The 121,949-nt window shown below is 36.8% G+C and overlaps 2 protein-coding genes across 2 annotated transcripts; both read right to left on the reverse strand.

Moving 5' to 3' along the window:
* Positions 1-41,195: 41,195 nt before the first annotated feature.
* On the reverse strand, positions 41,196-112,891 carry heca (hdc homolog, cell cycle regulator). Its single transcript, XM_028182256.2, has 5 exons — positions 112,125-112,891; positions 86,068-86,164; positions 45,472-45,660; positions 44,643-44,831; positions 41,196-44,534 (listed from the first exon to the last, which is right to left on the reverse strand). Exons 1-5 carry the CDS (start codon positions 112,715-112,717, stop codon positions 44,364-44,366), a joined length of 1,239 nt encoding a protein of 412 aa, XP_028038057.2. The 5' UTR covers positions 112,718-112,891; the 3' UTR covers positions 41,196-44,363.
* LOC149501763 (uncharacterized) lies at positions 42,743-44,240 on the reverse strand. The gene has a single exon (XM_089731865.1). The coding sequence runs from the start codon at positions 44,238-44,240 to the stop codon at positions 43,944-43,946; it is 297 nt and encodes a 98-aa protein (XP_089587991.1). The 3' UTR covers positions 42,743-43,943.
* Positions 112,892-121,949: the final 9,058 nt, after the last annotated feature.

Raw genomic sequence — 121,949 nt, forward strand, 5'->3', positions numbered from 1 at the left:
TGGGTATAGGCTTCACCCAAGCCTCACCTCAAAGATCAGTCTTGCGCTTCTTGCATGCATTTTTTTTTATTTATTTTTATTGCCTAGATGTGTGGACGAGCTCGCAGCCCACCTGGTGTTAAGTGGTTACTGGAACCCATAGACATCTACAACGTAAATGCGCCACACACCTTGAGATATAAGTTCTAAGGTCTCAGTGTAGTTACAACGGCTGCCCCACCCTTCAAACCAAAACGCATTACTGCTTCACGGCAGAAATAGGCGGGGCGGTGGTACCCACCCGTGCGGACTCACAAGAGGTCCTACCACCAGTAATTACGCAAATTATAATTTTGCGGGTTTGATTTTTATTACACGATGTTATTCCTTCACTGTGGAAGTCAATCGTGAACATTTGTTGAGTACGTATTTCATTAGAAAAATTGGTACCCGCCTGCGGGATTCGAACACCGATGCATCGCTTCAACACGAATGCACCGGACGTCTTATCCTTTAGGCCACGACGACTTCATTTATTGATACTTCCACATAAATATTGATCGAATGATAGTTTTAATTCAATTAGAATTCCTTTTGGCTACTTATTATTTATTTTGTTAATGTCTTTCGGTTTCCGTATTGTTTTTTTATTTAGAGAAAGTATACGAATGTGATCAAATTTTAGTTTTCAAGTACTTGGTGTAGAATCGGAGTCTCGTCAGTTATATTATGATATCCTATATTTTCTGTGATTATTATAATGTCATCATGAATGTCATCATGTTCAATATTGGGCTTCCACGCAATGGTAGTATCGTTAATATGTTTACTAAATTAATCTTCCTAAGAAGTCATGTCAGTTGCGTTGATTTGAATTAGGCGACCGGTTATAAAATTCTAAGTCAGTTACAACATCCATAGACTGTTGTGAAGTGAAGACATGTGTCGATCGCGGTAGCACTGAGGTTTCATTGTTTTTTACTTTACGAAATTGTGATCTGTTTCTGAATCCAAATTGATATGTCCTTAATTTAGTTCTGGTAATGCACTATTACAGTCGGATCCCATTGAAAATCAGTCTTCTTATTTGCAGCACACTGCAGTGCTAGTATTTCAGTATTATAGCTTTAGCATTTTTATCCTGTTTGAAATTATATTTTATATATGTATATATTATATTTATTATTATATATTATATTATGCCAGGATGAAAGGCAACGTTTACTCTCGTAGGCCAAGACCCACTTCGAAGTCATAGCGGCAGCGCAGTAGTAGTATTCTGTAGTATATCTAATATGTCCTTCCTTTCTTCTTACGTGTTGCATATTTATATGAAGAATTAAAAAAAAGATGTGGTGTCGTGAGACACCGGCTAGGAACGAAGTTCCTTACAAGCAAGAGCAAGAGAAATACGAGAACGTCTATCAACTGTGTAACATCTCGTCACCGTGATTCAGGAATTGTTGAATTTACTTGCAGCGACATCTGTTGAAAACAATCTAAATAGAAAAAATCTTACGTAACGGACGTTTTTTCCCGGTTAGGGTTACCCCTCCGCATCGTCTCATAAGGAAATTCGTTCCAAAATCAATGAAATATCTTTACTAAAAGTTATAATGGTGTTCTTTTTTGGATCATTCGATTCCAATGATCCAGTTCGCTAGTTCGCTTCACTACAAGAAACGAAGTGAGAGCATTGGTGCTTGAACTTGTCGAACAAGAACAAGTAATTGGATTCATAATATCTGCGATAACAGAACTTGGTCCGGCAATGTTGGCTTCGTGATTTCATTACCGAGCGAAATTACATCTTTAACAAGTTTCCATTTTTCCCGAGCGTGCCGTTCTACCTGACTAGCTTTTATTGTTAAATTGTAGAAGTGTTCATTGTAATATTCTTTATCTGTCTGGTTTAAATAAAAAAAATAAAAATAAAAAGTGTGTGTGAGTCACACACGGTAGAAGTGAAACTTATAAATAAGATATGCTGACTATCCTACTACACAGGAGCATTCATATGGATAATGTTTAGTAGACAACAATGTTTTGAAGTCGTCGTGGCCTAAGGGATAAGACGTCCGATGCATTCGTGTTGAGCGATGCACCGGTGTTCGAACCTCAGGCGGGTACCAATTTTTGTAATGAAATACGTACTCAACAAAATGTTCACGATTGACTTCCACGGTGAAGGAATATCATCGTGTAATAAAAATGAAACCCGCCAAATTATAATTGCGTAATTACTGGTAGTAGGACCTCTTGTGAGTCCGCGCGGGTGGGTACCACCACCCTGCCTATTTCTGCCGTGAAGCAGTAATGCGTTTCGGTTTGAAGGGTGGGGCAGCCGTTGTAACTATACCTGAGACCTTAGAACTTATATCTCAAGGTGGGTGGCGCATTTAGGTTGTGGATGTCTATGGGCTCCAGTAACCACTCAACACCAGGTGGGCTGTAAGCTCGTCCACCCATCTAAGCAATAAAAAAAAAAAGGCGAGACCGAGAACGTCTAATGTGTTCTATCTCATTCTCTCGCCGGCTGAATCCTATACATTTATGTGTTTGTGTCTCTATGGACTTATTTTTTCGTTTCGTCGAGTTTGAAATCACGATTCTAAAGAAGTTTCACTTCAAAAAAAATTATTTCAACAATTTTAGAAAATAAATCAATTGAATGTAATATGGCGTTGTAACCTCGGTAATGTTCTAAACCTTATTTATTATTCCGAAAAAGATTGATTGCTCTTATTACATAATTATTTGTGTAATTGCTATTTTTGTAATTATTAACTAGTACTCACGTTTCATTGTAATTGAGTTTAAAAAAATCTGAGTTTGATTTTATTAAATGATGTCATTTCTTCACGTGAAAGTCCTTAGTGAACACATGCTAACTGATTATTTCCTTAGAAAATTTGGATATCAGTTAGCACGATTTGAAGAGCAGCACAATTATATCGCTCGATACGAGTATCGGGTGTCATTGTGTTTTAGGTTACGACGACATTCAACCTTTGAAGAAATTATTTAGTTTTAATTATCATTTTTTCATTTAATTTTATTATTATTTCTTTAATAATTTTATTTTATTTATTATTTTATTATATTATTTATTTATTTTTATTTTATTAATAGTGGCGTATATTGGTGGTTTTATTAGTTAGAAATCGAAGTAGAAGATCACCGCTAATAATATAATATATATTATGGTTACCACCGTCTATTGGACATCGATAATCCCAATAAAGGTAACAAAAAGTTCCAAGTCTAAACAGGTCTCTCTTTATAATTTTATTTTCCCATTCTAAAAACCACTGCATAAATTTTTTGAAGCTCCTACAAATAAGGCTCTCATAGACCTTTTTTTGATGTGTATGCGATCAACACGGGTCTTTTTGTTTTGACGAACCTTATGATAAACCTATTTCCAGTAGCAAACGACTTCCGGCTGACGTTAATGCAAACCTTTGCGAATAATTTTTGTTTATTTTATATTATTGATTGTATCGCGGGATATACCTAGTTATGTACTTGGTATTAAAATAAAAATAATATACTACATTTATGTACTATTCCGGTACGAGAATGGCTTATCAAATATTAAACAACTCTTAAGAAATACCTTTTCAAATTCTTCCTCAAATGTACCCTCAAGAAACTCAAGATAAAAGTATCAAATTAATATTTAACAAAGCAACGCAAATAAACTCGCTCATTTTTCTTTTGTGGCACATTACAATGAAAATTCGTTTTGAAATTAGACTATAACGTTCTAAGCCACTAAAAGAGGGGGAAAATAATGATTTATTTGTGTCAATGGCCTATATCCGGGACGCTGTTTTCATAAGAAAATTGGTTATTGTTCACTCTGAGTATAAAGTTCTTTTATTACCGGATTGTTAGTAAAATGAGAGCCAGGTAGGTCTTTTTTCAATCACCCCTCTTGTTAAAATAATAAAGGCGGAATTTACAGGCTAATTCGAGTTTTTTTATGGAAGCATTCGGCTCCAAATTGCATCGTCGATTCGTCTGAAATGTTTTGTTTTTGTTTAAGAACGTGGGATGGGTTTCGTTAATACGAAGACATTCGCGGCGTCTAGACACGGCCGCGTGTGAAATAACCCGGCGAATTGTACACCCACTAATAAACCTTAAACGTAGAGTATAAAACTAATAGCAAACGTCACTCCGTCGTAAACTGCGTTATTAACTAAGAAGTGCCGAGATAACTGTTTCCATTACGAGATACGATACGATACTATTTTAATGTATGTGAATAAATAATCTTGTGACTGACTGTGACCTCAAAATTTCCGGGGTCTTTGTTATCAGATGGGAATGGATTTTTTGGGATTTTTATTTTATTTCTTAGATGAGTAGACGAGCTCACAGCCCACCTGGTGTTAAGTGGTTACTGGAGCCCATAGACATATACAACGTAAATGCGCCACCCACCTTGAGATATAAGTTCTAAGGTCTCAGTATAGTTACAACGGCTGCCCCACCCTTCAAACCGAAACGCATTACTGCTTCACGGCAGGAATAGGCAGGGTGGTGGTATCTACCCGTGCGGACTCACAAAGGCCCTACCACCAGTAAAATATTTACATAAGTAGCTTTTATTTTTTTATTAGCGCAGGTTTGCAACCAAACAACAACAACGCCCATAGTGGCCGGAGCCACAATTGATACGTGTAGTAGAAATCTCAATCGCGTTTACCATTAGTTATGTTATTTGCATTGATAGAAAATATGGCTGAACCGAATGCAAGTGATTTTAAAGTAATTACATGGACATCAGAAACACACACCATAAAGAACATTAATGAAAACTGTACTCGCATGATTAGAACAAAATTATAATATAATATCGTAATTAGTTGATACGGAAATCTAAAATAATTAAAAGTCTTTAAATCTTTCTGATAGAATTTATGAATTCCAAAGAAGATCATGTTTTGATTTATCTTCTCATCCCTGCTTAATCGCGGTTTGTTCACGTAGATTTTTATACCGACAGACCAGTCTAAAATTGTCACATTGTGTAGTGGGTAGTAGTAGGCAGATACAGTTTTAAATTCTAAGTGTGTTTTTTAAATCGAAAATACGTAATGAAAAATAAAAAAAAGACTATAAAAGATTAGTCCATTAATAAAATTCATAAAAAATACATTTAACGGCCGCCTGGTGTAGTGGTAAGTGACATGGTCACTACATAAGGGGGTCGCGGGTTCGAATCCCGCCAAGGGAAGATATTTGTATGAAAAATATAAATGTCTTTTCCAGGGTTATGGATGTCTATTAAATATATGTATGTGTATAATAAAAATCTTACATTTATATCCGTTATCTGGTACCTGTAACACAAGTTCTTTACGAACTTATCACGGGACCAGTTAACGTGGCGTGATTGTTAGTAAATATTTATTTATTTATTTATTATTTATTTATTTTTAAATGTGGAAGCTGTACTCTTCTTATTAAGAAAATAATATCGGTTAAAAATCAATACGATAAGCTATTAACATTGTTATTTAAGATCTGCTTTGACCCGTTAACTCAATTATGTAGTTGCGCCAAGCAAATAAATAGAGCTAGGGAACATAATATTTTGATATTATCTTTTGATCGTTTTGTGAGTTTTTCTTTTTAGTTTTTTTTTATGAATGTGGTTTTTGTGAAAGTGTCAAAATGGACTAATTTACCATAAAACTGTATCTAAATTATTATCGGAATATAATTAAGATCGCCTTATTTAGTATTTCATTAAATTCATTTCTCGTAGTTTATTGGAAATAAGGATTACGTCGTTCTTACGACGGAGACCTCGGATGAATTGGCATGTTCTCTAATGCGTCGAATAGTATCTTATTTCGCGTATTTAAAACTTTAATATAGTGACTACAAGAGCTTTGAGCTTCAAGTTCTTAAAGGTGGGATTCCAGATTTTTTTTTTAGAAAATACCTAATTATATGTGCTTTTAAATCGTAAAATCCCTACGCTCTATAGGAATTGTGGTTAGTAAATAAATTTTCAAGAGCTAAACATACATTTCGTAATAAGCCTCGATTGAGTAGAAACTTTTTTTTTTTCCTACCTAAGCTGGTAGCCTTGAGAGGCTATTCCAGCTTAACCTTAACTAGTAGGTGAGCTCACGCGGCTCAAACCTGACAACGTTGCTAACACGAACTCTAGCAAGAGCCGTGCTTTGCAGAATCTACCACCGGATCGGAAACGCCACCCACTAAAAAGATCCGGCGAGAAACTCAGTGGGCTGTGTCTGAGGGTAAGAAACTTGTGCTCATCGTATTTCATAGTGATAAATATTATTCATGATAATCATAGTATTGTAGGGAATAAAATAAAAAATGTCTTCATCTCAATTTCCGGAGCCATCTTATTACTCATTATGAATTCATCAAGAACGGACCACATTATAAAGTAATTTATTTAATAAGTAAAGTAAATTTTGTGCGTTCTGAAGTTTAGTTGCCATTAAGCAACACTATTTTATGAGCTCTGGACAAATAACTAGTTGTAAATTGTATTTGTTGGTTATTTATAGTTAACTGTCATCCCAAAAGGTCTGTAAGTAGTTGTAATAAAATGTAATAACATTTAAAGCTTTTCATTATTACAGATTGTGAGTCGTAAAAAGTGAATTATGTGTTTTGTTCAACACCATTCGGTTTATTAATATTATAATACTCGTTGAAGTTTTTAGACAGGCCTGTACTAATGTTACTACTTTTACTGATACTGCTACTACTATTGCAATATAAGCCGATTTGAGCATAAAAGCTCTTTTTAGGGAAAGTATATTTATACCAAACAGCTGCTTTAATAGATACTAATATTATGAATGTTGATTACTCGTTGAAGTTTTTTGGACAAGCCTGTACTAATATTACTACTGCTCTAATAGATACCAATATTACAAATGTTGAGGTTTGTATATTTGGATGCTTGTTAGTCAATAACGCAAAAGTTGGGACGAAATTACGCATGAAACTACATATGTTTATTTTTATGAAGTAGCGTCAGAACATAAAACGTGTGATAGGAGTATCAAGTTAGGTAAGAATAAAGAAATTAATTTTACTGCTACTAGAACTACTACTGCTACTAGTCGTCATGCAAAATATATTATAATTTGCGTAATCACTGGTGGTAGGACCTCTTGTGAGTCCGAACGGGTAGGTACCACCACCCCGCCTATTTCTGCCGTAAAGCACTAATGCATTTCGGTTTGAAGGGTGGGATAGCCGTTGTAACTATACTGAGACCTTAGAACTTATATCTCAAGGTGGGTGGCGCATTTACATTGTAGTTGTCTATGGGCTCCAGTAACCACTTAACACCAGGTGGGCTGTGAGCTCGTCCACACATCTAAGCATAAAAAAAAAATGGCAAAGAAAGCCGGAATTCCGTAAGTTCTGAATAATCCAACAGACTAACCTCTCCACTGGCCACAAAGGATCTTTTATGATGATATTCACATTTATTAAGATCATTCTGGATCAAACAAACAGCTTAATAAGTTAATAATGTGGATACACAGCGACGCTTTCACGAGGAAAATACGCGATAAAACCTCTCATCTCGACGAACTAGAATCGCAAGCAATGAGATTAACCCTATATGTAAGGTTCATGTCCCACTTGTGATTTCTTGAAAAATGTTTCTTTTTCAGTACTATAATATTATTACACTCAATTTCAAACGTATTCTTAAAGAAAAAAAGCAACTTTGAACTTTCTAGAAGAATAATTTATCCGAACATTTTAGATTGCATTCAGTGATGGTTGGATCGCTAATGAAAATATATATTAAGTTGAAAATTCGTTGAACCAAAACGCAATTTAAGTTTTAGTTTACCAGAAAATAGTACCATTAGAGAATGTGATTATTTACTGAAGCACCTAACATACCTTGATTTTAGACTAGGTACAGTAAATAAATCAAACTTTGAATAAATTCCAAACATTTTACAAATGATTAACAGAAAAAAGATTCTAGTTTTTTGTTTTTAAGAATTTGTACTAAAGTTTTGGTTCGTCAGCAAAAACAACGTATTTTTCATCCCCAGCAATTGTATTAAAAAAAAATCATCAAAAAGTATACCGAATTAGAGAAAGTTAGAGCAAATGTTATGATCTTACTATATGATGACTAAAATGATGGTATTACTATAAGGTTATTTACTAGGCAGACAAGTTCACAGTATCCTCAGTGATAACTGGATCTAGAGTCGATCGAGAATATGGATGCCTATCATCAAACATTAATTTCAAGTAAATATGGCAGCTTCATCATCACCTTTATTTCGTTGGTTCTTACCCAGCGGGGTATTCTGAAAATGGATAGCAGGGAGCACATGCTCGGGTAGTAAGATTCGCCCTGAGAACCGTTCCGTGCCCCCGTAAGGGAGTACGATGATCCTGGTAGCAAGTGATGCATGTGACATCATCTAGGCAGCTTCCCAAGAGTCAACCAGCAGACACCGTTGATTGCCGTGCCAGCGAAGTCTATTCCTACGTCCCATTGGCTTGAACGTTTATTTGCGCTAATCAGCGAAAACGGACGCTCTTTTTATAAGGTTGTTTTTGAGGATTCTTGTAAAAATATTGGATTGTGGGTTTCTCGTATTTCAATGAGTTTCTCGCCGAATCTTCTCAGTGGGTCGCAATTCCGATCCTTTGGTAGATTCTGCGAAGTACTGCTCTTGCTAGGGCCAGTGTTAGCGACACGGCTTGAGCCCCGTGAGCTCACCTACACATCAAGGAGAAGCTGACATAGCCTCTCAAGGCTATCAGCATAGGAAGGAAAAAAAAGTATTTCATTCCAGAACCCGAACATATGTAATTACAACCAAGTCAAGGACAGACCGTCAAAAAGGCTTTTCTAAGTATGCCTATAGTAACATGGTAGTCCCCTAACAGTTTCACGTCAGCTACGTACGATATTAATGACAGCTCCGTGACTTAACAATACTCGTTTAGTGCGACAAACGAAGGAAATGATGTATTATTTATTTTATTCGATCATGTATTATTGAATGGATTGCTTTGAAAACATTTGCAACCTTTCATGGTCAAACGTGAGAGAAAACAAATATTTATAGGTATAAAGAATAAAGATACTTGAGTTTGTTGTCATTACGATAATAGATATCGTAGTGCTCACAGACCAGGCAAAGAGCGAGCACGATAAATTATCACTTAAAAAATAATTGACCTTGTGTAGTGAAGTTTCCACTGAATGCGTTGAATGAATTTGCTTTCACAGTACACGATTTTTTTTTAATTCTTTCTATTTTTCTTTGATTGTTTATAAGATTTGTCTATAGTCAAAGGTTTCTTTCGTTTCTTAGGATGACAATTTAATTTCCTAGTATGCATCAATTTACAATAAAATTGGGGTTCAGTAATTCGGTTAGGAAATTGACCAATATCGAATAACTTTCACACTTTCACAGCTTGATGTAGTAATGTGTTGGAACATATAATTATTCTGATAGAAGGTTTCAAGATAATTACTATGGAGCTGTGCCTTTTTTTGCATAGATGGATGAATGAGCTCACGAGCCACCTAATGTTAAGTGGTAATCAAAGCCCATAAACATTGCAGTGTGAATACGGTCACCCATTTTGAATGATTTGGGGTTTGAGGTCAAATTCTGAATGGTAATTGTATAAGAACTGAGCCATCCTTCAAACCGGAAGCAATACTCCTTTGCCGTAGAAAATAGACGGGATGATCATGCCCAATGCATGCGAATTTTAAACACCTTCTAGCCACAAGTCATTACGCAAATTCATAAATTCTGTACGTTTATTTGTTAGAGTCGCCTTACCTTATTATTACCAAAACAATTCGTTCATAAAAACGAAATATTATGATGTTACATGGTGTCCTACATGGTGTAAGTCGTTCGTGACCCCTTGTTAAGTGCGCATTTTAGGAAAATTGCTACCAGCCTGCGGGATTTGAGCACCGGCATCGTTTCAACCTTTAGACCACAACGACTTCAAAATGATTTAGATTTCGGGTTCGTAGTTTACCATATGCCTCAAGAGGATATTAGAGTTCTTCGGTCACATAACCAGGAAGAGCGGTGAAAATCTTGAAAAATTGATACTAGCTGGCAAGATTGCAGGCAAAAGATCTCGTGGCCGCAATCCAATGAGCTGGTCCGACCAAATTCGCACCACTCTGGATACCACTATCTACGACGCCATACACACCGCCGAAAACAGAGGAAGATGGAAACATCATCCAAAGAAGGATAATGGGAGGAGATGGTCACGACCCTCAGAGATGAGAAATACGACTCAGGGAGGAGTTTAGTTATCACAATGTCTTCTCGAGATCAATTATCACGTGCTTCTGTGCCTCTTTTTAGGATATTTTGCGACTCTATCATCACAAGTCCTGTTATATAAATATATTTGGTAATCTTGTATTAGTCTATACAAACTGCAAGCAAGAAATTTAAATAATCAAATGGTGCCAACTGTGATAATTCATAAATGCATTAAGTTACTTTAACTAAATATTTCTAATATGTTTTATTTTTATTCTTTAATACTTACTGGCATGTCGATTTGTATCTATATCTGTATCAAATCTATATTCGTCTGAGTATCAAAATCATTATCAATATTTACTAAATATATTATAGTTTTTAATATCCATGGGTTTTTTTTTTTTTTTTTTTTTTTTCCTACCTATGCTGATAGCCTTGAGAGGCTATTTCAGCTTACCCTAGCTTGTGTAGGTGAGCTCGCGGGGCTCAAACCGGAGAATTGCTAACACCGCCCTAGCAAGAGCAGTGCTTCGCAGAATCTACCACCGGATCGGAAGCGCGACCCACTGAGAAGATCCGGCGAGAAACTCAGTGGGCTGTGTCTGTGGGTTAATTCGCTCGTCGAGCCCTTCGTCGCAAGCGACGGGTTCGGCGAGGACGGTGACCGGTGCTTGTATTGCCTAAAAGCACCGTTAATGGATCAGGAGGATCCGTGATGACGTGCTTTGGGCGACGTCGACGGTTTACCAAACGGTCTACAGGATCGGGTATGTAGTTTCCGGCGGCCACGACAAGAGGGTTCTCATGTCGTGCCGCCTTCTCAAAGTGGCGCAGCGATGCCGCCTGTAGATACTTACTGACGGGGTCGAGCTCCAGGTCATCGTGGAGGTCCACGTTCCTCTGGAACCATGGTGCTCCGACGGCTATCCTGCAGAATCGGGATTGTATTACCTGAAGGGGTTTCAAGTTGGTGCGGGCCGCGTGAGCGAACACTACGCTTGCATACGTCATGACGGGGCGTATGCAAGTTTTGTAGAGGGTTACCTTGTTACGGAGGGACAGTTTGCTTCGTCTACAAAGCATTGGGTAGAGTCGTCCTAGTATAAACGCGGCGCGATCGCGTACCGTTTTTACGTGGGGACGGAATGTCATCCCTCTGTCGAGGGTGACGCCTAGGTATTTGACCTTCGGGGCCCACGGTATGGGCTGGTCAAAGAGAGTGATGGGGCTAACGGCGGAGGTGTTTACGCGCCTACTGGGGAGTGGGGTGCTCGAAGTGGTATTCGGAGGGCGACCCCTTTTGAATAGCACCGCTGTGCTTTTCGTGGGGTTAATGTCTATTCGCCACTTCCGGAACCACTGTCCCATGGTGGTTACTGCGGTCTGGAGTCGCCGATGAAGCAACGACATCTTCCTACACGAGTAGTAGATAGCCGTGTCATCGGCGAAGAGCGCTAGATGGGTCTCCGGAGACCGGGGTATATCGTTGATATACAAACTAAATAGTAACGGGGAGAGTGCGGAGCCTTGCGGGACTCCGGCAGTCAGATGACGGGGACGAGAACGAGTTCCCTCTACTCGATATCGAAACGAACGGTTCGACAAGAAGTCTCGTATGATGAGCACGAGTCTGTCTGGCACTCCCATGTTGTACAGTTTGTAGATCAAACCGTTGTGCCAGACTTTGTCGAACGCCTTCGCTACATCGAAGAAGAGGGCGCCGGTCGGGATTTGTTTACGCCTATTTAGCCCTATTAAGATGTGCTCCGTGAGGCGGTGCACTTGTTGTACGCACGAGTGTTTGGCGCGGAATCCAAACTGCTCGTCTATTAGAATTTTGTTCGCGGTAAGGAAGTCCCAGAGGCGTTTCCGAAGGAGCCGTTCGTAAATTTTGCCTATCGCTGGGAGGAGACTAATCGGTCGGTAACTAGCGGTTTCATTATTCGGTTTGCCCGGCTTGTGTATACCGATAACGTCTGCTTCTTTCCATACCGCCGGAAAGATGCAGTGCGTCATAGCAGCATTTAAGATCGTAGCCAACATTGTTATCAGTTGGACTGGTAAGAGTTTTAACGCGCGGTTGCGGATGCCGTCGGAGCCGGGTGCCTTCTTAGGTTGAAGGTTGTCTATTACTTCTCTAACTTCGTCAGAGGTAATGGGGGGTAACGCGTCCGAGGGTGGCAGGGAAGCTCTGCGCTCGACCTCCCTGTCGACTGCCTCGGTGTGTTCGGGGTCCGCGTATTGAGTGCTGGTGGTGCACTGCTCTTGCAGTGCATCGGCCAGCAACTCTGCCTTGTCATCGTCATCGAAAGCCGGTGGTTGGCCTGAAGGGCGTACGAGAGGAGGCATAGTAGCGGTAGTTTCGGACTTGAGAGTCCTTGCTAGTCGCCAGTATGCTTGATGAGAGGGCGCGAGTCCTTCTAAGTAACTATCCCAATTCTCATTTCGGGCGTCGCTTAGGCGAGATTTTACATCCCGCTGTAGACGACGCATCCGAATCCGGTTTGAGTGCGTGGGAAGTTGATCGTAGGCCCGGATTGCCGCGTTTCTAACTCTTAGGAGGTTCCTAAGTTCGGGGGACAGTCTGATGCGGTGGAAGCTATCCTCCACATCGACTTCTTTTGAGGATCTTATGATCGCGGAAGAGATGTGATCCGTGATGATGTTTATGGATTCGACTGTGTCCTCGGGGGAGGGAGTTGAATCCGGGCCGCAGGGGAGGATTGGTGGAGCGGCATCGGCTAAGCATTTGCCCAGCTTCTTCCAGTCCACCATGGTCCTCGTAGCTGTGACTGGGTTGTGGGGGCGACCGAGCTGCATAACGACAGGTCGGTGGTCTGAGTCGAGCTCTGACATTGCTTCGATGGAACGCAAGCGCAGAGTTACGTTCCTCAGCAGTGCCAGGTCTATAGTGCTCGGACGGAGCGCGATGTTATACGGATAACATGTTGGAGTTGGGGGACCGACTACTTCAAAGGTAAGGTCGTCTATAAACGCGTCGAGACGCCTACCATTTATGTTTGAACTGTGGCAGTTCCACCTAGTGTGGTGGCAATTTAAATCGCCTGCCAGGATGACGGAGTCTCCCATGCCGAACAGTGACTCGATGTCACTGCTCAGAAGGGGCTTGTCCGGGGGGAGATAAACGGATGTATCCATGGGTGAAGTCTCTCTGTGTACATTAGTCGCGCCCGCAGATGGCGTCGGGCGACGCTAATGATGCCAGCGACGGCGTTAAATTATTTTTACGATATACATACATAGGTACCCCCGAGACACGACCTACCGCAACGGTAGATTTAGAGTAATATTTTGTGTCTAATTACTGATTATTATTATAAACAAGCATACCTGTTTTCGTAATATTCATATGTGTGTGTGCTATGCGACATTTGCCGTAGGAACAACCATAAACAAAGGAAAATAGTATTAGTAAGTAGAAAATAGTACTACTGGACATAAAAACTTACGTAGGGAGCCGATGAAATGGACAGGTAATTTCATCAGTGTAAAGAAGAAAAGGTACAGTTTCATATTGAGAGCAAAAAAATTGGATTAATAAAGAAATTCAATAGTCGTCGTAGCGTATAGGATAAGACGCTTGGTGTATTCGTGCGACGATGTCGATATTCAGATCCCGCGGGTAGGTAGTGAATTTTCTAATGAACTACGTACTTAACGCGAGTTCACGAAAAACTTCCATAAGAAAAAGTATAATATATTGTAGTCAAAGCGAACCGTTTTTTTTTTATATGATTAAAGGATTACTGGTGGTCCGGAGGCCTTTTCAGTTTCACCAGGACAGGTGGGCGAGCAAAGGCTCAGCCAGAAGGGGTGGGATTTGCTAACAGCTGCCCGAGCGCCTCCAAAGGAGACCTAACAACTCAAGAGCAGCTGCTTCGCGAATGAATCTACTACCGGATCGGAATCGCAACCCGCCGAGAAGATCCAGCGAGAAACTCAGTGAACTGATGCATGGGTTAGCTTACATGTCGACCTCTTTGTCGAGTTCGACGAGTACGGTTACCGGGGTTCCTAAGCTTGCACCTAGTGTTAGAGCTGAAGGCGTCTAATGCAAAGGTTATTGGATCTGATGGATCCGTAAGGACGTGAAAGTGAACCGTGAAAATGATGCCTTACATAATTACTATACAATGGTAACGTTATGTTAAGGTGGGTTCATTGGGATCTGTTAACCACTTAACACTAGGTGTCCCTAGGACTTGTTTATCGGCCTAAGCAATAAAACATAACATATAATTTAGTAATAGCTATTGAATGATTTTTACTCCAAATTGAATAGAAATTCTATTCTTCTATTAACTTACGACACTTATCGTTTAACTGTAGTATTAATTCAATAAGCCACTGAGTCTCGCAGATTACGAAGCAAACCAGTTACTTGAAATCTTACTATTGATTGTTTTTTAATATGCAGCACAATGCTGGTCAATATATCTTTAAAAGCTAAACTGCATGTTCCTGGTAATTAAAAAAGAAATAATTTATATGAAATTTTGACCCTGTTGCGATTTAATATGACTATATATTGATAAAAAAATTCTTTTCATTTCCACACTTACATTTAAGATTTGGATGTGTATATATGGATATTACGTAATGCATATCAGGGTTTTGGGAATTTTGTTGCTCCTAAAGAAAGTTATAATGCTTATTCATTTTTACCATTCTAAATTTAATCCGTGTAACTACATAATAATATATGAACCCAAGGTGCTGTGTATCTGGTATATTATTATGATCTAGCCTTATCGCCGGTGTAAATACTGCCATAAAGATAGTGAAACGCGTAAAACTAATAGCCAGACGACAACAGACCCATAAACTGAGTTATTAAGAAGAAAACAGCTGTGTCCGAAGCTTCTAAACTTAATACACGAGCTTTGGATGCTACAAGATGAAGACTTCGGTCGATATCTTGATCAGTAGGTTGCTACAATGCAAATTCAAAAATGTTTGCTGTAAATTGAGTTCCTGAGGCCCGTCACGGTAATTGCAGTGACGTCGGTTATGGTAATAAACATGTTAATTAAAAAGGGATTATATTCATTTGGGAACTACAAAAAAATCATATATGTACAATTGGAACATTTTCTAAAAAAAAAAATCAATTTTTAAGCTATTGCATAGCTTTTCGCGCGCTTTGAGTGCGGCGACCGAATTAAGAAATTCCGTAACGAAAATAAAACCTAACACTCCCACTCCGCCTACCATGTAGCTCGCGTTCAATACATTCACACGTTGCGCTTGTGTAGTGTTTGTGAATAAGCGCGCGGCGTGACGTCGCACTGCATGCGCATCATGAAAAGTCTGCCCATCTCTCTCTCGCGCGGTCTAGCTTATGAGTGTGAAAGGGTGTGTGAACAGTTAATGTTTATAAATATAGCGTGGTCTTATTTTATTATCGTTTTAATATTAAATTATTATTGTCTAATTATACTTGCATAAGTTGGTAAAAAATGCTATGCAATAGCTTTACCGCGGCAGTCCCCGAGTGCCACACGTGTTTTTTTTATACTTGTCTATGTACTTTTGTCTTTTATACATGTTGAACTATTGCGATGTAGGTCCTTGTCGTTTCCTTAAGAACATAGACACCATAATATATGTACATAGTTGGTTTTTAATTAACTAGAGTTTGCTCGTTGATCAAGATTCGGCCATAACTACTGATATATTTTATGTAATATATTTTTATAAAAGAAACTGATTTTATTCAAAAATACTTGAAGTCACTAAACAAAGAAGATCGGTTCACGAACAAAGAATAAAATCGCACTGATTTATTTCGTCTTCATCCATTTACATATAGATTCATTGATGAATTAATTCGTAGTTTTCACGACACTAGAATCGTGTCACTGTTTTCTAGACGCGAATTTACTATGACCAACCTTTTTCTAATATATCCTACATTTACTTTGTCCATTAAGTTTCTCGTGTGCGCTACAGAAGCAGACGACTAGGTTCGTTATAAAGTCCGTTTGTTAATTGTAATTGCTACTGCTGTCCTGCACACGTTTTGCAGAAGCGAATATATTGAGACACGTTTTGCTCGTGAAGTTGGACGTAAAAAGCGTGCGTGAGTAATTCGCTCTCAATTTTATTTGTTAAGTTATCAGCCTTTGATCTGATGCACGAAACATTAAGATGCGGTATTTGAGTTCTAATTCGTTTATCTTTTCATTAGCAATTGAGCTTTGAATCGTTTCAGCGGTCCGTGATCACGAAACTTAAAAAAAATCTGAAATAATATAATGACTATAAATAATGCGAGATCAAACCTTAAAACTAATTTTAATAGTGTCAATGACTCGCGAAATTCGAAGAAAATACTATTGTGAATAATTTTCTTTTTCTCACGCGCATCTCACATGAATAAATTGACTCAAATAAAAGCCAATCTAAATAAATAAATCATGTTAAAAAAACAATAAGCAACGCTTTTATAACTAAAAGAATTATTATTATGTTTGCCTACTTATTGTTAATAACTTCGACGGCTTACACTAGCTTCACCGAACGTATGGGCGAACTCACGGACCTCCGTCGGGGAGACTGCTAATGTAGTGTGAGTTTAAAAAAAGTAAGTACCACCCTTCCTATTTTTTTCCGTAAAGCAGTAATGCGCTTTAGTTTAATGGGTGGGGCGCCCACTATACTATAAAAACTAAAACTTACAACTCATTTCTCAAGGTGGCTGGTGGCATTTATATAATTGATGCTTATCCACTTAACTGAGCCGTCCTCATCAACTCATCTAAGTAATAAAACCTCGTTTCCCTATAAGGAAACAATTAAAATTAAACATTTGAGTACCAAAAAATAAAAACAAGAAGCCAAATGTAATAGTCTACCGTTCACTAACTTTAGATTAGACGCAATGAATGCGCAATTAACGGAATAATGTCGTGTCGGAGTCGCCTCAAGCGGTCATAAGGATCCGTATGTGTATCTTTCAGTGCCAGGGTGGGAATGAGTGTCTTATATAGCTTTAAAGTGAAACTTTTATTACATCGTCTCAAACTTTTTCGTCTGTGTGTTGCATGTCGCGTGACGGTCGGCCGCGGAGTAGGGATAAGGTGGAAGGCGCTCGTCAGAGCAGCCAAGGCCAATATGGCAACACCTATAGCTCGCAGCAGATGACTGTGTAGTGTATAGACTATTACTCATTTGTGCCAGTGCTCCACGCTATTTTTTTTTTATTTTTGAGCGACATTCTTAACGAGAGATTCTTGAAAACACATTCGTCCTAGTAATGTCAATATTTCACAATTGTTTTTTATATGTAGATGAACGACCGCTTATATGTATGAAATGATGGAGAGACATAATAATATTTATGACACCGCACTCGTGGTAGGACCTCTTGTGAGTACGCGCGGGTAGGTACCACCACCCTGCCTATTTCTGCCGCGAAGCAGTAATGCGTTTCGTAACTCCAGTAACCACTTAACACCAGGTGGGCTGTGAGCTCGTCCACCCATCTAAGCAATAAAAAATAAATGTATAAATTCAAATCTGTGTTTTAATAAAATAATGCATGTTAATAAAACAGCAGCAGTGACAATAAGAAGGCACACACAAATCGAATTTAGAATACGCTGCTAGTTTTAACTAAAGTCGCTAAAACTGTCATTATTCTTGTAAATTAGCTATCGTAGAATAAATAGATGTGATAAAAAGTTGAGTCGCGTTAATTATATTTCCAACTTAAGCTTGTATAGTTGCAATATCTGGACAACAATTTACGGATCTTTGGTCTGCCGAGCACACCGGCATTCAAAAATTATAACACTACTTTAAATAAAAGAACAGAAGTTTATTTAATGTTTATTGAATTAATGTTGAATTAATAAATTCAATTTAGCTTTTACCCCCCAAACTTAGTACTTCCCTTGACTTCACATCTGTCGACTGCAATAAGACGACTATTACTGTTGCAGTCGCAAAATAATCGTCATAATAGCGACGATTCAAAAACTAATTACACAGTATCCGAATAGCTTGGTAATATTATATAGATATTTAGTTTTAAAACTGCGGAATATGTACAGCAATGTCGTCTTCAAAATAAAACGTTTCCATTATTTTTTATATTAGTTTTACTATATTGTCTTGTACTAAAATTGTTATTAAACGAACATAGCGCGAAAAATTATGTACATTAAAATGTGAGTTATTTAATGATTTTAAAAGTGTGTCTATATTTTGAAAAGCTTCGCGTTTTCTAAAATCAGTTTTCGCGGCTTAATGGAGACAATTTAATCTCTTCTAATTTCCTCGGTAAAATAGATTTGCAACAAAAAGTACTTTTTTTATGCTAACAATCACGCCACGTTAACTGGTCCCGTGATAAGTTCGTAAAGAACTTGTGTTACAGGTACCAGATAACGGAAATAAATGTAAGATTTTATTATACACATACATATATGTAATATACATCCATAGCCCTGGAAAAGACATTTTATATTTATCATACAAATATCTTCCCTTGGCGGGATTCGAACCCGCGACCCCCTTGTGTAGTGTGTGGGGTGAGTAGTGTGTAGTTTTCACTACAGAAAAGTAGAAGGAAGCTGGCACAATTTCCTAATAGCGGCGATATATTTGAATAGCACCTTAGTCGCCAATGACCACTAAAACTATAAAGTATTTGAAACGTCGGTAATAATAAATAGACACGAACAAAAAGCTAGAATATGCCGTAAAAGTGGTTCTCATGACATCTACGTCTCTCAAAAAACTCGGAGAAAATAAGATAGAAGATAGATATAGATAAGATAGAACATTATATATTTTCCAAATTTAAATAAGACGGAAAAAAATTTATATCATATATTGTACACACATTTGAACCTTCTTTCGACGACAGGGCTTATATTCTGTACTGTTTTATATAACTTTTTTTTTTAAATCAAAACTGGTTGTGAGAAATTAGCATCTAAATTCAAATATTCTAAAAAATATCTGGGAGACGCAGTACATGGGGATATCAACACTAACGTATCGAAGGGAATATAAAAAATAGATCTTACCTATATCATTTCACTACAAAAACAATAAAAAAAGCGTATAACAATATCCTGTCAGTCAAAATAATGGAGTGTACCTATTATATAATTATGAATCTATGATGATTCAGTCACCTTGAACCCGTCACTCAACGAACAATACCGAGCGATCACTTTGTAACCTAATATTAACTTAACTTGTTTATGACACTGTAATTAACACCCGTGACTGAATTGAAGTTTGTTTTAGGGATTCATGTTGTGTTGTAGTAAAACCTTTTGATTTATGTATGCATCAGTTAGACATATTTAAAACATATTTTAATGTAAGTGAATTCAGGTGGTACAGTGGTTGGTATCTCTGAATCCTGAGCCGAGAGTAATGTGTTCGATTTCGACATCAGGCAAAAATTTGTGGAACGTATGATTGGTGTTTGTCTGGGTTTTCATCTATGTATATGAATAATTAAAAGTATTTAAGTACATATTTATCAGTCACTACAGTACAAGTCTACAGTACAAGGAATGTTAGCTTGGGTTTAGGTGACCAAGAATTAAACTTGGTCACCTAAATCCAATAGAATGTCATGCTGTTTTTTTCAGAGATAATATAATTTGCAATGGCATTATTTGCTTAGAACATTACCTTTACACACACAGAGCTTTTTACACAACTAATGGTAAACTGGTAGGGAATGCCTTTAGCACATGATCCAGTAATATGCGCTTCCCACTGAGTTTCTCGCCTGATCTTCTCAGTGGGTCGCGTTTCCGATCCGGTGGTAGATTCTGCGAAGCACTGCTCTGCTAGGGCCAGTGTTAGTAACACTCTCGGTTTCAGCCCCGTGAGATCAGTTACATGTTAGGGCGAAGCTGAAATAGCCTCTCAAGGCTATATCAGCACAGGTATAAAAAAAAATACGCTTTGTCAATTTAGTTTAATAAATAATAAGTACACATCCAATTTCAACAAAATTAAAAACACTAAAAGTATCATTTGACAATAATCTGATTTGTAAATTAAATACGTAATGAACCCTACGTATGAAAAACTTTCCCACCGAGACTGTACATAATACGGACGTGTCCAAACGTACCTACGTGTTGCCATAACTCTAAAGACTTGTTCTTCGTTAATAATTTCCATTTAATGACTACCTCGGAACGTCTACCAAGTTTTTATCGGTAAATATACGTGAGAAACGAACGTTATGAGTATATTTGATGTTCCAAAAATCCCTATTAAAGTAATCAAAGTAATAACGTTAAGTACCAGTATTATTGCGTGATAAAATCTATTTATGATGTGAAATTTAGTATCTTAATGCGATTGTTGAATCAATTTATAGATTAATTTTATTATTTAATTATATCAAAAAGTAACTTACGAAAATGATGTCTCACTTGTATATGTATATTTATACCGAAGCGTTTCCGATCCGGTGGTAGATTCTGCGAAGCACGGCTCTTGCTAGGGTTCGTGTTAGCAACGTCATCAGGTTTGAGCCCCGTGAGCTCACCTACTAATTCGGCGAATCTAGAATAACCCCTAGAGGTTACTAGAACAGGTAGAAAAAAAAACGTTTTTTTTCCTCAATTGAAAACAAAGAAATGTTTTTGAGAAATTATTTAATTAAATTAATTAGTTATAGACGGTCATATAATGATGTTATCGAAGTCTGGTGCTATGGATACTCGTAAGAGGGAAAAAAAAGTATTTATTGCGTGTCTGTGGTTCCGTCTGGACCGGTGGACACCGCTATCCTTTCTATTTCTTACGCGAAACAATCATGCGTTCTAGACTCAAGGGTAAAACAGTCATCAAACAATACAGTTGAAACTTCGCCTCATATTTCCAAATATAAATCACAATGGGCACTGTCTCCAACTAGCGCAATACACATAAAAAGTGCAACATAAATTTATCGTTAATCATAATAAATTAGATTATAGTAAAGTTGTCATCAGAAGCCGTTCTGAAATTCCGCTAATAGCAACATAAGTCATAGCTTAAATATCATCGGTACTACTCACTCGTACGAGACAAAAAGCCAGACTCGTTTTACTCGGCCACTTAAACAGATAACATCGCTACAAGTACCATTAGCTTAATTATAAATCATCCTCTCGACTCTGTATTTCTGTACGAACAAAACTAGAAAAACACAAGATACGGTCAACTTGCTCTTCGTATAAAATTCAATCCGTTAAGAGGACCGCTGCCGAGTTTCAGAGCGCATCAGCGTTACTCTGATGCGATAGTCCGACAATCATTCTAATGGATCAACTTGCTACAGAATTAGTTATTTTGAAACAAACTCTATCATTGGATTGAAAATGTCCAGACGTATATTGCCTTGCCGAAGAATAAAGCTTTTACGAGCTATTGCTTTGATGGACGCATGGCTTTTCGAAATTAAGATGTTTTTGACGTAGTTTTTTCAAATAATTTCAGTTATGCTTTATTCTCTTTTTCTTATTAGTACATATTATCATATTGAATCAAAAACTTTGGTAATTCTAGGATGAGGATTGATTGCTTATACAATTTCGCTCTAGTCCGTCTAGTTTTGCCTAGAGACAGTATCTAATTTAGTTCTTAATTGTAATTTAAATCTGATCGATGGTAGGGCGCCTTGTGAGTCTGAACGGGTAGGCACAACTCTACCTATTTCTGCCGTGAAGCTTGAAGGGTGCGGCAGCCGTTGTACTCAGACTTAGAACTTATGTCTCATGTTGACGTCGCCCTAAAAACGTCATTACGGATCCTCCCGATCCATGAACTGTGTTTTTAGGTACCATAAGCAACGGTCACCGTCCTCGTCGAATCTGTCGCTTGCGACGAAGGGCTCGACGAGTGAATTAACCCATAGACACAGCCCACTGAGTTTCTCGCCCGATCTTCTCAGTGGGTCGCGTTTCCGATCCGGTGGTAAATTCTGCGAAGCACTGCTCTTGCTAGGGCCAGTGTTAGCAACCCACCCGGTTTGAGCCCCGTGAGCTCACCTACACGTCAAGAAGAAGTTGTTATAGCCTCTCAAGGCTATCAGCATAGGTAGGAATAAAAAAAAAATATCTCAAGGTGGGTGGCGGCATTTGCGTTGTTAATGTCAATGAGGACCGTTAAAAAGTAACACGAGATGAACCGTGAGCTCATTCGCTCCTCACAGCAATAAAAAATATTTACCTCATTTAGATATAATCTTGTCTACATCGAAACACAAATACCTCTATAATCACCTATTCAAATTCACAATATTCATAGTCTAACAAAAAGTAATTTGTGCAAATAGTATCATCTCCATTCAAAAACTGAAATTTTTATTTCATTTTTAAGTCTACAGCTTTTAGTATACAATACCTACCTGGGAACGTCTAAATTTGCGAGGCGAGCAGTCGACATTCGCTCCCCGCAACACTCCGCGAAGGAGGTGTTTACATGCATTTTATACCGGCGCGAGCTCTTATCAAGTTGCTATATTTTCGCTTCAGGCGTCGTCAACATTCGAGAAATATTTACTCGTGCTTGGATGCTCCCACTTTACGCGACTGTAAATGCAGGTAGAAAATGAAAAAGTTTACGATACGATCTTTTTAGCTTACCCAAACGGCATGGCGGGGTCTAATTGTATAAGTATTTTTGGTTTAAAAGTGTAGATTGAGTATGTATTTTTATTTACGACTCAATGCCAAATAAATGTAAATAGCTTGGTAATATCAGATTAATTATCTTAGATGTTTTAGTTATTGTAGATGTTTTCTTCTTTTGTCGGTTGCTATGAATAAATTCATATACTCATAATATTTGTCGTGATTTATAATATGGTATTCGACCCGAGATCTCGTGGTGGCATTCATGTTGTGATGTCAATTCGTTCGGTGATCACTCAGTACACGGAGGCCGTGAGCTGGTACCTAATACAATCTGAAAATTACTAAATCCTCAGTTGCTGCTTTTAGAGAAGACATTATTCAAAGGCGATTGCATGCAGCAGAGACGCGAATGTTGCGATGAATGTGTGGAGTAACGAGAATGGATCGAATACGGAAATGGTAGTAAAATGGCTGTAGTGAAAATTGTAGTAGTGGCTATAAAAAAAGAATATGAATAGCATTCATTCAATAAAAAAAAATCAGGGCTTTAGTTCACTCCTGCAAAGATCTGCAATCCACGTTGGTGCTCATATAGACAAAGGGAAGTACTTTCATTGAGCCCCGAAAATCCCAGTTACGTTACTGGCGAAATAATTATCATTCTGTCATGAAACTGTCCGAATTCAGCAGAAATTTCAAACGGTTTCTTTTGAAAAACAAAAAGATGTCAAACGACAATCGAGCAAAGACTACGTGTGAAGTATTTTAGCTTCGGCGAAAGATAATGCGGCCATTACTACGATTTTCTGGGCGGAGTTGCAGACGCAACAGACGCGCTCGGATCGTAAAAGTGAAATATTAAAGGTTCGTATTCTGAATTTAAAAAAACCGTCTATCTTCTCTCTTCTACAATACCTACTGACTTTAAATCATATAGGAAACGGCGTTTGGTTTCTTTGGCTTAGTATTTATTTACATGTATATATTTTTTGCTACTTTACTGAGTGATTTGATGTTCAATTTCAGTTGTTTTTTTTAATAAGAATTATTTTTGAATTGTATTCTATAACTAGCTGACGCGGCAGACTTCGTAGTGCCTTAATCGATTAATAAAATGCCTAAGCGTTTGTATAAAATAAACTTAAAACAAACAAAAGGAATCCGTCCGACGGGGGACTCATCGAAGGAAAAACAAAATTGTTATTTTAATTTAATTCCGAGCATTTTCATATTTATCTACCTTTTAAACCTTCTCTGGACTTCCACAAATAATTCAAGACCAAAATTAGCCAAATCGGTCCAGCCGTTCTCGAATTTTAGCGAGACTAACGAACAGCAATTCATTTTTATGTATATAGAAGATATTAAGTAAATGAAAAAGAAAGTATTTCGATGCCAAAAAATATATATTTTCTCTAATATTTACTCGCTTCAGAAAAACAATAAAAAAAGGCATCTATCAATAAAAAATCGGAAGGGGCCGCGTATTTTTAACCTCCGAAACGGTGCTAAAGTATTTTAGGCACTAAAGTGGAACCTGTTCGACGTGAAAACAAGAGAGAGGTGTAAAGAGCTCAGTTAAGTGCCCTCGACTCGGCCTTTGAGGAACTCGAGGCTCCTTGCACTTTTGCTCACACGATGCTCTTGTTAAATTTGGATCAAAAACTTTATAATATACTTACAAATGATTTAATAATGCTTTAAGAGCTAATTTCATTGCAAAAGTAAATAATGTTAAGTTTGAAATGCAGAAATTGAATGCGTTTTACATTTTATTTATTTATTGCTTAGATGGGTGAACGAGCTCACAGCCCCCCTGGTGTTAAGTAGGATACTGGAGCCCATAGGCATCTACGACGTAAATGCGCCACCCACCTTGAAATATAAGTTCTAATGTCTCAAGTATAGTTACAACGGCTGCCCCACCCTTCAAACCGAAACGCATTACTGCTTCACGGCAGAAACAGGCAGTATGGTGGTACCTACCCGCGCGGACTCACAAGAGGTCCTACCACCACAACATGGTACCTATTGTATTATTTTAAAACAGTAAGCTTAAAATTATATTTATTAGATGTGCAACTATGTAAAAGCTTTTGGATAAATTTACTATATCGTGTGCATTAAATACTCGTAAAACATTCAACAAAAATAGAGGACAAATTAAATTTGACTTATCAAGATCGTAACATTAAAAGTCGTTAACTCGAGAACCCCGGAAACAATTTTTTTTTCGTTACCGGAAAGGAGCATTTGTTATTTTCCTGTAAATTAATTAAGGCCGAGCTCCTGATGACTAAAATAAACGTAATTAAAAAGTTTCAGAATTAACTTGCGCCCGATTTCTTTTTTAATTTGGATCTGACTCGGCTAATTCCGTCAGCGCAATGGGGGTTTGACACACCCCTATCTGACCCTTTGTCATAAGAAGAAAGATTTAAAAAAAAAAGCGCTACAGCGCCAGTTACTAATTTGTTTCACCTTTAAGACATTGATAGGGCCTTATCTTCATTTAGAGTAAATGCTAGCTGTGTTTATTCCCCTGTCTATTTAATTCAGATGCATTAAGTAACATTTAGTAACATTATTTTACAACACAGTAAAATATACCTAATAGATCTATATGTTATATAATATGAGACATATTATCCACGGTATATCTAAATGTAATAAGATAAAATAGTTTAATACCATTTTCTCCAATGTCTGTCAACGGTTTTCCTATTTATTTATTTTTTGGCAACTATTAACAGACTTTAGTAAATAAAACTTTGGGAATTATCAGTTTTGTTTCTTCAGACGGAAATGATGACATCCAATGAAAGAAATGTTCTAGAATGATACGATATTCGTACTACATTATAAATCTGAAAGTGTGTTTGTTTGTGTGTTGGTTTATCTTTATTTTACGTCGAAACCAAGCAACAAGTGACACTTTTTTAAAGCTTAAGTATCAGGTCATATCGGCATACCTACGGGAAACTACATCGACATTTATCCTTGACCACGCCGGCGATGATGCGGATAACAGCTCGTATGTACATACATATATTTATGGGATGGAGAATTTTCAAGGAGTCTACAATTCACCAACGACGCGCGCTATGCACTGCAAATAAGTTTTCATATAACTCCTCAAATAGAATTATGTTTATATGTGAAAAGGTTCCTTTACCTGTCCGTTTATTTTACACCGTAGAAGCTTTACGAGTCATTACTTTTGCTGACCACGACCGATCAAGGGCCGACAGATGTGTGGGCAACATAAAACTTTTATACACAAAATAGCTTTGACCCTTGGTTTTGCACGCGTTTCTTTAGATAAATTTTAGTAAAGTAAGAAAGAAAATTATCATTTTTATTTATTATATTATATGTCAAATATAATACCTGTTCAAAAAATACGAACAAGATAGACAAAGTAGATATTTCAAAAAATTTCAAACATTAAAATTTACATTATTACCTTTGTCCGTAACATATTTCTATATTTCTACATAATATTAAATGTAAAAAAAGAAACACCAAAAGATGATTTCTTTCTGCCAAAGAAAAACAAGTGAATAATTTCAATATTAATACAACATATTTAACTAAAAAGAAAACTAACCGAAACAGAATAATATGACAACATCATCAATGTAGCCAATTAAATATGCATTATTAAGGATAACTCATAAAGTACTGCTCTGATCTTGATATAATTATAATTGGGACCACGTAAGAAGCATACTAAAGCGAGAAGTTGGTATAAAACAAGAATACTGCCTTCGAGGAAACAAATTTAACCTTTATTTACAGGCCGTAGTATATCACTAAAATACCATATGTATGTACCAACAAACATCTCTAACATTTTATAAAAGTCAAGATTAAGGATAACGATATGAAGTCTTAGGGGTTCATCAAACGCTAGGCCGAGTCGGGGTGATTGCAAAACGATGGGATCCCAAATTTTATTGGTTGCTACGGCTCATAAACAGCAGATATGTGGTGGCTCCTGATAACGTCCCTTGGTACTTTTTGATGTAACGCATAAAAGGTTTTAATGGAATAGTATAACGTTTTATTCACACCTCGATTTAGCGTGACGTGTCGTGACGTTTCTTTTTATTACACCACCAATGGTGCATAATATGTATGTTATTTTGCCTAGATAATGCTTTAGAACGCTGTTTGTAAATTGTTTTAAGCTATTGCATAGCTTTTATCGCGGGCTTTGAGCGCGGCGACCAAATCAAGAAATGCCGTAACGAAAATAAAACCTAACACCCCCACTCCGTCTACCATGTAGCTCGCGTTCAACACGTTCACACGTTGCGCTTGTGTAGTGTTTGTGAATAAGCGCGCGACGTGACGTCGCACTGCATGCGCATCATGAAAAGTCTGCCCATCTCTCTCTCGCGCGGTCTAGCTTATGAGTGTGACGGGGACAATTAATGTTTTGCTTTTGTTAATGTTTATATAGCGTGTTCTTATTTTATTATTGTTTTAATATTAAATTATTATTTTGTTAATTATAATTGCATTGTCCCCGAGTGCCACACGTGTTTTTTTATTTTATTTTTTATCATTTTCTTTAGGGCAATCTGAATTAAATACACAATTTTGTTGTCATTGGAAAATATTATTAAAACATCCCCATTCAGTTTCACGCGTGGCTGGCGTCTCATTGGTTCCACTCAACTCAATCGACGAACAATGCTCGACGCACGAGTAATCACTCAATTCGATTATCACTAACGTTTTGTTATAACGTAGGTATAGCACTACTCTTAAAAAATAATACCAAAAAAGAATACTTTTAAAAAAGTCAAGTCATTGGTGATGGAATAAAATTATAATTAGAGCATAAGTTTTCCCGTTTGTTAAATAGTTTATTTTTACAATTTTCTTGTTATTATACTACACACTATAATTTTTTTTGTATTAGTTACGCTTATTTCAAACTTACGATTTTTTTATTGCTTAGATGGGTGGACGAGCTCACAGCCCACCTAGTGTTAAGTGGTTACTGGAGCCTATAAACATCTATAACGTAAATGCGCCACCCACCTTGAGATATAAATTCTAAAATCTCAGGATGGTTATAACGGCTGCCCCACTTTTCAAACCGAAACGCGTTACTACTTCACGGCAGAAATAGGCGGGGTGGTGGTACCCACTCGTGCGGACTCACAAGAGGTCCTACCACCAGTAAAAACTATAATTGTTTATAACTAAAAAAAATTAACTACACTATTGTTACTCTGAGAGTACTGTTTAATTGGTGTATATATATATACCTAATAAGTAGTATAAGCTATAACGCAAAGCGCTTAAAATAGTATTCGAATGGGTAAATAAAAAAGGCACGAATCCAATCAAGTCGGTAAACACAAGGGAGGTGGAGTGGTGTGGAGCCGATCGAAGCCGGTATAAAAACCTCTAAACTATCATATAAAAACTTTTTAAACAGAAATTATATCAGACAAGTACGCTTCTTATTTAAGGCCATGAAAAAATCATGGTCTAGGATAGACATAGAATAAATACTTCAATTTCTCACCTGGAGGAACGAAATCTAAATATCGATTGTAGTGGGTACTCTGTTACTCAGATGCTCTAAAATGCTGGACGGATAAATCACATGTATAAAATATTTTTAAATTCACTACCTAATTAAATAGATTGTTTCTATAAATAAATAAAATAAATAAATATAAATATTTACTAACAAACACGCCACGTTAACTGGTCCCGTGCTAAGTTCGTAAAGAACTTGTGTTACAAGTACCAGATAACGGAAATAAATATAATATTTTTATTATACACATACATATATTTAATATACACCCATAACCCTGGAAAGACATTTATATTTATCATACAAATATCTTCCCTTGGCGGGATTCGAACCCGCGAACCCCTTGTGTAGTGACCATGTCACTTACCACTACACCAGACGGCCGTTAAATTTATCCTTACCTAAATAAAATTATATCGTCAATGGTAAGAGATCTCGTGAACGAATGCGCTGGACTGATCAGGTGAAAGACCTTACTGAAACTCCACTTAACGAGTGCGTGCGCCAAGCCTCAGTTCGCATACTATGGAAAACATCTGTCAAGGCTTTAAGAACAAGAATTCCACATGACCAGGACTGCTCTGCCCAGAGCAACCGACTATGATGACATTATAATCAACTGTGTCGCACCTTAGTCAAAGCTTAGAATAGCACCCTTTATCTTCCCGTCGGAATTGTAAAAGACGTCTAAGGAATTAGATTCTACCATTCTCTATACGGCTATCTCGAAGAAACAACGGCTTGCAACTGTTATACAGTTACATTGGGATTTAGGCCCCATATCTAAATGGGCTGTGATATCGATGGCCTATAAGCCGCTAGTAACCACTTAGTATTAGGCGTGATTCTCATTCAAATATTTTTGACAAAAACGTTTATTTTTAGAAGACCCCAGAAGTTATTCAACTCTAAAAACTTTTATGAAATTAGATTTAAACATAGCATTCGTAGACAAAAAATATTTTAAACGCAATAGAAATGCACCAATAACTTGTAAGTATTGTATTCATCAAGCGAAATATAGACAGGGAAATCAACTATAAGTTTTATAGAGACGTACCCACATACGGGGGCTAAAACGTAATAAAAGAGTTTTATGCTGTGTGTCGGATCAGGATAACGCACCCCCGAGGTCTAGCAGCCGACCTCAACTTTACAACCCTCCGCTTTATGATTGTCGAATTTCCATTAAGTCGTATCATTGTAATACATAATATTGAACATAAGTTTTTGTATCAGTATTCTGTAGTATGGACTTAATCCTAATGTAATTGAGACAAGGCCTCATATTAAGATTATGTATAACCTAATAAATTTTTCCCTGAGGTCATCAGATAGCCTGAGACTGAAAATGCCGGCGTAATCATCATCGTTCTTTGATATTCACCATCCAGGCGGTTCGATTGTGGAATGCTTTGCCGGATGCAGTGTGAAGTGCTTCAACTTTAAACTGCTTTATATGAAAGAACATTACTTATTCGCCTAGTGTTGTTTGCTTGTTTATCTTTTGTCCATACTGTTGATTTATTATTATTATATATGACGGAAAAGGGACGTCCGTAGTGTTTTTAAAAAGTATGACGTCAGCACCGCTGACGTCGCGGTCATCACTTTCTTGACGAATGACTCATGTTTGGGTTTCCGAAACAAAACTTCACGAGAACTTCACGAAAACTTCGTATATTGCACGAGAAGCATAACAACGTTACAGAGATATCCGTACAGTACAACGGCTCGGACACGAATCAATCAGTGCTAGACAGCACGGCCGTATTTATGGGGCTTCGTACCCGTGAGCGTGTTGACACGTTTTAAACACGTGAGCGTGTTTACACGTTTTTCAAACACGTGAGCGGGTTTACACGTTTTTCAAACACGTGAGCGGGTTTACACGTTTTTCAAACACGTGAGCGGGTTTACACGTTTTTCAAACACGTGAGCGGGTTTACACGTTTTTCAAACACGTTTTAAAGTATTGAAATTACAATAAAAGGAACTGTTTAACATCAATTTCTTATCACAGAGTAATTAGTTGATGATCAGTAGGTAAATAGTCATATTTGCGCCGACACGGCCATACTGACAGGCGGTGCGCGCTCTGCACCAGCCGCCCATGTATGGTGTATCACCAGAGAGTTCTTGGAGTCCATCTGAAACAATGGAATGTCTACCTTTTTATGTTACTTTGAAAGTAACTTATTTTGTGTAGTTTTATATTGTGACGTACACTGTGGTACTTATGTAGTGAACGTACACTGTGGCACTATGTAGTGGACGTACACTGTGGTACTTATGTAGTGGACGTACACTGTGGTACTTATGTAGTGGACGTACACTGTGGTACTTATGTAGTGGACGTACACTGTGGTACTTATGTAGTGGACGTACACTGTGGTACTTATGTAGTGGACGTACACTGTGGTACTTATGTAGTGGACGTACACTGTGGTACTTATGTAGTGGACGTACACTGTGGTACTTATGTAGTGGACGTACACTGTGGTACTTATGTAGTGGACGTACACTGTGGTACTTATGTAGTGGACGTACACTGTGGTACTCATGTAGTGGACGTACACTGTGGTACTCATGTGGTGGCGTACACTGTGGTACTCATGTGGTGGCGTAATTTTATTAATCAAAAATAAAAACTTATCCTTATGACGATTGTTGATTTTGTTGTTCGACCATCCTGGTTTGTGAAGTAGATGGTAGAGGTTCATCGGCTGATGCTGGTGGGTAGTCTTCTTCCGCCGATACGGTTATCTGGTCTCCAGGTTGTTGCTCAGCGGAGGCGGCATGTGATCCCACTTGGGCGGTGCGCGCTCTGCACCAGCCTCGTTGATTCTCGTAGGTTTTCTTTGATTCCCATTGATCTGCAGGAATAAAAAGTTTCTCTGAGTAGCGCATCTGTTATACTTGCGTTACTTGTAACTATGTAAGTTTGAGACTATTAATGCGATTTTATTGTAGGGTTCTCGGAGGTTTTCGTAGATTTCTCGGAGGTTCTCGTAGATTTCTCGGAGGTTCTCGTAGATTTATTGAAGGTAGGATAAGAATGTGTAAGGTGTTGTTCGTTGTGTAAGGATATCATGGTCTTCAGATGAATTTTGTGGTGAAATTTTAGTAATCAAAAAAAAAAACTTATCTTTTGTATTCATTGATCAGTTGATTGTTGATTCCGTCGCTCGACCATGCTGGTTTGTGAAGCAGACTGTACAGGCTTATCGGCTGATGCTGGAGGGTAGTCATTATCCGCCGATACGGTTTTCTGGTCACCAGGTTGTTGCTGAGCGGAGGCGGCGTGTGATCCCGCTTCTGATGACGGAGTAGGGACGTCCGTAATGTTTTTAAAAAGTGTGACGTCAGCCTTGCGACGTCACGGTCATTAATTTGTTGACGAATGACTCATGTTTGGGTTTCCGAAACAAAACTTCACGAGAACTTCACGAAAACTTCGTATATTGCACGAGAAGCATAACAACGTTACAGAGATATCCGTACAGTACAACGGCTCGGACACGAATCAATCAGTGCTAGACAGCACGGCCGTATTTATGGGGCTTCGTACACGTGAGCGTGTTGACACGTTTTAAACACGTGAGCGTGTTTACACGTTTTTCAAACACGTGAGCGGGTTTACACGTTTTTCAAACACGTTTTAAAGTATTGAAATTACAATAAAAGGAACTGTTTAACATCAATTTCTTATCACAGAGTAATTAGTTGATGATCAGTAGGTAAATAGTCATATTTGCGCCGACATATATTATATTATTTTTATAGTGATTTCATATTATATTTAACGGTATATATATATATTTATTGTAAATATGTATTTTTTTAATAATGTATTATTAATAGTACACCGGAACATACCTGCTGTATCTTTATCTTTTCCAGAATTTCTGTTAATTAAACGGCTGTCTAGAAGAAATCGCTTTTAGCAATAAAATCGCCTATTGTACAAATGTATCTGCTTGTTGATTGTTTTCTAATATTAATTGTGTTTTGGTGTGCAATAAAGTATGTTCTATCTATGTAACTAGTATATATATATATTTCACTTACATGAGCGTACCAGCTCTCAGTACACTTGTCCACAAATGGATACCGGAGCCCATAGATATCAACGATGAAAATATCGCCACCCAACTTGAGTCATGAGTTCTAAGTCTCGATTCTGTAGTATAATGAGCGTCCCGCTCTTCAAGCTGAAAGGCATAGCTGGTTCACGGCAAAAATAGGCGATGTGGTTTCTACCCGTGCGGTCTCACAAGATGCCCTCCATCCAGCAATAAAGTTCGTTATCTCGTAACCACCTAAGTTGGCCCGTGAGGTCTTCAGTTCGCACGCCGTTAGTTGGATACATTATATACAGTCAGTGAACGTTCAAAGTCCTTAACGGTAAATCTCCGATGTCCAGAAGCGACAGTGACCGCTTATAAGCACATAGATTTCAATGAATTATTGAAAACGATAGCAACATCCTATCTAATTCAACTGTGAAGCATTCACGTGTTCTAATTCGAAGGGTAGGGGTAGCCGTCAATAAAAGTAAAACTTCGACTTCAACTCTCTGGTATTAAGGTTGTTATGTCTCCCATCTCCTTAATAACTAAGCAATAGAGTAAGCCCATTTATTTCATTGAAAGTTTGAAAGTTCCGAAAAACATTGGATCAAAGACCAGGTTGATCGACCATCCGAGAAACCATTATTATAGAAGATTTTCATTCTCTAGTTCTTTCCCATAAGCTGTTAATTTATTTTCACTTAAATTTATGTGTGAAAATAACCGTCAATATATTCGGAAAAATGGCCGCCAACAACGTACTTACTACAAGTTTTTATGTGTTACCCTTTGACAACATTAACAGACAGACCTCTAAATTACAAGAGCCATAAGCATTAAGTGACCGCATTAGATAATCGTACGTTTTAACCCAAGTATTTAGATAAGGAACATGTAAAGTAGCTACCGAGCTAAGCAATTTGTCTTGTTAATGCGTATGTAAACAGATTACTGGTGAGGCTAAAAGTTATCTGATGGTTTTGTATTAATTATTGGCTCTCACAGAAGGCGAATCAATAGCGAAACCATTGAAATGGTGCTTTGTTAATAATATGAATTGATTATCAGTAAGCAAATCAAATAATGACTGACTCGGTGGGGCAGTAAAAAGTGGTCCTGACTATTGTGGCTATAGTCGTGGGTTCGATTCCCACGTCGGGCGAAATTTATGATCAACAGATTTGTTTGCTCTTTGTTTTTGTTTTTTATGTTTTAGAGATTACTGGTGGCCCGGAGGCCTTTCCAGTTTTACCAGGGCAGGTGGGGGCGAGCAAGGGCTCAGCCAGGACGGGTGGGATTTGCTAACAGCTGCCCGAGCGCAACTTAACAACTCAAGAGTAGCTGCTTCGCAAATGAATCTACTGCCGAATCGGGATGTCTGTTATCTATATAGGTATTACTATATTTAAAGATAAAAAAGGATGTTTAACAGTCTCTGATACTCATAACAAGGTAATAAATTGGAACCAGACGACCGTGCGTGATTTGTTTCCAGTTATTATTATTAATTCTAGTATTTTTAATGATTATTTTCGTCAATTCGCACTGCGATCTCACAGTCTGCGGTAGGTATGTGGCTTACCCTTTCTAATTTATTTTCAATTATATTCTATAATTTGGCCCCAAACGACGACAGATGAAGTATTTTACTACGCCGTTCAAATGATTTTCGTAGATTATTTAGTTCTTGAAAATTGTAAAGAAGAGCACACGTAGGTGAAAGCTTTTGGGATAATTTTTTTTTGGCTTTCTTGATTACTTTCGAAGATTGAGTACATGTCCCACCTCAAAGGTAGTGGTCACTGTTACTCATGGAAATCAGGTAGGTACACCAGAGACAGTAAAACTCCTCTCATCTAAAGCCCAATTTCAGCTCAACATCATTATGAGACCTATTTTTCAGCGCCGTTTATGTCATATTCATATTTCGAGATAACAATATCGACACTTCATTGAGTTTTCCGCTTTGTAAAATTTCAATATGTCTATAGTTTGAAGTAAAATCTATATACAGTCAAACCCGGGTAAGTGAGAACTGGATAAGTGAGAAAACTCTATAAGTGAGAGTAATAGCCAGGACCCGTCATTTTAAGCTCCCAAAACCTCTATTAGAGAGAAACAGAAACCTCTGTAAGAGAGAGTCGTTTTTCCCTCATGGACCTCCGTAAGTGAGACTGCTACTTATCTATACCTCTATAAGCGACAGCCGAGCTTTATTTATTTATACTATTTAGGAGGAACAACTGAAAAAACAAATTACAAATTTAACATCTGCTATTTTATGACTCATTCTTAACTTTCGTGGAACTTCCTTCCATTGTTTTTAAATTATTTTCTCGTCAATATTGAACCTATTTTATTTCGTGGAACTAAATAACGTTGTTATTTTATCGCATTTTTTTTGAATGGACACGTGTGCCTGTGTCCCGTCCTGTTGGTCGGACTTACTCACTTTATCGTTAATCAATTGCGAAGGAAATTTCTGTTCTGCATCATGTCAAAACGGAAAATTAAAGTACTCTCATTAAGTGATAAACTTAAAATAGTGAATGCGTTTGAATCCGGAAAATCGCGAAATGAAATTCAGAGGGAGCATTAGCGAGAAACTCGGGTTAGTGAGAAACCTCTATAAGCGAGAATGAGATTGTGCTCCCTTGAACTCTCTCTTATCCAAGTTTGACTGTATATATAAAAGAAAGTCGGGTTAGTTACACTATTTATAACTCAAGAATGGCTGAACAGATTTGGCTGAAAATTGGTGAGGAGGTAGCTTAGAACCAGGAGAAGGACATAGGATACTTTTTATTACGTTCCCGTGGGACGTGACATAAAACATGGTATAACAAAACGCAACTGATATGGAATAACAAAACGCAACTGATAGCTAAACGTAATATATTCTATGGTTAATTAAAGTAGAATTTTGAAGTTGACGTGTTTAAAACAAACTGTGTGGCGGAACAAAGTTCGCCGGGTCCGCTAGTTATTGATAAACCGACTTGACTATTTGGGTTCAATAATTCATTCATTGTAGGCTGGTCTCTTAGATCACAAGCGATTGTGAATCATTAATTTTTTTAAAGTACTTTTTTATTTATTTTGTCATTGACAGAGAGCGGCCGCCAAATATAAATAAATATAAATATTTACTAACAATCACGCCACGTTAACTGGTCCCGTGCTAAGTTCGTAAAGAACTTGTGTTACAAGTACCAGATAACGGAAATAAATATAATATTTTTATTATACACATACATATATTTAATATACACCCATAACCCTGGAAAGACATTTATATTTATCTTACAAATATCTTCCCTTGGCGGGATTCGAATCCGCGACCCCCTTGTGTAGTGACCATGTCACTTACCACTACATCAGACGGCCGTTTAAATGTTAAATGTATATAGATCGTGTACATCAGCGCTGCCAGGGGTAAAATCAAGCCGCCACCTCCGTCGATTTGGTTAGATACATCTTAAATCGCTAGTGTTCAACTAAAAAAAAACTACTAAAGACAGGATAAGGTAAAGGAAAAATAAAACACAAATTAAGTATTTTTATATTTTTTTTATTATATAAAGGTTTCATTGTATTTTATCATAGGTATAGTGTCATTTGAAATATTTTCATTGCTAAATTAGCTTTCCGATTGAATAATGTGTAGTAGGCAATTACATAACACTAGAACAATAGTAAGTTAATATGACAATGATTTTTAAGCATGTTTGATACAAGTCAGTAACTTAAAATTAAAACCACTGAAAACGTGTCTAAAGGTAAATATTAGTAAAAAGAAAATATACGAAAATTACCAAGTAGGTTATTAAATGTGCTTGAACTTAAATTATAAAATAAAAAATCTAACTTTAACTTAAAGAGCTGCTTAACTTAATTGTAATATCGCTGCGAAATTGCCGCGCAGATACGGAAAGAGGTTTTTCTATTTAAGTTACACCTAAGCATCATACATTTCAATGCCAATATAATTAATACAATGCATTAGCCACGTCGCAGATTAATTTTCAGACTGACATGCCAACGACCGCCCATAGCTTCTCGAAGCGAGCCACGGTGGGCGGCGAACGCTAAAATAATTTTCATTTAATAACAGTGAAACAAAATTGGACTAAACAACAAGGAATTTGTACTTTGGGAGATGTGATATATAGAGAATCGACTAGGTCCTCATCAAATGATTATTAAATACTTAATAAACATCGTATTCATAATATATAATATAAGCAATATAAAACGTAACATAATCGGAAATACTAGACAATAATATAATTCTGCTAAATAACTGAAATAATTATTCATCGCCAGGATTGTAATGGAACAATGATTTAAAAATGGATTCACAAGCCATCGGTATCGACTAGACACGGCTTACGCTGCGGGAGATCGGATCGAACTTCCACTACAAAACTGACAACCGAGAATTGTCTAACAATATTAAATATAAAATCGAATAGAAATTAAAAAAAAAAAAACTTCACTAAAATTTTGTACCGAAAAGTGTATCGTCTAGCTTCGATTAAAATGATATGCATGCGAACAGCAACACTTTGGTTAAGATCACGAATGCAGGAATGTTGCCCGCGCGTTGTTCGCACAAAGGAAAACAACTAATACCCCCCTCCCCCCCATATCGTTTAGTACCCACTACACATTCTGCTATTGATCAGTGTTGGCCGCTTTATCGGTAGTTCTGCCATTATCGATATCATTATTAATAATTGTCGCAACATCAAGCCGGTATAAAAAACACTAAGCCTACTAAAACTACTACCTGCGAAAACTCTTTTAAAGAGTAAACTTACAAACTATATTCGTAATATAACACGAATGCCTACGCTCGGGCGACGGCCGATATATCTGGTACCGTATAAAATACATAATGTTATTTTTTCGCCTCAGTTTTATTACAATTTCCTGAAATGCCTCTGTATATAGTCATGCCCTTCCAACATTACCAGACAATACAACGCTCACTATCATTGCGTATTATTAGCTTTTAAAAAACCCTAATAGTATGGAACTTGAAATTCATTTAACCAGATTATTGTGTTTTATTTATTTTGTGCCAATTCCTTCGGCTTCGTGTTTTAACGTACAAAAATACACGCATATGGCGACCAATCTATAATAATTTCGACTTAACAAAATAGTTTAATGGTAGGTACAAAAGTTTTTTTTTTAAATAGAAAATTCATAGAGACTTATAAAATTTATTACAAAATACTTATCGATCCCTACTTAATTTTTCAATTGGCGCATTCCTTCTGAGCTTCTTAACAACGACCCGACCCTACTCTCGAACCATACATATTTCGTGGAAAATTGTAAATGAACAAGAGATCATTTTATAAAAATATTTTAATACGGTCACATATCAGCGTCTATTATATATATTAAAAAAAAAACTACATGCAGTGAAAGAAAATACATAAGTACACTACTTATTCATTCATTCACACATACATTTAGTAGGTAATCATAAAATAGTTGAGGCAACTTAGCGAATTATCGCTGTTGCTTTAAGAAATTTACGAAGCTCAAGATTATTGTTAAAGCGGTACGAGAGGACAGCCTAAACCTAGACGTAAGTCTTTCATAATAATCGCCCCAATTGACGCTTAAAAAGCATCTGGTCTGAAAATGCACAGATAAAATATAAAGACTTACACGTTTATATATAATGACCTAGCCTTGCTTGTCACGACAAGAAGGAATCTTGCAAGCCCAAAAAATCACTTCATCTTATAAAAAACTCTCAAAACAATATCCATTTATCAAGATTGCTTCTTATAATCGACGAAACAAGTGGTCTCACAAGTCTATTATCGCCGTGATACACGTATAAGACTTGTTATTACAAAAATACTAAATCTAATTCTTTAGTAAAAAAACGTATATTAAATGATTATTACATTTACGCTTTACATTTACGTACTAATAGAAAAAAAAGTTAATACTAAATTACTTTTTACGTGTATGAAAGTACAAAAATGTTTTTTTTTTTTGTTATTACAAATTATGACACTCATACCCTGACGCACCCCGCGCATTACGTAGTAAAAAATGTTACTCTAATTGCCACGCAATAACTTAATTATTATCATTAACGAATTCGTTAGATTATCACCAAATTTACTCCTTTAATTATTGCGTTTCGAAATGATTATTGCTTCCTGAAAGAAAAAAAACCGGCCAGTTGCGCATGCACCTAAAAATGTATAGATAACTGTCGTTCTCTAAAGCCTTGTTCGGACTATGCGAGTATATTAGTCGAGTACCGAGTAATTTAGTAGCTAAATGTGTCTGAGCACCAAAAATTTAGTCGAGTAGGTTAGTAAATAATTTAGTCAAGTCAATCCATTTTGTTCTATTTTTTCGGGCGAGTAGCGAGTTTAGCCACTAAATTACCCGGTATTCGACTAAAATACTCGCCTAGTCCCAACAAGGCTTAAATCTTGAGAAGTACACACGACTGGTTTTGTGTCTTGCGATTTCAGCAGCTAATGAGTGTATATACCACCTTTCACTGTCGTATCGCATTTGTTAGTTTATTGTACAATTGAACGATCCGTTATGCGTCGCTTGAACGCCGTGCCGTCCCGAATTCTATCATTATCCAAACTGGTCCATCGAAACTATTAAATGCGATCGAGCGTGAATTAAATTCCTATCTACACAGTACAAAAGATTAATTACTACGTTAGTGTAGAAAACATCCGAGTATCAAAATATAATTAACACACGTTTTTTTTTTGTTTTGCGTTTAGTTTCACTAACCAATAACAGCCGTATACGTTAATCAGCCAATGCGTTTGAAATATTTTTGAGCCGGGTGTGGACGACGGGTCACATTCAGATTTTGAATGTCATTCGTTAGTTAGAAACGCGTTGCACCCCAAAATCGGAAATTTCAAGGTACCACGTAAACTTACGACAAAAGAAACAAAGACAACATAAAAAAAAGCAATCAATCCGACCAGTACAAGTACCGATAGTGATTTTGTTTCTTTTTCGTTTGTCTTACAAATTTAATAAAACGGTTAAACCTTATGCGCAGTGTAACGCGAGAGCGCACCGCCTATGACCAGATTGTACACATTAATAATTACTCGCTTGGCACGAGGACAAGATCAATATGCCATTATTTCCATAGATCGCTTCAGGGCGACGAGTTTCAGATCATTATGTTTATGCAGAATGTCGCAAATCACTTTTCCGCAGGCACCGCACTAAGTTCCATGGAAATACGGCCTAATGATGAGAAATTAATGACAATGATTAAACTTACATGATATAAGCGATCACAAACATCCATCCCATTCGCACAGATTATATAATTAAAGAAACCCCTACTTTCTATTTTTTTAAAAGCCTACAAAAGAAAATCGATCAAAAGCGACGTGATTAAAAGTATATTATGCAAATTAATTTGTTGCTTCTTAAATATGTTCAAAGCGCGTATAATCTACACGATAAAATCACTGATATTCTAAAAAGTTAATGTTAGATACACAGTAGTTTTATAATAATAATAATAATAATGTAACAATTTCCTTTACTAAAATTCGAACAACGAAAAAATAAAATTTAACTTTCAAAATGAATAATTAACTGTCTGTTTTTGTCACGAAAAACAATCGCGGCCTACATATTGTTTCACAGTAACTATTTCGTAAAGTTTATCTAAGATTTGCGTTACGATTAATATGTATTTTGATTTATTATTATTATTTTAATAAAATTTGCAAAAGTAACAAATTCTTTTTCTTTTGTACTTTAAGCAATTCACTAAATTACATCATAATAAATTCAACGAGAAGAAAATTTGTAAGTCGATGTCTAAATAAATACGTAATATTATAAATACATAAAATTTTAACAAATTTGCAAATAAACTAAGATATACGACAACGTTCTTGTAATTAAATTTATAAAAAAATGAACAATTAAGTAATTAACCAAGTTTCTAAAATATGTAATATTCAAACGAAGGATTTTGTATATTTTTATAGACTTGGGACTTAACCAAAATCGTATATTGTATATTTAAAACAATTCACCACACAACCTTTCAAGTATTAGGTACATCAATAAAGAAGAAATTAAATTATCGAAATACACGAATTGATAAAGAAACACTAATAATTTTTTTTGGATTTTTCTTTTTTTTTTTAAGTTATTCACTGTAACTGGAATATGGATATAAAAATTGTAGTTTAGTAAATATCCTCTAAAACGATTCCAAATTTAGGAGCCATACGAACTTTTTACTATAATTTACTATTTTATCTAAATACGTATTGTTCATAAAAGTTTTTTTTTTTTTTTAATAAGGAATCATCTATGTGTAGAATAAATAGCCTTCTGACGCTTAGGAGGACTTCTATATAACTTTTGTTTTGTTTTCAAAATAGTACGTATTTATTATAATTTTGTACCGGTGTATAAACAAACTTATCTATCTATAAAGGGTTGCTCTGATAATATTATAATCCTTAGGCTCTGTATTAGACTATTAAACAATATGACTCTTATATTTTGTGTCGCTTTCTTTGCCGGAGTAGCGATGACGTTTCACTTTATATTTGTACATGGACACCATCAGATGATCTGTATTTGATTATTTTTTTTATATTTTTCTAAATATACCAACAACAGCTCGTTTTTTTTTTTTTCATTTTTTTTTTCAAATATTTTCTTGGATATACCGCACATTAAAATGTACATTTTTAAATATATTATAATCTATAATAGAACGAGCGAACTTTAATAAAATTAAAAATTGTTTAACATATAAAACGCCATCGCTATCCGGTATCAATGTAAAATAATTAGGGCTTCTTTGATACTGTTGTAATTATGTACTATCGTTTACAACTAGAATATGCAATTATACATCTCAATAAATACTTTTTTATCGTGAAGCGTATGAGTGTAAACTATTTATTTAAACATTACACAGTTCTACGTCACTTTATTCGATTTTTTTTAATACTTATAAGATAAGTTTGAAGCGAAGAATAAATGTATTAAAATATTTATGAGGTATTACAACCACACAGGGTAACTGGTCACTATAGTATAAGTCTATATGAGCAGGATACATAGAAATTGTCTTCAGTAGATATCTTAACAATGCTTGCTGTACTTCAAAGGTAATTAATTTTCTTTGGTACATTCAAGTTAATAGTATTTTGAATTTTTTTTAATATTTCACAATCTCATGTTTTGTGTGTTACCTAGAGTATAAAATCCTGGATAATTTTTAGATGTACATTTCAGTCCATTATACTATAGTAATACCAGTTGCCCACCACTCAAACCGTGCCGAATGACGACGATGATAAAATAGTGCAGTGATGCGGATGGCGTGACGACGTGACGTTAGTGAAGACTGGTGATGATGAGCTAACAACTACGTAGAATAATAGGTTATTCGTATTCAGTCAAACACTAAATGAAGGATTCAAATTTGGAATTTTGTTTAAATTGTCGTTATGTGATTTGGCAATTCAAACTTCTTTTTTTAAGTCTACTGATCACTTGTAAAATTCCAAAGGAGAATCCTCGTTGATTATATTATTAGTAAAAAAGGTAAATGGCAGTTAATTTCGTTACGAAGGAGGATAGATAATGCAAAAATTTTTACCTATAAAAGTGTCAAGTCTTCATTAAAAATTTATTGCCTAAGGTTCTGTACGATTTTTCCCGCGTTTTCTCGCCTAATGTTATGCGCCTCAGCGGACCGGTACACTATCGATTATGATTAATGTATGAGCACCCGAAACCCTATTAGAACAAGATTCATTGATGCTAATCATTTACTTGTGATATAATATAAAAGTGAATGCTCCTTTGTGACTTATCAATCTAAAATAATAACAATATCTCGATAACCATACAGGACTCTGATGTTTCATAGACAATGCACTGAGGTGTGAAAATTGCAAATTTTCGAATTATTCTTTTTTCGAAATTTCGTATATAGAATAATTTATCTAAAACGTTTGCTACCGAATTAAGCAACGTAACTAGCAGCGGAAGAGTAAATGTACAGTGCCTTATAGTTGTTTCCGATCCGCTCGGTACATAAAAACGCTAATCCCGCCATTATATCCGCACCACTTTTTTTTTTTTTTTTTTAAATAACTAACACATCTAACACTAAGAATTATCACTTTTAATCACTTTGCGAGTAGTATCAAATGTATAAAACCTTACCTAAAACATTCACATTAAACAATATAATTACTGAGTAAATTTGAAAAATCACTTACGTTTAAGTAAACTTTAAAAGCGATATTCCACTTAAAGGTAAATAGACATTCAAGATAAGAAAACTCTTAACACTAAATTATAGTAAGCGATAAGAATGCATGAAAAAGAAAAACTTAAAAAATCTACCAAATCATAATGTCAATGATTAATGGTATATATTTTTCTCATTGAAGAAGCGAATTGTTCAGACAATGATTTCAATATCAGACATCAGTTTTTTTTTTTTTTTATATGGCACTATTAACCAAAAATTCAATGAGCTTCATAGATTTTCCTCTTTTACCAATTTACTATACCACTCCCCATCAACTTTTAAGTTTACAAAATAAAAACATAAGATTAATAACAATATAATAAGAAACCTTATAGTGATAGATATTAAGACTTGCTAATCAATTATTGGTGACACAGCAATGACTTATAATTAAAAATCCACTACGATTAATATTAAAAATTAAGGTATGAAAAATGACGGTAAGCAATACAAATTATGAAAACCACTTAAAAAAAATATGACCTCTCCGTTTAAAATCCCTTTTTACACAAAAAGTGCCGTTTTGGTGGGAGAAAACAAAAAGAAATCGCAATCAATCTACGAAAATATGATTTAACACTTAAGTTAGGTTAAAAATTTTGCTAAAATAAAACATAATTAATAAACTAAATTGAACTAAATAACAGTCCACTCGAACTTCCTATCAGATAGGGCCAGTATCACTGAAATCGAAGGTAATCAATAATCAAAAAACTCATCTCGAATCCTTCTGAAGGAAAAACATTCCCGAAAAAGTTCCAATTGAAAGAAAACAAAAAAAAAATGCAATTTCTGGCATCGCTATAGATCTAGTTACAATTTTCCATAAAAACAACTTCTAATCAACAAAGAGCAGAATAAAATTAAAATAAAATCAATAGTACGATCTAAACCGTCACATAAAATTATTTTCAATACTACCAACTTAATTTAACAAAAAATATTCCTACCGTCATATGACGTAATAAAAGTTCAAGAGTAATAATAACCATAGCAACACAAAAGTCCAATATTCGCCGCGTCATTTCTTTTACACCCGCACTGATCACGTACGAATTACGCGATTTGATTCAGATAGTCAATAAAATCGTTCGAGAACAGCTGAAGACTGGGCTCCGTCGTGAAAGGAGTACGACGGGGTATTCCACAACCACCCAACTGCATTGTTGGCAGCTCGACTGGTTTCGGTCTGAGCGACGCCAAGTAACGATCAGCAAGTGACTCGCCCAAGCTCATGGCCAGCGTTTCCGGAGTTAAACCAAGCAACGAAAGAGACTCGGTTATGCTAGCCAGAGTCGGGTTGAGGTATTTGTTGGTGTGGTCTTCAGCAGGTTCCGGGGCACGAGAAGCCATACTCGTGTTGACGACTGGACGTAACGCGGGGGGAGATGCGCGGCGAGGGGGCGACGGGGCAATGTTCCACACGTCAGCCGAAGCAGGGGAGGTGCCGGGAGAGGTTCCCGGCACCGCCGACTGTTATGGCCACTGCTGGAATAGTGGGTAAACCCGTTTGGTGAAGCAGTAAGTGAGTGGCTTCACGAAGTGCGTGTCAGTAACTCGGCATTGCGGGCACGTCACTGGGTGCGAGTAGTCGGAGTAGTTCAGCCGTTGCTGAGGATGCAGAAGCGGCTTGTAGCAACTGTTGCACTGTTAAAAAATACACAAATTTTAGTTGAAAACAAATATTGTTAGATAAATTAAAGGTTTAATTATATTAAAGGACTTTTCACGAGTTTTCTGAACGGCTATTCTCACCTTTAATCTCTCGGCACAGCATGGAGTTGCCATGAAGATGTCGTACGAATACATTGTACCGAGGACAAGCGAGGACCCGTCCCATTTTTGGCCGCAGAATCGGCAGCGAATGGTGCGGTCTGGGTCACAGCGCTCCAGGCATCCCATACATACGCAAGTCAAGTATTGCGTACGACCCTCCACTTTCACCTGCGGGCAATGACATCATTAGCATACATTTCTCTAATCACTTCTAACTTATGTATTTGTCAATAAAACAAGTGGTCTTGGTTTATGATTGATAATTATTTTAAACTTTGATGGAATAGATAAAATAAATAACATAATTCTCTGCAATTTTAATCTAATTAAAAGATTAGATAGATAGATAGATTAGGGAGTACGTTCAAGGGACAGACTTCTGTTTATTCAAACAAAAAACAAATAACCATGTGTGCTAGCTACGTCTCTTCTAATTTGCTACACAATCATGGCAAGTCGGGAAGTTTCGTTCGCTGTGAGACTGTCATTTGATACATTTAAAATAACTTGACTGAATCTTATTTAAGTTTATAATAAAACCAAGATTTCGTTAACATTGTGGGGGATGAACGTGGAGTTGTTGATTTATATTATTTGTCACCTAAGCATTTCAGTTGTTGAGAGATGATTTTTTTGTTACAAAGTACATACCTATATGGTCTTTATAGTCATTTGGGACGTCTAAAATGTATTTTTAGTTATTAGATTTTTTAAGCCGCGAAACTTCCGTTTATTTATATGCTTTTATCAGATTAGGTCATGAAATATGTGACTAAGTTTTTTTTTAATTTAGCAAAGTTATAATTACCTCAACAGCGCTGCTGGTATGCTGACGTGGACTGAGGAAGAAGGTACCATCCACTAATGGGTAACGATCGAAAACGTCCAGAGTGTCCTTGCAGAGTGCGCATGAGACCCTGGGCTTATGTTGCCCAGCCAGGGTAGAAAGGATGAAAAGACGTGTATCGTCGTTGCCGTGGTTTCCTTCATCTTCAATCTGTTTAAATGAAAAACGCTTATTAGACTAATTTTTGTAAAAAGAAAAAAACACGAGGAATTATAATGTAAAATCTGTAAGTTGCTCTCCCAGAAACCAAGCGAATAAAACTTTCAATATTTAATGTTCCCACATTTACATATTACGATTTATGCATCCACCCACGATAACGTAGCTCTCCCTTCGTAATAACACAAGTAATGACTGCATAAAGTTGAATAATGAAAGGCTGAAAGGCAATTACGCTGAATTCGGAGTCGAAGTCAAACAAAAGCCCACGAGCGCCGCAGAGATCGATTGTGAAGCACAATTCGTTCACGTACGAACGATTTGTGTGAGCGAATTATAATGAAAGTTTAACGAGTCACACTGTTGCAGCGTAGGCGTTATGGAACGCCTTAATTAAACATTATTTTAACTTTCAGAGCGTGTAAGATTTCCACCCCTATATCGGGGAATAAAGGTATTGTCCCGTGTTTGGAATTGTCTACCGACTCAATGAGAATGCGTTTGATGATGTGTATTGTATTGTGCTCGTAATCAGCCACTAGACGATTGCGCATGCAAAATTCATGAGCGTGGTATTCTCGCATTCCAGTGTGCATCTATTGAAGCTAAATATTTCTATCTATTATTAGAGTGACGTTGGGACACCGGGAACACATGAAACGTAGCTCGCGAGATCATTGACCTACACAAACTACGAGTATGATTTGCAGTGCAGTGCAGTATAGTTTGCCAAAAGACGATAGGTTAGGGACGGTTCTTCAGACACTCACAAACACTACATCCATATCAATCCGCCAGATTTTAAAATAAACATCTTCTATTTTGGGAATCTTGATCAAATAGTTTACCCAGGGTTACATTTGAAAATTAATGTTGAATTTAAATAACAGATCGCACTTCCCGAGGCGAATAGACGTACCATTGATGTGATTGATTCAACCAGACGGGCAGCTGGTGTTCCCAACCAATGCTCTAGACGTTTGTGATTGATGATATAGCGACAGAGACGGAACATTGAATAATACAACCGCGAACGCTAACACAGCGAGCTCGCAGCTAATGAAATGTCTATGAATTACGATCTTAATTAAAACGACTCTTGAGTCGTCGCCTCCGGATTAATGAGTGACAATTAAATTGTTAAGTGTCACGCTCACGGCGGTTTAGTGAAGTTGCAGGTCGCGGTCAACGAACTCGAAAAGGCATTGTTGCAAATTCATTCATTTTAGCCAGGTCTATATTAGAAGATAGATGAATACAGCCCAGACTATAATTATTTACGTAAACCGATCACGGTTTGTTCAGTGAGCGTCCACTTTTACGATTGTCTAATGCGTATAGGCGAACGTAGTTAAAAAAACATATAAAATGTTTGGCAAATGTAAAAATTGTAAGTCTGTATTTTTCTGAGCGATACGAATAAAGTAGCGATACGAATATAGCTTCTATTAAATTTAGTGTAATTGATATGAATGAATTGGCTCATTTAAGTTTAGCAGATGGCACTAGCATCCGGCAGTCGGCAGTAACGTCTACAAAATTCCATACAGAGAAATTCGGGAGTCAGTTATCCGTACAGTTTGCACAACAACAGAACGTCGTCGATTACAATCACGCATCAGCGTTTTTATTAGAATTTTGTAAAACATAGACAAATACAAGAATAAATTTTAAGCGCAAACTCAACGTTCCCGTCAAACAAATATTATGAGGTTCTGTTCGTTTCTGTGTTCAAATAACACGACCGAGAATAGCTCGATGTAATGAGAAGTGAAGCGTATTCAAGTGATCTTGAAGTGTCGTCGACGTACATCTCGTTGAGAAAATGTACACACATTAAAACTTTCTAAAGTAATGGTCGTGGAGTGATATTCAGATATATACATATAGTTAAGAGGAAGCAGTGTTATTAAATTTTAATTTCATTGAATATGGTTTTCACTGGTGGTAGGACCTTTTTTGAGTCCGCACGGGTAGGTACCACCACCCCGCCTATTTCTGCCGTGAAGCAGTAATGCGTTTCGGTTTGAAGGGTGGGGTAGCCGTTGTAACTATACTGAGACCTTAGAACTTATATCTCAAGGTGGGTGACGCATTTACGTTGTAGATGTCTATGGGCTCCAGTAACCACTTAACACCAGGTGGGCTGTGAGCTCGTCCACCCATCTTAGCAAATAAAAAAAAAGTGCAATCAAACATTTTGATATTATGTAAAATGTAATGCACGAAGTTTGTTTTGTCTGTACGTACGATTCATACTACATTGTCGCCCATTGTTTTATTCTGTGTACACTGAAAATGTTTATTATAAAAGATCAGACAGCTGACTTCGAGGTTGGATAGTCAAAAAATCTGAATTGTTACCCAGTGGGGGCTGGATATCACTATTTTTAATTACCTAATGAAACTTTTCTTTTAATTTTAGTAACAACGTCGTGAACAGTCCGTTTAGATACAATGTTTAAAATTAAACGTAAAAAAATCGGTTGTCTGTAAAGTCGGTTTACTGACGATAGTTGAACGTGACAACGTCATAAGAAAATACTGATGGAATGGTTTCATTTTTCAAAAGAAAATTTTAATTTTATTTGTTTGATAGATATTTTGTATGGACAATTGACACCGCATTCACTTTTCACTGAACTTCATACTTGACAAAAACATGTAATTGTATAATTCAGTGATTCTGAACCTTTTTTTTGTTGCGGCACATATTTAACGATTTCAAAAATGGCGGCACACAAACAAAAAGATAAAAATTATTTACTTACTACAACACTCTGCATAAATAGTTTATCAAAAAATATTAATATACGAAATAAACTAAAATATACTATAATATATTTTTTTGTGGATTTAAATATATATTCATGCTTAAAATATTTTTATTTTAAAATGATATAATTTAATAATATTAACATTATTATATATTCGCAAAATTTGGCGGCACACTTTTGAAATTTGGCGGCACACAAAAGTGCCGCGGAACAGTGGTTGAGAATCACTGGTATAATTGTATAGCAGCTGACCACGCGGATGTATCGCTCACTCAAGTAGGAGAGAGACAGATGTCGAACGCTGCCGAACGCGGAGCCCGATTGTGCCTCTTTGTCGCTCGTTGCGCGCTCTCGCTTGCACTTCAAGCCTTAAATGGAACGCCTCAATGAGTCATGTTTTTTGGTGCGTGCAGCCGGCTCCATCGAATTATAAGACGTTGTCACGTCAAGAACAAAAAAAACAAAATCCTATGCTGGAAGACTCCATAAATCCAATTATGCACAACATAATCGATACGGATCAGATAGCGGTGAAATTATTCGATTGAATTCTTCAAAGGTTCAGTTACCGAACGGTTCACACAATTACGAGTCGAAAATGATATTCAGCCGCCTTTTTATTAAAATGATGAAAGCGCTGTAATATTTCAACGTTGCCATTTCCAACAATAAGTCTGGGAGCGATGGTATTTGTGGTGTTCGGTACATTTATCCCGTCAATTGCGTAGCGTTCGAAATCGTGTTTGCCGTTGTCTGAGTGCATCACGGTAATATTCTTTGTAACAGAAAATGTATTTTGCAGTAATGCAATTGGACGCCGCCCCTAGCGTTTCGCGGAGAACGCAGATTTTTATCATACCAATATTTCACTCTGGTATCACTAGTATAAAAGTAATACATTAAACACGTACATATTATTAAAGAAATTCCACGCGCAGGTGCCCCCGTAAAACCTTTGCATTCACGATTCAATCTTCACGAAATTTATAGCAAAAATTGAAGATCTCATATGCGAAATATTTGTCTCGTGTGAATTAATCACACGTCTCGAATATTTCATAACGTGATAACGCTCACGAGGCGAAAATTCTTACGTATTCTTGTGGAAGCTCACGAGAATTTTAATTCATCATTTTCGTATCGATATTTATCGCAGCGTCTGCTTTTGACACTTGCCAAGAAACGAATATATCGAAATAAAGCAAATATTAAATTTGGCATCACAACATCATTATTTTATTGCAGTCTAGTCTCTACTCAGCAAAATATCTCGAATTGAAACGTATCAAATTATTTAAAAACGTTCAAGAACAAACCGCTGAGGCGTGTTTTTGCTATTTTCGTAAGAAAAAGTTATAAGAATGGCGCAAGCATCTCACATTAAGTCGACCAGCTGACTGACGATGTAGTCGCTGTTCACCAGTTTTAGGGTAACGACAATTATCTACTTTTTCATACAGATATCTTCCACCTAGCGAGTGAAATTGCTCGCAAACAAAGGGCCCGAATATTATTGTTCGGAACTTGTATATATGTATATATGCAAATATGCTTATTGCCTATGTTTGAAAATGTCGTTAGTTATATTCAAACATCTGTCCAATATCTTGTATTCTATTGTGACTGAATGAAGTAAACGGCAAAATGTTCGAAGTGCGTTGTCAAGTGTTTCGCGGCAAAGGATACTTGGGTACATGGAAAACTACTTATTCTTACTAGTGTTTATCGTTAGTGGCTGTTGTAGGCACTGTTATGTCAAATTCAATTAGCACTGAGTAGACATTGCGTCTATAGAATTATTATATAAGTATGTGTGCATGTGTAATTAAGAGATCATCAGTAATCTCTTTGCACCTGTTTTATATCTATTTTTCAAGTTGAATCGTAAAATGCATATTTGCATAGCAGCATACACGAGTAATTAGTAAGTAAATATTAAAAATCTTACGCTATTACGTTCTTTAGAAACTTAAGATTGCGGTGCGATTCGGAAGGTGAGCCTAAGATAGATTTGATTTAGGTTGCTCTGCACTATTTGGAAATTATTTGTCTATACGTGGTCTTGAATTTTTACTCCAGACAACAACAATCCATACAGATATTTGGTCAGTTACCAACAGAACCCAGATATGTTTCTTCTTTAGTTATATCTGTTAAATATAATATCTATCTACTAATGTAATAAATATTGTAATAAAGTATTGTAAAATTCGTGGGATGTGCATGGTACATATTTAGAAAAGAGCAGGCCTTGAAATTCTTTCCGATTCTTCTCAGTAAAAAAAACTATATTTCGAATAGGTGTGATAGCCATGAAGATTGAAGCGCCTGCGAAATAGTCCTACTTGATAAAAACTTTTTAAATTTTCATATTAATTTTGTGATATAAAAATTATTATAATGTAATTTATATTAACACATTTTTCCAATTGATAATATAAAATTTCATACATTCTAAATTTTTTTTGGCGTGACAACGTCTTATAATTCGATGGAGCCGGCTGCACACACGAAAAAACATGATTCATGCGGCGTTACCTCGGCTCTATGACGTTGTCACGTTCAACTATCGTCAGTAAACCGACTTTACAGACAACAGACTTTTTTTCTATATTTCAATAAATGAATTTGAATCTTATATACATCTTATTTACCATATCTTCTTCAACCGTGGTAATAGGATTTTTGGGCAATTTTCTCATAAATTAAAATTATAATGTGTTCATTTCAATGGGGGTTTTTTATACTTTTTTTTGGAACATATGACTAGGTGAGTCCTTAACCGACATCGTATTAAGTGATTTCTGGATCATTTCCATGATCTATCATCACGACTGATCCACTTTTAAAGCAGTCATTTGCTCCGCAATTTCTATAAATGTTAAGTTGCAATGATCTTGACTTATTGATTTCCTTTTAATCAAATTTGTAAACTTGAATCGATCTTATCTAGTCAATATTTATAAATAACTTACTATAAAATTGCTAATAACATCTTACTTGAAGTACTCGCCAACGTTGATAAGACCACGTGTCGGGTACAGCTGAACTAATAACGTGCCTCACTTAATGTGAAGTAACGTTATTGTGATAACAGAAACATCATCAGTTGTACAAATATTACTCAATTAAAAAAACGCTGAGCATCTATATAACTATTTTTATACGTTTCCAGTGTGCTTAGTGCGAGTTTTTTAACTTTCTCGATAGCGTAAAAGTTAACTCAAATTTGTATGCAGTTGGAACAGCGCCCCTGGCGGCAAACGTAGGCAAACGTTCCAACTCCATACAAATTTGACTTTTACGCTATCGAGTACGTTAAAAAACTCGCACTAAGCAACACTGAAACTCGATATGTCTATACTAATATTATAAAGAGGAAAGATTTGTTTGTTTGTTTGTTTCGAATAGGCTCCGAAACTACTGGACCGATTTGAAAAATTCTTTTTCCATTAGAAGTCGACATTGTCCCTGATGAACATAGGATTTTTTTTTTTTTTTTTTTTCTTTTTTTTTTTGGTTTCATGTGTGTTTTAATGTTTCCGAAGCGAAACGAGGGCGGGTCGCTAGTATGTAATAAGAAACGTGTTCACTAGTGTTCGCGTTTGGTAACTTATCGGCGACGTGTTTAACTGTTAAACGTGTTAATGCCATTGTTGATAGAAATGGACAAAGCACACTAACTATTCCTAGGTCAGACAAGAACAAATTATTAACTATGATAAAACTGTATATAGATATAGATATATAGGGGTGTAGGTGTGTATTTAAAGTAAGCCGGGTGAATATTAGTCTTTATTATGTATGTATGTATGTACACACCTTTATCATAATTGAATAGCGTCTACGCACACGAAAAAATCATTTCGAATATTATATAATATAACAATAGAGAACAAAACATTAAATATTGTTTACAATATGTAGCACACATTTAATGTAAATATTCGTGTTTCGTTGTATGAATAATTGTAATGAATAGGCGTTTACATTCCAAGAGTCTAGACGTCGGTGAACTGAACGAAGGACCCAGGGCTTGCGTCAGCTTCTATTGTTAGTTAATGGCAGAGAACTTTATGTGACATTTGATATGACATCGGATTTATTATATTGTACACTGAACGAGTAACAGCTCCAACAAGTATCTCTCTAGTCCTAATGTCAGGTATTATATATATTAATACGTGAAGCAAAAACTTTGTATCACTTTTTACGAAAATTGCGCGAACGGAGGAGTATGAAATTTTCCACACTTATAAAGAATATAGAGAAGAAGTGCACAATGCTAATTTTTTTTTTAAATAATGCCTAAAAGATACATTAAATCAATAAAGAAAACATTACAGACACTACCATGTATTTGACACACACACACATATACTCTTTGTTTATTGTCAAACTTTTGTTATTGCTTAAAGTCTGTAGTCAAATTGAGAGTAGTTTAGTATTGTCTATCTTTAATATTACGAGTATCTATCTATAATGTAGTTTTGGCGAAATCTGTAACAATAGGACCATAATAATGTTGAAACTTATAATTTTAATTAATTATAGTCGAATTTCGACTACTGCGTGACCACTAGTATTTATAAAATGTTCAAGAAGTTTAAAGCGTAAGGTATAGTAAGTATTATTACTCATATATCTACATGACATCGCAAAACGAATCCTCAGCGCGAAGGGCTTAGCCAAACCGCTGCTTACCATATGAATCTCCTCTCAAGAAAAATATTTCTGTGGTCGAGAGTAAAGGCTTCAGCTAGTAAGAATTTTAAGTTGATGGCATTCCGTGCGATGTCAAAAAAAATACGCCGGGATTATCTCAAACAGTTCCTCAGAGCACTTGCCGTGGAACACACGGCACTAAACACAGACTGAACAAAAACAACCAGAGCGTTCAAACGATTTGTGAAATCCTGATTATCAATCAACAAACCAAACGGTTCTCCTCTATGGAATCAAATATATATTTTTTATTGCTTAGATGGGTGGACGAGCTCACAGCCCACCTGGTGTTAAGTGGTTACTGGAGCCCATAGACATCTACAACGTAAATGCGCCACCCGCCTCGAGATATAAGTTCTACGGTCTCAGTATAGTTACAACGGCTACCACACCCTTCGAACCGAAACGCATTACTGCTTCACGGCGGAAATAGGCGGGGTGGTGGTACCTACCCGTGCGGACTCCCAAGAGGTCCTACCACCAGTAAATAGCCAGTGAATAGAAATAGCTGGTTGAATGGTAGAAATAGCTGGTTTTCGGAAGGAACGCTCGGACATGTGCTTTGTAAAGCATATCTTTGTCCAGACATGAAGGGCCGCTTCGCTTTGTGTGTACCTCCTGACATTTTAGAAAACTGTAGAATTTCGTTCGTGAAAATACTGAAAATTGAAAAAGAAAGTCGAGCTAGTGAACAGAAACAAATTGACAATATCAAAGAGAGCAAAATTTCACGAATTCAAAACAAAAACGATACGTTAATTTGATTGATAAAGTAATTATAGCCGTGAAGCGAAAACAAACATCCATTGTGCTATCAACAGTCGAGATACTGGAATAGTCGTTCGTTCGTGCGCTGATAACCCTGCACTTACAAGTTGTCACCTCACAAACCCCTGTTATCTGTTTTGCAAAGTTGCTTCGTGCATTATCACTACGAAAAACTACAATACGCTGCATGACCTTACTCTTAGGTTTGAAGCCCAATTCCATTTTTCTCTTTCTCATCGACTATGTCTTAAATCTAGAATCTTATATTCGATCGCTTTATTAAAGCCAAGGTTAACATTAACCCAATGCAATCGACTCTCATGTTTCATTTAGGGCGCATTCGCGTTATTGTGTTTATGTACTTTGGTCATCAGCTCGTCTGGCATTGAAGCTACAACATATGGTACCTATACAAAAGGTGTGTACAGAAAAATGATTTATTTGCTCTATACGCTAACAAAGCACTCAGCGATTTTAATGAAACTGTTTTCTGCCTATCTGTTCTGTACTAATCGTGAGCAATCGTGGACACGCTTTTTGTGCGTACGTACATATAGCTTTCAGGATAAACTTTCATAATGAAGGATAGCATCGTGGTATAAAAATCAAACTCACATATACTTGCGTAATTACTCGTGGCAGTTTGCCGCGAATTAGTAATGCGTTCCGATTATAAGGGTCGGACTGTCGTTATACGATACAATTGAGATTTCGATCCCATGTCCAAGGTGGGCGGGCATGGCATTGTGATTTATGTCTATACCGATAACCACTTAATTTCAGGGGTGCCGAAAACTTGCTCACCCAACTATACAAAATATCTACATGAAAATTTAATTTGTCTCGCACTGAAATACGGCATAGTAGTAAGTTCCTCTAGTTGCATTACTCTAGTTGAATAATCTCTATCATGGAGAGAATGTTATGATATTATGGAGTCAATTCATATGCAACATAATTCCAGATCACGATTTTAATTTTTAATTTATTATTTAACGATAAATCCCAGGTAGAGATTTGATCGTTTTTGCATACGTGAACATAATATAATTATGAATAACACTAAAAACGAAACCTGATCTGCGACGTTGTGAATATTGTGCTTATCGCTATGAGAAATTACAATAAATTGAATCGCATGATAATCAAAACATGAAGTCCGAGTGGAGTGGGTAGACCGCTGGCCGGGATAAAAGTCGCGTAATGAGATAAAAAGTGTGTTGTTTTTTCTTAGTTGACGTCCAAACAAAGTAGCGGATTGACGTGTTTTTTTATTCTAAAAGTGATTTTATGTCAGGAAAGTGACATAGGATGCCTTTTATCCCGGAAAAACCTCGCATTACACTTTAGAAAGTACATTGACATATTTCCTTAAACACGCGGGCGAAGCGGCGGATAACAGCGATTTATGTAATACATAACAATCAATATTTGTCTTTCATATTTTATGTACGATACCAAATAGAGAACTTTGTAGTTGCACATGCGTGAAGACATAGTACAATTAATTTAAAGTAGATGCATATGTGTTTTTCATACAATTCACAATAATCACAGCCGAGCGTTAATTTTAGTGAAAACTTTGTTCTAAATTATACTACACGTCAGATTTACAGTTTATGTGATTGTGTGATATTGACCTGTTGTTTGCTTTTGTAGATCTAATCGCGCGTTACTCTTCTTAATTGATTTTAATTCATTTTTCTTTTGCCGTCCCGTCATTTCCCTTCTGTAATAGTTTTATCGCGCTGGATATTGTCAAATAGGACTAGTTTCTTAATTAGATTTAGTTGTTAGTAACAACAGAAGTGTTTATCTTATCTCTTCTGCCGTTTTCGGGCGTTTTTTTTTCATTTCTCCTGCCTTCTTTTTTATTGCTTAGAGGGGTGGACGAGCTCACAACCCACCTGGTGTTAAGTGGTTACTGGAGGCCAGACATTTACAACGCAAATGCGCCACCCAACTTGAGATATAAGTTCTAAGGTCTCAGTGTAGTTACAACGGCTGCCCCACCCTTCAAGCCGAAACGCATTACTGCTTCACGGCAGAAATAGGCGGGGTAGTGGTAGTAGTCCGTGCGGACTCAAATGCGGTCCTACCACCAGTAAAAAGTTATGTCAATTTTAGAAAATGTTTTCGAGTCAACGTCAAGTTTAGCATATGAAATCGTATCCGTGGCATCGTCATGTACGCCAGTCGAATAGTTCTTACTGTATTTAAATTAGTATAAATAAATGTTTTGATTTCCTTACCCTTGAGATGCCTTTGCCTTTTTTGGTGTATTTACGTAAGACGTGTTCGTTTTATGTTTCCGAGTTTTATGTGATAACATCTTAAGCTAGCATGTTCTAAAAAATTAAGGTATGTTTATTTATATTTTTTGTATTCGAATTTCGATGTATTTTGTATTCATCTGTTTTTCATCTTAGCAAGCTAATTATGTATTTTTTTTATTACATATATATGTGCACGAGCTCACGGCCCAACTGGTGTTAAGTGGTTACCGGAGCCCATAGATATCTACTACGTAAATGCCGCCACTCATCTTGAAAATAGTTCTAAGGATTCAGTATAGTTACAACGGCTGCCCCACCCTTCAAACCGAAACGCATTTCTGCTTCACGGCTGAAATAGGCAGGGTACCTACCAGTGCAGACTCAAAAATCAATTTATGTAGGTAATAACTTTATTTCTTGTATGTAACAGTATACCTACCTATTCCAATCTTGGCGGACGAGCGCCTGCACTAATTCACTACATACCTAGTCTATCACGAAAATATTTCCATCTTCATCTACCTTCAATAGATATTGCTAAAAATTCATTACATTAATGTTGGTCCTGTTTTAGTTATCAGGTAAGTAAGAAGACCGCTGTAATTTCAGTTCTACGTGTGTTTTGGAAATTTATTATTTAAAAATCAACCTCTCAAGACCCAGATGACAACGGAATTCCATAGACGCTACTACATGAATGTTTCTACATAGCATTAAGCGTCAATGGTTTACTAAGTAAGAAGCCTGTTCCAATGATAATCATTCATGAAAACTCGCCACAGTCATGTAAGCACCAAATTCAATAACTTAAGAGACGTTGGTATGTTTTACCTAACAATTCGACATCACGAACGTCTTCCGCGATGTATGAATAAAAATCAAATTACATGATTTATAAGTATTAGGCTGTCAGTATGTCCGGGCTCATTGAACTCTAACGTTAATCATAATAACATTATCTAATTTATAAATTCATCAATTAAATTGTATTTCAATACGAATAATGTAAATTATGAAACAGACAACTGATAAAAGATAAACAATATGCTACTAGTAGATGTACAAATAATGACAGTAATTTAATTATCTAAATATAGCTTGTTTACCGTTTGTCGAGTGTTTTAAACATATTTACGTCCGAGTTAATGTAAGATTACGTGCATAAAAGCTCATAAATAATACACTATCGTCGTCGTTATTTTATTTACCAAAATAATCCGTTATCTACGCAGCGTATTCAGCTCAGTCGCTGTTAAATGATACAGTCTGTTTGAAAGCAAAGTGATTGTTTTTTTTCTATTTATGCTGATAGCCTTGAGAGGCTATATCAGCGTTACCCTAGCGTGTAGGTGAGCTCTCGCGGCTTAAACCGGAAGTGTTGCTAACACTGGCCCTAGCAAGAGCAGTGCTTCGCAGAATCTACCACCGGATCGAAAACGCGACCCACTGAGAAGATCCGGCGAGAAACTCAGTGGGAAATTATTGTTAAAATCTACCAAAGAAATGTATTTCCAATACAGAATAAATAGTTTCTGGATTGCGTTTATAATTTAATACGAATAATTCGCTACATTTAATATTGAATGTCGCATATACCTTTTTGGTGTGGATAAAATAATTCAGTAAAATAATAATGTTTTAAAGAACCATTTACGTGAATTGAATGAATCAATCATTGAAATTTTAATTAACTTTAACATGAATATAACTGTAGAAACTTATGACTTACTAGTTGATTTTTTAATATGATTACGAGCGCCAAACAAAATAAGTACATTAGATGAATTTAAAATTAATTAAACGCTCAAATGTTGACAAAATAAATTAAATGTAAGGTACTTTTTTGGCTACGACTTTAGAAAGAAAAAATCAAATCACAAGCAACTTTCAAATTTTTTAATGTCTGAAGTATTCCTAACATACACAGATGACATAATACAATAATACAAAATTTTAACAAAAAAAAGAAATACTAGGAAAATCATTAATGTAGTCGTCGAGTAATCAATTAAATATACATTAAAAACTCACAAAATGCTGGTTAGATCTTGATAAATTTTTAATGGGACCACATGAGAAAAATTGGTTTTCAAATAAAAAAGAATTTTCAAATTCGATTCACCTAGAAAAAAGCTATGAAAAATACCAGTCGAATTGATAACCTCCTCCTTTTTTAGTCCATTATAAATTAAATTAGATCTATAGTTTATTAATCTATTTAATTACGAATGGTTATCGATATATTGATTACATCAGAATACATACTTCGAAATCGAAACTAAAAAAATGTTAGAGTTACGTATATTATAAAATATGTCTGCCTGACTAGAAATAGACTTTTATCGCATTTATTGATTGAGTGCATACAAATGCAGTTGCGTAAACAAGAATAAGGGCTCGCACGTTGTCGCAACCGATAAGCGGATTACAAAGCTCTTTCATGATAAAACGGTTTTTACTGGTGGTAGGACCTCTTGTGAGTCCGCGCGGTTGGGTACCACCACCCTGCCTATTTCTGCTGTGAAGTAGTATTGCGTTTCGGTTTGAAGGGTGGGGCAGCCGTTGTAACTATACTTGAGACCTTAGAACTTAGTAGATGTCTATGGGCTCCAATAACCACTTAACACCAGGTGGGCTGTGAGCTCGTCCACCCACCTAAGCAATAAAAAAAATAAAAAAAACGTTCTGTGTTCAGAAGTGGAGAGAAAGTTGTACATACACCCTTAAGTTTCTTTTTTTTTTTCTGAACCGACAACTAGTGTTTACTTTACGAAAATGTCATTTATTTTTTTTTCTAACACCAACCTATCTGATCGCGGGGGATAGCCGTCGCTCAAGGATATCCAGATTTCTTATTTATTCCTCTTGTAACAGGGACGCTTGACGCTTTTACAGCTTTATAAGAACAGGTGGCCGGACTCGAAGGCTCAGCAAATAAGAAAAAGATTGCTAACAACTGCCCGTGCGCTTATGAGGTAATAGCTGTAGCAGATACTCTTCAAGCGAATCTACCACCACAACAAAATCGCGACCAGCTGAAAAGATCCCGTGAAAAACTCAACTAGCCGATGCCTAAGTTAAGTTTTAAGTGTCACTCCGACCTCTTCTGTCGAGTACCTGTTGCTAGTGTTAGATCTAGTAGCTTCCAGCAGTACCGAGGATAAATTCGATCGGTCCATCAGGCTATGAAGACAGTGTCCATGACTAGTACCACTTCTAGTGCATACAAAAGAGATATTCCAAAATGTGTAGTAGACCAACGCACGAAAAAAGACATGTTTGTCATTAATGTACCCATGAGACAAATACATACCTAGTTTTATTGCGGCACAACAACACTAATTACGCTCGATGACAGATTGTATATAATCTTGTCCTACGTGCCCAACGAAACCCACTAAAACGAAGGTCTCACGAATTCGTGAACAACATTAAACGCGTTAACAATATTAAACGCTATTCGTCCTCCAATAAAATCACGCCCTAAACCTACGTACGAGAGCAACATGCGATAAACCTCAGCCGATATCGCGGTCACAGAGGATAACGGCCGCGCCAAGGCGAACCTATCGGCACAACAATAAACATGTTCCATACGACCCTTACATAACAATCTAAACATTGCTCTAGGCAGCCGACTAATCAACACGTACACTAAATTATTTTACTCAATTTACCGCCATTACATATTGATAGTGGAATTATCTGTTTTACTAGTTCAGAATGATATCAGACAAGCTCACGTCATCGGCGTTCGACTGGTCTTTAGAGACCATAAAATCAATGCCATTGCCTACATTGAAAATTAAGATTGAAGTTTCCGTTGAAATGGTGCAACTGGGCAAGTCAGACCTCTTGAAACCTGTACAAGATCGCAATGTATGATTGAAACCTGTGCTTTTTTTCCCTACCTAAGCTGATAGCCTTGAGAGGCTATATCAGCGTCGCCTTAACTAGTAGGTCAGCTCACGGGGCTCAAACCTGATGACGTTGCTAACACGAACCCTAGCAAGAACCGTGCTTCGCAGAATGTACCACCGGATCAGAAACAGATCGCATGGCAGTATTGGAAATTTGGAGAAAGGATAGATAAATAGGTAAATATGGAATAGTAGCATCTGTAGCCTAATTAGTACGGACCGATTCTAGGAATGCGGGAGCAGCATCTCAAGAAGGTCGGGATAGAAAGACAGCACAGAATGATTTAAGATGACTTTTTTGTGTTTAAAATGATTATATTCGATAACTTGATTTCAATAAATAGATTGTAGTACACATCTGGATGTCCTTGAGAATTTTATTAAAGTTTTACGATTCTTTAAGAAACAAATTCTATATTTTTGTACTTCAACATTGATACACATACGTTTACAAATTATTCTTTATATATTTATTTTTACGTGATTGATGATAGTGGACATTAGTAGCACCTCTATTTTTTGGCACACAGCAATCATGCGCTCCTGTTCGAAGGATGGGACTTATATAATTGAGACTTCCACATAATGTCTCAAAATGTGGGTGGCGGCATCCGCGTTGTTTATGTCCCCGCCATCCAATATCTTTACGTGAAGTGGTGAACTGACTGGTGGTTGGACCTCTTGTGAGTCCGCACGGGTAGGTACCACCAACCTGCCTATCAGCCGTGAAGCAGTAATGCGTTTCGGTTTGAAGGGCGGGGCAGCCGTTGTAGCTTTAGTGAGACCTTAGAACTCATATCTCAAGCTGGGTGGTGACATTTACGTTATAAATGTTTATGGGCTCCGGTAACCACTTAATGCCTGGTGGACAGTGAGCTCGTCCATCTTTGCAATAAAAAAGGGCCTGAGCATATCTTAGATATGTGTGCTAAAACGTGCTTAATAGATAAATAAAAAGAAAAATTCCGATTATTATATTCAATTCCAGCTCCCTATTCAGTCAGATGTGTCCCACTTTACTTGCACACATCCGGCGACCTTAATAACAAAAATAATTATAATAAAACACGAATAAAGCTGAATACATATGATTGTGCACGATCTGTCCACGCTTGACAAACGAGTCATGGCTTTCAGTAACGAAACATGTTTTAGAAGTTTATTGTATATAGTTGTGAAGTAGCATACTTTAGTTTTTTTTATAAATATCACAAATTAAAAACATTTTTATTTTTTTCATTGTAGTTATTTGATATAGGTAGAGTAGGTACTTGAAAAATTATTTACTTCAATAAACCTTTAGATATAAGCAAGATGTCCGACGGAAATAGCAGCGGAGTTTTAGATACAACTATAAGGAAAGAGCTTACGTGACACATTATATTTAAAACTTGTTAAATTTAGGCAAATAATACAATCTAATTTGATATGTATAACTCAGGGCGGCTCTGTCATTGTTTATAAGTCCTATATCTTATTAGTCGACCAGCAGTACTATTGTGCATTTAAAAAAAAAAGGTAATCTGTATCTTAAATTAATTTTCTGTGATTCAATATCGATAATTATTGTTCTCCGCGTTCTATTAAATTTGTATGACGGATTATTAGAAGTTTGTAAACAGAATACGACTTTCGTGGTAAGGATTTGAATCTTGGGTAGTCTTAGCTGGGCACTACTCACATTGAGATGTGACGTCACATTTGCAATGACATATCGAGTATTCAAACAATTATTTTCGCAACCAGGTTCATAACGATCGGTCACTAACTTAGGTATAATGTTGATTAAGGCTGAATTATATTGGTTTGAAAAATATTTTTATGAAAAAGAAATATGCCATGCAGCCATAAGTAATATAAAAAAAAAACACGTATTACGACATACGCAAGGGCACATATACGTCTTTAGCTATGTAAGTCTATAATCCCGGCGCCGTTTGAAGGACACGTCATAGTACTGGGGAAAAACCGATGAGGGGTGTTCATTCATGAGTGGGCGAAATCATCTCGGAAACCACATGGTTTCTTGACTCTGCTAAAATGTACCTATATTTGATGCGTTTTTAGTGTGGTGTAGACTTTTGATGGTTTTACAAAAATTGACCAAGATGAAGTAAGAGTTATTTCGCATCAGCACACGAAGAAAGAATAGTCATGTCGTTAGAAATTCCCTATATAGATAAAGTCAAGTCATTAAATTTATTCAGAGCAAAAAATAAAGTCATAAATACCTTTACGAGATGTATTAATCTTAACGAAGCATTTTGGAAGCAGTTAGCCTTCGTATTAGAGGGTGTATTTGCATTCCGTTCCCATAATAATGAATCCATGACTGCATTTATATGCAAATGTATGCAACAAATAGTACTCTAAAGGATTAATAATCCGGTTTTGAAGAGTTATAGCCTATACAAAATATATATTTGTATATTTACGTAAAGTTCTATTTCGTGCATCATTATCGTTTCGTATTTTCTGAAAAATAATACAGGACTCTGATGTTTATGGGTCATAACTTACGTTGTTGGCCTGTTTCACGATTTTGCGTCTCCAATTGCATTTATATAAAGCAGTACTGCAATACCGGCACTGGACATGAACCAATATTTGAAGTTTTGACAGCTCCCACTTTTTTTATTATTTTTTTTATTGCTTAGATGGGTGGACGAGCTCACAGCCCACCTGGTGTTAAGTGGTTACTGGAGCCCACAGATATCACGCAAATGTGCCACCCACCTTGAGATATAAGTTCTAAGGTCTCAAGTATAGTTACAACGGCTGCCCCACCCTTCAAACCGAAGCGCATTATTGCTTCACGGCAGAAAAAGGCAGGGTGGTGGTACCCACCTGCGCGGACTCACAATAGGTCCTACCACCAGTACAAGGTACACAGTACACCAACAACCACATGCTGGAAAACTTTAAGGACAGTAAGATCTTGTGACTCAAATTTTAAATGTTTTGGATCGTCATACGAAAGGAGTGGAGTTTTAGTAATCGATTCGAGATAGTGAATTTTATGTTTGTTTTCGAATTGAATTTTTAATATCCCTAATCCTATCCTTTAATATCCTTTAATATCCCTTTAACACAAAAAATATTGTGTAATTGCATAAGCAACATATTATTATTGTTTACTGGTCTCGGCTGTTATCAATTTTTTTTTTTTTTCCTATTCTATCAGCCCATGGACGTCCACTGCTGGACATAGGCCTCCCCCAAGCCTCGCCACAAAGACCGGTCCTGCGCTGCCTGCATCCAGCGGATCACCGCGAACCTCAATGGGTCGTCGGCCCACCTTGTGGGAGGCCAACCTACGCTACGTCTCCCAGTACGCGGTCGCCACTCAAGAACCTTCTGGCCCCAACGGCCATCTGTTCCGCGAGCAATGTTTCCTGCCCACTGCCACTTCAGTGTCGCAATCCTTTGGGCTATGTCGGTTACCATGGTTTTCCTGCGAATCTCCTCATTTCTGATTTGGTCTCGCAGGGAAACTCCGAGCATATCAAAATCTTGCACTTTATCAATACGCTAAATGAAGTCATGTTTTTGTTCCTCAGGGCTATTCGATACTTTGTCACCGTTACATAATATTGACATGCACTCCCCATGAGTCAATATGCGTCGACATAATATTTACACTACAAATTGAATAAAACCTCGATGCTTTAGGAGAAATATTTTTAAAATTACGCATTATCGACATTATAGATTTTATTTTCTATTAAAGATTCGTACTATTTCGTACATAGTAACCAAACATAATTTAAATAACGCACAAGCAATTTGTGGTCGTCGTGGCCTAACGGATAAGACGTCCGGTGCATTCGTGTTGAAGCGATGCACCGGTGTTCGAATCCCGCAGGCGGGTACCAATTTTTCTAATGAAATACGTACTCAACAAATGTTCACGATTGACTTCCACGGTGAAGGAATAACATCGTGCAATAAAAATGAAACCCGCAAAATTATAATTTGCGTAATTACTGGTGGTAGGACCTCTTGTGAGTCCGCACGGGTAGGTACCACCGCCCCGCCTATTTCTGCCGTGAAGCAGTAATGCGTTTCGGTTTGAAGGGTGGGGCAGCCGTTGTGACTATACTGAGACCTTAGAACTATATCTCAAGGTGTGTGGCGCATTTACGTTGTAGATGTCTATGGGCTCCAGTAACCACTTAACATCAGGTGGGCTGTGAGCTCGTCCACACAGCTAAGCAATAAAAAAAAAAAGCAGTTGGCGCAATATCAACGGAATTTAGGGATACCGTGCCGCGGACCACATAAATCAAATCAAATCAAAACAAATCTAAATTTTTTTTCAAATCAAAAAATTTTTATTCATCATAAATGAAAGTACATACTTATTGAACGTCAAAAGAACTACCGCCAATTCACAAGAACTAGTCTCCGTCCTTAGAATAATTGGAAAGAAACTCAGCGGGTGTCTTTTTTTTTTTTAATATTAGATTTTTTTTTTAATACATATTAGATTTTTTTTAAATATTCATTTTTACAATAAGTATTATAATATAACAATTATTACAATATTGAAATGCCCGGAGCGAGCAACTCATTCCGACTTTGTGCAATCTTCTAGATAATCATTGACTTTATAGTAAGCAATCTATAAGTACTGAAACATTATTATCTATACTAATCAATCAACGTCACAGGTTAGACTTGCGCCAATCTCAAACCTTCAAACTCGTAAAGTAACAAACTCAAAAGGTAATCTATGCTTATACCAATTGAATATGCAATTTCTAAAAGGGCACATCTCTGAAAATGTAAAATGTTCAGGAAATGAAAAAAAAACTGATTATTTTCTAAAGCAGTGTAAAATTTCAAATATTAACTTTTCAGATATATTTTAGTGTTAATTAGTAATTGAAAATTACTGGAATTATTATAAAATGGGTGTAGGTAAGTCTCAAAACTACATGTATATGAAAAAAACGTATTTGACAAAATATGCGACATGTGCCCTTTTCGAAATTGCATATTCAATTGTATTTGCAATTAATTTAATGTAACGTCGTGACGCAGACGCGTTTGTCCAGGATGATGTATAAGTTCGTTTACTACGACGCTCGTCGGTTCTAATCCGGTGTATTAACCGGAGCGACCTGCGATTTATCGTTACGAGCCACGACTAGGCGTGGTCGTCTAACAACTCGTATTGTTGTTAGTTATTGGAATTTTACAACACTATTTTCTATATTTTTTATATTTTATGTTTGAAATAATGAAAAGTACATTTTAGTAAAACGAATCGAATTGCCTTGACATTTTTGTAGTTGGGTTCAAATTTAAATTGATTTGTGGTTCAAATTTTTGCGTCAATTGGTTACAAATAAATGCTACACATCGATATCGACTACTAGGGTATCAGAATCCATCAGAATTTGTGTATAGTAATTGGTGAGACGTACGTAAAAGAAACCCGTATAAGTTTTTTTATCGTTCAAGTTGCTAAAATCAAAAAGTTTGAATTAACGTATAATGAAATCGGGATCGATAAATCTGCAACTGCGTGCAAGGAGTCCGCTAAATTACGCAGTGAACTTGGCATAGCATCTTTCCGTTCCAGTTGAAGATCCAGAGGGAGATTTGAGAGAGAAGTTGGGAAAAACAATATCGAAGAAAGAGCGGAAAAATAGGTGGAGAAAATTATAGAGCGCAAATGCAGTTTGGTTTTGCATAATGGAATTGATAACTAACTATACTATATATGTTTGCAAAAATTAGAAGAAACATCGTTAAATTGCAAGAAAATATGTGTTACATTATAATATTATTATCTCATAATCAATATTGATAGGTTCAATCTCCACATGATTGATTCATTAACTCCTATACACGAGAAGTTACCTTCCGAACTAGTGTGAAAGTTCCAAAAGAGATTTAGACTTAGTCCAGACTAAAGCGAAGATTTCCGGCGACGATAGCGACGAAGATAGCGTGAACTCACTGTATATTTGTCTTACTAGCTCTTGAAAGTTGTGACTGTCAGTTAAAAGGATTTACGAGTAAGCCGCTTCGCACTTACCGCGATCGCTCCTTTAAAATTCAATCAATGATCAGTAAACAAGTCTTAGTTAAATAATGGATAAGGTCTATGACCTGTAAGTAATTCATAGAATGGGCGAGAGAACGTGAGGTGCGGTACGCAGCCCGATATGGCAGGTGTGTTATGTAAGCGGGCTGCAACGCTAGCGCACGTTCTGATACCAAATGCCATTGCGCTATTCATATGCTTGCAGGCGTCGAACTCGTGCCAAGGCCTCCGAACTATTGCCAGCAGACGTCCAACGTACCTCTCTTGACCAAGCTGAGACAACGGAACATAGTTCTGATGTAAATCCGCAGCTGCAAAGGTCGTATCGTAAACGTCTAAGCTTAGAGCAGAAACTTCGACCAGACAAATTCATAATGATATAGCCCATTACCTCTCGCGTTCCTTCATAACGATAACCGTAGATTTAGTCGTTACCGTCTCTTTCCCCGAAGGACTTTAAAAGCGGACAATTTAAAACATAAATTAGATAGTGCAGTCTAAATACGAGAGAACACCGGGAGGCGGCTGACTACCGGGTGGTTAGGGACGATGAATAACGAAGTGAGAAGGACAGTGTATTGCCAATCGCTCGGCGATGAACGAGACAAATGATCGGGCCCGGTGCAGCAGCCAACAAGCAGTGTGCACACCGACATCGATCGATTAGCGGGCCCGCCAGTCGCTCGCCGCGGCGAACCAATCTATCGGCCTTTACGTTTCAAAAATTACCGTCCAATTGTTACAATCATAATTAACATCGATGAAAATTAATTGATTCGTCTAGAACCGTAATTGTTACTAGAAAATAGAGATGTTATCAAAAATATATTAACTAATATTTTTTTTATTATTGCTGCGTTGTTCGGTTAACCTTTTTTCGTCGAATTCATGTACCCGTAGATCAAATCGATACGAACTATTCAATTAAAATTCTAATAGATATCAGATGGTTGTTTACAAGGTGATTATGATGAGGACAGAGTTGAACAGTACTTCTTATGCTGGTCACGTTTCTTCGCGCCGGTGATCGCTTATTTAACTTGGAGATGCCGCGATTCTATAGAATCAAACCGGGAGCAGACATCGTTCGCATTTCTTATTTATGAATTTCTCTACTGCAACAGCTGCCTTGATGGAATAATTTCGATAAAGCTGATTAGTATTCAACAAATATTTTTGGAAGGTTCTACATAGTATTTTGGTATTTTTCGTGAGCTACCCAAAGGTTGTGATTTAAAGTAGAATTAGTTACAAAGTTTGCTCAAAACATACGATAATCAAATTAAATAGCTAAAAGTAATACAATAAGATTAGTTGTAGAAATTTCTATCAAAAATAAATTTGTGAGTAAAACTTCAGTTCTAACTAAGATTTTCTTCTACGTTACTGGTACCATAATTATGTAGCACACTTATGAGCAAAAAGTTACGGATTGCGACAGAAAATCGACTAAGATCCCGAGGTACAGCAGAAGTCAGGTCTACTAACGATTGCACTACTATGGTAAATAGTAAACACGTCATTTCGGATCCTCCCAATCCACTAGCGGTGTTTTTAGGTACCTCAAGCACCGGTCACCGTTCTAGTCGAACCCGTCGCTTGCGAAGAAGGGTTCGGCGAGTAAATTAACCCATAGACACAGCCTACTGAATTTCTCGCCGGATCTTCTCAATGGGTCGCTTCCGGTGGTAGATTCTGTGAAGCACTGCTCTTGCTAGGGTACTAGGCCAGTGCTAATTAGCAACATCTCTTGGTTTGAGCCCCGCTAGGGTAACGCTGATATGACCTCTCAAGGCTAGGGAGGGAGGGCTGGTTAGGAAAAAAAAATTGCACCACGAGAGTCAGATGTACAAAGTACCTACTTTTTTACAAAACGTCAACATTTACGGATTAAGATGCATTCTTATGATATAAGAAATACTTTGTTTATTTTACTTTCTTACTCTGTTAATTATTGTAGTATATCTCTTATTTAATATTAAATTTTATTCGCAATGAAATAACCTGTAAATTCATTCAAGAACTATGTAAAATGTCGAGGCGTGTAAAGATAAGAATATGCCCACAACGTGAAAGTATTCAAGCTAATGTAACATGTATTTTATTGTTTGTTTCCGGACATTTAAACAATGGTACAATTCTCGAGGAAAACAAGTAGGCGGTGATAAAGGTATGCCGGTGATAAGGCTAACGGGAAGTTTTTAATCTTATCCGTGCATTTATTTGTTAATACGCAACCATTATTACAATACCCAGCCGTGTACCGGTATCAGAATGAACACTGTCGAGTTTTATTTCAATACTAAGTACAAGCAATATCTAAGTTCATCTAGAAGTGTCGCCAAGAGAAAACAAAGACCTGGCTAACTTCAACAATGTGTTTAGTTACGAGATTAGAGCGATCTACTCGAACACCTATAAACACGGATTTTAGATAACATTCAAACTAAAGCCGCACTGAATATAAATGAGATTTTAGACGCCGCAGGATCCCTACCGTCTTAGGGCTCTTGTGCATAATTACTAAACGTTACAAACGTTAAACTACGTCTGAACGCCGATGAATTACTTTAATGGACGATTAAAATCAAGAGAATCTTGTTGTTTTACATTCGCTGTTTTTGTTTGAACAAATCGTTCTACGTCGGCGGCGAGAGTCACAACAATCTATAACGGAAAAGCATGGATAGGGCAGACGTGGGCGAGCAAGAGAGGAGATATTGTGTGAGGGCCGGGCGGCACGCACCCTCACTTCCCAGCTGTTTACGTCTATTACGATTTCAATGTCAAGACCGATCAATACTGGCCGGGGATGTAAAATTTCGGCTCCTTTCGTCGCTTTCCGGGAGCTGCGAACGCGGGTATACTAACCTACCGTAATAGGCCGGGGTGCGTGCCCTAACAACGATCAATAGATGCCAGCTCGTTTTATAAATAGTCTTGAACTTTACCTCGACCGTCTAGGCAGTTATTTGTATTAGATTGTACTTTTTGTCTCCATACCTGGAATGTTCGGTATAAAAAGATTCGTTATAAATATTACGAATAATCTCGATTTATATTGTAATAAGCTGTTGAACGTCTAATACAGACGTACCATTATGGAAATTAGATGCACAATGCTCGGGTATAATAGAAAAGTTTGAACGTCACAGTATAACGTGATAATCGACGGACGATGTTAATATTTCACTAAGTTTCCATATAAATAGCCTTTTGTGGAATAAAGCTCAAGCAAAGAGAGTGAGTAAAATGTTTTGAAACGTCAGAATACTAAACGAAGAACGGATTCTGAAGTCGTCAATACTGTGGTGATATTGAATATCGGGACTGCAAATCGGGAGCCAAAGACTGGGAATGGAACTGCGCGACGACGGAACAGCGAATGCAACGTTAGGGAATTAATTAGCGGAATACAAAAACCGACGAGTGAGATGAAGTGAAATCAAGCCTGAGCGCTATTTACAGAGTAAAAGCGGTAATATTAAAAGACGAAAACGAGCGGTTCATTACTGGGAACGCTGGCAATAACAATACGGCTAATGGTCCTCCCGCGATCGTCTCGATTCCCGCTCTAACTAAAAATCCCTCCCTACGAACAAATCCGTAAATTGCGATCATTTGTTCTGTTTCATTATTATGAGGATTACTTTGGATGAACGTATAAGGCGTTTTGTATTTGCATAATTCTATTTTTAAACGGTTATTGCGTGATAGAGCAGTGTTTGCGTTAACGTAGCAAACTACCGCCGAGTAGTCAATTATAAACTTTTTCGTTTAAAATTGATCTTTGTTTATTTTCCTGCACCTCGGTTTTGTTAATGCGCTTGAATATTGTGAGTAATCGGTGAAATCACTAGACTCGCTACGTGCTATTCGGTCACGTACACATCTTTAATAATATATCTTCATTGGAATTGGCAATACGAGCATTATTATTGAATTTTTTGACACAACCTTGAGGCACCCTGACTTTTTGGCGGGAACGCGAGGATTGAAGTTGTGTGATTTGTTTTACTTTGTCTATTTACTGTTTCTTCAGGTTTAAATGTGTAATAGCGGTGGTTTATTAACTGTTTAATATCGATGAAAGTGCACAAATGTGGGATAATGAAACAAAACCGCTGGACGTAATTTCCCGGGTTCCCCCAAAAAGTCCACTGAAAAAATCTCAGTAAATAACCACCGTTTTACTGAGATTATATTTCATCCCAGATCATCTCATTCCATTTCATTTCATATTATCATTTTTCATAAAAATAAGAATATAAATTAAAAACATGGCCTAAAGGTCTTAGTTACCAGGTCATAAAATCTCTTAAAAAATTTAGGCACCCTTGGAACAAGAATGCAAGACTACTTCACGACAAAAAATGGTAGGATGTTGGTACCTACTTTTGCGAATTACAAAATTCCACGCCGTCTCATTACTATAGCACCTGCCTGTGAGGAATTGTGGTATAGTCAGACAGGTATTATTCTATGACTCTTAGTATGTGAAGATTCGACGGTTTTACTTATTAAACTAATAATGAAGCGACGTATTGGGAAATAAAGATACTTTAGCTTCACGGTTGAGAAATTTTAGTTGACTTATTTTTATTGCAAGAATTTCACTAGATTGTAACTATTCTAATAAAACAAACGTTTTTTTTTGTTTTTCCTATAAAGCAATCGTGTCATTGCATCAAAAAGCCGTGGGCTGTTTATTAAGTAACAAAAACTAACAAATGTATATAAAGAATGAATATAAAGAACAAATCACAAGAGAGGCGAAGCGTAAAGTTTAATACGTAGGAATTACAGCAATGAACAAATGGCCGGCAATTAAATAAAGCGTCTTTGAATTAATTTATAACTACACTCACGAAATAAAATGTTTTACGTGTAGGCGTCATACGAACAACATTCAATGTGGCTGTTTGTTATCATTGGTAATCAATAAAATCACGGACGTATTTTATAACTATAATTAAAACATTCGTATTGGTAGTAAATTTAGAATATCAACCGCGCTAAAGCAATAAGTCAATAAATCATAAAATAATACGTAATATTAATTATGTTAAATACAATAGTTTCCGAATTGAACAGTGAAAATATTAGATATAGTATTTTGGTGGGATTAGCATTTGAATTTCTTTATTATGTTCGCAGTTCGCGTGTTATGTAATAACTAGTGGTCCCGCAGTAGTCGAAATTCGGCTTTAATTGATTGAAATTATAAGTTTGAACATTATTATGGTTCTGTTGTCAACGACTATTAAACTTCTATAATCACAGATTTCGCCAAGACTACACTATAGACAAATAATATTAAAGATAAACAATATTAGCCTATTCTCAATTTGACCAAAGACTTTAAGCAATAACAAAAGTATTTGTGTGTGTCAAGTACATGGTAGTATGTGTAATGTTTTATTTATTTATTTAATGTATTATTAATGCATAATTTAAATAAAATATTAGCATTCTGCACTCCTTCTCTATAGTCTCTATAAAGGTGGGAAATTTCATACTCCTCCGTCCGCGCAATCTTATACCTTTAAACGAGCAATTCTTGTATATATATATGTATATATATAATCTGAATCTCGGAAACGGCTCCAACGATTTTCATAAAATTTAGTGTACAGGGAATTTCGAGGGCGATAAATCGATCTAGCTACGATTTATTTTCAGAAAATGTGATTTTATTCGTGTTTTCAATAGTCAATCAACTTTATGACTCTTCCCGACATCTATTGCCGAATAATAATACTATTTTTCTTAATTGACGGCAACTAACCGCTTTAAAGACACAACAAGATGGCGTTATCAAAAAAATTTATCTAGTTTTCATAAAAAGGGATACATAGTTTTTGCTTCACGTATTAATATATAGAGAGCATCAATCGATAGCTATGTTAATAAGAAAAATATTCAACTCTGAATACAAAGTTACATAAACGCGAACAAATAAAAAAATACATGTTGTGTTCAACGTAACGCACCCATATAATATTTACACTTGTTTAAATAAACCACACCTCGCAATTACACATACATCGATTACGGGATAACCGTATTCACATTGAATTGTATAAAACATTCGTTTCTTTATAAGGAAACACGTTGATAAATATTGCCGAACGTTGCGTAATTCTTTGATGATAAATGATTGACAAGATAAAACGTAAGGACATGCATGTAATATTTTAAAATGTTTTTTTTTTTGATCGCGTCTTCGTCGTTGTAAGGTTAATATGAATTATTATTGTTTTACGACTTCTAGGCGACCTACATACAGTTTTTTTCAGTAACCAGCAGTTGTTTTTTGTAATATATCAGATATCAGTGCACTTCATGCTTCCTTGGAAAATTATAAAAATCGAGTTATATAACACGCCCCCAATTTGTATGCAAAAAAATCCGGGTAAATCGATGATACAAATCTTATTTAAAAAATCAAGAAAACATACGAAATTTTCAATCGAATTCCATTGTCATTTCTTAAGTATTAAATCACAAGGAAATAGGGAAGTTATTCCTTCCTGGATAGAAATCGAATGTTCTAAAATTGTTTATTTATTGATATGATTGAAGTGTTTGGTCTCAAGATTTTCCTTGTTTTTTTCCACTAATTCTCGAATGCCTTGATTCCACGCAATGTCTTTACTCTTAATGTACCTATTTGAACAGATGTAACTTGACCTGGTCTGATTTTGTGCAAAACGACTGTTATTTGATTTCCGTAACTGGCTTTATATTGCTGATTTATAAGCTTTATATTGTATATCTAATGAAATCCCATACTTTGTGTCGAATTTCTAGTGGCATTGCAGTTTATAAGTCCTCCTGGTAATTTTAGCTGCGTAATATCGATGATTTACGTTGTACTTACTATGATGGCGCAATCTACCTTAATACACCAAGTCGAAGTTTCCAGAAGAAATCAGCACACTATTAATTAGCATAAGCCGATAGACTTCTGCTATGTACCTAATCACGTAATTTTTTATTTTTTTTACTGAGTAGTTTTGATAGGCCATTAAAAATATAATTATGGTAATAGTTTAAATAACAACTATGGTATAAAGTTATTTAATGATCTGTCTGTCAAATCAAATCAAATAAAAAAAAAAAATTGAACATAAATGAACCGCCAATTCACTAAAACTAGCCTCCGTCCTGAGAAGAATTGGCAAGAAACTCAGCGGGCATGTCTTTTTTTCAAATATTAGTTTTCTTTTTTTGTATTACATTTTATTTTTAAATATTCATCAACCCTGTTCTATGCTAGATTAGCTAGATTCGCATGCGCCCGCGCTGCAACGCGTTGTATGTGGGTCGCACGCGTTCATTGAACTTTCGGCCGCCTTCAGGGTTACGTTGCTAGAAGGTTCTAATGTTTGTTTATGATAAATTGAATAATAACATGATTAAATAATGACTATCAAAATACGTGTTTGTTTTGAACGAAATTCAGTTTATGGTAGTTAATACTCGGAGGTCACAATATCAATTCGTATAAAACAATCATTGCTTTGTTTACAATAAGAAAATAAAAGCAATGTTTTGTTCTATAGCAAAATGTATTATGTCTTATATATTCAATTTTGATTTAATTCGTTTAGTGTGAATCATAATACAATAAATTAACAGATTGACTTATATTTATCCGTTGTTTTTATCATAGTACTTTGGGCACACCTAACCATATACCGTTCTCCTGACTAATACATATAACTTCATTAAAGAAAAAAAACTGTTAACCAATAACTAACATTACCTTGCAATTACATTAATGCGATAATTATCTAATACAAGAGCGTGGGTGTTTTTGGCGTGAAATCAAATCATGTTTTGAAAACATTGCCTCAGTTATCAAGATAATAATAGCCGGTAAGAGATCAATGACCGCTCTAATTCTGTGCAAGCGGTTACTATGTTTCTTTGCTTGGCACTTTTATTAGAAATTCAATGAAGTAAATTTACAACAAGAAAAATCTCGAATCGGCTTAATGTGTTTATCGATCGATCAGTTTCGCAACGAGATCAGGTGAACATGATTTAATTTTATTACACAACTAATAAAATGTGTTTTATGATAGCAGAAGGCTGTACGAAAATTTTCGTTTTGAAATCAATAAATTGTTTACAACTAAACTGTTACTGGTGGTAGGACCTCTTGTGAGTCCGCGCGGGTGGGTACCACCACTCCCGCCTATTTCTGTCGTGAAGCAGTAATGCGTTTCGGTTTGAAGGGTGGGGCAGCCGTTGTAACTATACTGAGACCTTAGAACTTATATCTCAAGGTGGGTGGCGCATTTACGTTGTGGATGTCTATGGGCTCCAGTAACCACTTAACACCAGGTGGGCTGTGAGCTCGTCCACCCATCTAAATAATAAAAAAAAAAAACAAAAATTCAGAAAATTTCTTTACTTAAAACAAAAATATTAATTTTATAATATGTATGAGTTTATGATAAATGTTACGTAAAATCTATTTATTGTACTGTACGTCTGTGTGTTCACGATGAATGCAGGGAAAATAGTTTCCAATTATCATGAAACAAATTATAGCGTTATCTCAAAATGAAAACGGAAGCATCTGATAAAAAATATGTATATAGGCATGTCTATCACGCGATGATTATAAGTGGGTGTCGAATGACAGCACTCAAATTGTATGGAATCATTTATGTCTGATTCTTGTCTGTTTTCACTCAGATACTATGAACAGATTGGGGATTAATTTTATCGAATTGTTGTTAAGCCGTTCCTTTTATTTTAAAATACCGCCAGACCTCAAGTAAATTACAATGATTACATTTCGGAGCTAAATCGTGTTGGGATCTTTTTTTATTATTATTATTTATTGCCGTACAGGCAGACGAGCATACGGCCCACCTGATGGTGAGTGGTTACCGTCGCTCATGGACGTCAGCAACGCCAGGGGCAGAGCCAAGCCGCTGCCTACCGTTAAATTATGTATAATATTGTAATTGCACAGGTATTGTTTACTAAGATAGGTAGGTAAAAAAAAAGCTTGAATTACTAATATCTGTTTCTAAATGTATCATCATGGCGTTATTTCAGAAGGATAACATTACAATAAAATCTGTTTTGAATACATTATATTTCAGGCCTTTAATTAAATGATCCAAAAGCTACAATATTAAATTTTTACTGCAGTATAAGTTAGTTTCAGTTTGTTTCTATTAATTAATTTAAAAATTCACTCTTGAATCATTCATTCTGATTTTATGCTCGAATTAACCTAATATTAAATTGCGTCAATATAAATCACACTAATAGTCTATTCCGTCCGGTTGACTGGATATCATAATATCTTATACGTTTAAACGAGCAATTCTTGTATATTAATATATATATATATATATGTATATATAATCTGGATCTCGGAAACGGCTCCAACGATTTTCATAAAATTTAGTATACAGGGGATTTCGGGGGCGATAAATCGATCTAGCTACAATTTATTTTCAGAAAATGTTGTTTTATTCGTGTTTTCAATAATCAACTCTTCCCGACATCTATTGGCGAATAATAATACTTTCTAATAATTTAATTATTTCTTATTATTATATTTCTAATATTTATTATTATATTTCTAATATTTTAATATTAAATAATAATAATTTCTTAATTGAGGGCAACTAACCGCTTTAAAGACACAACAAGATGGCGTCATCATCTAGTCATTAATAATTTAACGTCATAAAAATAACTAAACGCATGAAACAGAATTTTTTAACGTCCATAAACCAAAAAGTTTCAACATTCAGTTTGAATTATGTCGCCTCGTAACGTCGGCTCTAAGTACGCGTTTCGATAGAATTCAACACTATGATGCTAACAAAAACCTGTTTCACAGTAGCGAACCGTTTACGGCATTTGTATCTTGAATGTGGATACTTGTGATTATACAAAAACTTGATCTGAAGTACCCAATCGATGCATAAAGTTCGCGCGCGTTGACTGACAACCATATAAAGTTCTGTCGGGTTAGGCTGTGTCAAAAGTTTACCTTAAGGGAAGAAATACGCAATAAAACACGCTTTTTAAGTACTTTTAAATTCGAAAATGAAGCTTCAATCATCTCTGAGTATTTAAATCTTGTTGAACTATATACACCCTTGATGATATCGATAGATATAAATCGAAGTACTTAAAAAAACACATTTGATTTTTTTTTTTTGTCAACGATTTAATCGTACTTTTTTACGAAGCACCTGGTGCAATGGAGTAATTACGTATATCTGGTTCTTACGAAACGACCGACATGTGGACTGGTTAGAACTTATTGCACTTCTCAATGTAATTCCACTAGTTTTTGCGGCGAAGGAAAGTTGCAACGCGAGACCTATCCAACCTATTGTACCTATTAGTTTAATGCTTTCTAGGTTCAGTCCTTTTACGGAACCAAAAAGAAAACTGCAACTGTCAGTCTTCTACAAATTTATCCGTGTACGTGTAGATTAAACGAAATCTTTATTTGGCTTACTTCCTCGCCTCTATTCATACATTTCCTAGTTCGATATTAAGGGTTTATACATCATTTGAGTTGTACCACCATATGTGAATATAATTAGTTCATAGAATAAAGAACAAGATTGTGATTTGGAACTTAAGACCTACTAAAAATACGTATCATTTAAATTTTATACATTCAACAACATGTTTGAGAAGCAAGACGAAAAACGCGGTGTTAATACACATGGGAAGCCTTGAGCAAAGCGTAGGGTTACACGGCCGCGAGGATCTGCCGGATTCAGTTACATGGACGACCGCGCACTACCCACATCTTCCTAAGAGCTCGTACAACATAACTTTTATATGAGAGTAATGCGCTAAGAGGCCCATAGAGACAGCCACTGAGTTTCTCGCCGAATCTTCTCAGTGGGTCGCGTTTCTGATCCGATGGCAAATTTTGCGAAGCACTGCTCTTACTAGGGCCAGTGTTAGCAATACTCCCGGCTTGAGCTCCGTGAGCTCACCTACACGTCAAGAAGCTGAAATAGCTTCTCAAGGCTATCAGCATAGGTAGGAAAAAAGAAGCACTAAGAGGCAATCAGTACGATAACGAACAAAATCGTCTCGCAAAACCCTAGCACATACAATACAGTATTTTGCTAAGTGAAAATGATGACGATAAAACGAGCAGGCTTTAGCTTTTCATGACTAAACCGTGCAATCGATACCGCTGGCAGACAGCGGGCCACCATAAATAGAAGAAGTGGCCGTGTATTTAATGATCTCGCTTGGCGGACGTGCCTCGCCTGTCGTTGTTATCAATCATGCTCACAACTGCGTTTCGTATCGTTTCACTCGGTTATTAGATACTGGTACAAATAATTTCCTTTCATATTCGATTTCATCGTAGGAATTGTTTGTCTTGTACTTTGTAAGTTGCTTCTTTGGGCATTATTTTTATCAAGTTTTCACCGAAGGAAATGGGCCACAGTCACGCGAGCTGAAGCGTAACGAGTCGACAACCAGCAGACAATGTCGGCACGTTATTTACGCGATAGATAAGTGAAGAAAATGTTTTGAATTATCTCGCGTGCCGAAGTTGGTGCGCTTACGTTGTTAAACAGGCACTAGATTAGCGGGTATGGCACGATACTACGTCTACTAATTTATTAGCAATATGATTAACCTTAAAATGTAAAAAAAAATGAATTATCAAAGAAACTATTGGAAATATGCTGTGAAACAATGTTATTAATTAGATTCTTTTGAGATTTGAATTCAAAGGGCCATTTAAAATCGAACTCGCAATGAATAATAAAATCGATGAATGAATAATATTTATTTAAAAAAAATGTTCATGAGTTACAAAGATGAACTGAAATCATTTGAAATAATTATACTGTGAAAAACAATATAAGCGAGTCAAACAGATGACGTAATTTAGAAGAGGTTAATTTGTTTTAAGGAATCAAACAAACAACGATGGCGTGACAAGATAAATCAATTCACTAATGACCCACGTATCGCAGCGGCAATGCAATTAAGCTTGTTAAATTTCTAGAACTCGTTTGTTTAGAGTCACGGATATACTATTATCGATGTTCGGAGCCAATACCTCGATTGCATAACAAAATATTTCCTAATAACATATAAAATGAATTTGGTTTTTTTTTACGTTGATAGTCCGGGTAAATTCAACTTGTACTCTCTCTCGAAAATATTTTCTGAAAGACATTACAAAATTTTAAGATTTTTCACACTATGCACCAATAAAACCGCCTTCAATTTAAAATAATGCACATCATAGCGATACCGTACGTATCTGATAAGATACGAACTGAAAACAATTATTCAATCAACGCAACATTAAAAATAAGTACCAACGCCGTATGTTCTGTAATAAATAACAAACAAACGTCGAGTATAAATAGTTACTGCGGGCGAATGACCGTTGGTTGACACATAAGTGGCTCAAGGCCCGAGATTAGATACCGCTCGTAACGAATATAAAGAGAAACAATTGCTGAATTAATCGTACGCTGATGGTGTATTGCCATTTTACTAGCAGTGGGATGTGATGTGAAGTGTACCTAAGGAACAGTAGGGCGTGTGACGGGAATCGGTAGGCAGCGGCTTGGCTATGCCCCTGGCATTGCTGAAGTCCATGGGAGACAGTAAGCACCATCAGGTGGGCCGTAAGCTAGTCTGCCTACAAGAACAATAAAAAAAATCGCATCTTTTTTTTTCCTACCTAAGCTGAGAGCCTTGAGAGGTTATATCAGCGTAGCCTTAACTAGTAGGTGAGCTCATGGGGCCCAAACCTGATGACATCGCCATCGTCGATCACCCGTTGCACTTGACGAAAAACAAAGACAAATCTTGTTGACGACCAATCTCTAGTAATGGAAAGGCACCTTGAGAAGTTGAAAGGAGTTTTATATGGAACCTAGATAACACAATTCTGCCTATGATCCGGAATGAAGGATAAGATAGCCATGACACAATTGAGATGTAAGACTTACTATAATGTTCTTTAAAAAATATGTCGACTGCTTGACACATATTTAAACACGTAATACAATAATTAATTATCCAGCGAATGTTCGTAAGTTAAATGGTTAACAGATAAAAACTAACTTGTTGCGGACGTGCATAATGGATTAGGTTAGTTGCTCTGATGTCTTTTTTAGTTATTCTTACAATATGACTAACCTTCGATAAGATACTTTTTTTAAAATAAGCACTCGTCTTGGAATTTCAATGAGCTTAGATCAGAGGATCGTACATTACTCGACTATTTAGCTATTGCAACTCTATTTTCATAGCACCTTAGTATCAAATTCTTTCTGCTCTGCATCCCTTGTACCTCCAAACTGTGTTCTTTATTGTTTATAGAAAATAGAATGCCAAAATTGTAGCACCGATTGATGGTAAAATATATTGCCCAGAGTACAAGGGTGGGTATCAATATCCCATTTCTAGATATCCGACACACAATCGAGACTATCAATTTGTGTATTAAAGTGGGCTCGTTGTCAACGGACTTCGGTACTTACATAAGATCAAGACGACCAATGGACTCGTCAAATACATCGGATGTGCAATTAAATAGTAAGATCCAGAAATATATCTAATCCAAGAATGTGGTGGGTAGCCATCATACAACACAAGATATTTGGAAGATACCTGAATCTCGCTTACGACATTTTCAAGATAAACTTGCATATATGTATACAAGTTTCAAACAACAACATTCGGACCATCGGTCTACCGAGCGATATCACCTCGGTGGAAGATCTTCCCTACGTCGTTAAAACCTTCAGTAATATCGGTAACAGGTTGCATTCTTTGAATACATGTGAATTAAGGCCTTCTAAAAACTTCACAGTCCTATTTATATTTTTATCAGGGTATTATGGAAGGAATCACCAATTTCTTTGAAAATGTTGTTTGTATTTCTAGATTTTCCATTCATTTGCTATGTAAATAAATTGCAATCTACATACAATCGTTCGAGAACAATCGAATCAACGCTGATATTATGTTGTTTTTGGCATAATAATGCCTGACAACGTGTTAGCAAATTTTCATGACCGTTGTTTGATTAGTTATGACGTGAAGCATTATAGATAGACAAGCCACAAACTCACTTACGAAATTACAATAAATAGGTGTGAATATTATTAAAATAATGTAAATTAAATTCTGCCTATTTCTGCCGTGAAGCAGTAATGCGTTTCGGTTTGAAGTGTGGAGCAGCCGCTGTAACTATACTTGAGACCTTAGAAGTTATATCTCAAGGTGGGTGGCGCATTTACGTTGTAGATGTCTATGGGTTCCAGTAACCACTTAACATTAGGTGGGCTGTGAGCTCGTCCACTCATCTAAGCAATAAAAAAAAAGTAAAATAATAGGTGTGATTTTTGTATTCAATAACACTTGTGTTACAGTGAATGAAATATTAGGTGGGGTTTCATAGCAGAATAATGTTTCAATTGACAGGATTCAATGTTTATGGAGCTACTTGGTATAAGATCTTATAACAAACTGTCTCGTCTAATAAGCCCAGAATGTTTAATAATATATTTGCAACGATCCTTCTTTGTAGAATAATAGGGTTGCATTTTTCGCAAATTTTCTTGGCATATCTTTGATTGCGTTAAGACTCTTTTTGGTTTTTCTTTTGACTGTTTCGTTAACGATACGATTGTTTATAACACAAAAAATCATTCAGATTCGATTGAATAACGATTTTGTATAGCGTTCAGTAATCAAATCGATTAAGAAAGGCTAAATCGTATTATTATCAAATATAAGAAAAAATAACACAATTTGTAACATAATAAAATCGAACGAATTTGAAAATATTTAATTGTTTAAAATTTTTATATGTACTAGAGGTCCCGCAGTAATCGAAATTCGACTATAATTAATTGGAATTGGTACAGACTCAGACCGACTGTGTAATGCAGTCGGTGCCCAGTCAACCGAGAACCATGGTGGATGGAGAGTGGCACGTGCTTAGCTGACACCGCTCCACCAATCCTCCCTTGCGGCCCGGATTCAACTCCATCCCCCGAGGATACCGTCGAATCCATAAACATCTTCACTGATCACGTCTCGACGGCGATCATAAGATCTTCTAAGCAAGTCGATGTGGAGGACTGCTTCCACCGCATCAAACTTTCCCCCGATCTTAGGGACCTCGTAAGAGTTAGAAACGCGGCAATCCGGGCCTACGATCGATATCCCACGGACTCAAACCGGACTCGGATGCGTCGCTTACAGCGGGAGGTCAAATCCCGCTTAAGCGACGCCCGAAACGAAAACTGGGATAGTTATTTAGAAGAACTCGCGCCCACTCACCAAGCATACTGGCGACTAGCTAGGACCCTCAAGTCCGAAACTATCGTCACTATGCCGCCTCTCGTACGCCCCTCAGGCCAACCACCGGCTTACGATGACGATGACAAGGCAGAGTTGCTGGCCGATGCACTGCAAGAGCAGTGCACCACCAGCACTCAACACGCGGACCCCGAACACACCGAGTTCGTCGACAGGGAGGTCGAGCGCAGAGCTTCCCTGCCGCCCTCGGACGCGTTACCCCCCATTACCACTTCCGAGGTTAAGGAGGCGATCGATAGCCTACAACCACGGAAAGCTCCCGGCTCCGACGGCATCCGCAACCGCGCGCTTAAATTGTTACCAGCCCAACTGATAACGATGTTGGCCACCATATTAAATGCTGCTATGACGAACTGCATCTTTCCCGCGGCGTGGAAAGAAGCGGACGTTATCGGCATACACAAGCCGGGCAAACCGAAGAACGAAACCGCGAGTTACCGCCCCATCAGTCTCCTCCCGGCGATAGGCAAACTATACGAACGGCTCCTTCGTAAACGCCTCTGGGACTTCGTATCCGCGAATAAAATTCTTATAGACGAGCAGTTTGGATTCCGCGCCAGACACTCGTGCGTCCATCAAGTGCACCGCCTCACGGAGCACATCTTACTAGGGCTGAACAGGCGGAAACCCATTCCGACAGGAGCCCTCTTCTTCGATATAGCGAAGGCGTTCGACAAAGTCTGGCACAACGGTTTGATATACAAACTGTATAACATGGGAGTGCCAGACAGACTCGTGCTCATCATACGAGACTACTTGTCGAACCGTTCGTTCCGATATCGAGTCGAGGGAACGCGTTCCCGGCCCCGTCACGTCACAGCCGGAGTCCCGCAAGGCTCCGCCCTCTCCCCGTTACTATTCAGTTTGTATATCAATGATATACCCTGGTCTCCGGAGACCCATCTGGCGCTCTTCGCCGATGACACCGCCATCTACTACTCGTGTAGGAAGAAGGCGTTGCTTCATCGACGACTTCAGACCGCAGCTACCACCATGGGACAGTGGTTCCGGAAGTGGCGCATCGACATCAACCCCACGAAAAGCACAGCGGTGCTCTTCAAAAGGGGTCGCCCTCCGAACACCACGCTGAGCATCCCCCTCCCGACTAGGCGCGTCAATACCCCCGCCCCCGCCGTTCGCCCGATCACGATGTTCGACCAGCCCATACCGTGGGCCCCGAAGGTCAAATATTTAGGCGTCACCCTCGACAGTAGGATGACATTCCGCCCCCACATCAAGACGGTACGCGATCGTGCCGCCTTCATTCTAGGACGTCTCTACCCGATGATATGTAGGCGAAGTAAAATGTCCCTTAGAAATAAGGTGACACTCTACAAAACTTGCATACGCCCCGTCATGACCTATGCAAGTGTAGTGTTCGCTCACGCGGCCCGCATACACTTGAAATCATTCCAAGTCATTCAATCCCGTTTTTGCAGGATAGCCGTCGGAGCCCCGTGGTTCGTCAGGAACGTCGACCTCCATGACGACCTGGACTTAGAGTCCACCAGTAAGTATCTGCAGTCGGCGTCCATGCGCCACTTCGATAAAGCGGCACGACACGAGAACCCTCTCATCGTGGCCGCCGGTAACTACATTCCCGATCCTGCGGACAGAATGGAAGCAGTCGACGTCGCCCAAACACTCATCTCGGATCCTCCGATCCACTAACGGTGCTTTAGGTAATTCAAGCACCGGTCACCGTTCTCGTCGAACCCGTCGCTTGCGACGAAGGCTCGACGAGTAAACTAACTCTCAGACACAGCCCATGAGTTTCTCGCCGATCTTCTCAGTGGTCCGTTTCCGATCCGGTGTAGATTCTGCGAAGCACGGCTCTTGCTAGGGTTCGTGTTAGCACATCGTCAGGTTGACCCGTGAGCTCACCTACTAAGTAGGTTACGCTGACATAGCCTCAAGGCTACAGCTAGGTATAAAAAAAAAAAAAAAAAAGTTTGTACACATACTATAATCACAAATTTCGCCAAGGCTACACTATAAAAAATATTAATAAAAATAAACAATATTTAATCTATTCTCAATTTGACCACCGACGTCAAGAACAAAAGTTTGACAATAAATAGTATGCATGCGTCTGTGCGTCAAATACATGGTATGTGGTGTGTGTAATGTTTTCTTTATTGATTTAATGTATCTTTTATGCATTATTTTAAAAAAATATTAGCATTGTGCACTTCTTCTCTATATTCTCTATAAGTGAGTAAAATTTCATACTCCTCCGTCCGCGCAATTTTCGTAAAAAGGGATACAAAGTTTTTGCTTCACGTATTAATATATAGATTTTTAAGGTGAGGCTTATCAAAACAGCTTTCGTGAAGTATTAGCCATTACTCGAAAACTGAATTTTAAACGTGCATTATGTAAATAAATTCCTATCGTAAATTCTATGTAAATATTGAAATACGCTTTAGATATTTACGATTATTTTCATTATGTCACTTCGGCTTATTTACTTGAAGGTTTTTTTTTAATATGTACATACATGGCTGCGAGTACATCGACCAACATTAGTGTTTCGGTATGGGTTTAGATGGTTTGGGAATTTATTTCGGTCGATTTTTAGTAACTCAGAGCCCAAATAATAACATTAGGAGTTGGAAGTTTCAATTACACTCTACAACTTTAAGCAATAAAAGCTAAATAGGTAGTCTATTTTTTTCCTACCTATGTTGATAGCCTTGAGAGGCTATATCATCGTTACCCTAGCGTGTAGGTGAGCTCTAGGGACTCAAACCGGAGGTGTTGCTAACACTAGCCCTAGCAAGAGCAGTGCTTCGCAGAATCTACCACCGGATCGGAAACGCGACCCACTGAGAAGATCCCGCGAGAAACTCAGTGGGATGTGTATTATCTAAAGAAAAAGTAAAAGAATATAAATTTATTAGGCTAAGCATGAATAATATTTTTTGCATTTGTTTAATATCGTAAGCCCGCAATGTAAAGCGAAGTCATCTGTCAGACACCAGCCGTCCCCGCGGGATTTTTTAATTCCGTACGTCAACTGATTTTTGTTTAAGATACATTGCTTTCAATGCAAATAATCCTAAAATTACGGAGACAAATATAAAAAAAAGCAATTTTAATATCAAATTTGAACCAAAAAATAAAGAAGTATTAATATTTACACTAGCATTCACTGTTCAGGATATGGTATCTAATTAGAAAAAAAAATGGATTTTCATCAGTCCTTGGTAAGTGGACAAAATTTTAAGTGAAACGTTTGTCTTGAACTTAATGAAAGATTCCTTAAAATTACTTTAAAAAAGTGAAAAAAAAAACTTCTAGTATATTTTTTCGAACGACTTTCGAATTTGTGTCATGAAACACTTCTTTTATTACATAGTATATCCTTTTATGGAAACAGCAAACGATATGAATCCATAGGATGTAAAACCACTTAAATTAAAACAAAGTTACATTTTATTTCGTGGAAAAATATAGCTGGGTGTCGGTGCTACGTCACTTACAATGTTTTATCGGGAAAAGTGTCAAGTTGTGGTTTTTACGGCGCCTCAAACAAAGCTAGTCTCGCTTCGCTGTAACCTTTAACATTAAAATATTTTATCACCATACAAATACAGTGAACAAAGTTGTATGTAATACATAATCGATGCACATACGGTCTTAAAATGTACACTGTATAAAGATAGCGGAACGTATATTCAAAGATAAACTAAGTTCTTAGAAGACTGACAATGGAGGTTGTGAAAGCTAGTGCGCTGACAGACGGCGCCAAAGTAGCGTGCTGATAAATAAATAACCAGTTTTGAATAGGTAGTAAACAAATACGATTGACGCACGGGGCTTAAATTATGTAACGAAAAAAATATCTTCCAAATATCTGCAACTATTCCTCGACCAATCCTCTAAATAAAAGGCTTGGTGATTTTAGACTCTGTGTACATTGCGTTTTAGTTTTATTTTGAACATCGGTTTAAATGGAAAACGTGCTCATAGTTCATCAAAGGTTAAGCTACTTAGTGAAGTTACTGGAACCCCCATTATATGACAACGTAAATAGAGAGCGGTCCACATTAATACATAACGTAGAAATCAATTTCTCAAAAATAGAAACGCAATTTTTTTAAATACTTGATGAATAGTCGAAGCTAACAGCCCAAGTAATAATGCGTTGTTGGTAGAACCGATAGACATCACATCTTGGTAGCTGCCACCCATCTTAAAACATGAGATCGAAGTATACTATCTAATTAAGCGCTGTCCTATTTTTTGAACTGGATCATTACTGCTTTGCTGCAATAATAGACAGGTAATCCGTGTTGGCTCACAATAAACGCTACCACCAGTTATTATACAAACAGACGACCAGTATCGTAATCATTGTCCTGCCCTTCTCCCAGTCACCTGGGGTCGGCGCAACATGTTTTCTCCTTCCATACTCCTCTATCATATACCATTTCTTCTCTCACTCACAGACGACCAGTATGTTCACTAAAAAAATACTATCTCACCTTGATCTGGTACGAGTTGACTTTGTGTTTCGGAAGTAGGTTGAAGGTGGAGAAATCGAGTCTTCGAGAGAAGATGCCATTGGCGCCAGCCCCAGCTCTGAAAACACGGAGAGGTTATTACACAAAACGAACTTATGAAAGTTTCGATTATGTTTGTTTCGTTCTCTTAATATGCGTAGATAATTATCAGCTAAATATACAGTTATTTAACTGTATAACCGTGTGTCACATCCATCAATTTATGTACATTAATTAATAATTGTAAAGTGAAAATGTTCACTCTATTTTTCGATCATGATACTGTACTATACTTTAAGCAAACTAAAATAATAATAATACATCGTTTTACGAGCGTCCAGACGCTACAAGTGCAAAGAGATTGTGGATAAGATCTTAGTTTGAGATTGCTTGCATTAATAATAATGAATACATTAAATTTATGTATCAGTTGGTAAACTACAACTTGGATTGCACGCTAATGAAGTTCCGTACCAGGAATAGCCTTTTATTGAACGGCTGACATTTCGAAATAATTATGTACTTTTCGAAAAAATTAAATGGTAATGAGATATAGATGTTCGCTTCGACTCCGTCGTAGTATTATTTTTAAATAAAACTAAATTGTATGGGAACATGATCCGTTGATGTGTTTGATGTATTTTATATTTTAAGCTAGCTGACCCGGCAGACTTCGTAGTGCCTCAATCGAGAAATAAAAGACATAGACTTTCGTATAAAATAAACTTGAAACAAACAAAAGGAATCCGTCCGACGGTGGCTATATATATCAAAGGAAAAACAAAATTGTTACTTTTATTTTATTCCGAGCATTTTCATATTTATCTACCTTTTAAGCCTTCTCTGGACTTCCACAAAACATTCAAGACCAAAATTAGCCAAATCGGTCCAGCCGTTCTCGAGTTTAGCGTGAAAAACGAACAGCAATCCGTTTTTATATAGATAGATAGATAGATAGATTGAAGCACATTTTGAACACTATATTTCAATTACATTCAAATTATTCATTATACTGTTGAATGTTTCCCGGCGTTTCGCTGACTCCACTCGCGACCGATGGAGCTCGATCATTACCATTCTTCTTCTTGCCCTTATACCACATGATGTAGGGTCGGTACTGCATGTCTCCTCATCATGCTGCATAAGGATTTCACTTCAATTTTACGACCGGCCACTTGCATGACGTCAACCGTCGTCGAGTTGTTTCTCCAGTAGTAATTAGTCTTTTGTTTTTTTATTTTGGTGTTTCTTTTATTTTATCCTTGTGCTGTGATTTGCATTTTGTTATTATAATATAAACATTACTAAAATTGAGATTTTAAAATTCAATTCAAATTATCTCCAGTGTTAGCTGTTAATTTTAGAACTGAGAGACGTGTGACGCTTAGTTGATCCATAAGTTAGTTCGGCTATTGTATCCTGGTTTGTACTGATTGATTGTGTCTGAAGTATTAAAAAAAAAACCTAAAAGATGAACCCTAATGAACGCGACGTGGCCTACAAATTATCTGTATTATCTTTTACATTAACAATCAACTTCAAGCCCGATTGAAACGCCCACTAAGATTTATTGCCATCGTCTTTGTTAATAACATGGTATTCCAATCATGGTTTCTTAAAAACAAACCGCCGCGAACTACCGCATATTATTCATAGTGCAACTCGATACACGTGTAGATCTAAACACAGCACAATAACAAGATAAGTAATCGTATCGAGCGCGCAAAAACGAAAAAAATCTCAAGGCAGCGCAAAAAAAAAAACAAGTTTTTTCACTGCCAAGGCCACGCGAATTAGATACCGGCTTTCGTATCGGACTGGGCGTGTCTATATAACAATGTTTACGTTTGAACTTCGATAAAAACGTTTATTATGTATTCGCGAATATCATGTAGATTTTAATTTTAACAACTGCGTTTTATGGTGAGTTGTTTTGCGTTGATCGTCGCATACCTGTTTTGTTTAAGACAAAAACCAAACTGTGTGCTATATTAATAAACTCTCTCTCTCTCTCTCTCTCTTCCCAGCTATTTATCGCGCATTGTGTGGGGTCAGCTTTCCTGACTACTCCTACATTCGCTCTGTCTTCGACATGTGCTATATTAATAAACATTATCTCAAAATATGTAAACAAGCAAGATAATGTTTTGCATTTCTAAATACTTAATTGAATATGCATTTTCGAAAAGGGCACATCTATGAAAATGTAAAATGACATGAAAAAAACTGATTATTTTCTAAAGCAGTGTAAAATTTAAAATATTAACTTTTGAGATATATTTTAGTGTTAATAATAATTAGCAATTGAAAATTACTGGAATTATTATAAAATGTATGAAATACAAGAATTTTAAATGGTAATATCGTTCAAAACTGCTATGTCTGTAATAGTATTATTGTACAGTAGAAATGCAAAGAAATGCTAATTATACCCTTTACAAGCGTTGATATTCAAGTTTGGCTCGGCTCTGCGTCAGCGGAAGTGCGCTCGACTGTACCTCTATATGGGTAACCTTGAACGCACAATGGGTTACATTATTTTTATAAAAAAAAAAAAAACACTGACAACGGCCCCTTACGTAATACTCAATTTAATGGTTCATAAATAATACAGACAAAATTGTTTAGAACATGACGAATACCTTAATGCACGTTTTCGTAAATTTTAGTTTTTGTCAATGTTTCTTTGCATGTTAGTTGTTTTGGAAATATTAGATTTGAATCCGCGAATAACTATTTTGCACCTTTTATTGTTATACTATTAAGAGCGGTTGTCTGTAGCAGGGCGTTTTGTAATTTGGCGCGGGTGGGTACCACTAACCCTGTCTATATCTGCCGAAAGTTGAAAAAGCTGTTATTCTATGCAATTGAGACAGAGCTCATATCTCAATATGGATTGCGGCAATCGCGTAGTAATGTCTATAGGCTTCAGTAATAACTTACACCAGGTGAACCGTGAGCTTATTCAATCGTCGAAGCCCTAAAAGAGCCTTTACATACTCATTTTTTTTATTGCCCTTGTAGGCAGACGATCATATGGCCCACCTGATGATGAGTGATTACCGTCGCCCATTGACTTCAGCAATGCCAGGGGCAGAGCCAAGCCGCTGCCTACCGCTTTACACGTGGTTCGTTTTTTTCTAGATCTTTTGCGTGATCGACATGATCATTTGTGTTTAATATTTATGGACCTCATTAACATCACGATAATGTCGCGAAACAGCACCTTGCGACATATGTCGAAGTATCACTTGTTTTTTTTTTTTTTGTTTACTTTGTATTACTAGAACCACTGTTCTGCGCAGAGTCTGCTATAGAATCGTGTGCAAATTTCGAATTATAAATGTATCCCATAAAAAAAAAGAACAAGAACACATGCAAGACTCCGAAACAAAACTATAAAACGTTATATATGTAGGAAAACAAGGTCTTGTTTAAAGTCTACATTGTCGACGAATAAAATTAAACTTCAAAAGCAAAATGTCGCGAGCAGAATTTATTGTTACAAAAATAAAACTGCGTCTGCGGGTACTTGTTTCGAATGTGCTGTCACTTGTTACGTTTCGGTTCCGTGAATGTACAGCAAAATGCAGCATGGCGCTCTTGGCCTTGGTTGAAATAAAAATAACGATGTTTTTGTCGAGATGATTTTATATCGCTGCCCGCCGCTCGCTGCGTGTGTGCATTCGACCAAAATACGCTCTATACAAATTCGAAACGATTTTAAGCTTTATACTAATATAATAAAGTTCACATGTTTTTGTTCTTTGATGCTTAATTACGATCAGTGCACAAAATATATTTGGCTTGTTATGGTTTTGATATATCATTTCGACGGCGGTTTCGAGGCTAAATACGAATAGATTTTTACCTACCGCGTTCATAAAATATCACCTTCAATTTTATAACATAATATAGGAACATTAAAAACATAATTATGAGTCACCAATTATATAACATTTGCGTCGTAAACGCAGCTATGTAATAATCGAATATTTTTTTTGTTTTAAAGTATGGGGACTTTATAAAATGGTATACGAACAGATAACTTTTTTTTTAAATCATTTATAATATGGTCTAAAGAAAGGATTATTTACTACATAGGTTAAAAATTTGGTATCGACATCGCTAACTAACTAAACTAAAACCCACAAAATATTTTACGACTAAAGGTGTTTTGAAACTAAGATGTTCTTCTATCTATGCCCATTTCTCTCACAAAGCTATCATACATGAAGCCATTGTTTTGTTGTATAATAATCAAAGTCAACACGCTCTGGGAACGGGTTGAGACTAGCCAGACCTCCGAATTCCCAGCCATCAATACACAAAAACATTAATAATTCTAAAGAGCCATAATTGTCGTTCAATATTCCTATACTCTCTAGACTAGTCTTGTATTTTAGTGAAGTGCTAAAAGCTTTAAGTTCATAAAGGCACTGTTGATACGTCTGTTCCAACGTTTGTGTTTGACAAACACATTGCAAGGCTGACTGGTTGAGATATTCGGGTTTGGCATTACACATAAGTTTCGATGTTACTCAAATAACTTCATATTGCATGATTTTGGTGCGTGTATTATTCCCGCGATCGCAGCAACGGCACTACAGCACTACACTACACTAATTTTTTTACTGGTGGTAGGACCTCTTGTGAGTCCGCACGGGTAGGTACTACCACCCTGCCTGTTTCTGCCGTGAAGCAGTAATGCGTTTCGGTTTGAAGGGTGAGGCGGCCTCGTAACTTTACTGAAACCTTAGAACTTATATTTCACGGTAGGAGGCGCATTTACGTTGTAGACGTCTATGGGCTCCAGTAACCACTTTACACCAGGCGGGCTGTGAGTTCGTATAACCATCTAAGCAATAAAAAAAAAATTAAAAAAAAAAACTACAATCCAATATACATGTCAGGTTGAATTTTATTTTGAATACCTTTTAATGTAAAAAAAAAAAGGGAACTCCAATACTGTTTTGTTAACATTACCAAAAGTTACAGTTCACCTACATATGTTGTACAAGTGACATCTTGATTCTTATTGTTGCATTACCTTTTAGCGCAATTTGCGATTGTCATATTTTAATTTCTAAACGTAATTATTGCCAATCTAACTTAAAAACACAAGTAGGCCGTTCTGTCACGCAGTAGATACCATTAAGTGATCTGTAGAGCTACAGAGATAGGGCAGGTCTATTGTGATTTGAAAGTAGACAGACGCCCAGTAGGAGCCGCGGAAGACCGGTTTCCTACTTTCTCATCGAAAGAGCCACGACCAAACCGGATCGCACGACCGGCACCCAAATCTTTGTACCGTAGATTGAACAACTAATATAAGATTAGATAAATTTGTCATAATATTGGAGCCGTATGCGGAGGCACAGCGTGACGGTGTCAAACTTGACAATCGTATGTGAATTAACATAGTGCTAGATGCACCCACTTACTTACACGCGACCTTAAATAACAAATGTTTGAGTTAATTCGGGTATATAAAATCGAGGTGTATGTTTATACGTAAACCATTTCAACTCAAAGAAAAATATTTTCGATGTAGTATTTTTTTTAACGATTAACCTATCTGTAAATGGTCCTCGTTGAAATTAATTAAGACAGGAATGCTTAGAAGCTTAGAACGACGAACGATCTTATATATAAAATTCTCGTGTCACAATGTTAGTTACCATACTCCTCTGAAACCGTTTGACCGATTTTTATGAAATTTTATGTCCATGTTTAGTAGGTCTGAGAATCGGCTACTATCTCTTTTTGATACCCCTAAGTGATAAGGGTCGTCCACCCTTAACAATTATTTTTATTATTTTTTGGACAATTTTTTTTTGTTATAATGAGGCATTATGTGTTGAATGAGGTTTTGTTATTTTTATATTCCCTCATCGTTCATAGCGCTACATGCCTCTTTCACTAATTTACCACATCCTTACACACTTACAATAAGTTAGATTTTTTTTTCTACACTAGAAATTCCCTAGAAATCTTATATAAATGGCAAAACAACGTTTGCCGGGTCAGCTAGTATATGACTAAAATTGCAGGTAAATTTTTTATCCGACCGCGACGGAGCAACGCAAAGTCGCCCCAAAACATGTCTTGTCGGATTCCTCTCTCGGTACTTTTAGGACCCTCAAGTCTCAGTGGATCGCGATTCCGATCCGGTGGTAGATTTTGCAAAGCACTGCTCGTCCTAGGGCTAGTGTTAGCAAATTCTCTTAAGTTGAGCCCGTGAGCTCACCTATCCGCTGCTACCTAGCTGGAATAACCTCAAAGTTTTAGAGCATAGGCACGTTATTCAAATGATAGCTTCGTGTGCCGCGCATCCCACGCATTCTTTCGCCCAGTTCCAATTTACAGGCCTTGAGATATAATAGAATAATTAACGCATAAAGCATGACAGGATAAAGACGCCTAAAAACAATGACGCTTCAAGGTGCCTTTGAGGCGCCATTCATGCGTGCACGAAACGAACGTGCTCCGAAATCTCTTACTATGACCCTCGCTTACATAATGAGTGGCTTCGAATATTCAAGATACACACGATCCGTTCTTTGAGCAGTGGTTAGGATGCGAGTTTTTTTTAGTGCGTTTAGAACATCATTTCTGAAGTTTGGCGCTGGTATTAATGGTGTTTGGTACGTGCGACGGCAGATAGGTTTCAAGATTGTCGCATCATTTATGACTATATTAAAAATTCCCTGTCAAAGTTTCTTATTTAAAATATGTGCAGGTTTTTATTAGGTATATTGTCAAAGCTGTTTAAATTCCCCATCTCAATACGCGATGGCTATGCACGCACCAAGGAAACGAAAAAGTGACGATGGATAATTGCTTTGATTTAGAAATCTATGCTTCCCTCATATTCTAGACGCGATGAATTTTATAAATATTTACGTACGAAACGATTTAAAACAAAAATACGTTTCATAAAATCAGGCTCTCAGATAATGAAGGGATTCATCAATTGCTATTATTACTGAGACGATATTTTTCCGCTTTCTAATTTTTATTTTTTTTAAATATCTATTTACGAAAAATTCTCATATTTTTGTATACCTCGGGATAGTGTAGTTCATTATTTTTATTAAATTATACCCAGTCACTGTTCCCACGGTCTCTTCGACTGCTTAAAAAGCTTGCGACATTGCAAAATGTGGGCGTGAATACTCCATTCATCGTTACATCATTTACAAAACACGGGTACTCTAATTAAATACGCAAAACGTTATCTTTATTTATAAAATTTATTCTCGTATTTTTTCGACGGACATTCGTGTTTTAATTTGAATAAAGATTGTAATTTTATTTACAAACGGGTAATTTGTTTTAACGTCTCCCTTATAGAGAATATAGAATATATTTGTTAATGATATACAAAGCTTGAGCGTGAATTTCAGTGTTATCTGAAAATCAAACAAAATCCTAGGCTACCTGTATGATCATGGAACGTTTAAAGTTGTTATTAGTTAATTAAATCCTCCATTTCATAATTAAATTTTTTTTTACGGTTGAATATTACGTTTATAATTGACCACGCAAATAATAAATGCTAGATGAAACCGTAAAAATAGTTTTAACGGTGTCTACAACACCCTCAAACTATTATTATTTCAATGTCTCTTTCATAGCATTCAATAATACAACCTACGAAGTATTTTCAACCTTGTATATGCCACTTCAAAAGCCATTCTCAAATACACATAAAAGGCATGCAATACAAAACTAAACCAGAAGTAAGGTTAATAAATGGCCTAAAAACGAAACACGTGCCGCTATTTTTTTTTCTTATAATAATGCATCATCTTTGCCCGCGATGTAAACACGTCAGACCTTGGCCTCGGTCGAACAATGGGCCCCGGTGCCTCCACCAATTCGATCACCCGACGACCTCGCCCGGAACACTCACGATTTTTAACAGACTAATCAAATAGTTTACCTTTAAGTAGCACTGGTGATTTAAAATTTGAGAAGCGTTAATCATTTTTCGATTCGATTTTGTATGTATTCGGTTTTTAAAAAATCATGCCATAAACATGACAGAAATTTCATCTGACAATACGGGAGACGTGTGTGACGCATATTATTATAAGTCTCAAGAATTAATTATACATACTCTCCGATTTTTTTTTTCATACTACTCACAAACGAAGACAATTATTTTGATTATATAGACGATACATGATTTTCAATTGTCATACATTTTTTCTCATCTTTTTTTTTTTTTTTTTATTGCTTAGGTGGGTGGACGAGCTCACAGCCCACCTGGTGTTAAGTGGTTACTGGAGCCCATAGACATCCACAACGTAAATGCGCCACCCACCTTGAGATACAAGTTCTAAGGTCTCAAGTATAGTTACAACGGCTGCCCCACCCTTCAAACCGAAACGCATTATTGCTTCACGGCAGAAATAGGCAGGGCGGTGGTACCCACCCGCGCGGACTCACAAGAGGTCCTACCACCAGTAATTACGCAAATTATAATTTTGCGGGTTTCATTTTTATTACACGATGTTATTCCTTCACCGTGGAAGTCAATCGTCAACATTTGTTGAGTACGTATTTCATTAGAAAAATTGGTACCCGCCTGCGGGATTCGAACACCGGTGCATCGCTTCAACACGAATACACCGGACGTCTCATCCGTTAGGCCACGACGACTACAATATCTAAATATTTATATCGATATATGAACTATAATTAAGTTGTTTAGCAAAAAAAATTTTTAAACCAAATACACGTTTAAGTAAAGACTGGTCGTGATCTACACTATTATAATGCAATAGGTCTTTCGTAGATAAATATCTTAAAGTATCAAGGTTAACAAGTTTGTAACGAGTGTGGGAAAAAATAAATAGCTTGGATTATTAATATGTTATTTTTCAAAATGGAATATGAGTGCTAAATCTATTCGGTAAAGCGATACTCACATAATTTTTGAGGGGCCGGTTCGTGTTTTGGAACGTGCTCTTTGAGGAAACAAAGAGACCGCATTTAGAACGTTAACCGATTATTAATATATTCACGACCAAAATAGAGACCAATTAATTTGGCTTTTTCATTAATGAAATATTCAAGCAATAAACTTTTGTCTGACCTAATAAATTACTCAGTCGTTTTTGTAAGAAGCGACATCCTTAATTTTATTGAGGAGTTTTTTAATATGCTGTTCGAAGATTTTCAAGAGACTTAAGTTGAGTTTGTAAATTAATTGGAAAATTGGATGAGATGGTCGAATACAAAACAAACAGGCAATAAAAATAATTAGGCAATTAGCTGAATAGTCTGCGAGGGCGTGGTCATCGATCTCCGACTGTCTTCGTTTAATTTAGGGTTGACAAATTTGTATTCGATTTATTAGTGACAAAAGATTTCTAACTACGTCATTCATATTTCATATAATATGGGAGTGTTTCTTTTAAAAAGGTGTTTTTATGGAATTTCCTAAGAGTTAACAAAAATATATCTACACTGACTACGAATTTTTAAAAGAGCTCATAATGAAAACTCCGTAAATATTTAAATTCCTTTTAACCTGTTAGAAAACCTTATGAGGCACGTTCTGCGAAGACAGCCCTAGTTTCTCAAAAATTTTACTGACTCATTTAATTGTTGTAACAAACGAAGATTTTTTTTAACTCCCGGAACGTAATAAAGTTACAGTTTTACAATTACGTAATATAAAATATGACGTTAAATAGAGAGACGATTTATTGGAAACGATTCTGAAACTATGTGAAGTGAAATTATTTGATTTTATGATCAACAAATAGTGATAACGCGATATTCTCCATGGAAAAAAATACTGACAGGCATTGCCCAGACATTTTTTTTAATTGCTTAAGTGGATGGACGAGCTCACAGCCCACCAGGTGTTAAGTGGTTACCGGAGCCCATCATCTACAACGTAAATGTCGCCACCCACCTTGAGATATGAGTTCTAAGTCTATCAGTATAGTTACAACGGCTGCCCCAGCCTTCATACCGAAACGCATTACTGCTTCACGGCAGAAAATAGGCAGGCTGTTGCTACCTACCCGTGCGGACTCACAAGACGGCCTATAACCAGTAATAACACAAATTATAATTTTGCGGGTTTAATTTTTACTACACGATGCTATTCCTTCCTATCATGGAAGTCAATCGTGAACATTTGTTAAGGACGTATTTCATTAGAAAAATTGGCACTTTCCAGCGGGATTCGAACGCCGATTCATATAGCTAGATAGATATGAATGCACTGGACGTCTTGTCCTTTAGGCCACGATGACTTCATTTAGATATAATAATAATAATAAAAAAGCAATCAATACTCTTTTAAATAAAGGTCATTTGTTTGCGTCGTGTCGAAACTTGTTCTCAAAATGGATAAAATTGACGTTCGCGCAGTAATAAAATATCTGCTTGAAATTTTTTACTACGGAGCTGGTAAATCAAGACTTGATGGCGACACTAAGGGTTCATGTTTCTCCATATTCTATGTTTGCACGTTGATATGCTAAGTTTGCCCTGAATGGTTTCTGATGCACAGAAACAAAAAAGACTAAGAATTTCAGAAAGCTGTTTTAGGTTTGTTACAAGACGATCATGACCGATTTTTGGCTAGATTCATAACTATGGACGAAACGTGACTTCATCATTATGACCTGGAAAAGAATAAACAGACACGACATTACAAGAGACCGTCATGTCAAACTCCGAAAAAAATTAAGTCAATACCATCCGCCGGGTTATTTTTTCAGAGACAGCCAAAAGGTGGCATTGATCGAATACCTTAATCATGGTGCCACACTATTGCGGGTATATTTTACGGAGGACAAATAAAAAAATTACGTGTAGAAATACGTAAGAAACGGAAAGTTGTTTTGCTTTACCAATAAAACGCCCTGTGCACAAGTCCAGAGTTGCGATGGCTGCCATTCAAGAAGCTGGCTTCGAATTGATGGAGCATCCTCCATATTCCATCCTAGTTAGTGATTTCTACCTATTCCCGCGGTTAACGGAAAATCTTAGGGGACATAAATTTGAAGAAGATAACGTAGTAGTAGTCGAGTACACGATTTTTAAGGAATCAGGAAGAAGATTAAAAAAAAAGTGAATTTTACCTTTATAAAAAAAAAATGTATAAACCTGAAAAGTGACCACGTCGAAATAAAATAAAAATAATAAAAGACAATTGCGTCATACTCATTATCATTTTTTATTGAACACCCCTAATACACATAAGTACACCGGGCGTCAACAATTAGGCCACGGACGGTTAAATATCACTAAAATAAATTTTAATTTTTATCATCTTTTATGACATTGAATATTAACGCTATTTCGATGCAAATTAATATACCCATAATAATGATTCATTGTTTTTCTAAGCTATAACAACCTTTTTACATATTGGCATTGATGATGCAAGTGCAATTTTGGAAATAAGGTTGAAATATGTGAAAATGAAAGTTAAAGAGCAAAAACGTCGAAGTTAGTACGTTAAAATCTGTAAATTTCACAGAATATTTCATGTAAATTGTAACCTAAATTAGAATCTCCGCCACGATACAGAAATAAATCGCCAGCATTTCAAAATATCTTGAAACGAATACAGCAATAAGAATTTTCGGAATTGTTTCGCTAGCTAAAGTTGGGTATTTAGCGACTGTTATTTTTGTATTTAAACTAATTGATATTTTTATTAACAACATAATGAACCCTAAAATACACTGCGTTTCCGAATGTTACTCGTACCATTACGAAGTTTACTTAAAATTACAATTGTTGTTATGTTTTTCGAATCATTATTAAAATTTAAAACAACGAACAGAAAATTTTCAATAAAATTTTAAATTTTTAAATTGCATCAATTGTAAATTTAATTATTCAATGTAGATACCGTACATTCATTGCGTCTATTATAATCCACAATCCTATAAATTTACTAAATACCAGTTTCTAGTAAACAGTTAAATTACGATCAAACATTAGTTTGGCGGATGAAAAATTACCTTAATTTTACAAGAACTGCTCCCGAGGTGCAAAAACAAATATGATAAATAGTAGTCCAGACATTCTTGTTTAGCGACGTGAAATTGAAAATTATATGCACCATTCAACGTCAGCATTTTATTCAGTTTTTGATTCATTTAAGACACGATTCTATCTGGTACAATGATATCACTAGACTTGAAGCTTTTTTATTTGGAAAGAACGGGAATCCTACGATTATTCTAATCGCTGCTCTATGATTCATGTTTGGACAAATGTAGCTTTTTTTTTTTTTTTTTGTTTTTTTTTTTTTTTGGTCAGGAGGAAATCGCCGGACTTCCGCCCTTTTCTGGGGATACTGGGCGGGGTATGTCAGAGTCGAACTGACTAAAACCTCCTGTCGCTCAACAACCAACGTCCAAACCTCGCATGAGACAGAACTCATGACAAGGCAAAGGGGGGAAAGTGAAGCGTTTAGTGCGGAGCACATCTCTCCCATCACCCTCCCCCTCGGGACGCCGGACTGGCGGTCGTCGGCGCCACGACCACCAGCCCTCTAGGTCGGCAGACTGTCCGAAGCCCGCCTAGATGGCGCCGGTTAGAGTGGGTTACCCTACGGAATACCCCGCTGGGCCAGAACCAGCGTGGGTCGAGGATAGCCGGCCTTCCATCACCCGGATGCTCTTGCGTAAAACGCGTGCAGACAAATGTACCTACATTGATTTTTTTTACGTAAGTAAAATAGCGGTTGTGGGGCGAACAACAGTAATGTTTCCTGTCTGATTTTGTTAATTTTTGAAAACCCAACAGCTAATGGTATTTACCAGAAATCTTTCCGTGGAGACAGCATCGGAATGAGTAGTAAAAAATTCTAAGAGTGCAAGCGTAGTGGAAATATCTCGCTATCTCTCTCGTGAGCTCCATAGCGGTGCAGCGATGACAAGGTGATAGTCGTACAAAAAAAAAGGTTTAAAAGGTTTTCTAGCTGGTAATCTCTTGGAAATAACCTCTAAACTTTAAAATATTTAGGAATACTCTTCAATTTGCTCCTACTATTTTTAAGATCCCATTTAGGTTTAAAATTGTTAATTTGATTAGAATTTATATATTTAGAAAAAAAAAAAAAATTGTAATTCAAAACTATGCAAGAAACATTATATTATTAATAGTCTACGTACGTAATAATATGTAAAGTAATTGAAATAAGAGAGTAAGGGATTTTGTTATAACAACGTGACCATGGCTCGTTATCTACATTCTATATTCAATTATGCTGTATTATAGCATTTTGTTTACAACGGGAAATATGTGAGTACGTGCCGTATCTTGTGTTCTATATATTATGATGACATGTGCATATGCATTGCCGCTACTCTGTTATTCATTGAGTATGGTTAGTGTCGCTTTTAATTAAATACCTACTTGTATTTATAAATTAATATTAATGAAGTATGTACGTAATGTTAAATCAAGGCAAAGTAAGTAGTCAGTGTGGTAAAAGAGCTGCACTAAACAAAAGTATTGTATGTCATGATTACTTTGTTAATTTCTTACTTTAAATAGTATTATTACTTTTTTGCTAGTATTTTTTTATTTGGATATGGATTGCATTTTATTAAAGAATGTTTTGTTTTTGGACAGATCGGTTGTTGAACGCATAGATTCTACAAAGGTGATTGCCCCATTTTCACATGAGGCTGAAATCTCAGTTTTATTGTATAAAGGCGGTCTTCTCACTGTTTAAACCTAAACGAAAGACAGTTTCACGGCCAAATAGAAACGATAGTGGTACTTATCCTTTAATTTAGAATGTTTAAATATATTTTTTGCTAATATACTACATTTGAAGAGATTTTCACAACAGGCCGCAGTAAAATAGAGGTGCTTGATCATAAACTTGAAAGATAAAACACGAAGGCTCCGTCACCATTTGACCAATTCAAAGATTCCCTATAAATTATGTGGTAAATGATACGACATCAACAAGTCAATATAACGATAAATCTGCACAAACGTCATACGCAGCAATGCACTGTAATTTGTTGCAAATATATTGCCGACAATCGCACTCGGCCGATCTATCCTTGGCCAATGAGAATATTGAACCTGACGCTATGTTACAAACTTGCGGATAAACACTAATTGAGTAAACGTATAAACGTGTTTGAACTAGAATAGTAATTTAAAAGTACATAATTATAGTTAATTTTTTTATTAATATAAATTTAAACGGCTTTTTCCGTAATTGAACGTGATTTGCTCCTCTCCTCCTAGTTTCTGCAGCGCTATAATGTCCTCGAGCTAGCGTTTAGTTATACAGCAACTTGATAAGCCTACGAGATGGACCGACGACCTGGTAAGAACCGCTGGGTCACGTTGGATGCAGGTGGCAACGGACCGGCCGTACTGGAGATCACTTGGAAAGGCCTATGTTCAGCAGTGGACAGTGGACAGGCTGAGATGATGATGATGATGATGATAAACCTGGCATAGTTGGTTTGCATGTGTGATGGCAGCCACTTCGTAATCTCCTCCACGGTGTTTTTTTTATTTTTTTATTGCTTAGATGTGTTTACGAGCTCACAGCCCACATGGTGTTAAGTGGTTACTGGAGCCCATAGACATCTACAACGTAAAATGCGCCACACACCTTGAGATATAGTTCTAGGGTCTCAGTATAGTCACAACGGCTGCCCCACCCTTCAGACCGAAACGCATTACTGCTTCACGGCAGAAATAGGCGGGGCGGTGGTACCTACCCATGCGGACTCACAAGAGGTCCTACCACCAGTAATTACGCAAATTATAATTTTGCGGGTTTGGTTATTATTGCACGATGTTATTCCTTCACCGTGGAAGTCAATCGTGAACACTGTTGTTGTGAACATGTTTCCCAAGCGCTATGACATGTCCTTCTTCAAAAAAGGCTTGTGGAGAGTATTAAGCGGTAGGCAGCGGCTTGGCTCTACCCATGGCATTGCTGAAGTCCATGGGCGACGGTAGCCTGCCTACAAGGGCAATAAAAAAAATCAAACTGAAGTGACAGCAGCTCAAAGACTCTTCACTAAGCAGCAGTCTTTAAAACCCTTGTTTAATGTTTGAATAGAAAGCTGCAAGCTCTTGAGGCCGACTTGTCATCTTTCTCGTAAGTCACAAATAATCATTTCAGTTAAAATGAGTATGAAGTGTTTCAGCAAGTGCATGAAAGAAAATATTCTTCATTTTGTATTTGATTCCAATTCAAATGATTATTTGTTACTTACGAAGTACCCAAAACTACGGTGCCGCAGTTAGACAAATATGGACATGATAATGTCAACTTGAACAGTCAAATCATCCTTATGTACAAAAAATGTTGAAATATACATAAGTACATTTATGTCATTAGAGGAAAATTCTTAAGTCAAAGTTAATTAGATAATATATGTTTAATGTTTGTTTAACGACATCTATTTACAGTTTCCTTTCCAAGTAGACACTGGATTGTACAAATCACGAATATAATAATAAAACTGTTGTTTTAATAAAAGTTAAGAAAAATGTATAGATAAATCCCGACTTATTTTTTACAATGAATTTACGATAAATACAAGTATTACATAACAAAAACAGAGAATTGGATTATTTTGCTCATATCGAAACAAATTTAGTGTTTATTGAACATAACAGAAGGAAAAACAAAACAAAGTCGTCGCGGCCTATGCTGGTCTTCAAGCACTGAAGGCAATTTGAATATCAATTTTGGAACGAAGTTCCTTATGGGACGATGCGGAGGGGTACCCTAACCGAGAAAAAACGTCCGTAACGTAAGATTTTATGTTCGTTACCTCATAACTTTTGACTATCTAGGTAAATCGATTTTGATGATTCTTTTTTTATTAGAAAGCTGACGCTTTCCGTGTGGTCTCATTTCAATTTAGTCCAGTTCTGATAATAGTATCCACGAGAAAAACATATACTTAAGCCTTAAATATACATTAAGTACGTGCGCAACAATAGATAAATAGCTCAATATCACGCCAACCGATTTCGATGATTATTGTTTTTAGTTGTGTTATTGTTTTAGTTAGTGTTTTGAAATATATTTTTTTTATTTTTTTTATCAATAAAAATCATAGTAAAAAAATTATACCCGAACAATTATTTTCTTTATACCTCGAATACTAGGTAGAACTTAAAATTAATATTTTTATAATAAGGAGCTTCGCTCTTATTCGGTGTCCACGACACCACACACCTTTTTTTTAAACTACGTACCTGACACGTGTCCAAACGTGACCCAAACGACTGCCACTATAAAGCCATTTATAAATTTTTGTGCCTAGAATACATATAGCAATACACCATAAGACCAGGCAGTGTATTGTAAAGCCCATTCAAATACCATAATGCTATTTCCGCTGCGAAGCATTCTTTCGTTCAGGTTTGCAGGATGGTCAGCCACTGTACAGTACGATTGAGGCTTCGACCTCATGTCCCAAGGTGGGTAGCGGCATTCGACTTGTTCACCCATCTATGCAACAGATAAAATAAAAATAGAAAGCTAAATTATGCACTTGCATTGAAAATATAATACATTTTGTATAAACCATCATCATAATATTTGTTACATGATAGTCGAATTAGAACAATATGGATCACCGACAGTAAACAGATTTTACTATTCGTACATTCGCGGTCCCGTTACTATTTCCAAATTTATCTTTTTTTTAGATTTTGAAATTTTGACAATTGATTTTTAAAGTTTTACTCAAAATATGAACAGCTATATATAATACTTGTTCGGGAACGGTCACTAGCTGCCAATAAGAATAGTTTTAAGAATAATTTTGACGTCGCTCCTTTTAATTTTTCAAATTCACATCGTCCCTTCGAATTATTCTTACAAAAAAATTTGTATTTTAATATTTAGAACAAACTACAAAAACAAAGTAACATTATTTTCAAATTTCAAAGCTCCTTAACTTCGTTGTCTGTCGTGAAAATATTAAGAGTGACAATTAATTTTAAACGTCGTAACGATGGCAGTACAAAGCTTTATTTCGAGTCGAAAGTCAGACGAAGCTCATAAACTAAGCTTTGGTAAATAAAATATCGCTCGTACGAACCGCCCGGGAAACAGACGTACCAGAGAGCACACGAGAAGTATTAACTACGAGTTGGTATGAAAAAGGTTTCTTTTTTGTTATAATATATTTTTAACATTTGAGGGTCAGGAATACCTAATTGCGGAAGTTTGTCTATTGATTTAAGGCCAAAAATTGTTTTACGGTTTGTTTAATCTCTCGGATTTCAAGATCGAATGTAACTGTTGATTTGACCTTTAAAGGGACAATGAACGCTATAGGTTTGTGAGCGCAATGAACTACTGAACTTTACTGGCAGCGGTAGATTGCTTCACAATGAACATTCTAAGTTTCACGACATTCTTTACCAGTCAGTTATTACTTCAATTTAATCTAAATACAAATCCAGCGAGATCTTAATACAATATTCAAATATTTGTATGCTGTTAATTTTAATTAAAACATAATAAATCTTGTCGAAACTGATAAATTCCTCTATAAACCGGTTTTGACGGTATTTGAAAAAAGATTTAGGCACAGCACACCTTGAACGATTCAACAAGCATTTACAGTCAGCAAAAGAACTGGCAGCTCGCCATATTTGGGTGTCTTAAGCCAAATCACTGTTTGATGCTACTTCATGATAACAATTGCCCTTTCAAGAAAATACCTCTTCTTATATTCAACCAAAAAGACTCTTCATTTTGCATTGGTATAAAACGCCTACAGAAGGAAAGTTTTGCGTCCTTCCGACGGAGCGACATTGTACGTATGTAATATATTTAGTTTGAGAACATAAAGCTTCGCTTACAAATTTAATTGCATCGCCGATCGCCCGCCGCGAGACGTAAATAACCATGGCCCTGAACTTATCCGAGCTTTCTCAGTTGCGATGTTGCTACGATCTCAGTTGTGATGCAGTCGCTGAGAATATTATGTTGCTTGCTAGTAACGAACACCAGGCTTCCTCGAGCCATAATGAAACGAAGGCTGCAACTACTATGTTTATAATTTAACTAACGAAATATGAAACTAACAAGAAATTAACAAATATTTGTATGAACCTTCAGTAGTCCACTTAAGTATCGTATTATTGGTAATAAACAAAACAGTCCCATAAAGTTGTTGTTCGTATGACAATGATGGTCAACCTCGTCTGGCAGAGAACTTCCAAGAGTAATTTTCGAGAATTAATAGTTAAATTATGCATAGTTCGCTATGAATCGTCCCAGCTTCGAGGCTCGACTGCTTAATGAACTATAGGGTTGACCGTGTACGTGGACTGACGATTAAATGGATTGTCTTTTTGTAAACATTACCATTCTGCTGCAAGCTGCTACACACATTGAAACAGATCTAAAAAGACAAACAGACCAACTTATACACGAATATTCCATTGAAATCTATTAATAATTTCGCACAGCAAAGTGCATCCTGGGTTTGGATCGATCAGACAGACATTGTCGCGTGAAAGTTGAAACTGAATGCAAAGGGGGACGGCTCGTGTACTTGTGTGTAAGCCACAACACTGGTGCCCGCACGCGTACAATGCACACATAAAACATCTTCGTCCAACACCACTATGCATAATCATGTTGAATTTGCAAGTTAAATTACAAGACACGCCACTTTTTGAGCTTTGCGAATGGAAAACGTGCATTGTTTTCTGCCGCTTGTTTGTGAAGGTGCTAACGTTGAAAAACCAAGGTCGACTTGAATGGGTACTTCTTTTAAAATGCAAAGGGGGTTCTGGGAGGGCTTCGTTTCGGTGCAATTTATGCAGGCATGCGCCGTTGCGTCGATCACGCCCTAAAAACGGCACTAACAAGCCATCCCGGCTAGACAACGCCGCCGACGGCTCCGCCATGGGAACGGAAATCATCGCGTCTTACCGACCGACGGAAACCCAAAGAGAGTTGACAATTTATTAATTTAAAACCTTTTCGAATCACTACATAGTATAAAACAAAGTCGCTTTCTCTGTCCCTATATCTGTCTGTCCCTATGTATGCTTAAATCTTTAAAACTACGCTACGGATTTTGATGCGTTTTTTTTTAATAGGTAGTGATTGAAGAGGAAGGTTTATATGTATAATAACATGCATTAAATAGTGAAGAAATCAATAATAAATTACAGTTTCCGAAGCGAAGCAAGGGCGGGTCACTAGTTCTGTATACACGATAGGTTTAATATTTATTTCGTTAAAGTGCATTGATGCATTTCGGCAATCTTTGAAAATTGACTGATTCGGCCGTTTTAATTATTATTTCATAAACGAACTAATAGAGGTTTAGGGGTACAGCGTATTTAACTAATCGTCGGTGACAACAATAGTGTAACTGTTGTTCTATGACTCACCTGTTCTATTGTCATGAATATATTTATTAAAAAAAATGTTACGGATGAGTTTTTTGTTCGAGCTATATTCGCTTTTTATTTTAGGTCTCTATACTGTAGTAAGTACCTAAAGAAAAAACCTTGTGCTGAGAAAATGCATTCTCCACCAATGCCCCTCCGTGGCCCCCTCGCTGCGTCGTATTTTCTTCACGCACCACTGAAATCTGACTCATTGTGGTCGCGCCTTTACACTGTCTTAAGGTACAGTGTGCAAATTATTTCGTAAATGTAATATTTTTACGCACCTTTGATTGAAGTCGTGCATTACTAATCCACCTTGTCATGATTAATAATCTATGTTTTAAAAGTATTAGCGAAAGGTATAGATAGACTCCTTTCGATTCACGTCCTTTATTTTCACACAAACATGCATTTTATTAGCATACAAAATTATGTTTATGTATTTAAAACAATCAATTTAGGAATGTCCTGGATACTTCAATTTAAATTTGTATGCAAAAAAAAATACAATGAACAATACTTCAAGTTCAGAATTTGCATATAACGTGACATTTCATTACAAAAATAATTTATATTATGCCATCAAACGCAAAAATTGCAATTTGATTGGTCTTATTCGAAATTCGATTGTATGAGAGACATCGTTCTCGTTTCAAATCAATTCGAGTACATATCGAACTTATTGACTGTTAATAATGAATGGTTGATCAAGTCATTTAAAAATGTGGGGCCTTAAATGGCGTCCGCTGTATATCGGTCGGTGGGCTCGTCTCAAGGCCACTACAAACGTGATCCGACTCTGCTTTTATAACAAAAACATGTGCTTTTTGTACCATATATAAATTAACAAAACATATTTATAGCGTAACACGCTCTCGTTCACTCACAAACACGTTACCTACTGTGATAATTAGAAATATTTTTGATTTTGACTACTAATACTAATTTTCATTTTAAGTTTTATTTAGAGAAAAAAATTTTTAAACTCGTAAAATAAAAGAATATACCTACAACATAACAAATATTTCGACAACAAAACTTCAATATGAACTTAATTTTGTATTTGACAAGTTAGTACATTTAAATCTGTTGTTTACTAAAAACACATTTAATGTTGCTATTTTTTTCACTTAGGCGTTCTGTTTATCTTTATTTTCTAAGGTTGGGCATTATTCGGTGTCGAAATTTTTAATCCTTACTCACACAATATTATGTCTACATTTGTAAATAAGAATAAAATGTTTTTCCTTCGTATGCGCACTACTTTAAAAACTGCTAGATCGATCTGGCTACTCTTGGTTTTAGAATGTTCGTCATAGACTAAATTATGTTTTTATTAAAAATAATATTACAATTAGACCCATTAGATGTCGCTGCGATCAGATTTCAGGGTTGATTAATTTGTTCTCAGAGCAAGATAACGTCAGTCATTGCCCACTGTAACAAATAATTGACAAAACCGAAAAAAAAGTATATGCCGACGGAAAAATACATATTTCATTTAATTTAGCTTGAGATATAAATAAACAAACGGATGAAGCGTGAATGTTAAATATACATAATATTATTGTATATAAAAGCACGTTGAAAACAAAGAGCTGCGTTTGCGCATACTAACTTTTACATTTTGTTCCGTTCATAGACTTTGCGAGTGTTTTGCATACTGATTATTGATATACATATATCTAAGATTTATTTATTTATTTCATATACGGGACCCATCCTTGAAATCCGAACGTATCAATGCTTCGCGGCAAAAATAGGCAGCGGGGTGATACCTACCTGTGCGGGTAATTACTTTTAATATATTTGTGATCTGTTTTGATTTTAAAAAATTACCATTATGATTATTTTTGTAAAAATATTTGATTTTATTATACACACATCCTCGACGAAAAACACAGATTAATGTAATTTATTTGACGAAAATACATAATTGGACTCGTGCGACAGTGTCCGTCAGACAATCTCGCCCACGACTCAATCAAGAAGGAAATTATAAAATTACTACGTCACTAGCACACTAGCAATTGAGCCTCGTCTACAATAATACTTATGAATACTAATAATCCCACCAATTGATATATTTTCAAAATGCTTTTATCGATTAAAAAATAACGAACAGTAAAAACATATTTTATCAATTGTAAATGTCAATTATATATTTTATGTTTTGTCTGTTGGACTTAGCTCAAAAAAAGGAGTAGACGCATTTACCAAAGCATCTTGAACACCATTTATAATGTTGTCAACTGTGAGTCTTCATGGGAAATTTCGTGGGTTTAGGGAACAATTCTAATTAAATTGTTAAAATCATGTATTCATGATGATAATTGTGAACAAGACCTATCATCGTTTAGTTCACGTGTCCTTACATGAGAATCGGTTTTATGGTTCTCTTAGTAAATTAATGGCTTAACATTATTAGTGTCCTAAGTTGTTTGCGTTTTTCATATCGATATATTATGTTGCTTGTGTTTGATTGTTTTATTTCTTATTTTTTTAAATAATTAATTGGCGTATTTGTTTTGTTTTCCTTGCTCGTTTCTATTGGTTTATTATTACTTTTTTGAAATAACAAAACAACTTCTTTACAAAAACCATAATTGCACAAAAAGTAAAAAATGTATGTTTTAAAATCGAACCATGTTTTTACCAGACGCGGTCCGGTAGATTATTCGCTTTTACGCTGCCTTATCAGTTATGCAAACGATTACATTAGAGCTAAAATTACATTATCAACCATACATACTGTTTGGTTCTACAAAACGTGATAAGATTACCTCCACGGGTTACGGCTTATCCCAAATTATGTTATTTTCTTAATACACTTTTTTTCATAGTTTAAGTTGTTCACAATATACTTATATTAAAAAAATATAATTGGTGCATATATCTGTGAGGCGTATAAATATATTTATTTTTTCATTATAATAGACATATTACGATGTCACCAAAAAATATTTCATTAGACTTGTCGATACCGAAAAACTCAGAATTTCGCTTCGATTTTAAATGAACAAGGTAATGTCAGATATTATAGTTTGAGAAAATATTAGTCGTGTAAAAAGGGCAGCTGCCTCTAATTTCGGAGATATGCACTTTTGGCCAGGAAACGGAAACCAGCTGCTCACCGGTTACGAAATTGCATTTTTAGGGCTCCATCATTTGTGGTGCCATTGTTAAAAAACAAAATTTTTTGGTTAGTTTTTTTTTTCTGACCCCAAATTAAGAACATGCGGTTTACTCAAATGAAATATTACCTATGTATTTATGCCACATCAGGGAAAATTTAAGCGACATGAGTTGCTGTGAAAACTCATTAAAAATCACGACATTACCTGAATGTGTCACTTGTTTACATCACTAAGGCCCACTATATCCATTTAGCCAGACAATAACTGCGCAAAAAACGACCAAGGTTATGTCACAAACAGTAGTTTTCAATTATCAAATGAAACACGAGGAGGTGAATGTCGAATGAAAAAAAACGCATTGTTTAATTTGGTTTCCCGTTTGGATGTTTATGAATAAAACCTGTTTGTAATAATTGAAGGATTTTCGGCAAATTTCAAGATTTATTGGAAATATTAATTTCTATACTTTAACTATTAAAGCAAAAATGAGCAAACTTTGAAAAGTAAAAAGGGGTTTGCTTGTAATCTCAATTTTATAACTCTTAAATAAATCGCCCTTATTTATTCCGTCGTATTTTTGCCACCGGCAAAACTTTTTCTTGTTTCCAAAATATTATGAGTATAACTTTCAATTGGAGTTTGCAGTAAATGTTACTTAAATATCTTTACCATGTTCCTTTATTGAAAAATCATAAGATTATTAATGTCTCGCATCGCCGAAGTCCGAGATGCCAGATGGTCTGATTTCATAGAAGGACTCGCGCCCTCCCAAAGGTCTTACTACCGCTTAGCTCGTACTCTCAAATCGGATACGGTAGTAACTATGCCCCCTCTCGTAGGCCCCTCAGGCCGACTCGCGGCCTTTGATGATGACGAAAAAGCAGAGCTGCTGGCCGATACATTGCAAACCCAGTGCACGCCCAGCACTCAATCCGTGGACCCTGTTCATGTAGAATTAGTAGACAGTGAGGTAGAACGCAGAGCCTCCTTGCCACCCTCGGATGCGTTACCACCCGTCACCCCGATGGAAGTTAAAGACTTGATCAAAGACCTACGTCCTCGCAAGGCTCCCGGTTCCGACGGTATATCTAACCGCGTTATTAAACTTCTACCCGTCCAACTCATCGTGATGTTGGCATCTATTTTCAATGCCGCTATGGCGAACTGTATCTTTCCCGCGGTGTGGAAAGAAGCGGACGTTATCGGCATACATAAACCCGGTAAACCAAAAAATCATCCGACGAGCTACCGCCCGATTAGCCTCCTCATGTCTCTAGGCAAGCTGTATGAGCGTCTGCTCTACAAGCGCCTCAAAGATTTCGTCTCATCCAAGGGCATTCTCATCGATGAACAATTCGGATTCCGTACAAATCACTCATGCGTTCAACAGGTGCACCGCCTCACGGAGCACATTCTTGTGGGGCTTAATCGACCAAAACCGTTATACACGGGAGCTCTCTTCTTCGACGTCGCAAAAGCGTTCGACAAAGTCTGGCATAATGGTTTGATTTTCAAACTATTCAACATGGGCGTGCCGGATAGTCTCGTGCTCATCATACGAGACTTCTTGTCGAACCGCTCTTTTCGATATCGAGTCGAGGGAACCCGCTCCTCCCCACGACCTCTCACAGCTGGAGTCCCGCAAGGCTCTGTCCTCTCACCCCTCCTATTTAGCTTATTCGTCAACGATATTCCCCGGTCGCCGCCGACCCATTTAGCTTTATTCGCCGACGACACGACTATTTACTATTCTAGTAGAAATAAGTCCCTAATCGCGAAGAAGCTTCAGAGCGCAGCCCTAGCCCTAGGACAGTGGTTCCGAAAATGGCGCATAGACATCAACCCAGCGAAAAGTACTGCGGTGCTATTTCAGAGGGGAAGCTCCACACGGATTTCCTCCCGGATTAGGAGGAGAAATCTCACACCCCCGATTACTCTCTTTAGACAACCCATACCCTGGGCCAGGAAGGTCAAGTACCTGGGCGTTACCCTGGATGCATCGATGACATTCCGCCCGCATATAAAATCAGTCCGTGACCGTGCCGCGTTTATTCTCGGTAGACTCTACCCCATGATCTGTAAGCGGAGTAAAATGTCCCTTCGGAACAAGGTGACACTTTACAAAACTTGCATAAGGCCCGTCATGACTTACGCGAGTGTGGTGTTCGCTCACGCGGCCCGCACACACATAGACACCCTCCAATCCCTACAATCCCGCTTTTGCAGGTTAGCTGTCGGGGCTCCGTGGTTCGTGAGGAACGTTGACCTACACGACGACCTGGGCCTCGAATCAATTCGGAAATACATGAAGTCAGCGTCGGAACGATACTTCGATAAGGCTATGCGTCATGATAATCGCCTTATCGTTGCCGCCGCTGACTACTCCCCGAATCCTGATCATGCAGGAGCCAGTCACCGTCGACGCCCTAGACACGTCCTTACGGATCCATCAGATCCAATAACCTTTGCATTAGATGCCTTCAGCTCTAATACTAGGGGCAGGCTTAGGGACCCCGGTAACCGTACTCGTCGAACTCGACAAAGAGGTCGACGTGCAACCTAACCCATGCATCAGCCCGCTGAGTTTCTCGCCGGATCTTCTCAGCGGGTCGCGATTCCGATCCGGTAGTAGATTCATTCGCGAAGCAGCTACTCTTGAGCTGTTAGGTCTCCTTCGGAGGCGCTCTGGTAGCTGTTAGCAAATCCCACCTCTCCTGGCTGAGCCTTTGCTCGCCCACGTGTCCTGGTGAAACTGGAAAGGCCTTCGGGCCACCAGTAAACTTTCAATCATAAAAAAAAAAAAAAAAAAAAAAAAAAAAAAAAAAGATTATTAATTTCTTCAACATCTAGCTATCGCATAGCTTAGGTGCATCTTGCTTTTATCGAAAGTAACACACTATGCCCTTATCTAAATTCAATAGTCATAGCCAGAGGCCCGTAAGGCCGGTTTAACCGTCCCACCCTTCGTCCCAACCAGTTCAAAGCCAATTATGTGGGTCTGATGCCCGATACACCGTATAAACAGCCGCCGCGCCGAGAAATGCATTCAACACAAAACATGTAGGTGTGGGCTCTGCCTACACTAATTTTATTCTATAGATTGTCGGACGGGCCTGTAGTGAAATTAGTATTTTAATCATATCGAATTGTTTTGCTTTTCTAATGAAAATTGATATCATGTACATACTTACCTACTCCAATATTTTTGTTGAACACACATAATACATTACTTTGGAAGTGACCAAAAAGTGACAAATCTACAAAAAATACTACTTAGAATATGGTGCTTTTGATTTTTTTTTTACTAAATATTTGAAGTTAATTTTAATTATTGATATAAATATAACCCACTCTAAAGTTATTTTATTCATTACATTCTTTAATTTATATCGAGAAAAATATGTACTAAGCTCTTAGTTAATTTTGCATGTAATTATGTAGGTAAAATTAATAAAGATACAGTGTGTTTATTATTGGATGATGTTTTCTTACCTAACACGATCAGAAATGACTTCTGGCTTGGAGCTTCTTTTGGCCGGAGTCATGTTGTGTGTTGGAGCATGTGTTGGACTGGTGGAAGGCTCAGATGGAGCAGACGGTGGCGAACAGGAACCGGAACTCGAAAGACTGAATGCTCTGGATCGGCCATCTGTAGCAGCTGGTAGTGTACGACCAGATCTTGTGCGTCGACGACGCTTCTTTTCCTCCTCTGCTCGGATTGCTGCTCCAGGCGGTAACCAATCAAGATCTTTTTTCAAGTGCCCTCGGCCACATCGGCAGCCGCATGCCTTGAATGCCAAGTCGTAACCTTTTTTTGTCCACAAATTCTGATGCCGTTGTCGTTCTGACCAGGAACGAGCTCGGCCGCATGACTTTAGATAAGCGAGAGCCCCAGTTTCCCATTGCTCGAAGCATTCTCTGTGCATATACCGGCCGGCGGTGCACGTGTCGTTGTTGCATATCACGCGGACAGCGTCTTCAATGCGTACCGCTTCCCGAGGCCGGAGGCATTCACCGGGCACACAGCACCCGAGGACTTCCTCCGCCTCGCGCTCGCCGGTTGCGCCCTGCCGACGAGGGGCCATGCCGCGATCGTCAACGAAATCGAATGTGCCGCGCGGAAAGAGTTAGAGCACGTCACACGAAACACATGCTTGCCGGAGCGCGCGCGGCCGACTAATAACCACGAGTGAACGAAAGCGAAATTTCAAGAGCGCAGCGCGTCGCCGCTATGCCGCGCGCCGCCCGCTTGCACGCGGGGCTGACCTTGCGCCGCGCGGCGAGGGGCAGAGGCGCGCGGGGGTGCAGCGAGGGGCGGACCGATGCGCCACGGCGTAGTTGAGGGGGGGTCTAGTGGGGAGAAAGTGCCTTGCAATTTTCACTTTCGCGTGGACGCTGAAGCGGTAGTATCACCGGGAGCGGGGGCAAGAGTGAAAATTATGCTGTAATTGCCATGGACCACCATAACGTGAATTCCATCATCCAACCCCGATAAAACTCGAGTCACTCATAACGACGACCTTGCCCTCCAAACTGGAATACTTAACCGATAATATTATTTGACTTAGTAAAAAAAGTTGGCATTCTAATTAGTTTGATTCCCCTTTCTTCCTGCATTTCAATCACATACACATATTGATACTATATAAGTAAATCAGAAATTGGATGCTTCAAAAACGGCCAATGTTTGAGCCATGGGTAAAGAATTCTCTAGGGCGATTAAGATAAGCTTTAAATTTTTATTCGATATTAATAAATATTTGAATATTTAGCGCAAAGATCGATATCGTAGCGTTCACGTTCTAAAAAGATCCTAAGCTGAAATCTTACAAGAGTTGACTCGGCGAGAGTTGGAAACTGATCTCTAGCCACGTTTATTTGAAAAAAAAAACAATAACAATTAGCAAACTCTTTAGTTTGCAAATTGTTGCTAATTGTTGTTTTTTTACGCTTTCGTAACATACTTAAATCACAAAAAACATGAAGCCAAAAATTAAAAAAAAATCGGAGATCACGATTGATTGAGGTGGTAACAGTACTGGAGACCGTAGTAGGTACAAACTTCTTTTTCTTTTTTGAACTCACTGTTCGGTGATAATTGTCTCACTCTATTCTCTCACTCTCTCTCATTAGAGCTTCTATCTCAAGTTGAATGGCGGTATTTACGTTGTAGATGTGTACTGGCCTCGTATACATATAACACCAGGTGGGCTATCCACCCATCTGAATAAAAAAACAAAGACAACATTGCATTCGCTGAATATGCGGAAAGATTTAAGCCATCTGCGTATTGTTGTATATAGTCCCATAGCTTGCGAGCTCGCCGGCAAATGAATTCCTCTATTTGGAATTTCCCGAGAGCAAAAACCTTTTTTTTAAACATTTTGGTAAGCTCTGGAGATGTTAAGTTGTTTACGAACGGCTTAAACTTTTATTTGGTGAGCTGTGTGCTTACATGACTGTTGTTATTCTAAAAAATACACACATATAATTATATACAGATATATATAGATATATTATAAGCATACACAGATATATTATACGATATAATGAAAAAAATCTTAAAAATACACATTACACAGACACATTAACATTTATGCATTAATTAATTGGCATGTTGTTCACTTTGTTAGCCCATTGAGTTTCGCGCCGATTCTTCTCAGTGGGTCGCGTTTCCGATCCGGTAGTAGATTCTGCGAAGCACTGCTCTTGCTAGGGCCAGTGTTAGCAAAACTGCCGGTTTGAGCCCTGTGAGCTCACCTACACGTCAAGGAGAAGCTGAAATAGCCTCTCAAGGCTATCGGCATAGGTAGGAAAAAAAAGTTCGCTTTGTACAGATACGTTTAGATCAAGTGTTGAGTAGCAAATGATGATTTATTTAATTAGTAATATGTATGAGCTTTGTTGAAATTATTAATTTATTTTTAAACAATTATTTCAGACTTTAAAATTTTTCTAATAGGCAATGTTTAAATGCGCCTATAAGTAGAATAAAAACATTGATATAAAGACAATGCAATGAGATGATTGTTTTTACATTAATATATGTTATCATTTACATAAATTTAACAGCGTTATGAAAAATTACTTGAGTGCAAGCTATTTAATTTTGAAAATAAGCCACATAAGAGAGGATATTACAATAACACTCGGAAAAAACAATTAATACCTAGATCACATCCTGAGTGTAATTCTTTGCTGTCACCATATCACAACAGAGTACCTATACAGCAGATATTATGTATAAAATTACTGATCCGCACTGGTCCCTAAAAAACTACACCAATGGGGCTACAAATATGGAATTTATGGCGATTGTTACTTTTACCTTGTGCTCACAACAATCTACTAAAAAAGGGTTTTTGATAAACTCTTCTTTAAAGAGTGTTAAATTGATGATGAGCAGATGTATGAAAGTCCATCATTTTCAATGAGAGAAATAATAATTTTAAATAACTGCTAAAAACAAATTCTGGTAAAAAAAGGTAAGGAGAGAGAGAATAAATACACTTTATTGCACACCAAAACACAATTAACATTAAAAAAAAGTTAACAGATACATTGGTACAAAATAGGCGGTCTTATCGCTAAAAGATATCTCTTCCAGATAACCGTTTAATTTACATAAATTCTGGAAAAGATAAAGATATAGCAGGTATGGTGCGGTGTACTATTGGCGATACATTATTTAGGAAAAATATACATACAATAAATAGATATACCTATACTATTTACATAACATATTAATTAACTATTTGACGTATATACCAACATACATACTTACATACTAATATACTTACATACACGTAATAAATCAACAGTATGAAAATGATAAAGCATATAAATGAACAAACAAACAACACCAAGCAGATAAGTAATGTTCCGTCACCATTATTTTAAAGCAGATTAAAGTTGGAGCATTTCTCACTGCATCCGACAGAGCATTCCACAATCGAAACGCCTGGATGGTGAATTAATTATCAAAGAATGATGATGAATGCGCCGGCATTTTCAATCTCAGGCTATCCGATGATCTCAGGGAAAAATTATGCGTATCATCTAGGAACTCGAAACGTTCTATGATATGTGCGGATAAAAGAGAATACAATATACCTAGTTTTTTTTTACTAGTAAGGAAAGGACATGAAGGCGAATTGGCGACCTCTTGAGTTTACAGGTACTTCTTACATTAAAGCGTTTTTTCAAAAATAATTCGCTAAGAGGGTGAATTAAGGGCTAAAATTACATATCAGAAGTTTGTCACTTTTAAAAGAAAAATCGTTGAGTAATCGCCGCAAACCTAGTTGAAGAGGAACATGTCATAGCACCCAAGAAACACAAGGAGGCAAGCTCAATCCGAGCCTGGATAGTACATGGTAAAAATATCTCCGGAAACGCATCATGAGTGAAGCTGTAATTCTACATAATATGAACTTTGTTACAATGGTGGCTGTTGGGATTGTATTAACGAGAAAACGAGATCATCTCTCGTCATAAATCTGGATAATCTAATACTATTATTATTCTCTCTAAATAACTTGCGGACCCTGCGGAACGTTAGCGTTAATGATCATGATATTGGAACAGGAATTGTCAACGACATCTTTGATGCTCTGTCTATCCAAAAAGTCAGCGATCCACTTGCAGAGCTTCTCAGGAATTATGTGAGCTGGTAACTAAAGTGCCCTATCGAAGGGCTTTCGCGAAACCAAGGATCACAATGAGAGCCTCGGTCTCTACAAAATATACAAATATGGGCTTACAGTTAAGCAGATATAATTCTATTACTTTCAGTAGAACATCGTCATTAAGCTTCGAAAATTCGTTCACATAAATAAGAAACACTCATGCGAAGCCGGGATGGGTCGCTAGTCAAAATATAATACATACGTAGGTTCCCCACATCGAGATTATATATTAAAGTTCATCACGAAAATCTAGAACCTCATTATTTTGTACGCTGGTTCGGGATTTGAGTATAGATTTTATTTTAACATTTTAGGCCTGGTGTCGATCGGCTAACAAAAGATATAGACAATATTCATGGTAACGCTTTGGTTAGTGAGATAGATAGTTAGGATGAAATCCACACGGCTAGGCGGCTGAGTTGCAACATAGTCGACTACAGCATCAAGAATTAGGACATAAAGTAGCTAGGGCCCAAACTGCTCCTGCAGGTATTGAGATATTGAAACGACAATACATCCAGGGTAATCACGAAGTATTTTTAGAAGAAATTAATCAATAAAGACAGTGATATATTTATAACCCTTTAACCTATGTCATACGTATGTTTCGGAGATCAGAATTAGTATTAACATTTCTATATAAATTAGACAATTACGTACTTAGCACTTAATCACGAACGACTTCGAAGACGAAGAAAAATATATATAATAATTTACGAAAACAAAATCTGCAAAAATTCTTACTTGTTGCCGGGCTTGTTATGAGCCTTGAGCCCTATGAGGCTTGTTATGAATAGAAGGTATCACGATCCCATTTCTGCGGCTGTAGGAATCTCAGAGTGGTGAACTAATTTTTGAGGCTAATTTGTTAATAAAACCTCGGAGAACTCTTATATGCGTGAATTTTTCATAACCATTCAGGAAGAAGAGAGGGAGGGGTAACAATTGTGTTACCAACTTAAAAATAATAAAGTTTTAAGATAAACATATTGGATAGAAATTCCAACAGTGGCGAAGCGGTCGTATGTTCCGATTGGAATGCTGGAACGGTTGCGCAATTAAAATCGGGACTACATATCTTAAAATGGACGGCGACATATATATTATGATGAATCTTGGTTCCACTAATTATATGTTGGTTGGTTAGCTCATTGGTCTATCTAGGGGAGTAAAAATAATAAAAAGCAAGTTACAGGCATTCTAAAAACATTGACATAATGTTAAATTTCCTCAGTACTTTATATGGGAATCTATTATTAACGTTGAGTTCCTCTGTTCTATTTAAAAATACGTAACATGCTTAGAAATCCGTAAACCGACCATACCTACATTCTGTCGAAGTAAATCACAGAGTTTTATCACAACAAAAAATGTGGTCACGATTTCTCAAGATACCGAAACACAAACAATAATGAATTACCCAATTCTAAGCCATTCAACATTTCGATTATGAACATTCTTAAAGCGCGCACGTGTATTATGGGGGGATCGGAGTGAATACAACCTTGTGCCTTAAGAACCGGTCCATGGACAGAGGGAACGAGTACTCGCAACCGGCGGAGTGAATAAAAGAACTAAAGCGCAACGTGTGACCCAATTCTATTACATTTCACCAGGTGATGGGTGCATTTTTGAGGGGAGATGAACACGTGTATTGATGAAAAACAATTTTATCGATGCGGTTAAGAAACACCGGAATTTAGGAAATCAAATCCAAACGTAGTCATTTGCGTTTGGCTGAACAAAAACATGTGATGGAATATGTCCGCTTGTTTAAGTTTGTTGAGTAATTGCGTCTTATACCCGTTTCGGCAATAACATAGACTCTTTGTATGCGATGCCATCTGTTTGACCTCTGAATAGCTATTTAGACTAATTTTTTTCGTTTCCTACGAGATATGTGTTTTGGAATTTACATTTTGTATGTAAAGGTCATTGGATTTACGTATATTCAAAAATACGACTGAATGGCATTTGTTATTAATGTACTAAACACGTGGACAATTTAAACTTAAATGAAATGTTTGTTGTGAACGAATTTGATAAGTGCTGTTTTCGATTTTAATGTAATTAGTTAGGTATAATAAATTACAACGCAATTATAAAGATCTGCCAACGGCGACTTTTATAGAATTTATTTAAAAGCTTATGTTCATCGATAAAACGGTTGATTCGAGTTGCGTGTTTATTACAGTTTTGTGACAATTAAATAGTTTGATCATTGGAGGCGGTCTATACTATAGATACGGCATATATTATAGATTTAGTTAGACATCTCGGATAATTCATTATCCGTTACTTGTAAAACATTCTCACATCGATTGTTTAGTCAAGGGTATGCACGTTTCTTTTAAAAGAAAATCTTACGTTACGGACGTTTTTCCCGGTTAGGGTACCCCTCGGCATCGTCCCATAAGGAACTGCGTTCCAAAAACAAGTTGGACTTCCGCTCAATAATCCTTTGACTGATTATTCCAGAAAACCAGAATTTAAAAACGATCGTTCTATTTACACGCGTTCCCATTTACTTTAAAAGATTAAACCAAACCATTGAATTTGTTCAAAATTGAATATACATGCGCTTTAGTCTAAAAATATCATAAGTTGTAAAATTCAACACGCAGCCCCCATTTCCTTTCGCACAGTCAAGCGGAGGTGTTGCAAAGAACAAAAACATACCGTGGCGTGGGTAAACTGGACATTGTGCAATAACCATTGCATGCATCTTCGTTACGATGCGATGGCTTTTTATAATTACTTCTATACTTTGGGAACAATTTTTTTTCGTACAATATAAAACAATATTAATGACCCATACAATACACTTGTCAGTTTGTGGGTAACTGATTTGGCAAACCTTGGTCGTACAAAAGCTTATTCCAATAGGTTTTTGGGGCGTTGTCGATGATGCTTGATGTTACTATCAATGTTAAGTTAAGCAATGCAATTATTATACAAGTTGTATTTCAAGTGAATTTACAATCGAATGTAAGATGTTTTACAATTGAAATATTAAAGTGTAATTTTACGTTTTAATTTTGGCGGGTTTTCTGTGTCTACCACAGACTATATCAATATATTTGTAGAACGTCGCCAGTGGCTGTGGGTACAACTAAAATCCGCCACACGCAGTCACACGCTTGTGAAATTAAGATTAAGTTTGAAGCGCCCGCGGCTTAATGGATATCAGTGCCGCGATACCCATATCGAGATATGCGAAGTGACTGTACTAGGAGCAAATCCTTAAAATCAGTGTCACATTTTTTTTAAATTTAAAAATTGAAATTGAAATTTAAAAAATTGAAATATCGAACTCAACTAATACCCAACACATCCAGCTTATATATTTACAAAGTTTTAGTGATGTCTATTTTTATGATTATTTAGTAATAATCAATGTGAATTTAGATAACTCGACAGTGCGTTTCCAGAGAACTTTCCTTACACATACCATACGGTTCTGGAATCAACTCCCCTAGACGGCGTTTCCTTCCTTCCTGCAAACTAAGCTTGCGGAGAGTACTCAATGGCAGGCAGTGAGTTGGCTGTGCTCCTGGCATTGCTGACGTCCTGAGCGATGGTAACCACTCACCATCAGGTGAGCCATATGCTCGTCTGCCTATGGCAATGAAAAAAACCAATAACGAAGCTTATCAAAAGATCAAGTGCTTGATTTTTCGAATTATAATTGAAATCGAATACAGAACATCAAATATAGAAAACGAATCAACAAAAACACAAGTTAATTTTATGATTCAATGTGTATGTAATCTGGAATGAGAAACGAAGCGGCGTAATGAGAATTACCATCGCGTTGCTTTTAAAATATTCAATGGTCCAATTAAAATTTTGCATAAACGATCAAGTTACTCCGTAATATATAGTAAGACTTGTTGACTTGATCAGAAAAAAAAGAAAATTTTAATAAAAAAAGTTCGTCATTACTAAGGGCAGCTGAATTTATAAAATTGAGGTTTTATTCGTGAAGTAAAACATAATGCAATTATATTTATCTGATAATGTACACGTTAATTAAGAATGTGACATAGTACAAGTTTCCTAGGGATATTTTGTTTAATGCGGTATTGTCAAAAAAGTTAAGCGAACAAAATCACTAATTAAAACAGAAATCACTTAAAATTTACTTAATATAACAATAATTTTTATACGTAAATTTTGATAAACAGTCACAAAATTACTTACGTAATAAAAGCTTTAGTAAAAAAATGCATAATATATAACCCCCAACGCCCAATAAAGGCTTGTTTTTACTTGACCCACATCTAGGGGATAATTGTCGGGGAAGATATATATATTATTATTGCTGTTTATAGGTCGCGCATACGGCGTTCGCAGGTGCAACCAAGCGAGCACCTGCGGGATCGAGGAGGGTTCTTCAAGGCCGATGCAACATGCAAGTTACACACACGCATGCCCAGCATTCTTAATAAGTCGAAACAATTAGGTACTAACTTATTTGAATTCCGCCTTAACGAATACCAACCCAATTTTATTCACGTTCAAGGTTTTGTTCCGTTGTTAAAATTATAAAGACAGCAGCTTCGGGAAATGAAAAATAATCAACAATCAGATTAATTTAATTTCAGCGGGATCGAAGAGGGTTCTTCAAGGCCGATGCAATATGCAAGTTACACACACGCATGCGCAGCATTCTGAATAAGTCGAAACAATTAGGTACTTATTTTCACTTATTTGAATTCCGCCTTAACGAATACCAAACCAATTTTATTCACGTTCAAGGTTTTGTTTCGTTGTTAAAATTATAAAGTCAGTAGCTTCACGAAATGAAAAATAATCAACAATTAGATTAATTTCAATACATTTGCATTAGCGAATCTTCATTAAAAAAAAAAAAAACTATATTTAAACTATCGATTGAATTTGTAATAACTATTGCGATAGGTGCATTTTTTTTTTTTACGTTTTCTTATAAGCAATATAAATCGAACGTCGAAATTCAATACAAATACGCGTAATCTTCAATTTCTCCAAGGCTGATCGCGTATCAACATTACCATACAAGAATAGTGGTGGGCTACAAGCATCCCGCAAAACCAGTAGACCTTGATCTTACAAAGGGACCCCACTGTTGTGCCGGCAAGTTAGCCTTGAGTTATTTTTAAACTGCGCTGCGTGCATTCGAACCCCGTCCGACAACTGTTCCGAGTATTACATAATACGAAATTATAGTTTTCTTTTTGCACGGCTACTCCTTGAAAAGCGTGTGGCCTCGTCGTTTACGCTTTGTATTCTTTGGTTTTTTTACCGCATACATATATGTGTGTATATATATTTTATTTCTTTTCTGTGAATCGTAAAACTAAGAAGCGGTGAAGGGTTAGAGTTTTTTTTTGAGACGCCATTTTTGTGTATGACGAGCGTTCGCCGCAAGTTATGACGAACCATTGAGATTATATTATACTAGCGACCCACCCTCGCTTCGCTTCGGAAACTGTAATTTATTATTGATTTCTCCACTATTTAACGAATGTTATTATACATATAAACCTTCCTCTTCAATCACTCTAGCTATTAAAAAAAACCGCATCAAAATCCGTTGCGTAGTTTTAAAGACTTAAGCATACATAGGGATATAGGGACAGAGAAA

This window comes from Bombyx mandarina, chromosome 12, assembly GCF_030267445.1.
Source record: "Bombyx mandarina strain Sakado chromosome 12, ASM3026744v2".
Taxonomy (NCBI): Eukaryota; Metazoa; Arthropoda; class Insecta; order Lepidoptera; family Bombycidae; genus Bombyx; species Bombyx mandarina.

Excerpts from the sequence above, each read along its gene's own strand:
- LOC149501763 (XM_089731865.1), bottom strand. The coding sequence starts at position 44,240 with ATGGCTTCTCGTGCCCCGGAACCTGCTGAAGACCACACCAACAAATAC.
- heca (XM_028182256.2), bottom strand. The coding sequence starts at position 112,717 with ATGGCCCCTCGTCGGCAGGGCGCAACCGGCGAGCGCGAGGCGGAGGAA. Across the intron at positions 86,165-112,124 it reads GTCATTTCTGATCGTGTTAG|AGCTGGGGCTGGCGCCAATG; the intron begins GTAAGAAAACAT and ends CCGTGTTTTCAG. Across the intron at positions 45,661-86,067 it reads TCAACTCGTACCAGATCAAG|ATTGAAGATGAAGGAAACCA; the intron begins GTGAGATAGTAT and ends TCATTTAAACAG.